The 118,155-nt window shown below is 39.7% G+C and overlaps 7 protein-coding genes and 2 non-coding genes across 13 annotated transcripts; 6 read left to right on the top strand and 3 right to left on the bottom strand.

Moving 5' to 3' along the window:
• The first annotated feature begins 266 nt into the window (after nt 1-266).
• LOC127450337 (zinc fingers and homeoboxes protein 1-like) lies at nt 267-10,117 on the top strand. Its single transcript, XM_051714385.1, has 2 exons — nt 267-1,028; nt 8,068-10,117. The coding sequence occupies exons 1-2, from the start codon at nt 675-677 to the stop codon at nt 9,931-9,933; spliced, it is 2,220 nt and encodes a 739-aa protein (XP_051570345.1). The 5' UTR covers nt 267-674; the 3' UTR covers nt 9,934-10,117.
• A 138-nt stretch (nt 10,118-10,255) lies between these two features.
• Nucleotides 10,256-14,197, bottom strand: LOC127450377 (cell death activator CIDE-B-like). The gene is made up of 5 exons (XM_051714466.1): nt 14,051-14,197; nt 13,469-13,583; nt 12,065-12,214; nt 11,495-11,691; nt 10,256-11,322 (listed from the first exon to the last, which is right to left on the bottom strand). The coding sequence occupies exons 1-5, from the start codon at nt 14,077-14,079 to the stop codon at nt 11,172-11,174; spliced, it is 642 nt and encodes a 213-aa protein (XP_051570426.1). The 5' UTR covers nt 14,080-14,197; the 3' UTR covers nt 10,256-11,171.
• A 115-nt stretch (nt 14,198-14,312) lies between these two features.
• On the top strand, nt 14,313-31,696 carry LOC127450328 (uncharacterized). 2 transcript variants are annotated; one of them, XM_051714343.1, is made up of 14 exons: nt 14,313-14,896; nt 15,905-16,107; nt 16,906-17,004; nt 17,188-17,283; nt 17,381-17,491; nt 26,723-26,843; nt 26,992-27,817; nt 27,937-27,995; nt 28,089-28,171; nt 28,911-29,022; nt 29,173-29,998; nt 30,118-30,176; nt 30,270-30,352; nt 31,162-31,696. In XM_051714343.1, exons 1-14 carry the CDS (start codon nt 14,866-14,868, stop codon nt 31,276-31,278), a joined length of 2,826 nt encoding a protein of 941 aa, XP_051570303.1. In that variant the 5' UTR covers nt 14,313-14,865; the 3' UTR covers nt 31,279-31,696. The 2 variants fall into 2 exon arrangements, with proteins under 2 accessions (XP_051570303.1, XP_051570314.1); XM_051714354.1 differs by having other exon boundaries at nt 17,200-17,283.
• Nucleotides 31,697-31,822: 126 nt separating this feature from the next.
• Nucleotides 31,823-38,328, bottom strand: LOC127450365 (dehydrogenase/reductase SDR family member 4-like). Its single transcript, XM_051714441.1, has 9 exons — nt 38,205-38,328; nt 37,708-37,823; nt 36,891-37,068; nt 35,267-35,368; nt 34,407-34,477; nt 34,263-34,314; nt 33,448-33,582; nt 32,800-32,855; nt 31,823-32,098 (listed from the first exon to the last, which is right to left on the bottom strand). The coding sequence occupies exons 2-9, from the start codon at nt 37,818-37,820 to the stop codon at nt 31,984-31,986; spliced, it is 822 nt and encodes a 273-aa protein (XP_051570401.1). The 5' UTR covers nt 37,821-37,823; nt 38,205-38,328; the 3' UTR covers nt 31,823-31,983.
• Nucleotides 38,329-43,481: 5,153 nt separating this feature from the next.
• LOC127450319 (embryonal Fyn-associated substrate-like) lies at nt 43,482-69,013 on the top strand. Of its 2 annotated transcripts, none has more exons than XM_051714322.1 (8): nt 43,482-43,625; nt 57,330-57,602; nt 58,833-60,233; nt 60,365-60,490; nt 63,000-63,929; nt 65,143-65,217; nt 65,340-65,597; nt 65,963-69,013. In XM_051714322.1, the coding sequence occupies exons 2-8, from the start codon at nt 57,591-57,593 to the stop codon at nt 66,143-66,145; spliced, it is 2,985 nt and encodes a 994-aa protein (XP_051570282.1). In that variant the 5' UTR covers nt 43,482-43,625; nt 57,330-57,590; the 3' UTR covers nt 66,146-69,013. The 2 variants fall into 2 exon arrangements, with proteins under 2 accessions (XP_051570282.1, XP_051570292.1); XM_051714332.1 differs by lacking the exon at nt 43,482-43,625 and adding an exon at nt 53,748-53,846.
• Nucleotides 69,014-69,659: 646 nt separating this feature from the next.
• On the top strand, nt 69,660-107,649 carry LOC127450309 (apoptotic chromatin condensation inducer in the nucleus-like). 2 transcript variants are annotated; one of them, XM_051714300.1, is made up of 17 exons: nt 69,660-69,838; nt 70,967-71,032; nt 71,368-71,479; nt 71,895-71,950; nt 75,373-76,932; nt 77,223-77,278; nt 82,053-82,188; nt 85,939-85,984; nt 86,109-86,239; nt 92,989-93,144; nt 98,809-98,971; nt 99,208-99,353; nt 105,934-106,041; nt 106,154-106,261; nt 106,394-106,757; nt 106,943-107,040; nt 107,128-107,649. In XM_051714300.1, exons 1-17 carry the CDS (start codon nt 69,701-69,703, stop codon nt 107,452-107,454), a joined length of 3,771 nt encoding a protein of 1,256 aa, XP_051570260.1. In that variant the 5' UTR covers nt 69,660-69,700; the 3' UTR covers nt 107,455-107,649. The 2 variants fall into 2 exon arrangements, with proteins under 2 accessions (XP_051570260.1, XP_051570269.1); XM_051714309.1 differs by having other exon boundaries at nt 71,898-71,950.
• Nucleotides 71,591-71,703, top strand: LOC127416823 (small nucleolar RNA U6-53/MBII-28). The gene has a single exon (XR_007893189.1). It is a non-coding gene; the product is annotated as a small nucleolar RNA U6-53/MBII-28 (small nucleolar RNA).
• LOC127416820 (small nucleolar RNA U6-53/MBII-28) lies at nt 76,985-77,095 on the top strand. Its single transcript, XR_007893188.1, has one exon. It is a non-coding gene; the product is annotated as a small nucleolar RNA U6-53/MBII-28 (small nucleolar RNA).
• Nucleotides 107,650-107,792: 143 nt separating the features above from the next.
• On the bottom strand, nt 107,793-116,692 carry LOC127450344 (LIM domain-containing protein ajuba-like). Of its 2 annotated transcripts, none has more exons than XM_051714398.1 (8): nt 113,957-116,692; nt 112,741-112,842; nt 111,518-111,585; nt 110,420-110,482; nt 110,199-110,329; nt 109,662-109,713; nt 109,488-109,556; nt 107,793-109,325 (listed from the first exon to the last, which is right to left on the bottom strand). In XM_051714398.1, exons 1-8 carry the CDS (start codon nt 115,452-115,454, stop codon nt 109,194-109,196), a joined length of 2,115 nt encoding a protein of 704 aa, XP_051570358.1. In that variant the 5' UTR covers nt 115,455-116,692; the 3' UTR covers nt 107,793-109,193. The 2 variants fall into 2 exon arrangements, with proteins under 2 accessions (XP_051570358.1, XP_051570366.1); XM_051714406.1 differs by having other exon boundaries at nt 109,178-109,325; nt 110,110-110,329.
• Nucleotides 116,693-118,155: the final 1,463 nt, after the last annotated feature.

Raw genomic sequence — 118,155 nt, forward strand, 5'->3', positions numbered from 1 at the left:
ATGTAGGCCTTTAGCTTTTTACCATGCCAAAAAAGCTTAAATTTTAATGTGAGAGAGATTTTCAAATTTTTCAAGAGCGCTAATACGCTGCCGCAAGGGAGCTTTTATTTTCGCGATGGGAGAAAGGTGCCTCAGGTTGTTCCTGTCAGGATACTAAGCCTTTCAGGCTCCACATTGTTAGGATTAGGGTGGGGGCGGGTTAGGGCACCTTTGTACAATAGGCTTTTATTTTGAAGCAACTCTAGCTTCACATTCCAAGGATGCGACAAACCAAACCTGTGTCAGCGTTCAACTGTGCGACCCAAAGGCGAATGCGTTTACTAGGGAAATGCGTTTTGAAGTGCCGTATTTCTCAAGTAACCACCTTTCTTGAGGAAAACTAAACCGGGTTGCTTCTGAGCTGGCTATTTGACTTTGTATCATTTGTGTGAAGTCTGTGTAACACCAAAAGCTCTTGTGTTAGCTCGCTTGCTAGTCAGCCTTTGTTCCATTTCCAGACCAGTGTGGCCATCATTTAAGATTCAGCCTTCAACTCCTGAATGCCAGCTCCGTATATAATTATTATCTCAAATGAAACTCATTAGATTTTTGGCGCCGCTGTACATGGACTTTGTTTTGGGGGAAATCTAGCTTGCGTATGAATTGCGTCTTGGCTCGGTCGTGCACAGGTTGCCATGGAGCAATGCGCGGCTCCGCAGCTCGAGGGCTCAAGCACACGGGCTTCACCTCCAGACCCAGTGACGTGTCCTGAGAGCCCAGTGAAAAACACTGGACAGGACGCCGGGGAGACTGCCAAGGATGCTTACGACTGTCGGATTTGTGGTTATAAAGCGCTAGGCGTTAAATGCCTCAGTCAACATCTGCACGCCGCTCATCCAGTGACCAACCTTTCTGACTTGAACTCGGCGAGGAGTGAGGAAGATGAAACACAAGAGGAGGAGTGTGAGAAAGGTGTGGATGATGGGGAGACACCTTGCTTAAATGGTGAAATAAACTCACCGCAGGAAAAGAGCTCTATCAAGGATAAAGTAAGTAAACTTTTGTGTGCATATCATTATTGTGTTTGTTCATGAGTGTGTGTTAGAAGCGTGAACCACTAGTTAATTCTGTTCAATTAATAAGGTTTTCCCTATAGATTTGTGTTGTACAACGACGTTTTAGTCCCACGTTAAAATAATAATAAAAATCGAATATTTCGAGAATAAAGCAGTGTTTTGAGAAAAATCTCACAAAAGGCTATTTACGAAAATAAACGAAGTTTTATGAATAAATTCGTTAGTTTGCGAGATTAACCAAAGTCTTTCTAGCAAGTCAGTCCACTGTCGGCCATCTTTGGAATGCTCTCGGGAGGCTATTTCCAGTCATGACAGTGCAGCTCCTATCTACTTGAATGGGAGAACACCGAAATCTCAAGAACTGCTTGGCGAGTTTACGTTTAAACGACATTTCAAATCAGCAGTAAAATCTGACATTACGCGTATCATAAATTTTGCTCCTTTACCTCATATTACGCGAAAAAACGCAATTTCCCGGCTTGTATAGCTAATGCACATGAGCGTTCTCGAGATGATTGACATGTGATGTCTGTATCTAAAAGGTGATTGGCTCTTTTAACTGTAAGGCGGGACTTCCTTTTTACATCCGTTGACCGTTGGGCGCTCAGAGCTTCTTGGTTGGGCGTTCCAATTTCACCCATTCATATTAATACAAGTGGCCCATCTCTGTTAAATATTTAACCCTTGTTGATTAACCCTTATGCAATGGGAATTATCCAAGCACTCTTACATATTCTGGTCTTTAGAGACCCGGCACCTATGTCTATCACAAATGGATCAACAAAATGCCCAGATAGTGTACATTTAAAAATATATATATTTGAGGCAATTAGAAAATATTAAAATAAAATATTTTTTGTTTTATTTTTCATATATCAAAGAGATGATGCAACAAATCTAGAGCAGGATTCTTTACTTTCACAATGAAATTTCATGAGACGCAACTGGCTGTCAAACACATACTGAGCAACACAACATATGATACACAAGTATTTTATCAGGCACGTATTGAGTCTAAATAGAGGCATAACTTTTATCATTTCAGTTGTACACCCAAATGACAATAGTTAAATCATACTGTGTATGTATTGTACTTGCTATAGTTTACTTCCATGTTGTTTCTTCATCAAATAGAAGTCAGAAATCAGAAACAACAGTGTCAACATGATAGTAAGTATAGTATGTGTACAAGCATATGGGATACTGATAATTCACAATTGTTGCACAGAAATTCAACAAGATATAGTAGTTGTTTGTATGAATATAGTACTAATCAATGTTGGGTAAATTACTTAATAGTAATCCACTACAAATTACTAATTATTTCCTCTAAAAATTTTAACAGATTACTTTACTAATTTCTTGATTGATAATCACATTTCTAATTACTTTTCAAGCTACATTCTAAAACACTTTTCTGCTTAACAAATTCAAAATTATGTATATATTTCTTTCTTGTTCATTGTTACACACATTTTTCCCTCACAATGATTAATTACATGTCCATAATTCATGTATTCTACATAAATAATATATTAGAAATAAGTATAACCCTATAATGAACATTAAAGTAATTAAACTGAAAGTCAGTAACTGTAATCTACTTACAAGAATTTAAAATGTAATGCATTACACTACTTTTTTGTATTAAAAGTAATTCAATTACAGTAACTAATTACTTTGTAAGTGGATAATACCCAACACTGGTACTAATTTTTTTAGTCTTGTTAATAAATAAATAATAATTAATCTTGTCATAAATAAATAGAAATCCTGTGATAGTAAACTTGTATAGATATGAAATAATCATAAAAATATTATATGGAAGTGTACAAAAAATACATTATTACATACCTAGGATGTCTAATGACCATATACACTTATATATATAAAATTATTATTATATTTATTTATTTTTTGTTACACTATTTATAAGAGAAAGGTTGAGAAATACTAAATAGTTTTTGAGAAAATAAAGTTGTTGCATTTTAAGAAAAATCTTATAATAGGGCCTGAACATTTAGAGAATTCGTAATATTGTGGGACTAAAAGAAGCATTATTTTGGAAATAAAGTCAAAATTATGAGAAAGTCATAGCATTTTGGGATTAAGGTTGTAATATTATGAAAATAAAAGGAAACCTGTTTGAAATTAGTTTTGCTATTCTGTTTGATGACTCTAGTTATGCAAATTACACTCTTCGCTTTTATGTATTTAACCAGAAATAGTCTGTTGAACTGTCTTGAAACTGTTGGAATTTTCCAAGCTGCTTAAAGTCACAGTTAACTTAGTGTATGTAAACTTCTGACCCAGTGGAATTGTGATATTGTAAATTAAAAGTGAAACAATCTGTCTGTAAACAATTGTTGGACAAATTACTTGTCATGCACAAAGTAGATGTCCTAAACGCAGTGGCGGATTTAGGCATGGGCGACATGGGCAGTTACCCAGGGTGGCATCTTGCGGGGGGGGGCTGCAGCATCTTGCGGTGGGGCGGCACGAGGCACCCACACAGACCAAGGTGTTTTTACCATGTAAAGCACCTTGAAAAGCTACTTTTAAAGGTGCTATATAAAATAAAGTTTATTATTATTATTATTATAGTCTTGTAAGCTAGTTTACATGGCTGGGCTCAACGCTAAGAATATTTTCAACTGGCCGAGTCAGGCCAGTGCTTCACTTCTTTACTTGCCCTGCTCACCGGCCCCAACAAAAAAATGATAAATAGCTGTTTTTACCATCATGGCTTTAAAAAAATGTCTGAAGCTAAATCTATTTTATATCTTGTATATTTCGTTTTTAAGACATATTATTCCCCCAAAATTGTATCATGTTTACAATTTGCAAGATATGATTTATGCCTTATGTAACCCCATATAAGCATTTTACAGTTATTCATTCATTAATTCATCACATTAACCTCAGCCATCTTGCCATTTACACATGCATTTTTATTCACATGATAATTTCTCATCTGATACCATTGTGAGAGAGATTCGGGCCAGTTGCTAAAACTGTCACTTGCCCGATCGTGCCAGTGCTGCATTTATAACGTTAGTGCAAGCAGACAAGTGTGTGAGCACAAAAATTACATGGAGTGGACAAAGTCTTCTGACCGAGAACTCAATGAGATGAGCGAGCGCGATTATATTTAGCTCGCAAAGAAGGGCAAGCGCATAATGTATTGGACGCGTGTGCGCACAAAAAAGTGCAGACACTGAGCACGTTCTCCTAGAACTGTCCTTGCTCTTTTCCGAGTGTTTTAGCAGAAGCAATTACTAATGTGTAGAACATAGCAGGGAAAAAAAACCCACTTCATGAATTTTGGAGTGAGATTGCACATCTCGCGCAACATTAAGTATCCCTGGACATTCCGTGTTCACAGTGCATGAAATTCCCAAATATTTTCATTTTAACATGTTGGTGAAAATAAGTAATCCACTCATAGGAACAAAAGAAGTCAATAGTTCCCTATCGATTCAGTTCACTGGACATTGCATTTGAACGCTATGGGGAAAATCCCTTTTCCACGACCTAGCTGAAGCCCTTGTATCATAACGCCAGTCTTGTGATTGGCAATGATGTTTGAGCTCCACCCTTTAGGCGCACATTTGCCCTATATAAACAGGTGCTCAAACATAATGTCTTTAGAATTTCTTCCTTTAAGACCGACATCGTCTCATCTTGACTACGACGGATCATCTCATCTTGATCAGCCCGCACTTTTTTGTCGTCAGACACCCTTCAGCAGACAGAATTCCCTGCAGACCCATCATGATGTACTTTGCCTGAGTCCAGCACCTGCAGCAAAGGTTCATCTGCCCCCTCTAGTGTTCTGTCGAAGAAGTCTCTCCACCTCGCCGCCGGATCGGGTTCTTCGCTCAGCGAGACATCTACCCGCTTCCCGCAGCATCCAGGCAGGAGTTGTATCCTTTCAATACATAAAATATAATTCCGTCCAAGTGACGTAAAACACACACAAAAGAGCCGCTTGTGTACGTGTCTTTTTAAAGATGTATCGCAAGTGTTCCTGTGAGTGACACATCACTCCGTCAGAACAACATGAGAGCTGCGTTCGCTGTCTGGGCCACACCCACAATGAAGCAGCTCTCATTGGGACAGACTGCCCTCACTGTGTGGACATGAGTTTCAAGATGCTCCGCTCTAGGATTGCCCTCATTCTGAGGGACAATTCCACCTCCCGTGCCCTCTCGACCACTTCCTCTGTGTTAAGTCTCGAGGGACCATACGAGGAAGCACGGCGGGGCCACAAGGTAGAGATGGAAGAACCTGAGGAGGATCTCGTACCAGCACAAGCCCCATGAGCCCCTTGATCTTCCCATGCAGCGTCTTTGCCAGTGCAATACACGTGACGACCTCCGGCCCTCTATGAATGAGCACAGTGTTGTTGTATTCGGTGGGTCTGATGATGATAATGATACCGTGTCCCTTGCAGCATCGGAGAATGGTACATGGAGGATGTTGCAGCCCTTCCCCCAGCGAGGGTGAGGAGCGCTCACTGTCCATTAATATGAGTTACTCCACGTCATTGTTCGGGCAGTCGAGAAGCTCAGCCTTGAGTGGTTGCCTCCTGTCGAGCTGGAAAATTCTCGTCTGATGCAAATAGTGCTGTCAGTCCCCAGCGGGAAGAATCCCCCTGGAAGTATAGCGTTTATAGGAATCTAGAGCTCCTACCTATGTTTCCTTCACCACTATTCTCACCATTAGTTTTTATTGCAACGCTTCCTTGCATTGCTTGAATAGCACACATAACTTGTTGCGGCTGCTCGATGTGCGCTGAAGGCTGAAAAAGCTCTTTCTTCCTCTCCAACCAAACTTGTCTGATAAGTGGCAGCTATCTGTGCCCATTATCCGCGCGTTTCGTGATCTTGTGGCTCGCTTCCGGGCATCTCAGAGAAAAATCAACCCACACTCCACACAAAATGCTCCGTCTTATAAACGGCAGCTCCCGTTACCGAGCATTTCTCAGTGTTTTAAAAAAATTGTAGTGTGCAGTTATAGATTCCGGTTTGCGACGCGGATGCCTTGCTTCAACAGCATTCTATCCTCCACGTTGCAGTGCAGGACATGCCCATTCTGTGCTCTAAGGTATTAAATATCCTTGTGAGAGACGCAATAGGGGTCTTTCCCCGCACGGTGCACAGAGAGAATGTCACAGCCGTTATTTTCTCATCAAAACGCAGAAAGATGGTGGCCTCCGGCCTATCTGCATAATGATCACATACAAACAATTCTCTCTCTTATGTTTGCATGCTCATAAACCATTCCTTAATGTACTTATTAACTTGTAATCACAATTAGTGTCAAATATAAAGCACCCACTATCCTGTTACGTGAATGCGTGACGGGCACTCACGGGCATGTCAGATTGGGTGCTAAAAATTATTGAATTATCTGTTTGACCCAATTTGCACGTAGACTGCCTCACTGCAACAGCGTTTTGTCCTCGATGGTTCTGTCATGGGACGTTCCAGTATTACGTGCAGAAATTCACAATCTCGCAAAAGATGCGATAGAGATTGTTCTGAGCTGCTACTCCCGCAAAGGGATTTACAGCTGCTACCATTTCTTTCTGAATATAGGTGGCGGGCTTCGGGAGATTTTAGATCTGAGACACTTGAACAGCGTGCTTGCAAAATGCCCATTCAAATGTTAACTCAGAAACAGATCTTATCGCACATCTGCCCACAGGACTGGTTTGCGTCAATAGATCTAAAGGACACATACTTTCATATCCGAACTGTACCGCATCACATGCTGTTCTTGAGATTCGCGTTCGAAGGGATAACACATCAATTCAAAGTCCTTCCCTTCGTGCTGTCTCTGGCCCCGCGTTCACGAAATGTATCAATGCGGCGCTCGCCCCTTTGAAGATGAATGGCGTGCGCATTCTGAATTACCTCTGATTGGCTGTTACTGGCCCGATCAGAGGCTCTGCTATGCGAGCACAGGGACTTGATACTTCACCATTTGAACAGCCTGGGTCTCAATGTCAACTGGGTGAACAGCACACTTTCTCCCAGCTAACAAATCTCCTTTTTTGGGGTTCACCTCGACTACATGAGCATGTGTGTGAACCTCATGAGCGAGCGCGTCTAGACCATTCACCAGGGTCTGTTTTGGTTCAAACTGGGGAAAGCATTTCCACTGAAGTCTTTTCAGAAAATGCTTGGTTTTATGGTGGCAGCATCTGCTGTCGTACCATTAGGTCTTTTACACATGAGAGTGCTGACTCAAACACAATGTACTGAGTCGTTGAGTGCATTACCGCAGAGACCTAGCGCATGTGGAGGCTCACGCTATTCTCCACGGCATCCACGCACAACTCAACTCATCCGCGCCCCACTGAGAGGGAGAACCACGTTATAGCGACCACAAGGAGGTTAACCCAACGTGACCCTACCAACCGGGCCATTTGGTTGCTTAGGAAGCCTGACTGGAGTCAACGTGTGCTCTCTTTAAAGACTGCACTGCTGTTGGCTCTGGCCTAGGTAAAACGGGTTGGTGATATACAGGTGTTGTCGGTTGACCGTTCATGTCTGGAATTCAGTCCGGGGCTTTCAAAAGCCACCATCATACCCAAAGAAGGCTATGTGCCTATGGTGCTTTCCACACAATTCAGAGCTTAGTGCACCTACAAGCTTTCTTTTCTCCACCGTCTAATTCGGATGAGGAGCAGTTAGCGCATTTATTATGCCCCGTGCAGGCATTGCAAACGTATGTGGAGCACACTCGCCAGTTTAGACAGTCAGATCAGCCCTTCGTTTGTTATGGAGGATGCACAAAATGCATGTCCGTCTCCAAACAAAGGCTTTTTCACTGGATCGTTGATGCGATCGCCTTCGCTTACTAAATCTTTGATCCTGGTTTTGAAAACATTACAAAGGGCTCAAAAGTTGACAGAATGAGTAAATGGGTGACTGAAAACCCATCCTTTGCTGATATTGTTCTATGATGATATTAATTATATATATTTTTTTTATCCCTTCAGCCAATAATCCAAGACGAATCCAAATCTACTTCACTTCAGAACCCTGAAGATTTAAATGAGACCTCATCCTCCATGGATGCCCAAGAACAGGATGAGACTATGGAAGTCTCACCTGCTCCCAAAACCACTGAGAGCTTTTCCCAAGTTTTACCTCAGGAGAAGTCTCCTTGCTCTTCAGTGTCTAAGCAGGCTTGCCAAAAGAGGCAAAAAGCTGCCGCCTCTGGCACATCAACCCACAACAAAACTAACCTGGTCTGTCTCCCATTGGTTTCAGATGGATTAAAACTTATTTGGGTGCGCTCTGAGCAGATCCATGAGCTGGATGCCGTGTCGGAACTTGTGGAAGCATTTAACGAATTCCCATACCCTACGCTGCAGGAGGCAAGCGCTCTAGCTCGAAGGTGTGCATTGCCGCCAGAGCAGGTTAAAGCATGGTTCATGATGCAACGGGTACGCTACGGAATCAGCTGGGGTGACGATGACATCCAGGAAACACGACGTAAGCTGTGGTGCATTCAGAAGAGAACGGTAGCGGAGGAATGTGACGAAGTAAACGATGAGGAGGATGAGCTGCAGGATTATTTAGAAAATGAGAGGAGTTTAGATGGACTGCTGCAGGCAAATAAACAGTCACCTGCTGCAGAGGCCCATATATATCAGAGAGATCACACGCGCAAATCCAGCCACACTGTTCCTCAGCACAGCACCAATGACCAACACCACTTTGATGTTAGTCAGTACAATAAAACTCCCCAGTCCAACAATGGTGTTCAGCAATTGCTCAGTTCTAATGTTGTGTACAATAACGGTGTTCAACTCTCATCCCAAGTTCCTCAAGTTATAACTCAGTTCCAGAGTGAAAGTAGAAACTTAACCCCTCATAATACTGGAGTCCAGCTCATTGATGCCTATGGACAATCACAGTACATGATTATTAATGACCAACACACCGCAACTTCATACCATTCAGGACCACCCCAACTCCCAGAGCTTTCAAATTCTTTACAAAGCCTTCCGGGTAAGAAATCTAAAGCTCAGCTGATGGCCTTGCGCCGCAGTTTTGTTCGGAAGTCATGGCCCACTGATGCCGAAGTTGAACGCCTTCAGAGAGTGACCGGACTGAATCGGCGTGAAATTCGGAAATGGTTTGCCGACAGCCGCTATCAGCTTCGCAGGAATGGCCGGGCTTGGATAGCCAAGCTTGCAAAGCGCAATCGGTCTTTGCAACAAACTCAACAGAACTCTCAGAGCGAGCAAGAGAATGATGTTCTACCTGAAAGCACTGAGGCGGGGTTTGAGGTTGATGTGGGTGAGGATGAAGAGGGAGCAGACAACCAATCAGTTGAGACCAGAGAAGTAGTAAGTGATGAAGGTGAGTTTGATGATAGCAATACTTCTATTCAACAAAACTCTGCAGACCGCTCCCCCTCTCCTTCTGCTCCTCCATCATTCACACATGGCCGGGTAGAATCCAGTGTGAGACTTCGTAAGAAGACAAGAGAACAGTTGGAAATTTTGAGACAAAGCTTCCTTCGCTGCCAGTGGCCAACGAGTAATGACTACATGATTCTCCAGCAGAAGACAGGCCTTACGCGGACAGAGATTATCCAGTGGTACGGAGACACCCGATACCATATCAAACACAATCAGATGCGCTGGATGACTTCACAGGAGAGACAACGCATCATAGAAGTCATAACCCAACAGCAGAAAAGGGGCGGGAAGTATTCACGGGCCAGAGTCTTAATGGAGGGCATGGGCTCTGGGTTGAGTTTGGGGAATCCTCCTTTAATGAATGGAGTTGGAGGGGGTGAAGCAGCAACATGGAATGACCTCTTTAGGGGAAGTACCCCAGTTCTACCCTAGGGTGAATTGACCTGAGAAGCAAAGTCCATTTGCGAACGCATTTGAAGCTGTGCAGATAGGTGGAAACTAAATTCCACATCACTGCCAAAGATGTTACACAAAAAGTTAAATTTTTTTTTTTTTCCCCTTCCTTAACCTGTCTGGATGTCTCCATCCCAAAATTAATGCTATGATCCAGGAGGGCCTTGTACTGTAGAAACTCTTTCACAACATTGTTATGCAATAAGAATCTCCAAACTTAAGTATCTTACTTGAATCAAAATATTTAGTATTAAAATATGTACCTTAAAGTAATCAAACAAAATTGTGTGCGGCAACGCACTGATTTACTGTAAAATGTATTTTATTTTGTAGCTTGTTTTATCAGAGTTATATTCATCGTGGTCCTCAGTGTGACTCAACAGAGTGAGTGCATGTGTGTTGCCATTTTAATGTTTAGGTTGCACTTCGAGCTTGGATATGTAGATGTTTGCTTTTACAAAGGTCAGTTGTTTGTAAGGTTATAAGCATAACTGCAATCTTTTAAATCCACAGTGCTCTACACAGCTTTGTTTCTAAAATAACTCTTTAATGGAAATCATGTTCTAACATAAAAATACTAATTTATGTGCTTGATTTTATTCCAGTCATAATACTCAATCTTTTTTTTTCTTTCTTTTTTTTTTTTTATTAAAATCGTGTAGTATCAAATAAGTTTATTAGTCTATGCATTGAGTGAGCTAAATAGAGAGACTGTCCTTTTTGTGCTAAAGCTTTTTGTACCAATTTGGTTTTACTTAATAAATTGATCTTAAAAAAATATTTATATGCAATTTAAAGTGTTTGTTCTATAACGTTTCACAATTATGAACATGTATTTATCTATTTACATTACCATACAGTAGTAAATAACATATGTAAACATATAGAATGCTAAAGGTGAAATTAACACTTAGTCAAATACACAGAATCAGTTTGTGGTAACTGTTGGAGTCCTGAACAAAACCCTTATAATTTACAGTAGTTATAATTGTAAGTGTATTGTCACTTAGGGCTTTCTTGAATGGCTACAGTTGTTTTAGAAATATAAGCATTTTCCTAGAGCAAATGGCAATTCGCCACAGACTAAGAGACTACAAATGGAACACCACAAGTATAAATCTGTCTTGGAAACATCCCAAAAGTCTCCGATCAACATCTCTCCCTCAGTTACAATCGATGTGATCTCAAATTCATGTCCTTTGAAATGACATCTCAGGTTATTTCAAGTATGCAGTGTGACTGATAGGTTTTCCATGCTGAGCTTCAAGAAAATCTGCCCCCTGGACAATACGACAAATCACATTAGCAGATGCAATCAACATGTGTCCAGCAGCTTGGAGGAGAGTGGACATGACCCTGAGGGCCTCCCTGAGAGAGTTGGGATAAGAAAAGAAAGCCAGGGTGTGAGTAAATAAAAATTGGTTACTTTGTACAAATAAATTGAATAATAAACCACTGTTTTATGTACTACAATGATGACAAATTAAGATACTTGAGTTTCCATTTGTAAGGCAGTACAACTTTTACTATGCCTGCTTACCTCAGGACTTTCTTGGGTCCGAGACATTGAAAATCAGCGCTGACAGAGTAGAGCCCTTGGAATGTGGCTTTCAAATTCAGTGAGCCGAATACATCTTTGGGGCTGTTCCGGTAAAGATCAAAAGTGACCTGAGCAATGTCTCTTCCTGTTCTTGGCTTGTGGTCACCTGGTTTATTATGACCACTCCTTTGATTTAACTAGGAGGGATAGAAGTGGTAAGTGAAAATATTTGGTACTGAACAATACCTAAATCTTTAAGGAAGTCACTAAACAAAATGTCATTTACACAAAATGATTTCACATGGTTTAAATACATAATATTGTGCAGTATATACAATCCAGATAAATAATATATGTGTATATAATGCTAAAGACTTTCATCGCAGCATGGGGAAAAAACACTAAGCAAAGCACACATTATACTTGATGTCAAATACATAAACAATAATGGTTGCTTCATGTTGTAATACTGGGGAAACTCCCATCATTCTGCTAATTAAGTCACTTAGATGAGAGGAGAAACAGCTTGAAATCACAAACAAATTCTGCCTGGTATAAATGCACACACACATGATGAGGTCTCCAGTTCTCTCCAGGTTTCAGCCCCATGAAAACCGTGTTGTCTAGCAGGGCCATTAGAAACTCATCTGAGTCTACCTCTGTCCCATCCTCCTCACACACCAAAGTCAGCACAGTAGATATCAAGAGAGCTTGGGCTGCCTGAAGTACAAACAACACCATGTCACAAGTTTATGCCAGAACATTTGCAGTTAGAAAACGTCGCAATGTTTATCATGAATAAATATCCATGTTTTGCACATGTCTGTGAAGTTTCTTATTAAGATGTCTAGTGCATTTTATTCTATCTCAACTGTACAGAAGCCATGTGAACTCCTTCAGGCAGGATTAAAGGGATGGTTCACCCAAAAATCAAAATGCTGAACACAAACAAAGATTGTTAGAAGAATATTTCAGTTCTGTAGGTCCTCACAATGCAAGTGAATGGGTTCCAAAATTTTTAAACTCCAGAAAGCACATTAAGGCATCATAAAAGTAATCCATATGACTCCAGTGGTTAATTTCATATCTTCAGAAGTGATATGATAGTTGTGGGTGAGAAACCTCAATATTTAAGTCCTTCTTTACTATAAATTCTCCACCCTGACCAGTAGGTGGTGATATGCATGAAGAATACAAATCACCAAAAACTAAAGGAGAAGAATGTGAAAGTGGAGATTTATAGTAAAAAAAAAAAGGACTTAAATATTTATCTCTTTTTCATATCACTTCTGAATACATTGGTTTAACAACTGGAGTCTTTTGGATTACTTTTATGCTGCCTTTGCGCTTCTGGAGCTTCAAAGTTTTGGTACCCATTCACTTGCATTGTGAGGACCAACAGGGCATATTAGTTTGTGTTCTGCAGAAGAAAGTCATACACATCTGGGATGGCATGAGGGTGAGTAAATGATGAGAGAATTTTCATTTTTGCGATAACTATCACTTTCACCAATGTATTTATTTCTGAAGGACAAGGATCATACATTCAAAGACAGTGATGAAAAGATATTGGACAAGTCAGCTAGATGGTTTGAGAGAGGAGTGAGAGAGGCCATATTAAGTGACACCTGCGACACTATTTGTCAGCTGCCTACAAAGCTATCCTTTCATCAGTACTGTGATCATGAGCACCAGAGCAGAGACTCCCAAAGAAATGTGTCATATGACGTAATGTTTTATGCTCTGCCTTTTAATAATTGATGAAGCTATTTGGTTGAGTAGCAAAACTGTCGTGGCTACAGAGATACTTCTGGATGAATAAAAATAAACTTTTCTAGACATTATACTATGGAATTTCATACGTTTTTTTTTTTTTTTCCCCTCTTGATTAATCCTAATGGATTAACCCCTCAAACCCTGTATACCAGCCTCCCAAAATTGGTTTAATTTTCCTGTTATCTTGAATTTTCTTGCCTTCTCTTTAAGCTCCTCTATTGTTCCTGCAGTGACTCCTTTTTTGACCTCTCTGTTCCAGGAGCACACTCTGAATGGACGTTGAGGGGGTGACCACACCCGCCAAGACACTGACCTGAGAAGAGTGGGAATGAGAGGGTGGCAAAATGTCAGTAACAGATAGGGAGAAAAAGTTAAGAAAAAGAGAAAAGAAAAAGACAAATGCTTGAAAAGATGGATGCTGTTGTTAGGAGTGAGTGTAGAAGATATACTTGATAATCAAATCAATGACTACTCTAAAAGTGGGGCACAGCACACGACAAAGAGCTGAAATTATCACACACTCTTATCTGAAGAGCTGTCGATGGAGTGCATTTCACAAGTGCATTGTGAAAGACTAACAGTTAAAGTCCATGTTTTAAGACTTGGGACAAACATTTAGAAAACCACTAAAACTAAATAATGAAATATCTCAAAGGAAAAAAATGTGTTTGTTTACCAACAACTTTAGTCAAATTGATATATTGAGCTGGTTCTTAGTCAAAGCAAACTTTATACAGATATTGTAAAATAAACAGTACTGAATGATTTCAGTAAACTTACTTTAACAAAGAGGATGTTGTTTCCATCATGGTATGCTATGTAATCTAGGTCTTCTGTCTCTGTTTCAGTTGTTTACAGTCCCTTCTGTATCAGAATGACTGTCTGGAGTAAACTGAATGGCAGCTGTTGTAGGATATTATTATCTAAAAATCTGGCCAGGTGGACTTTGACTTTGCTGGATGATATAGTCTTATAGTCTGTGTCATTGGGCAAGGTCTCCTCCATGATTGTACTTGTGTGTTTAGGGACGTTGGTACCACTGAATGGTGATTTGTTGGTGTATTGTGGAATGGTTCAAATACTTACAAGTTGAAGACTTTTATTTTGAAAGCCGCAACCACTTCATCAACTAAACACTGTAAAACTAGGAAAAGCATTAAAAACAAGCGTATAACTTTAAACCTCCATAATTAAAAAAATAAACAATATATTGAATATTGTCAAGACGCTTAATAGCACCCAAATAAAATAATCGGGTTTCTTCCAAACAAATGTGCACTTCCATTTTAAAAGCTCTCTTCTTTCCAAACCGGAAACAGTTTCTTCGTCACTTTGGCGCGAGAAGTGGATTTTGACCGCGATTTGTATTATTCCCATATTGATGGTTTATGTCAGTAGTTTGTAAAGAAATATAGGTCATAGCCAGACGACAGAAGAGTTTTGTCAACTAATACTTTACAATTGCGCTGTATCATATGAATGGTGTAGCTTGTGAGTTGTAAGGAGAATACTGATCAACTTTGACGGGCAGCAGTGGCGTTAAGTAACTGGTTTACAAAATACTTGAGCTGTTAGTTTTTAGGACGGACAGAACAATGAAAACACCGACCCACTCGAAGGATGGAGGTAGGTCCAATTGATATAGCTCGTAATACTAATAAAGCAATGATAAAGGGAGAGGTATTAGATGCTGCGATTTTTGGTTTTCGTGGTGCATTCGCTCACTTGCATATCTTGAACCCCTTATTATATTTCCAATGTGTCCACAACGCATAGCTCAAGTAATTCTACGTGTCAGAACTATGAATGTCTAAAACTAATCACATCTCAGTACATGTCAGTATATAACGTTTAGCTAATTTTTGTATAATTATTACATGCAGTTTTTTTTTATTTTTATTATCTCATATTAATTGGGATGTCACATTCAGCCTATTATTTGAATTCTTTTTTTTTTTTTTTAATTATTATTATTATTATAATAGAGCTGCCAAAACGCACGCACACATACATTAATGCATGCAATACATACCTTGGCCCTAACCATATTTGTTATGCTATTGAAATTCGTAAATCTTAAAAATAGGCTTATATATATATATATATATATAATGTTATTATTGTTGGCCATTATGAATCCAAGACATCTTGCAGTAAGAAAGGAGTTTCCTTTTTTGGACATGTTTTCCAGAACATTAAAGCATTATATTAAGTAAGTAGACTAAAGTTTAAAGGATTGTTCACACAAAAGTGAAAAATCTCAGTCTTAATCATCCAAACAAACCAGATGACTAAAATTAATTGAGCTTTCTTATAATTCATATGAGAATGCATTTGATTCTCCTCCTTGCATAGTGTGCTTATAAACAAGGGTCCGTATGTGTGAATGCATCTGGAAAATAGTGAAATTCTGGGTCATTTTGCATCCTGGAATCGAATTGAATTTTTCCAGGACAGATGGCCAAAAACCAGGGTGATTCTGGAAAATCCTGGACAGGTGGCAGCCCTAATGCATACATACATACATATGTACATGCATACAGTAACTGTGTAATATCAACTGAAGATTCCATATTCAGAATTTCATAAGGCCAGGACAGTTCTAATTGTGTGTGCGTGTGTTTTCCTCAACAGTAACACCTCTACCCCTGTCAGCTCTGCGGCTCTTAGCCCCACCCCTGCGCCTGGTGTGTGCCTCCATGTGGAAGGTGGTGCAACAGAGGGATGCAGTCCATTATGGGAAACTGGAGGAGATTATAACATCAATCTTTGAGACTGTACCTGGGTTGCTCAATTACAGACATCAGGCCAGGCTGAGAATGGGTCTACGGGCACTGGTAAGATTACTGAAAAGTCACTAGATAAAGTATTACTACTAAACATTGCTTTAAATATACATCAAAAACAAGAAGAAGAAAAAAAGAAAATTCTGTGATTCTCTAACCTTTGGACATTTAAAGCTCCACTTTTTCAGTCATGTGTGCATACACTGTATATTGTCGATTATTTAATGGATAGTTCTGTGTGAATCACTGTATTATTTTACTTTCAGCTGTTTAAGCTGAGTGTGTTTCGGTGAAGTAGCCTTTGGTCACGTTTTTAAAGCATAATTGTTTCTTTCTAAAATATTGTTTCTCAACCTTTTTGACTCCAATACAACATTAAAAAGACTAACAATTAATAAATCATTATTCATTTTGTTGACTGCAGAAAGTTTAAGAACTAGAAGTTCATCAATAAAAATGCTGGAATGAAACTTGCACATGACCTCTACGACGCAATGAAATAAACTGTCCAAGTGACTGCTGAGTGAGAAATATAATGTCATTTTATATGTCATAGGCCTACATCTTGATTTTTAGCATATTAATTAAGTTAGATAATTTTCAGATAACTTTCAAATAATTTTGTGAAGTATACTAAGGCTGCCTAGTGGGATTCGGCCCCTGATTGAAAATTACTGCTCTAAGATACAGTTGAACTGGGCTTTGCTCTGGTGTAGATGCTGTTTCTACAACATGTTTGTCAAACTATCCTCATATAAGCTGTTACAGTCAGAGAGCATGTAAACGTTTCAGTGGTCTGGCTTTAATAGTAAAGAAGTTTCTCTGCTTTTTCATCCTGCTATTTTGCAGATGATCTTGGAGGAGCTTCGTCAGTCAGATCCTCCTGACATTCAGCATGTCCTTCAGGAGCTGGGCAAGCTGCAAGCTTTCTCGGTTTACAATGGAAAGGTGAGGACAGCCTAAAGACTTTGTAGTCTCTTTCTGTTATTTCTTGTTTTTTCCTTGCTTGTTTGATTTTTCTGCCTCATCCAGCTTCTTTAGAGCTAAATTATTGGAGTTTTCTTGCATCTGAATTCACAATAGTTGCATGCATGCAGACACAGTAAGTGCTCTACCTCTTCTTATCCTCAGAAGAAGGATCAGAAGGTGGAGGAAGCTAAATGCAACTTTCACTCCCTCGTGCAATGTCTCCTAAAGAGACCAGCAACCAGAAAACAATTCTTCAAGGTAAAAAAAAAGCTGACTATCAACCTAAGTCTCTCTCACTGTCTCATACAGGCACACTTATGTGCACTGACATTGTTTTGACTCTGATTGACTTTAGGAGGATTTTCATGTTCAGTATGGAGGGCACTATGTGGCCAGTCTAGAGAAGCTACTTTGGGAGTTTCTAACCAGATTGGATCAGCTATTACCTGCTCCAGATCTTGCTCAGGTACAATTCATTTAGTTCAGAACAGTGCCCATATTTTCCATTTTAAGGATACTTCCCTGTCATGTATATACTTTTAGATATGTGTCATACCATGCTTTGGAGATGAGCCGACTCTTATTCTTTTTTTTAGTCTCTACCTACCAGCCCAGATTCTGAACCACTATTCACTAAACACTAGAGCTGTGCCAATCATATATTGATATATCGCAATATTTGTTCTCGTGGTATTGTATCGATACTTTAGGTCTTTGTATCTATATTTTTGTTGATCTGTTTGGGTATTCATATCATGTACAACATTCCAATAATGAAGAAACAGGTCGTCTAAATAAGTGCAAACCCTGAGACCGGTTTTTCACGGTGCAGTCAGAGCCTCTTCTATTGGCCATGAGAGAGATGGAAACTGAACCTGCTTATCCTGCAGATTCACTGTTTCTCTCACATAACCGTGTATGGCGCAGGACCCACCTTTGTGGTGGTAGCTCGTGAAAGGAACAGTGGCACGCTCCTTCCCTCCGTAGTGCTAGGGTCATCTCCTTGGACAAGAGTGAATAACCCTTGAGTCTCCCATACTAGGGTCACAGTTGTTTATATATTTTTATTTTGTTTAGTCTCTCTACTGTATTTGAGTTTTCCCATCTTCGTATACCATCACTATCTTCCTCTCTGTAAGGACCCTGAGTAGTCCTAGCATCCCTCTGCTACTCGAAAATACAACAAAAGAGGGCGACTTGTTTGCTGTGAGTTGCGACCCGTGTTGGTGGAGGAAGAGATCCTGGCTCCTGAGAAATGTGGTTTGCTGCGGCTTCCATTATTTCAACATTGTGCGTTGGCTTCTACTTCACCTAGACAGGAGATTGGAAAGGCCCGATCCAATCAATCGGCTGGTCAAGACTTACCCTGGAAATACTATGTGATAGATTAACATCAGCTATCTTTTCAGTATACCCAGAAGGCATTGGCTAAGGGTCAATCGAGTAGATGGATCATCTCTCATTCTTTGTGCTCAAGTATACTTCTGAACTTAAATCTCAAGGAGTGATGTATGTGAAAAGAATAACAATCAAAAGAGAAGATCGAATTATCAAAACTGGCATTTACATTATTACCTTCAATAAACCTCATCCTCCAGAAAGAATCACAAGTGGGTATATGAGTGTTCCAGTGGAGTTATTTAGACCAAACCCACTGAGAAAACTGTCAAAAGTATGGACATGATCAAACAGCTGTAAGAATAAGCATGTCTGCTGTAATTGTGGAGAGGAGGATCATGACAAAGAAAGCCACCAGAATGGCTACATCATTAAAGAGAAAGAAATCCAAAAAATAAGATGTACAAAGAAAATCAGCTATATTGAAGCATACAAATTGGTCTCTGTGGTTCCCTCTTTCATTGTAAATAAAACTTTCACCTCTGTGGTCAAAAAAACTTAGCATTCAGTGGATTGCCAGACAAATTTGACCTGGCTGCAAAAGGATAAACCACAAGCTCTCCATAACAGTAAAGGTATACCTCCTCCAAGATCAAAGAGTGCAGGAAATCAGAATGAAACTACATTAACCCATACCCAAACCAACCAGAACTTACAAAAAAAATAATAATAATAATTAACAAGAACTCTAAAAACAAACAAACAAAAAACAGAATGTTTACAATCAAAAATATCACAAGATGAGAATACAATGACGAAATCTATCAAAGATGTCGAAATGAAAAAGAGTGTCCATCACAGTAGGAGCCGCTCACCAAAAGGCATGTCGTGGGCTCAGAGCCAACTTCGCAGAATTGCAACGATTATCTGCAATTATCAATCCACTTGCCTTTTGTCTACAAGAGATGCAGTTGTCACCTGATACTACCCTTTCTTTTAAAAACGTTAAAATTTCTAATTATTTTGGTCCAAACAATAGATGTTCTTCTGGTGCAACAGCTATTTTAATTAGAAATTATGTGATCACAGATACATTACACTAAATAGCATTTTACAAGTAACAGCAGTACATCTAACCCTCCAGAGGACTATCACAGTATGCTTCATATACATTCCACCAGATATGACTATAAAGCATCAAGTTCTGGACAACCTTGTGGAGCAGCTTCCTTCACCCTTCATACTTATGGGGAATTTTAACAGCCACAGTACCTTGTGGGGTATTAATTAGTATAATACATTACTATTTTTTTTTTTTTTTTAATGTGCCAATTGAAACCATTTAAAGTCATTTTAACAATTAACCATGCAATTGTCAAATTAGTGAGGCCTACAAAATTTTAAAATAAAAGCATTTTCCTGAAAAGCCTATTCATCTGTTTAACATGAAAACAAAACACTAAGCTGAGGTACATAGTTCAAATCAACACTGAACCAATTACGATTATGATTTGTTCATTGTTTCTTAATAACTATTTGCCGGTTCTGACCAGTTTCCTTATCTCCGTGCACCACTCCCGAAATGAGGGTGCTCCAGCCTACTTCCATTCCCTTAAAATAGTCTGTCTGCTTGTCATAACATTGGTCAGAACCCAATTTTTTATGTGTTTTTCCCCTATTTTGATGACCTCCCCATCACCTAAAATACAGAGTCTGGGGCAAAACGAAACCCGAGTGCGCAACAAGTCACACACAAAACTCTGAACCTTCAACCAAAATTCTTGGATCTTAACACATTTTTTTTTTGTGTGTGTACAGAAAGTGCAAGTTCAAAAGTAAGTGCAATTAGTGTCGATTGGTTAAGTGCTCGTGGAACAGATGTGTTCAGCTGGTTCTTGAATGTTGAGATGGTATCAGCAGATCGTGTGGATGTTGTAAGCTCATTCCACCCAGTGGAACAGAGAAGGTGAAAGATTGTGAAATGGACTTTGAGCCTCTTTGTGGTGGGATCACCAGGTGCCGCTCATTCGTAGATCGCAGAGAGTGAGTTGGAGCATAGACCTGGAGAAGTGAATTGAAGTAAGAGGGTGTGGTTCCATTGGCTAACCTGAAGGCCAGAGTCAAAGCCTTTAATTTGATGTGGGCAGCTACAGGTAGCCAGTGAAGTAAAATCAAGAGTGGGGCAACGAGCACTTTTTGGCTGATTGAAGACCAGATGCGCTGCTGCATTCTGGACCATCTGCAGTGGCTTAATTATGTTAGCTGGGAGGCCAGCCAACAAAGCATTACGGTAGTCCAGTCTTGAAATGACCAGAGCTTGGACCAGGAGCTGTGCAGCATATTCAGACAGAAAAGGTCTGATTTTTCTGATATTGTAGAGCGCAAATCTGCAAGACTGGGCTGTTGATGAGATGTAGGCAGTAAAATTAAGTTTCCGAGCTGTTCTGGTAGGTGTTAGTGTAGTTGAACCAAGATGAATAAGTGAGGTTGTGGTCAACAGATGGGTTGGCTGGGATCACAAGGAGATCTGTTTTGGCAAGGTTGAGCTGAAGGTGGCATTTCTTCATCCAGGCTGAAATGTCAGAGAGGCAGGCAGAGATACGAGCCAAGACAGTAGGGTCATCAGGCTGGAAGGACAGGTAGAGCTGCGTGTCATCTGCGTAGCAGTGGTAGGAAGAGCCATGTGCCTCAGTGATCGGTCTAAGTGATTTTGTGTATATCGAGAAGAGGAGGGGTCCAAGCTCTGATCCTTGAGGAACACCAGTGGTCAGCTGGTGTGACTTGGACACCTCTCCAGGAGACCTTGAAAGATCTGCCAATGAGGTATGATTCAACCCATCTAAGTGCAGTTCCTCTAATGCCCAGGTCAGAGAGTGTGGACAGGATAATCTTGTGGTTCACTGAGCAGACAAGTCAAGGAGTATGAGGACGGATGATCTGGAGTGAGCTCTTGCCAGTCTCAGGGTTTCAGCTACTGACAAGTGGGCAGTCTCTGTTGAGTGTACTTCTTTGAAGCCAGACTGATGTCTGTCGAGTAGGTTGTTCTATGTGAGAAAAGCATACAGCTGGTTGAATTTGACCCTCTCAATAGTTTTAGGAGAGAGAATGGTCTGTAGTTGTCGACTACTGTTGGGTTATGTGTTGTTTTTTTTGAGCAGTGGGGTTACTCGAGCCTACTTTAATGTATTGGGAAAGTTTCCTGTTGTGAGAGATGTGTTGATAATGTGTGTGAGTGTGGGTAAGATTGATGGAGAGGCAGCTTGCATAAGATGTGAGGGGATAGGGTCAAGTGGACAGGTGGTAGGACGGTTAGAAAGAAGCCTCAGTTTCGGACATAGTGAGGAGGAGGAGAACAGAGAATGGGATGTTGGAGAAGAATGGCTGTGGGTGTTAGGTGTAGAGAACTGGCTGCTGATGCTCACTATTTTGTCAGTAAAAAAAGTCATCAGCAGTCAGAGAAGTAGTAGGATGTGGTGGAGGAGGATAGAGAAGAGATGAGAAAGTTGAAAATAGTTTACATGAATCTTAAGTGTTACTGATCTTATTCTGGTAATAATAAATTTTAGCACTAGAATGCTGGCGGAAAAAGAGGAGAGAAGAGATTGATACTTGCTCAGGTCCACAGGGTCATATGACTTGCGCCACTTTCTCTTCACTGTCCTCAGCTTGGTGTGGTGTTCATGAAGTGTCTCTGACAGCCAGGGGCTGGAGGGTGTGGCACGTGCTGGCCTGGAGGTAAGGGGCAGACACTATCAAGACAAAAAGTTAATGTTGAGAAAAAAGCATTTTATAGCTTCATTTAAATCAAGTGAAGATAAATGGTTAGTGGAGGGAAGGGATGCAGAGACTGGAAGAGAAGCAAATGGGTGAGAGAGAGAGAGAAGGTTGTGGTGGAAGGAGACCTTAGGTGGAGTGAGAGGTAAAGAAGAAAGGAGAGTGAGAGTGAGAGAAAACTGGATGAAGAAATGGTCAGATATATGTAGAGGGGATTAGTGATGATACAATTACATGTAAGGATGAGATCTAGCTGTTTCCCTGCTCTGTGAGTTGCAGGGGTGTCCAATCTTGTAAGGTCAAATGAGGTCTAAAGAGCTAGAAAGTCAGCTGCTTGAGGTTTGTCCAGGTGGATGTTAAAGTCCCCAAGGACCACCAGTGGAGTGCCATCCTCAGGGAATGAGGACAGCGATACATCTTGTTCTTTATTTAAGTTGCCTGTACTGAAGAGCTAGAAATTCAGGCACTGGAAGAAAGGAAAGATGTTAACATTTCATCCAATAATATGGAACCTTACAACCAACCTTTCACTATGGAAGAGCTATTGAGGGCCATAAGCAGACCACATGATACTGCAACTGGAACGGACAATATTTTTTTTTTTTTTTACATTTTAAACTCCATCTGGATATCAGGGAATGTTTCATATTCTTGGAAAGAAGCGGAAATTATTCCTATTCCAAAGGCAGGAAAGGATCATTATGAACCTTCCAACTACCGACCTATATCCCTGAAGATTTGTTTATGTAAAACCATGGAGAGAATGGTTAATAAACAAATCGTATGGATGTTAGTGTCTCAACATATTATAAGTAATGCTCAAGGTGGATTTAGAAAACGAAGAAGCACTATAGATCACCTCATCAGCCTTGAAAGTTATATACATTATGCTTTTATCAGAAAAGAACATGCTGTTGCTGTCTTCTTTGACTTGGAGAAAGCTTACGACACATCCTGGAAGTATGGTATTTTAAAGGATCAACATCGACTTTTAGAGGACATCTATCCATTTTTATTGCCAACTTTTTATCAAACAGACATTTTAAAGTCAGGGTAGATAATACCCTATTGGACTTGCACAGACAAGAGTTAGGAGTACCTCAAGGAAGCATCTTATCAGTGACCCTTTTAGTATCAAAATAAACAGTGTTGCAAAAGTCATCAGATCAAATATTCTTTGCAGTCTTTATGTTGATGACATTTGTATTTGCTACAGAGGCAAATTCATGAACAGTATTGAATGGTAAATCCAGCTGACAGTTAATAATGTTCAGGCCTGGTCTGTGTCCAACGGGTTTAAGTTCTCAAAGAGTAAAACAGTCTGTATGCATTTCTGCCAGTTACGCTCTCTCCATCAAAACCCAGAGCTGTCTATGGATAACGATCCTATCAAAGTTGTCAAGGAGACCAAATTCCTTGGAATAACCTTTGACAATAAATTGTCTTTTGTCCCTCACATAAAGATTTTAAAAGATAAATGTTTTAAATCCATTGATATTTTTAAAGTTTTAGCAAAGACTAAGTGGGGAGCAGAGAGCTCAGTTCTTCTAAACCTTTACAGAAAGCTGATCAGATCACACTTGGGCTGTGGAAGCATAGTGTATGACTCATCTCTAGAGAACAGATGTCTCAAATTAGCTCTGCAATACACAACAAATTTAAAGACCAACAAAGAAAATCCAGCATAACATGCAGTCTTCTCACCCCAATATTCAGATCTGTTTGAGAGAAAACCAAGGCATACACAACCTCCTGGCCTACTGATTAAATCTCATCTAGAAGACATAAAAGTTGACTTAAGCATGCTGGAACAGACATACTTCTGCAATATCCCTCCCTGGAATCTCAAAAAAACAAAAATAATCCTGGATTTAACAAGAAACAAAATATCTGAAACCCATCCGAATTAATACCTTCAACAACTCCTGGATATCAAAGAGATGTTTCCATCACACACACCTATATATACAGACGGATCAAAGTCTGGAGATCATGTGTCGACTGCATATGTGATCAGTCACCAAAAAAGCAGAATAAAGATCCCTAATCAGTAAAATTTTTACAGCAGAGTGGCAATGCTTTTATTCTAGCACTGGATCACATTAAGACCTCACAACAGAGACATTTCTTAATCATGCAGTCAAGCTCTTGCATCACTCAAAAATGACCACCCAGCCCTTGTAAAGATTTAAACCAAATTGTCAGCTCTGGAGGCACAGAAATGTAATTATTTTCTTTTGCTGGGTACCTGGCCATTGTGGAATCCAGAGTAAATGAACAAGCAGACTCGGCTGCTAAAGAAGCACATTCTACAGATCTTAAAAAATGCTCAATACCACCCTCAGATCTGAAACCTACCATAGTCTCTTACATTATCAACTAGAGATCGACTGATAGTGGATTTTGCCGATACCGATAACTAAGTTGGGCAGTACCTGCCGATAACCGATTAATCAACCAATAGTTTTTAAAATTGATACTGAAAAAAAAAATAAAAATAACAAAGTAAAATAGTGCTGAACTTTATTACAAAAATAAACAGTACTGACTGAACCATGAAAATGGTTTGTACTTTTTAAAATTAAATATATAAATATTTATATTAATTTTCGAATTTTAAAGTCAGCTGATTTTTAAATTTACTTTGTTTCCTTAGAGGGCAGAATAAATACATAAACAATACAGCACAGTTATATTATTGTATAGAACATTACTATCCTGGCTGTTTAAAAAAAAAAAAAAAAAGAGCATTTCATTTTCAACTAATGTGCATAAAATAAATAAATAAAAAGTTTTAGTCGGTCCATATTATCAAATGTTAAGTCAAACGTAAAATGGGGGGGACACTTCAATAGGCAGTTCACATTGTGTTTCACTTGCACTGCTGCCACAGTATACTACCCTGGACACAAGCTATAATAACAGTGAAATAGCACATTGTTTATTTTTATTAATTACAGTTGTATGTGGGGTAGCAGTATTCACAGATAGCAGTGGTATTCGGCTGAACTCTGTGGTGAAGTGGTTCAGACTATGACAGAACACAACAGACTGGAACCGAATGCGAGGATCTTGAGACACACATTTCCAAGTTGAACATCTTTCCTGACAAAGCATTTAAACAGCTCTTACTTAATCTGAGAAACGTTTATAAGAGAGCAAGACGCAACGGCCAAAGACCTCCACCAACCGTAAGGGGCTGTTCACACCGAACACTTTTGCAACCATCCATTTATTTTTCTATGTAAATGCGTATTAGACGAACGTCTTTGTTTCCCTTTGTTTTTGTTTATTCAGCGTCTCGTGCAGGAGCACTGTTTTTTTTATTTTTATTTTGTGTCTAATTAAAAAGAACTTTAAAAGCATATTGAGACACCTGCTTTCTGTTAAACTGTTGCGCTGTGTCTAGCCTTTTTTAGTGCAAGAATGTGATCGATCTAGAGTCATCGTATTACAGTGAGGTTAAAAAAACTGAATTGAAATCAGATGTGTTTCTGATTTGTTTATATGTTTCTCTCGGTTACATAAAGATATCAGTTTGCTTTCTCATGTCACTAGCTTTAAATATGCAACTTAGCTGGCTAACGAATGCATAAACGTGACCAGCTGGATATAAACTAATGCAAATAGATGGTAATAGATGGTAAAAATCTTGACATTTAAACATTTGGGTAGGACTTGCGTGTATTTTTGTTACATTGTTCTAACCGATTGAGGTTAGCTTTAATGTTAGCGTCCTCTCAGCCTTGTCTGCAAACATACTGTCTCTCTACTAATGCAGCATATAGTCAACAAATTAATTACTTTATAATGATATGACAACTTGTACTGTAGTGTACTATATACATACCTTTTCGTTGTTGATGTTTTAAATCCGCATCTAAAGTGTTCCGCTCCATGCAGAGTGTTGTCTTACGTGTCAAAACAAACACAACAAGGCATCAGTGAAGTGATAGTTTTTATTTCGGCTCTAAAGGCCGCTCTCATACTGTATAACAACAGCGGACCCTTCCCAACCATTCCAGCACCGGACGCAACAGGGGAAAACTATCGGTGTATATTTTTGCCAATAACAGAAATCTGTTACCGGTGCCGATTAATCGGCAAAACCGATATATCGGTCGACCTCTGTTTGTTACAGCTGTTGTTTGTCACAGGCGTGTGATCATTCCATTTCAATGTGACCAGAAGGGGGAAAATAAGCATATTAGCTTGAATGTAGTAAAATAAGCTTAAAATTCAACCCAGTTCAACCCCAACCATGTTGAATACTACTCGGAATCAAAGTGGCTCTTTTGGGAATGTTCAAGGTGCAGTGTGTAATTTTTCCGCCAGTAGCGGCACCAAACAGAATTTCACCAAACAGTCAAAATAAGGGTTTTTTTTTTTTTTTTTTTTCAAAAAAACCCATCTGCCACTGGTATACATACAGGGCTGCTCAAATGAACAGGTTGCAATCAAACTGGGTGCTGCAGAAATTACACCCTGAACTTTTTCTATTATACATATATTTCTGTTGTTGTGCAGTTCTACTTGATTTAATTTTGTTCATTGTTTGTTTTTTTTATTGTCCTGTCTGTGTCAGACTGTCTCATGGCTCAGTGCTGCCCCAGCTGTTCTGGATGAGTGTGCGCGCTCTGCCACTCAGCCCCAGCTCCTCAGAACTCTGCTGCAGCATGAGAAATGCCTCGGACACCTCGGATCAAGTATGTTTGGTAGTTGAAATAATCAAATAGTTGTATTAAGAATTAATTAAGGTATACTAACTTCTTTCTCCCTTTTTTGCCTCTTCCATCTGTATTGTCTTCAACTGTGTTCCCTTTCTTCCTCTGACTTTATTTCTCTATTCCTCAGCATCTCTTCTGTCCTCAACTGGTGACTCGATCCTATCCTCCCTTTCCCTCCCACTTTCTGGCAAAGTGCTTCATACCATCCAATCAGAATCCACTCCCACATCCAACAGAGTCATAAGTTCTGCCCTTTTAACACCCAGAGCTACTTGTAGAACAACACATGAAGCCCTGTCGCAGGTTGCACCTGTGATTGGGTCAATTTCCATTGAAGATCTCCAAAAAAACGTCCTAACCATGAAAGCTGCATCCAGAGAAGTCGAATCAGCTTCAGAGAGATCCAAAAATAACAGGACCAAACAAAGGTCATGTTCTGAAAAAGAGATTTTAGAGAAGGATCCAAAACAGGATTATTTTGTTGGGAATATGCTGGTCTCAGTCATCAGTCAATCATCAGAAAGTGAAAAAGAAGAGGAGAGGGACAACAAAGAAAATAGAAATGATAGAGAGAGTAGTAGTGAGGATGAAAACAGACTAGTTAGAAAGAACAGGAACAGAGAAAAAGAGCGATATGTTCAAAGAGACTATTCACCCAAGAGAAACACCCAAGGCATGGGCTCACAGGAACAGACAGATGTAAGTGCTCTTCACATTTCCTGTATGAAGCGACAACCAAGAGTTGTCATTCCCAGGTTGAACATCAGCAGTGTCAGTCTTCCTGTCCACCTCAATTACCTGACTGATAAGCAAGATGACACAAGATCTCTGCATCAGGCTAACATAAAAGACATATTCAGTGTGGGAATCAGTGACTCAGTGAAACGGAAGAGGAAATTCATTGATTTAACCCCAACACCTGATAAGCATATGGTGGACATAATCAATAAACAGTAAGAAAATTACCATACATTTTACTGTAGAATATTATGCAGTTTGAAAATGGCAATTCAAATACATTGGATTTCAAATTCAAGATCTTTATCATTCTTTATCATTCTTGCTCTCGAAGAACCTTGTCTGCCTCTCCCTGTATTCCCCGTGTTCTGCATCGCATAATGGCAACTCCAGGTAACAAAGAATGTGGTAATTATGGCTGTTATGTTTTTCGCCAATTGTCTAACTGTTCTTCAGACCACACTTCTGGTTTTACATTTATTTTAGAAACACCGTCTCCCGTAACTGATTCAACTGATGACATCATAGTCGACACTGAGGATGAGACACCAGATAAAGTGAGGAGGAAGGTTTGTATCTGAACCTATATGATTAAAACATCCAAATAAAAGTTATGGTGGTAGTCATCTTAATCCAATGGCGAGAATGGAGATCAAACAAAGGCATCAGTGAAGTGATAGTTTTTATTTCGCCTCTAGAGGCCGCTCTCATACTGTATAACGACAGCGGACCCTTCCCAGCCGCTTCGGCAACGGGGGAAAACTATCGGTGTGGATTTTTGCCAATAACCAGTAGTTCCAGAAATCTGTTACCGGTGCCAATTAATTGGCAAAACTGATATATCGGTCAACCTCTATTCGTTACAGCTGTTGTTTGTCACAGGCATGTGATCATTCCATTTCAATGTGAACAAAAGGGGGAAAATAAGTATATTAGATTGAAGGTAGAAAAATAAGCTTAAAATTCAACCCAGTCCGACCCCAACCCTGTTGAATACTACTCGGAATCAAAGTGGCTCTTTTGGGCATGTTAAAGGTGCAGTGTGTAATTTTTCCGCCAATAGCGGCACCAAACAGAATTACACCAAACATTCAAAATAAGTTTTTTATTTTTATTTTTTCAAAAAACCCATCTGCCACTGGTACACATACAGGTTGGGCTGCTCAAATGAACAGGTTGCAGTCATTTAATTGGGTGCTGCAGAAATTTCACCCTGAACTTTTTCTATTATAAATATATTTCTGTTGTGCAGTTCTACTTGATTTAATTTTGTTCATTGTGTGTGTTTTATTGTCCTGTCCGTGTCAGAATGTCTCATGGCTCAGTGCTGCCCCCGCTGTTCTGGATGAGTGTGCGCGCTCTGCCACTCAGCCCCAGCTCCTCAGAACTCTGCTGCAGCAAGAGAAATGCCTCGGATCAGGTATGTTTGGTAGTTGAAATAATCAAATAGTTGTATTAAGAATTAATTAAGGTATACTGACTTCTTTCTCTCTTTTTTGCCTCTTCCATCTGTATTGTCCTCAACTGTGTTCCCTTTCTTCCTCTGACTTTATTTCTCTGTATTTCTCAGCATCTCTTCTGTCCTCAACTGGTGACTCGATCCTATCCTCCCTTTCCCTCTCTCTTTCTGGCGAAGTGCTACATACCATCCAATCAGAATCCACTCCCACATCCAACAGAGTCATAAGTTCTTCCCTTTTAACACCCAGAGCTACTCGTAGAACAACACATGAAGCCCTGTCGCAGGTTGCACCTGTGATTGGGTCAATTTCCACTGAAGATCTCCAAAAAAACGTCCTAACCATGAAAGCTGCATCCAGAGAAGTCGAATCAGCTTCAGAGAGATCAAAAAATACCAGGACCAAACAAAGGTCATGTTCTGAAAAAGAGATTTTAGAGAAGGATCCAAAACAGGATTATTTTGTTGGGAATATGCTGGTCTCAGTCATCAGTCAATCATCAGAAAGTGGAAAAGAAGAGGAGAGGGACAACAAAAAAAATAGAAATGATAGAGAGAGTAGTAGTGAGGGTGAAAGCAGACTAGTTAGAAAGAACAGGAACAGAGAAAAAGAGCGATATGTTCAAAGAGAGTATTCACCCAAGAGAAACACCCAAGGCATGGGCTCACAGGAACAGACAGATGTAAGTGCTCTTCACATTTCCTGTATGAAGCGACAACCAAAAGTTGTAATTCCCAGGTTGAACATCAGCAGTGTCAGTCTTCCTGTCCACCTCAATTACCTGACTGATAAGCAAGATGACACAAGATCTCTGCATCAAGCTAACGTAAAAGACATATTCAGTGTGGGAACCAGTGACTCAGTGAAACGGAAGAGGAAATTCATTGATTTAACCCCAACACCTGAAAAGCATATGGTGGACATAATCAATAAACAGTAAGAAAATTACCATACATTTTACTGTAGAATATTATGCAGTTTGAAAATGGCAATTCAAATACATTGGATTTCAAATTCAAGATATTTATCATTCTTTATCATTCTTGCTCTCGAAGAACCTTGTCTGCCTCTCCCTGTATTCCCCGTGTTCTGCATCGCATAATGGCAACTCCAGGTAACAAAGAATGTGGTAATTATGGCTGTTATGTTTTTCACCAATTGTCTAACTGTTCTTCAGACCACACTTCTGGTTTTACATTTATTTTAGAAACACCATCTCCCATAATTGATTCAACTGATGACATCATAGTTGACTCTGAGGATGAGACAACAGATAAAGTGAGGAGAAAGGTTTGTATCTGAACCTATATAATTAAAACATCCAAATAAAGTTATGGTGGTAGTCATCTTAATCCAATGGCGAGAATGGAGATCAAACAAAGGCATCAGTGAAGTGATAGTTTTTATTTCGCATCTAGAGGCCGCTCTCATACTGTATAACGACAGCGAACCCTTCCCAGCCGCTCCAACTCAAAAGCCTATTTTGAGTTTTCTCAAGAGTGCTGTAGTTACAGCAATAACCTATGGCCATGTACACGTTGCAACAAAATACAGTTGTCACTCTTCTGAGGGCTTAATCCTGTTATGGATGCAGAATTTGGTTATTTACAGGAGCTATAACTGTGCCCTACAACCGAATGCACTCCCGAAAAACTCTTAAATGAATTTTTATTAAATCTGTTGTGGACTGCACATCTGAGATGTGTGTCTCTCTTCTCCAGAAGCAGTGCTAGCAAATCAGAGACTGAGGTATGTCTTGACTCATTCACAGATTTTGTTACAAATCTGTCTCTCTACCTTCGTTGCTCCAATCAGCCCTGCAGTCTAGGGGTAACCCATACATCCACAGAGATCAGCAGCTTGCCAAGCATAAACAAAACACTGTGCCATTGTTGGACAACAATATGTCTCGTCTAAAATATTTGAATAAAAAAATCCAAAAAACCCAACACCAAACAAGTTTATGTTACCACTTTATCAGTTTTCCCTGCTTTGCACTGCGTACGTGGCTTGGGTACATGCTGAAGTTTACTCTGTTAGAATAGCACAGTTCATCTCTCATTTTCATACTGTTCTGTGATTTTGTTTTCCTCTGTCAGGTTTTCACTCAGCACTATTGCAAAACAAAAAATGGCACTTACGTGCCCACTCTGCATGAGTACTGGAATTCTTTGCTTTATTGCCGAGATGTGGCGTCACCTGGAAACAGATGTTGATGGAGCTACATGGGAATTTCACTCTTGCTTATGACTTTGGGGCTACAGTTTTTGCTATTATAGATGATGTATGTAGTTTAATATTTTAATAGACTTTTGTAATGGAGGAAAATTTACAATTCTTTTAAAGAGTGTGCACATTTATAATCGTCACTTATTTTAAATGAACCTGTATCATGTAGAATGCTATATATGTTATTACATTTGAAAAAATTTTGTTTTCAGCTATATCTGTTTTGCCCTCTTTGAGGGAAATGAACAATTCTAAAAAAAATTTTGTGAAAAACCTGGAAGGCCTAGAAAAGTCATGGAAATTGGATAAAAATCTAATAAGTCACAAATATTTGTAGTGTAAATATATATATTTGTTTTCATATTTCTCCAGTAAGAAATGCATCGAGTGCAATCTGTATTGAATTATTTTTAAAAATTGATTAAATACATTAATCACGTGTGAATGAAAAGAAATTCATCGATCAAAAGGTGTGGGGGCCCTGCATTATGCAAGAAAATCCACTAAGACTAAATGAACATGTACAAAATGTGCAAAAATCATTTTATTACAAGCATTTTAAATTTGTGATGCATCTTCATACCAGATAAACTGTTACAAAATGTGTTAATCATATTAGAGGGAAATCATCTTATACGCAAGTGCACAATTCCTTTGTGTGAGGCCACCATACTGTGGCGCTTAGAATACATTTACAGTCTGCAGTTCCAGCCTCCGGTAATGGTGATGGTCTCTCCTGTGATATATGAGGCTTCGTCTGAACACAGGAATGCAATTACTCCACTAATATCCTCTGGTTGCCCAAGTCTTAAAAGATCAAGGCATAATATATAAGAATTGGGTTAACTATGCCACAAAGTAAGAGACTTGAAAACATAAGTGTATTATTTAATTAATTTTGTCTGAATATTCCGGGTTCAATACAAATTAAGCTCAATCCACAGCATTTGTGGCATAATGTTGATTACACTTGTCCCTCTAAAAAGCAAAAATCAGGGTTGTAGGTACTTACAATGTAAGTGAATGGGGCCAATTTTTGGAGGGTTTAAAAAGGCAGAAATGTGAAGCTTATTTTTATAACATCAATTCTTCTGTTAAAACCTATGTAGTATTTGAGCTGTAAAGTTGTTTAAATAGTAAGTTTTACAGTTGTTTTAGGGTTTGTTGACATTACATTGTTATGGCAGCAGAGTTGTAAAATTGGCTAAAACTTTACACAGAAAAGGTTAGTAAGCGATTTTCATATTAACGCGCATATTGTTCATTTTGTGGCTTTTGAAGCGGTGAGTATTTTAACGTTAACAAATTGGCCCCATTCACCATTGTAAGTGCATCACTGTAACCCAGATTTTTGCTTTTTTTTTTTTGCTTTTTTTTTTTTTTTTTTTTTTAAGTAGGGACAAGTCAAAATTATTTTTTATGGTAATCAACATAATGCCACAAATGCTATTGATTGAGCTTAACTTGTATTAACCCGGAATATTCCTTTAAAGAAAGTTAGGACAGACCTTTTAATGCTCGTCTGCTTCATGATGTCTTCCACCAAACTCTCGTTCACCCACAGCTACAGAAGAACAGTGTCAAGTAAAGCTCATTTTTCAAACATGCATAAATAGTTACACTGGTAAACACTTTAAATGCTTGATGTAATTGATGTATCTTAAAATGGCTCACACTAAATTGTTACTAGACAGGGATTAGTTTACCAAAGGCACTGTAGCATTGAAACTGCTAATAAGAGCAGACAGATGTTTTTTAAACAGATTATGAAAACATCTTTAATGGTCATGGTGATTAGGTGTTGATGAATAGCGAAGCATGTATTTTCTGTACCCCTATTGACAGAAAAATAATCTGCATAAATGTCTCTAGCCCATTCAGGCCGTTCAAACAGATTGCAATTCTGTTTGGTGCTATAGTGGCATAGATATTACACACTTCACTTTTAAATGATAAATATTTTAGTCAAAGTACATTAAAGGCACAGAATACATGGAGATTACATACCTAGAATAAGGGTTAACATTTAAGGGTTACATACTAGTGCTAAGAACAAGGAGAAATGCCTTGGTACCATGATATTACAGCACATAATATACTGTAGTTTGGGGTTTAGGAAAGGCTGAAAATGGAGGGGGAGTGTAAGAAATCCTTACAGCAGAGCTGAAACGGGTTTTGATGATGCCTGGGGCAACACAGTTGACCCGGATGTTACTCTGGCCAAGATCAGGAGCAAGCGCTCTGGTTAAACCAAGCAGAGCGGTCTTACTCACACTGTAGGGGCCTAGATTCTAAGAGACAAAAGGATGACATCATGATGAACTCTCAAACATAGCTAAACGAATGACAGCAGATTAAAGTTTACAAACCCACTTGACTGTTGGTGGTTTTGGATTTAGCATGACCAATGTCTATTGTATACTTAAACTTTACATACATTAAAGCAGGGGTTTTCAAAGGTTTTAAATGTTCAACAGATCCAATCCATTTTCAATGGAAATTATTAATTGTTAGATCAATAAAATAGCTTTTGTCCCTCTTTGTACATTTTAAAAGCATAATTCCTGAGCTAAAGTGAGTAGGTGGCAAAATATCAGTATCGGCCTACAGTTTTAGTAAAAAAAAAAATATATATATATATATATATATATATATATATACACACACACAAATATCGGTATCGGCCAAAAATGTTCATATCAACCCTCATTATCTGGAAAATATTTAGCCTACTTTGAAGTACGTTGATGGTGTATCTTTTTTCTTCCCAATAACTGAGTAAATGTTAAATGTATTAAACATTTAGATTAAACTGAAATGGCAAATTCAGAAAATTTAGTTTTTAACTTTACATTTATTAACTTTTTTACATTTCTCTGAAATTTTCCACGGACCCTCTAGGACCCCCTGGACAACAGTTCGAAAACCCCTGGATTAAAGGAAGTAAACTGTAGTTTAAGGATCTTCATACTTGAAAAGGCTGGTACCCTGCTACTGAAGACACAAACACAACTGACCCACCCCTGCAAACAAAAGGGTCCTATGTTAGCTTCCGATTAAATGTAATCTTGAAACAATTTTAGTTTCTTTTTTCTCTCATGTGCTTGTCTCTCACCCTCTTTTCACCATGTGAGGTGTGACTAATTTGGTCAGAAGGAATGCAGCTTTCACATTCACTCCAAGTATCTGAGGAAAAGAGCAAATTATATTATGATCTGCATATTGAAGTTAGGAAAATAATATCTGCTGTAGCACTTATCCTTATTTGCAATGAAAAAGTAATCAGCACACAGGTACTTATGACTGTTCTTTAAAGGGTCATGAAACACAACAAGCTTTCTGAGATCTTGCATGTACATGTTGCACATGAGGGAAGACAATATTGGCATCGTTATTTTAAGGGATTTTTAGGGCTATTTCCATCTACTGGATGTGAAATCAACATGGAGTCTCATAATATTCATGACACTATACGTGACCTTTTCCTATGTCGGGCGCTTGGAACAAGTTGATATCATTCTGAAACATGCGCATGCTCACTTGCATCTGTACGGTGTTGCATGGCTTTCCCTGCAGTACTGACAGGCTTTTAATGACTGACACCTTTTGAAATGTTTTATGCAATAAGCATTTTTCAGCAGAGTTTCTAGATTTATGAAGAGGTGTACTGGGGCTTGATGGAAAAAAGACATGGTCCAAGTCTGACACTGGTAAACTTGTCATTACAAACACCATCCATTATTACCGCAAGTGTATTAACAGATCAGACCACTCATATTTGGTGCATCAACAGTCTCAAAAGATATAAAAAAAAAAAATTAAAAAAAAAACCCTCACTGACATATATAATTAATGCAAAGCACAAGCATTTTCTACGTAGTGAAAACTGACCTGTGCTGAAATGGGTTTCATGACGCTTTAAAATCTTGGCATAGAACAAACGTTTGTTTATCAAGGCTAAGAACATTGTCATACTTTGTCCCAGACTTCCTCTGTGGAGTCTAAAATGTTTCCAATAAATGGGTTCACTGCTGCGTTAGACACCAGTATGTCCACACCACCAAACTGCTCTACTGTCTGCAATTAAAATGACATACATTGAATAAACAACAGCATTTAGAGACATTACATACTGTATATCAATCATTAGTTAGCAAAATATCTTGGGTTATACATTTGCAATGATTCATAAACTTAAAAGAATAGTTCACCCAAAAATGTTCTTTAAATATAAAGTTCTCCCATTATTTACTCACCCTAAAGGCCCAGATATACTTCACACGAAATCAAAGAACAAACGGATACGACGTCATTTAGAACAAAATCTGGCCAAAAAGGTGTTTTTACGTTCGTTTCGGTGGTTCGTAACAGCTCACCCAGACAAATTTTTAAGAAAACATGCTGCCATTGGTCCATGTCATCCATAGGTGTGACCTACTACTTTGTTTACCTTTTTCAGTCAGTATTCAACATGAACACAACTGCGTGCAAGACCATGTCGTTTGTTTTTTTTTATTAGTCTACAAAAGGAATCAAATCTACTCAAATACTCTCAAATGCCCATTCACTAATGTGCAATCTGCAGTGAAAGCCAGCACACATCTGCCCACAGTACTACTGCCTATATATTACTTTAAATCATCGAATGGTTAAAACAGCTCCTTTTACAGATCTAGTGTGAATTCTACTCATAGAATGAGGCATAAAGTCATTGACAACACATTTTTAAGGTTTTACATGTAGTGTCCACATATTTAAATGCTCTTCTAAACGCCTCCCACAGCGGTGTGGCGGGTGTCTGAATGTTCGAGAACAGTATACAGTTGCTTGACCGTTTGGAACTTCTTTTTACACCTGAACGAAGAACGCAGAATAACTTCTCCAGATGTATATATATAGCAGGGCCTTAATGCCATCCCAGATGTGTATGATTATTTTCTTCTGCTGAACACAAACTTTGCAGAACCATACAATGCAAGTGAATGGGTACAAAAATGTCGAAGCTCCAAAATGCACAAAGGCAGCATAGAAGTAATTCATATGACTCCAGTGGTTAAATCCATAATTTCAGAAGTGATACAAGTGTGGGTGAGAAACAGATCAATATATAAATCTTTTTTTTACCACCAAACTCCACTTTCACATTCTTCATTTGTTTTTGGCGGTTCCCATTCTTTGTGCATGTTACCACCTACTGGGCAGGAAGGAGAATTCATGGTAAAAACAGACTTTAATATTGATCTGTTTCTCACACACACCTATCGTTTCACTTCTGAAGATATGGATTTAACCACTTGAGTCTGTTATGTGCATTTTGGAACTTTAAAGTTTTGGTCACCATTCACTTGCATTGTATGGACCTACAGAGCTGAGATATTCTTCTAAAGATCTTTGTGTTCTGCAGAAGAAAGAAAGTCAAACACATCTGGGATGGCATGAGGGTAAGTATATGATAAATGAATTTCCATTTTTGGGTGAACTACACCTAAAAGTTCATCATAACGTTGCACATTTTCCCCCTCTGTTTCCTTGCAAACTCTTCCCTACATGTTTCTCAAATTCATTTCATGCAAAACAAAGAACAACAAATAAATCTCACCATGGTAATGAGCTTCTCTCTATCCTCTGCATTTCCCACATTGCAAGTGGTCCCGATTACTTGTATATTTTTGCTGCGCAAAAGTGCGAGAGCCTTGTCAACATTGGTTTGCCGTCGACTGCTTACAACAACATGCGCTCCCCTCTGGCCCAACGCCTCAGCAGCTGCGAGTCCAATCCTGAAAAGATCAGTGTACAGGGGTTGGTCTGTATGGTACACCACTATTTAGAATCCATTTTAACATTAATTTACATTATGTTTCCATTTGTGTTTGTGGCAGGGCAGAGGGTGGGGCCGGGTCGTGATTCCGCACACCCGGCCCCTATTAGCCCGAGAGGGATAAGGGCCGACTGGAGAGAGAGAGTTACGGACAGCTGTCTGACACCTGTGTGTGTTCATCTTTTGGTTTTAGTTCATTATTAAAATATTATTTATATTGTTAAGCCGGTTCTCGCCTCCTCCTTTCCATTGATGTGTTACACTGGTGCCGAAACCAGGGAGGGAGGAGGGATGCCCGTTGTAGAGTCCTCGACACTGCTGTCTCCAGTTGGCCCTTATCCCTCTCAGGCTAATCAGCCCAATTAGGGCCCGGGTGTGCGGAATCACGACCCTGCCACAGTGTTGTAATGGCTTTATTAAGAGAGTCAATAGGCCTCATTCATGCAACACAAGCAGAACGAATTTCTGTGCAAAACTGGTGCACAAATTTGTTTCTTTTATTTCATTTGTGTGTATTGTGTTGTGACAGCTGCCCACTCTTTATTTAATGGATCTGCAGCAGAACAGTGGGCTAATAAGGGAAAATCAGGTCTTATACCCTTCTGTGGATGCAGTTACTATAGCAACTTTTCCTGTTAGACTCTGATGGGACATCATTCTTCTGCTAGCAAGAGGATTTGACCACAGGCACCTGGTTACAGCCTTTAACATTGCCTTGAGACAGACAGACAAATTAAAGGAATATCCATTTTCCTCATTCTATCTTTTACCTCACAATACAATATGTGATTGAGTCTGCAAAACAGTGGGTCAAAGGTCATCTAGGGTAAAAGTTATAAGAACTGTTCATAGGTCAGTTTTCCATTTAGCGTTATTAATTACATTCTATTCCCCGAGAAAATATGTTTTAAAAAGTATTTCAGTAACAAGCTATCGTGCTTAATGCGAGCGTTACGTTACATAGAGATTTCAGAACAAAACGCACACTACGACCAAAGTTTAAATCAAATATAGATGTTTACCATTAAATCTTAATAAAAATAGCGATGATTAAAAACGATAATATATGACTCATAACAAGAGAAATGGCCTTACCTATGAGGTGCGAAGGTCTGCTGTTCTGAACACACTTTTTGTCAAGTAATGATCAACGCCTCTTTTCTTCTTCTTTGGGTTAAATGGCGAGTTGGTGTGCCATCTACTGTACATTATGCACCCATCATGGTGAGGCTCTATCACATGTTGTGTGTTATGTAGTGTATGCTTTTCTTGAGATGTGTGATCTGAGCTGCTGCGTGTTCAGCTCCCATATACCGACCACCTCACCCGAGGTGTTTATCAGTTCTGTATGTGTGCAATTAATTGTTATGTATCCTCCACTATTTAATATATATTTCACATTATTATATCCTTCGATCAAGTCCAGTTTTTTTTCCAGAAATTCCATAACTACCCTACAATATCCTCTATTTTCTAGTCCTTTTCCCTACAACCACCATAACGAATCCATAACTCCCTTCTTTCCGTTTAAACTTTTTCACATTATTTTCCTTTCTACCTAATACTGTTCACATTTTTAACATGGGTAGTTCCACAGTTGCCTGTATAATGTTTTTCTATTATTGTATGTCTTGGTAATATCACCTCCTCTCTTTTATTCTGTCCTATATTATATTTATTTTTCCATACTGTTGGCTGAATATTATATTAATGTCTTCCTAATATACCACCATCCCATTCCCTCTGCCACTCATTTAATACTGCATTTGTAATGATTGATTTCATTTCCCCTCCACCTAATGCCACCTCTATATCTATTATATTACTCCTTAGTGCCTTTTTTGCATATCCGCAACCTCGTTTCCCTCTATTCCATTATGTGCTGGTACCCAACAGAATCTTATATCAATTCTCATATTATCTAGTGACTGTGATGCCATATAAATATCCAATAATATGTCCTCTTTACCTGATTGTTGTGACTGCACAGACTAATGAGAGCTGATAGAGAATCTGAGCATATGAAAACCCTATCTGGTTTAACCTGTTCCACCTATTGGAGACTTACAAGTAACCAACTCAGCTGCATATACTGATAGATTATTTGACAATCTTTTGTTGACATGGATTTTAAATTGTGGGATGTATATTCCAATTCCAGTTACTGCAGTGTCTGGTGCTTTAGATCCATCTGTATATAAACGCCTCTCTCAAAATCATTATTTCTCTATAAATAGAATTAAGCGAGTGGAATGGACATACAGCATTTGTTTGGAATTAAAAAAGTGGGTTGGGATAAGTGGCCCGGAAGTTGTTTTTTATTGGTCGGGTAAGCTGGGTCACATATGAAAAAAATAATCTTTACTGTTTATTTTTCATTCAATTTCTCCATGCCATTATTCAGGTGTAAATTATTGCACAGATCCCGTGATAAAGTATTACATCGTCTGCGTTGTGTGGTAGCTTATATGTTTCGATTTTGATGACTGGATAGTGATTGTAAAGAGACTGATGGGGTGGATTTCCATTTGTATATCAAGGGCCAATACTTGGAAATAATACATTTAAATGTCTTCAATAACAACAACAACAACAAATGTTCTGAGATTTGAATGCGGATCTTTGAAGGATTCGGGTCTCTGAGCCCCTTGCGCCCCCTGAAGAAAACACTTTTTTTTGTTTTTGTTTTTTTGTCTCAAGAAAATGTTAATAATCTAACAACATTTGCTGCCCAATGCCTGTCTAAAATGGTCGCCTGTGCAATACTCTAATTATCCCGAAGTGTTGAAATCCATGTGATATATGAGTAAAATGTTATATGTCCATTTATTCGGTTTGTGTAATGTTTGACATTGTTCACAAATCAAAATAAAACCTCTAGCTCCATTTAGGCTAAATCACACATTATAGCCTACAGTCAAGACCATTATAATTACTGTACTTGTAACTTTACTGCACTGTTACTGTAGCCCAGGGGTGTAGATTCCAGGGGGGATGGGGGGGATAATCAAATAATCAAATAATCAAATAATCAAATAATCCAATAATCAAAATAATCCAATAATCAAAACACCCCCCCACCTCCCACCCCCAATGTTCAAGCCAAATCTAAGCCCTTGCTGTAGCCCAATATACAGGGTTGGGCGGGTTACTTTTGAAATGTATTCCACTACAGATTACAGAATACATGCTGTAAAATGTAATTTGTAACATATTCTGTTAGATTACTCAAGGTCAGTAACGTAATCTAAATACTTTGGATTACTTCTTCAGCACTGGTGATTTTTTTCACTTGTTTTGACTATAAAAACTCTGCCAGTACATTTAGACAAAATACACGTTAAAAATACATTCTCTGAAAAACCTAAATATCTTATGCAGTGTTGTTTCTAAAACAAGATCAATCAAACTGATCTTGTTTTAAGGATTTTTAGATATTTTTACAGGAAAACAATACAAAAATTATTATCAAGAATATGATTTTTGCCCTAATATCAAATGTCTTACTAGAAAAAAAGAAATTGTGATCCAACGTGAATTTTATTGATAAACAAATATGATCGTGCCTGGTAACGTGCATGTAAAATGGCTAGAAATAGCATTTTAGCTTAGCGTAAAGCTGATAATTTACACAAGGTTTATTTCTATTTCTTCTGCTCCAAACTTACTTCAAACTTACTTCTCTGTCTGCTCGTATGAATGTAACGCATCATAAGAAAGTGTTTCACCGCTGTTCAAATGCACTTTGGATCGCATCATTTATATGTATAAATGTTTTCCATCTGAAAGGACTAAATATTAAATGAACAAATGACAATAAAATGCAAAGTAATCTCTTCAGTAATCAAAATACTTTTTGAATGTAACTGTATTCTAAATACCAATGATTTAAATTGTAACTGTAGTGGAATACAGTTACTTATATTTTGTATTTTAAATAAGTAATCCCGTCACATGTATTCCGTTACTCCCCAACCCTGCCAATATAGTGGTAGTGCACTGGCACCTTTCCTGTAGGCAAAGCGGGAAAAACTTGTGTGATTTCAATTTTTAAAAAATTATATACATACAGAAGAAGGTTTTTAATATAAATTAGGCATGTTTGATGCTTTGTGATGATAAAGAGGCAGTTAGATATACAAATCAGGGACTAAAAGCTAAATGTTTTACATTTCGGTTCGTTCTGAGCAGAAACGTTCTTTTTTTCCGTTCCAGTTCCGACATTCCACAGCCTCCTTTCCAATTGGTAACCGGTTAAAACTAAATTAAAGAATGGTTAATAATGTTCTTTTTACAATAACAGTACTGTGTGCTAAATGGTGGGTGATATACCAGTTGTATCAGTGTTGCCAAATCTTATAAGAGAAACAAACAATCTGGTCTGGAAAAACACTTAAAATAAGGGACTTACCCCACCCAAAATGAGCAAAAATATAAGCAATTACTTATTTTTCCCATGTGGTGGAATTATTTAATTATTTTACTTTAATTGTTTTAATTACAGATCTGCTTCTTAGTCAAATCCCAGCAGCATCAAATCTGTATTAATACCTAACAATAATTCATTGAAGACTTGGAAGCAACTGAGACATGTACTTTTTACCTCGATATTTTTCCTTTCATCTGGATTAATCATGCATGTGTATATGTAGTAATTATATATAGTTGTCAAAAAGGTCTTCAGAAGGTCAGGGAAGACTGCATTCACAACGTGCTATTAGGCAAAGAAACGTATGATGCAGCGATTTCCTTCAGGATCAAAGCACATGCACATCATGTTCAACCAAAATTAGTGAAGCCCCATTTTTTTGTGCAACTGGTGTAATCCCTAAAATTTACTGTGATAAATCTTTTGGTCTTTGGTTTTATGAAAAAAATTTTTTTTACTAAATTAATCAACTTTAACGGTAACGTTTTCACTTCTGAACATTTGAAAGGGACCTTGTTCCCATTTCCGGTTACATTCTGAATTCATTTGTTTCCTTGAACCATTTTAAGTCCCTGATACAAATCACAGCATTTTCTCTATTTTTCTCTCTAGAAATTAGACCAACAAGAATCAAGATGATAATACTTACAGCTCAAACTTAATGACTCCATTCACTCTTCCTCTTGAAAGTGAAGGTTTGAAGTTGAACAAAAAGCACAATCCTGACTAGTCGCATCTTGGCTTACATGGTGTAAAGACAACAAATAAACAACACTATCAAATACCTTGCAGTTTACCTGTCCATTTGTTCTATAACAAAGCTTTGTGTTTGTTTAACATACAAATGTCTGGTGATGAGGTAGTAGAGTGCTATTATAGAAAATGTAAAATCTGAACTCACTTTTTAGTATTGTGGTAGTGAAAATAATAATAATGCATGTACCAGCAAATCTAATGTCAGAATTAAATATCAGTGTAATCCTCCATATTGAGTTTGTTAATTAATAACTAAAAAAATAAATAAATAAAAAAAATAGATCAAAACAAGACATACTTGTAGACTGATTGTTGTATGGTTGCAAAAATGGTTCCGGAATTTCCCGAATACAATTATGCACTACCTAAAATAAAAATAATAATTCCTATTTCCTTAAAAAAAGAACTTTCCTGGCTAACCAAAAATACTCTAACTTTAAGCTCTGTTCTGGGATCCAAAAACTAGCATTCCTGGAATGCTCTGGGAACCAAAAATTGTAAGTTGAGCAATTCTTGTTAATTCTTGCTGTTCAAGGAATGTTGCATTTGTTTACATTACCATCAGAAGCTGACTTCTATAAAAAGGTTATGTTTATAAAAGTATATTTTTTCTTATTTTATTTTTATTTAATTTATTAAGTTCAAGTGTATTTGTATGTTGTGTTCACAGTAAATATTGTTACAAAGAAGCTTTACTGAGAATATGGCCTTACAACCCCCAGTGAGCAAGCTAAAGGTTCAAGAAATCTTTCATTACAAACCTATATGCAGATTTTTTAAATAATTATTATTTCTTTCGGTTAAAATCTATGGCTGTTAATAGAATAAAATAACCATGATTTATCTAGTGATTTCCAACCAGTGTTTAGAAAGCAGAATGAAACCATAATAATGCCCTTTTTTTTTTTTTTTTTTTTTTTATTTACACAATTTTATTTTTTAGTGGACCCACCAGTACCCCCTTGCGGACCCCTTGAGAACCCCTGCACTAGTTTACAAAAGGTCATTCTCAATCCCAGCACAGCTCTCCTTGCCATCAAATATTAGATACGTGAGCTTCTATGAATCAATCTATCTTTGAGTGTTCCACTAGAGGGCGTGCTGTACCATTAAGAGTCGTGCGGTGTCGGGCACAATGAGGGGGGAGCAACCAACCATATGCGCTCAACTGTAATTCAAAACCAAGAAGGCCAGGGTAGGGCGAAGCTAGACGTTTATCCCAAAAGAAAGAAAGAAAAATAACAGCCGTGCTTTGCGGTCTTTTGAGGAAATATGATTTGTGAGGTTTGACTACTTCTGTATTTCAAGATGATTTTTCAGACATGTGAACGGTAAGACGTGCATTGCTTATTTAGTTCACATTTTTACTGGGTTATCGCCGTTTGTTTGCGTGTTTGTGCTGAAAATAAAATGCATTTTATAATGTGAAAGAGTGTTGTATGTATGTAATACCTCTGCCACTGGAATCGGAGCTTCTTATTTGTCCGGTCTTTATCTCATTGGGCTTCCAGTGCATTAATGGAAACATTGAGGTTTCTTGGATGGAAAACGAAACGTGGCTTTAACTGTTATGTGATATGTTTGATATATTTTTCACGAAATGGCTTAAAATAGACTGTTTTAGCAGGATCATACATTGTCTTTGTATTAAAAATGTATTTGTCCTGTTGTAAAAGGCCAGTGTCCTAGTCTTTTGTAGGCAGCTGTAGTGTTCAAATGTGAAATTATTTTACAAATTAATTTCATGCATTTAAACGGTAAAATAAAATTATGATAGTAATCATAATACATTAAAAACCTTAAATAATAATAATAAATAGAATGAATACAGAACGATATCTCGTCCTCTAAGAACCCATATTTATTGAGTAATGATATTATATATGGTCCGCAAAGTCAAAATACGTAATTAAAGTTGAACTTAAAAAGTTAAGAACAACGTCAAATTCCCATGAAATGATGTCTATTTTGTCTGAACACCACTGCTGGAGTCCCATGGCTGGTCTGACTAGTTTAACCACTACAGCTCACTGTCTTGTTGGGTTTCAACAAAGTGTGGAAGTGAAATACTAAGTACTTGAATGTTGTTTTGCTTGCAATATTGTCATCAACACACACACACACACACTAAAGAAAATTGACAGAAAATAATAGATTAAAAAAAAAAGTGTAGAGATAGACCGATATATTGGTTTAATCTGTGCCTATAGTTGCTTTTTGGAACTTTAGGTTATCTGCAAATTTCTATGCCGATATTGTGCTGATAGTTGTTTTTCTTTATTCCTCTGTGTTCCTCTGAGGCTGGCATTGGAATATTCTACAGTAAGAACGACTTGGTTCTGCAGTATAACAGCAGCCTCTTGATGTAAAATAAAAACAATCTTGTGGGGATTTGCTGTATTTAAATCTGTCATTATTGTCAATATTCATCCATATTTTCATCCTCACTTTAATGCAAATTTTGTTATTTTGATTAGATAAATCAAGTGTTCTAAAGTGAAGTGAGGACATGCAAAGAAAAATGTGACCATATGGAAACGTGCCACCTCAGCACATACATCGTGTCTCCAACTTCATATTCTGTGAATAATAATAAACTTTATAAACCTTTAAACCTCATCTAATGAATAAATATATATATATATATATATATATATATATATATATATACACACACTGATTGGCCACAACTTTAAAACCACTGAGAGGTGAAGTGAATAACATTTATTATCTCGCTACGGTGGCACCTGTCATTGGGTTGGATATATTAGGCAGCAAATGAAAAGTCAGTTCTTGAATTTCATGTGTTGGAAGCAGGAAAAATGGGCAAGTGTAAGGATCTGAGTGACTTTGACAAGGGCCAAATTGTGATGGCTATACGGCTGGGTCAGAGCATCTCCAAAACGGCAGGTCTTGTGGGGTGTTCCTGGTATGCAATGGTTAGTACCTACCAATAGTGGTCCAAGGAAGGACAACCGGTGACCAGCTAGCCCATCTTGTCCGATACCACAGAAGAGCTACTGTAGCAAAAATACCTGAAAAATGTAATGCTGGCCATGATAGAAAGGTGTCAGAACACACAGTGCATCGCAGGTTGCTGCTTATGGGGCTGTGTAGCCGCAGACCGGTCAGATTGCCCATGCTGACCCCTGTCCGCCGCCGAAAGCGCCTACAATGGGCAAGTGAGCGTCAGAATGGCGCCGAGTATGGCTGCAGCGTTGCGAGCTCCGACACAATATGGCAGTGTTTTGTTTGTTTTGTTCACAATTCTTATGTTTTTTGTCTTGGATGTTGTCTGCCTTATTGTCTATGACAGACAAACACTTTTGGACATTGGTTCAGCAATTTCACACCGTAAACCGGACTTCAAATTCCTCAATGCCAACCTGCTGTTTACAAACATGCAAGCGGAGCCCTTTGTCTAGGCAGTCCGGACGCGGAAAGGCAGGAGGAAAAGGGGAAACAGAGCCGCCGTTCTCATCAGAGTAAGACGCCGCGCAAATCGACCCCCGCTACCCAGTATTCTACTGGCAAATGTTCAGTCTCTGGATAACAAGCTCTGCGAGCTGAAAGCGCGGATCTCTTTCCAACGAGAGACGAGGGACTGCTGCATTATATGCCTAACAGAAACTTGGATTTCTGCGGAGATTTCAGACTCAGCCATTGAACCCGTGGGGTTCTCCGTGCACCGAGCGGACAGAGCGAAAGACCTCTCAGGTAAAAGCAGAGGTGGTGGTGTATGTTTTATGATCAACAAATCCTGGTGTGATCAGAGGAACGTACATTCTATCAAGTCTTTCTGCTCTTCTGATCTGGAATTTCTCATGCTTCTGTGTCGACCATTCTGGCTACCGAGGGAATTCACAGCGGTCATTATCACTGCTGTGTACATTCCCCCACAAGCCGACACAGACCGGGCAATCAAGGAACTGTACGGGATTATAAGTGAGCAGGAAACCGCGCACCCTGAGGCCGTGTTCATTGTGACCGGGGACTTTAATAAAGCCAGTTTCAAATCATTCGCACCAAAATACCACCAGCACATTAGTTTCAACACACGAGGGGACCGGGTTTTGGACCATTGCTACTCTCCCTTCCGGGATGGCTACGAATCCCTCCCCCGCCCACCATTTGGCAAATCGGACCCCTCTTCCATTCTGCTTCTGCCCGCTTACAGGCAGAAACTGAAACAGGAAGCACCCACCCAGAACGATCCAGTGCTGGTCGGACCAATCAGACTCTACGCTACAGGACTGTTTTGATCACACGGACTGGGAGATGTTCCGGTCCGCCTCTGACGACATCAAGCTTTACGCTGATAGCGTAATGTGTTTCATCAAAAAGTGCGTGGAGGACGTAGTTCCGACCAGAACAATATGGATCTACCCGAACCAGAAGCCATGGATAAATAGCGATGTTCGCTCGGCACTTAATGTGTGGCACTCTGCTTTCAATTCCGGGAACGCGGAGGAGCATAAACAAGCCAGTTATGCCAGAACAGCAAAACAAGTGAACAGCCAGTACAGGAACAAGATTGAAGGACAGTTTAACACCACCAACTCTAGAAGCATGTGGCAGGGAATTAACATCATCACGGACTTTAAAGGGAATAAAAACTCCGCCATGAACACCGCTGCCTCTCTCCCGGATGAGCTAAATACTTTTTATGCTCGTTTTGAGGGAAATAACACCGCCCTCGCGGAGAGAGCTCTCGCGGCCGAAGCTACAGAGGTTAGTTCACACTCCGTCTCTGTAGCGGATGTAACCCGATCCTTCCGACGGGTGAATATCCGCAAAGCCGCGGCCCTGACGGCATTCCGGGCCGTGTCATCAGAGCGTGCGTGAACCAGCTGGCTGGTGTTTTTACAGACATTTTCAACCTTTCCCTCTCTTTGTCTGTAGTCCCCACATGCTTTAAAACATCCACCATTGTACCTGTTCCAAAGCAATCCAAAATCACTTGCTTAAATGACTGGCGTCCTGTTGCTCTGACCCACATCATCAGCAAATGCTTTGAGAGACTAATCAGAGATTACATCTGCTCTGTGCTGCCTCTCTCTCTTGACCCATTGCAGTTTGCTTACCGCAACAACCGCTCCACTGATGATGCCATTGCATCTACACTACACACTGCTCTCTCCCACCTGGAAAAAAAGAACACTTATGTGAGAATGCTGTTTGTAGACTACAGCTCAGCATTCAACACCATAGTGCCCTCCAAGCTAGATGAGAAAATCCGGCCTCTGGGCTTAAACAGCTCGCTGTGCAGCTGGATCCTGGACTTCCTGTCAAGCAGACGCCAGGTGGTTAGAATAGGCAGCAACATCTCCTCATCACTGACCCTCAACACTGGAGCCCCACAGGGCTGTGTTCTCAGCCCACTCTTGTATTCCTTATACACACATGACTGTGTGGCAACACATAGCTCCAATGCCATCAAGTTTGCTGACGACACGACGGTGGTAGGTCTGATCAGCGACAATGATGAAACAGCCTAAAGAGAGGAGGTGCACACTCTGACACACTGGTGTCAGGAGCACAACCTCTCCCTCAGTGTCAGTAAGACAAAGGAGCTTGTGGTGGACTTCAGAAGAAAAGACAGAGAACACAGTCCCATCACCATCAATGGAGCACCAGTGGAGAGAGTCAGCAGCTTCAAGTTCCTGGGTGTCCACATCACTGAGGAACTCACATGGTCCATCCACACTGAAGTCGTTGTGAAGAAGGCTCATCAGCGCTTCTTCTTCCTGAGATGGCTGAGGAAGTTTGGAATGAACCGCCACATCCTCACACGGTTCTACACCTGCACTGTAGAGAGCATCCTGACTGGCTGCACCTCCGCCTGGTATGGCAATAGCACAGCCCACAACCGCAAAGCACTGCAGAGGGTGGTGCGAACTGCCAGACACATCATCGGTGGTGAGCTTCCCTACCTCCAGGAAATATATACAAGGCGGTGTGTGAAAAAAGCTCGGAGGATCATCAGAGACTCCAGCCACCTAAGCCATGGGCTGCTCTCACTACTACCATCAGGCAGGCAGTATCGCAGCATCAGGTCCCGCATCAGCTGACTCCATGATAGCTTCTTCCCCCAAGCAATCAGACTTTTGAACTCTTGATCTCCCACGATCAAAATACATCAGCACTGCACTTTATACTCTTACTCTTATATCTCACACCAGACTGTCATAAATTATATTATTATTATATATATTCTCTCTTAACAACTTACTATCAACCGACTGCCTGAATGTCAATACAGTACAATACAACCTACTGTACATTCTATATATACTATTATATATTCTTTTTTTTTCTTTTTTTATTGAATAATGTGTATCTATATTGTGCGTATTGTATACTTTACAGTGTATGTTATTATTTGTATAGTGTGTTGTGTGTAATTATGTGTATATTAGACTTTAAATTGTGTTGTGTTAATTTGATGTTATTGTAAATTGGTATATGTCTCATCACTGTCACGACTGCTATGTTGATCGGAACTGCACCCAAAAATTTCACACACCATTGCACTTGTGTATATGGCTGTTTGACAATAAATGTGATTTGATTTTGATTTGATTTGATTTGAGAACTGGACCATGGAGCAATGGAAGAATGTTGCCTGTTCTGATGAATCACGTTTTCTTTTAGATCATGTGGACAGACGAGTGCATGTGCATTGTTTACTGGGGGAAGAGATGGCAGCAGGATGCACTATGGGAAGAAGGCAGGCTGGCAGAGGCAGTGTGTTGCTCTGGGCAATGTTGGGAAACCTTGGGTCCTGGCATTCATGTGGATGTTACTTTGACACATACCACCTACCTAAAGATTGTTGCAGACCGCGTACACCCCTTCATGGCAACGGTATTCCCTGATGGCAGTGGCCCCTTTAAGCAGGATAATGCACCCTGCCACACTGCATAAATTGTTCAGGAATGGTTTGAGGAACATGACAAAGAGTTCAAGGTGTTGACTTGGCCTCCAAATTCCCCAGATCTCAATCCGATTGAGCATCTGTGGGATGTGCTGGACCAACAAGTCCGATCCACGGAGGCTACACCTTGCAATTTACAGGACTTAAAGAGCACCTAATATGTTTTCTCAAATATTACCTTTCATGTAGTGTGTTATATAGCTGTTTGTGAATGTAAAAAAGTCTGCAAAGTTTCAAAAATCAAAGTTCACGACAAATGGAGTTATTGACTCCCAAAAGGAAGAACCGATTCTGAACACCTGAATCGAGTCGTTAGTAATTCCAGACTTACTTCCTGTACTAATCTATGTAATTTGGTAACAAAAAACTTGCCTCTGGTCTGCTCGCGAGCAGCTTTGACCCGCCCTCAAACACTACACTAAGCGGTAGACCAATCACAACAGACTGGGACATCTGACCAATCAGAGCAGAGTAGGCTCTCTGAAAGGAGGAGTTTAGAATGAATCCTTTAGAACGGATCATTGAACGAGTCGTTTTTGACACTGGGAAAAAAAAGGTAATGCTGCAATTTAAATTATGAGCAAATTAAAGTGTTTTTTGACCTTGGTTGCATGTAAATCTATTGTATGAGACCTTTAAAACAAAATTAGGCACGTTTAAAAACCATAATAGGTGCTCTTTAAAGGATCTGCTGCTAACGTCTTGGTGCCAGATACCACAGGACACCTTCAGTGGTCATGTGGAGTCCATGCCTCGACGGGTCAGAGCTGTTTTGGCGGCACAATGGGGACCTACACGATATTAGGCAGGTGGTTTTAATGTTGTGGCTGATCGGTATGTATACATATATATATATATATATATATGTATATCGGTATTACACCAATATATATATATATATATATATATATATATATTTTTACATCGATCAGCCACAACATTAAAACCACCTGCCTAATATTGTGAAGGTCCCTCTCGTGCCGCCAAAACAGCACCAACCCGCATCTCAGAATAGCATTCTGAGATGCTATTCTTCTCACCACAATTGTACAGAGCGGTTATCTGCGTTATGCTAGATGGGCTGGTTTGAGTATTTCTGTAACTGCTGATCTCCTGGGATTTTCACACACAACAGTCTCTAGAATTTACTCCGAATGGTGCCAAAAACAAAAAAACATCCAGTGAGCGGCAGTTCCGTGGACGGAAACACCATGTTGATGATAGAGGTCAATAGAGAATTGCCAGACTGGTTCGAAATTACAAAGTCAGAATCAGAATCAGCTTTATTGCCAGGTATGCATATACATACAAGGAATTTGTCTTGGTGACAGGAGCTTCCAGTGCACAACAACACAAAACAGCAACAAGACATAGACAATAATAAAAAATATTTAAAAATTTAATAGAAAATAAAGTATATATAGAATACACAATAAGACAGTATATATACATATATATACAGTGCATCCAGAAAGTATTCACAGCGCTTCACTTTTTCCACATTTTGTTATGTTACAGCCTTATTCCAAAATGGATTAAATTCATAATTTCCCTCAAAATTCTACAAACAATACCCCATAATGACAATGTGAAAGAAGTTTGATTGAAATCTTTGCAAATTTATTAAAAATAAAAAACGGAAAAAAAAACGAAAAAAAAAAATCACATGTACATAAGTATTCACAACCTTTGCTCAATACTTTGTTGAAGCACCTTTGGCACCAATTGCAGCCTCAAGTCTTTTTGAGTATGATGCTACAAGCTTGGCACACCTATTTTTGGGCAGTTTCTCCCATTCTTCTTTGCAGGACCTCTCAAGCTCCATCAGGTTGGATGAGGAGCATCGGTGCACAGCCATTTTCAGATCTCTCCAGAGATGTTCAGTCGGGTTCAAGTCTGGGCTCTGGCTGGGCCACTCAAGGACATTCAAAGAGTTGTCCCGCAGCCACTCCTTTGTTATCTTGGCTGTGTACTTAGGGTCGTTGTCCTGTTGGAAGATGAACCTTCGCCCCAGTCTGTGGTCCAGAGCGCTCTAGAGCAGGTTTTCATCAAGGATGTCTCTGTACGTTGCTGTATTCATCTTTCCCTCAATCCTGACTAGTCTCCCAGTTCCTGCCGCTGAAAAACATCCCCACAACATGATGCTGCCACCACCATGCTTCACTGTAGGGATGGTATTGGCCAGGTGATGAGTTGTGCCTGGTTTCCTCCAGACATGATGCTTGCCATTCAGGCCAAAGAGTTCAATCTTTGTTTCTCATGGTCTGAGAGTCCTTCAGGTGCCTTTTGGCAAACTCCAGGTGGGCTGAGGTGTGCCTTTTACTGAGGAGTGGCTTCCGTCTGGCCATACAGGCCTGATTGGTGGAGTGCTGCAGAGATGGTTGTTCTTCTGGAAGGTTCTCCTCTCTCCACAGAGAAATGCTGGAGCTCTGTCAGAGTGACCATGGGGTTCTTGGTCACCTCCCTGACTAAGGCCCTTCTCCCCTGATCGCTCAGTTTGACCAGGCGGCCAGCTCTAGGAAGAGTCCTGGTGGTTCCAAACTTCTTCCATTTACAGATGATGGAGGCCACTGTGCTCATTGGGACCTTCAATGCTGCAGAAATGTTTCTGTACCCTTGCCCAGATCTGTGCCGCTATACAATCCTGTCTCGGAGGTCTACAGACAATTCCTTGGACTTCATGGCTTGGTTTGTGCTCTGACATGCACTGTTAACTGTGGGACCTTATATAGACAGGTGTGTGCCTTTCCAAATCATGTCTGATCACATTTACCACAGGTGGACTCCAATCAAGTTGTAGAAACATCTCAAGGATGATCAGTGGAAACAGGATGCACCTGAGCTCAATTTTGAGTGTCATGGCAAAGGCTGTGAATACTTATGTACATGTGATTTTTTTCATTTTTTATTTTTAATACATTTGCAAAGATTTCAAACAAACTTCTTTCATGTTGTCATTATGGGGTATTGTTTGTAGAATTTTGAGGAAAATAATGAATTTAATCCATTTTGGAATAAGGCTGTAACATAAAATGTGGAAAAAGTGAAGCGCTGTGAATACTTTCCGGATGCACTGTGTGTGTGTGTGTGTGTGTGTGTGTGTGTATATATATATATATATATATATATATATATATATATATATAACATACATACAAACATACATTCATTAACATACACAAACATACATACATACATACATACACATACATATATACACATATACAGACACAAACATACATACATTCACACATACACAAATGTAGTGCAAAAACTAAATACAAATCTGTTATATACAGTGCAAGGGAATGTATATAACAGATTTGTATTTAGTTTTTGCACTACGTTTGTGTTTGTGTGAATGTATGTATGTTTGTCTACGGTAACTCAGATAACCACTCTGTACAATTGTGGTGAGAAGAATAGCATCTCTTCTTTTGGCGGCATGAAGGGGACCTACACAATATTAGGCAGGTGGTTTTAATGTTGTGGCTGATCGGTGTGTATATATAATATATATACACAGTTGTGCTCAAAAGTTTGCATACCCTGGCAGAAATTGTTACATTTTGGCATTGATTTTGAAAATATGACTGATCATGCAAAAAAACTTTTATTTGAGGAAAGTGATCATATGAAGCCATTTATTATCACATAGCTGTTTGGCTCCTTTTTAAATCATAATGGTAACAGAAATCACCCAAATGGCCCTGATCAAAAGTTTACATACCCTTGAATGTTTGGCCTTGTTGCAAACAAAGTGAAACACACACGTTTAAATGGCAATTAAAGGTTAATTTCCCACACCTGTGGCTTTTTAAATTGCAATTAGTGTCATTACATAAATACACATACATATATATATATACACACATATACATACACACATATATATACATAAATATACACATACACATACCCATATAATAAACATACAACTCGAAACTATATTCCTCTCTCCACAGACCTACTCCGAGAGCCCCCCCAAAAACATCAAATATTTATCCCATTTCCCATTAAAAGAATCCCACATCCCCAGCCTCCTACATATTACCTCCTTGAGGGCTGCCACCCTTCTCATCTCCTCGCACCACTCCCGAATTGATGGTGCTCCCACCGACTTCCAACCCCTTAAAACAATCTGCCTGTCTATCATCACATTGGTGAGGACCCAATCTTTTATGTATTTATTGTCTACGTTGATGACCGCCCCATCACCCAAGACACAGAGTCTGGGGCAAAACGAAATCTGAAAGCCCAACACGTCACATACAAAACTCTGTACCTTCAACCAAAATTCCTGAATCTCAGCGCACCACCAAAAAACATGGGCCATGTCTCCATCCTCCGATTGGCAACGCCAGCAGGTGGGTGTGTCTTTAAGACCAAAAGGGGCTGTCTCAGGTCGATGAGACCAATGAGGCAAATGCCTTAGACCGAACGCATAATAATAAAACAAAATCTTGGGTAGGCCTAGCCCACCTTTGTCAATCGGCCTATGCAACTTACTGAAATGTAACCTGGGACACTTTCCATTCCAAATGAAGGACTTCGCTATGCTATCAAATTGCTTGAAATAAGAGAGGGGTACATCTACAGGGAGAGACTGTAGCAGGTAGTTGAATTTTGGAATACAGTTCATTTTAATGACATTAACCTTCCCAATCATCGATAAATGTAATGAAGCCCACCTGTCCACATCGCTCAAAAATCTTTTTATTATAGGGTCAAAATTAACTCACTAAATCAGACAAATTTGTTGGGAATAAAATACCCAAATATTTGATGCCCTGTTTGGGCCACTGGAAGGCGCCCGGCTCGAAAGCCATTACTGGGCAGTACGCTGTCAGAGCCAAAGCTTCGGATTTAGACCAGTTGACTTTGTATCCTGAGAATTTGGAAAAGGAATTAATAATCCTGTGGAGGCAAGGCATAGATCTAGTAGGGTCAGAGACAAATAATAAAATATCATCTGCTTAAAGCAGAAGCTTATGCACCATACCTCCCGCAATCACCCCTGGAAAGTCATCCTCCTTTCTTATCGCGGCTGCTAATGGTTCCGGGGCAAGACAGAACAATAATGGGGAAAGAGGACAACCCTGCCGAGTGCCCCTGTTCAGAGTGAAATAATCTGAAATTAATCCATTTGTTTGTACCGCTGCTACAGGGTGTCTATAAAGTAACGTAATCCAGTCAATAAATGTTCTCCCGAACCCATATATGTCCAAAATCTTAAAAAGATAATCCCATTCAGAAATTGGTACTTTAATTCAAGTGACATTCAACTGATCACAAATATAGTCAGGACATTACTGATGTAAAAAACTGCACCATCACTATTTGAAGAAAGTCATTTTTGATCAAACCTAGACAGGCCCCATTTCCAGCAGCCATCACTCCAACACTTTATCCTTGAGTAATCATGCTAAATTGCTAATTTGGTACTAGAAAATCACTTGCCATTATATCAAACACAGTTGAAAGCTATTTGGTTCATTAAATGAAGCTTAACATTGTTTTTGAGTTGCCACAGTATGCAATAGACTAGCATGTCTTAAGGTCAATATTAAGCCAAAAATGGCAAAAAAAAGAAACAGCTTTCTCTAGAAACTCGTCAGTCAATCATTGTTTTGAGGAATAAAGGCTATACAATGCTTGAAATTTCAAAAAACAAAACAAAAACAAAAAACAGAAGATTTCATACGAAAGGTGTATACTACAGTCTTCAAAGACAAAGAACAACTGGCTCTAACAAGGACAGAAAGAGATGTGGAAGGCCAGATGTACAACTAAACAAGAAGATAGGTACATTAGAGTCTCTAGTTTGAGAAACAGATGCCTCACATGTCCTCAGCTGACAGCTACATTGAATTCTACCCGCTCAACACCAGTTTCATGTACAACAGTAAAGAGAAGACTCAGGGGTGCAGGCCTTATGGGAAGAATTGCAAAGAAAAAGCCACTTTTGAAACAGAAAAACATAAAGAAAAGGTTAGAGTGGGCAAAGAAACACAGACATTGGACAACAGATAATTGGAAAAGAGTGTTATGGATCTTAACCCCATTGAGCTTTTGTGGGATCAGCTAGACTGTAAGATGCGTGAGAAGTGCCCGACAAGACAGCCACATCTATGGCAAGTGCTACAGAAAGCGTGGAGTGAAATGTCACCTGAGTATCTGGACAAACTGACAGCTAGAACGCCAAGGATCTGCAAAGCTGTCATTGCTGCACGTGGAGGATTTGTGATGAGAACTCTTTGAAGTAGTTTAATTTTTTTTCAATTGTATTAGTAATTTTTCATGCTATTAATGTCCTGACTATACATTGTGATCAGTTGAATGCCACTTTGGTAAATAAAAGTACTAATTTCTTTCCATAAGAGCAAAATTGGCTGGCAATATATATATATATATTAGTGCCGTCAGTCGATTAAATTTTTTATCGTGATTAATCGCATAATTTTTCGTCGTTTATCGCGATTAATTGCCATTTTTGAAAGTGCTGAAATTTGACTGTATATATACTTCTTTCCTGTCAAAATGCATATATTTCCTGGGAAAGAAAACAAAACAAAATGTAATAATATAATACTTTATTAACATTAATGTTACCATGGAAACGCCGATTACGCTCACCGACTCCACCTGTGAAACATGAGGGAGAGAGAAAAACAAACAACAGAATGAACCGGCAAACGCCAGAGCCATGACACTGTGGCTATCCACTTTGCTACAGCAATCGGGAAATTGTGACAGGGCGTCAGCATCAAGCGGTGCTTTGAACTCCAAATGTTAAGCACTTGCAGACAAAAACTTCTCATTCTGCGTTTTTGTGATAGTTAAGACTTGACATGCTTCTGTGGTAATTAAATTGCGCCTTACATATGCTGAAAAATACTTGCTTTCTATCACAAGTCCCATCTGGGCTTGTTTTGTACAACAAATAGCATTAAGAGCTCCTTTCTCCATAATTTTATAACTGACACTGAAGTGGTGTTGTGTGTGTGTTTTTGTGTTTGTGGTGTGTCCGTCAGTGTAATGTCTCGGGGCGGACACATCACAAAGGTTACGCCCTTTCAACCAGTGCTAATATATATATATATATATATATATATATATATATATATATATATATATATATACATACACAGTACTGTGCAAAAGTTTAAGGCACTTAAGATGTTTCAAAAAACCATTTGTCTTAAGATGGATATTTATGTCTTCAGCATTAGTGTGTCAATAAGAAAAATAAATTTTAGACTCCCAAACCATGCTTTTGCAACAAGAGATGGCATTGCCCCCACAGAGCCCCCCACTAAACATCGAGTCAGTCTGGGATTACATGAAGAGACAGAAGCAATTGAGACAGCCTAAATAGATAGAAAATCCTATCTGCCAACAACCAGGAAAAACTGTCCAGGTGTACCTATGAGAATTGGGGCTGTTTTAAAGGCAAAGGTGGCCACACCAAATGTTAATTTAGCTTTTTTTTTATGTTTACTGGACTTTGTATGATGTTAATTGATAAATGAAAACTATTTATGGCATTATTTTTGCATATTTATGCAACATTTTTCACAAGTGCCTAAAACTTTTGCACAGTACTGTGTGTGTGTATATATATATATATATATATATAAACCCTTCATCTGGTGTATATATAGGCTATAAAAAAGCTTAATTTGGTAAATAATAAATAAATATATAGATAGCATTGTTACAGAGGCAAGTCTTTATCATTTCAAAATAAGAGCCCCTTGTGTGTTTTGAGCTTTTTTACAGTTAAACATCCCACATTATGCACCAAATCTTTTGTCAAAAAATTTTGGTTAAACAATAAACTGCATCAGGGATTTTATTCATTTTGGACACTTGTAGCCTCTCTGTGCCTGTCATAGTAAGGAAAGATGAAGAAAATTTAAACAACTATCAAAACTATCGGCCAATTAATTGGTTATTGGCACTGGCAAAATCCACCAGCCTACCTCTAGTAGGGTGCCACTACCATGACTAGCACAAGGATGGAAACACTGCCATCGCCATAACACAAGTCTCAAGTTTTGAGATTTATCAGTCTTTTTTTTTTTTCATCCACTAGGTTCAAAATGAGTGATAACTTTCAGATGTGATGAAAGTCACAGACTGCAAAGGAGGCTGATCATGCGTTTGTGAACTTAATCCTTCTGGATACAAAGGCCATCATATTTACCACCACTGCACAGTTCAGGTTAATGGAAAACCAGATCTGTAAAACATGCAGTTGAGTCACACGTGAGTCTGCATGTGAACTGGATAGAGGTTCTGTGGAGAGCCCATGTGGAATTAACAAACCCCAATCTGTGGAGAGCCAGTTGCAATCATGTCCCTTTCGGTGAGTGTGTGTGTTTACATGAACTTAACTGTGACAGTTTTACATTTAAGGTTTGGTATTTACGTCACCACTCTAAAACCCTTTGCTGTCCAATCCAATAATATTCAGACTCACTCCTAGTGTGGAGGAGGGGGAACTGGGGCTCAGCTTGCTGCACAGCACTAAGTCCCCTGGGGGAATGAGAGAATGAGAGGGATATTTAGAGGTAAAAAGGATGACAAAAGGACCTAAAAAAAGGGGGACAGATGTTGAACCCCTCCCCCACTTTTTTCTCATTATCATCTACTCACAGGTCTTTCTCTTAATCACTATTTCTCTCTCTCGCTCTCCCTTAATCACAGACCTCTCCCCTTACTTAATTATTATGCATTCTCTCTATCAATATTGATTTAGCCATGAAGGCAGAAGTGTAGGGGTACATCAGTAACTTCACTCTTAACTGTATTGCTTGTATGCACTGGCCTTTTTGGAGACAATTAAGAGAGTAATTCTCTACTAGACTTTATATATGCCAAGAAAATAGGTCCGTGATTAAATTGCTTTCTGCTGATCATCTTTTTCAGCCAATTATCTTTTGTTTCTTAGCCTTAGCTATATTCATCTATAAGTGTCCTTTTTGAATCTTTGAGTCTTCAGCTATGATACTCTTTTTTACATACTCATTACATTTCACCCATGGTCTTCTTCACTCTGATTTTGTCATGATCGTCTGTTAGTTCAGTTTGTTAAACAAACAGAAAAACTAACAATTGATGTGTTGATGTGCCTTTTTAAAATTCCTATTCTGACTTCCCGTGCTAAAACTCTGCTGAGGCAGCTGAAAGCTCAAATAAATAGATTTTAACTGAGTATATTAAATTTAAACAACAATTTGATTATGTTGTTGCTTTAATGAAATCTAGCATTTCTAGTACACTGGGAGTACACTATTGCCATCCCTCCCCATTCCCTTCAGGAGACTCTGCTAGAGCCTTTCTTTTTCTCCTGCTTTCTAATCTGTCTCTTTTTCATGAAATATTTATGTATTTGAGTATGTTCATGTTCTCTCGCTGTGGTTTTATCTATGTCTTTACAAGTTTTATTTAAAGCCTTCTCTTTGGTTCCTCCACCTCCCACCCTCATTCTCAATCTTTCTCCACCCTTCCCATAAAAATTTAGCATTTTCTCTATAAATTAATCCATGTGCATATCTTGCAAGTCTTAAATGTCATCTCTTTTACTGTCTTTTAGACTGTGCTTGCGAAGGCACTTTTTGACAATGCCGCTGAAAGCCCGGAGGAGTTGGCATTCCGTAAAGGGGATATCCTGATGGTTCTTGACCAGGAGCAGGAAGGTGGACCTGGATGGTGGCTTTGCTCCCTCCATGGCCGGCAAGGCATTGCCCCTGCCAACCGACTACGCCTCCTTCAAACCACTCAGACTCCCACTTCAAGCACATGTACAGAAACCCGACAAGCTCCTAGTGTGGATTCGGTCCATGCATCCCCTAGCCAGCTGAGCCACGTAAATGGACTGAGCACTGAAGATTCAGATGGGGTGTATCTCTGCCCACCCAGCTTGGCAGATGGGGTGTACCAGAGCCCTGGGGTCGCTCCTGCCCCTGTCAGGTCTGGGGAGCTATGCCACTCTGATGAAGGGAGGCCACGATCACACTCTAGTTCTGGAACCAGGCCTCATACGGACTGGGGGGATATGAGTGTGTCAGGGCGACCTCGCTCACCCTCTCTTAGAGGACGAGGTGGCGAGTCAGGGGCACTCTACCAGACACCCACCTCACCTGCACCACTGGCGGCACAACACAGATCACAGGATGCACTGGCATCAGATTCGATGTATCTGACTCCAAGTGCCGTTCCCAGGTCTGCAGCAGAAACAGCAGGGGAAGCAAGGTACTTGACTCCGAGAGATGCAGGGGCAGGGCATTCTGATGGATGCTACTTGGTGCCTAGGCCAGCTGTAACTGTGTTGACCAATGAGAATTTATATCAGACTCCTATGAGTGGTGCCCCAGTAGCAGGACAGTGTGTACCAGGAATGACTTCAAGACTTACAGATGGGATTACACCCAAAAGCAGCCCATCTTCTCAATGTAAGACTGGCCAGGACACCCCAGGGATGTACCAAACCCCTACTCCACCTGGGGGGGCCATATCAAGGACTCCTCAGGCTGAGCGAAAACACCCCTCTGGAACTGTAGGAGTCTCCACTGTCTTAACACCAGGACAGAACCTTAAGCAAATACCTCCCTCTGCCAGAGGATCTCCAAAGCCGCAGGGTACACATTTAACTCCTGTTGGTGGAGGAAAACTGCCCCAGGCTGGCATGAGAGAATCCCCTCTACTCACAAGAACAGGGAAGTCTGGAGTACCAGGGTCTCCAAACTTTGGTCGCAAACCCCCTGCCCCAGCACCACCAGTTAGAAGTGTAACCAGGAAGGATTTAATTAATTCTAGCCCAATTCCAGCCACCAAACCTGGTCACCATGCAAACCTTGCACCCCCACAGACAAGCATGCTGGAAGTGGAGAGACAAGGATGTAAAAATGGACAAGCACAAATGGGCGAGATGAAAAATAACACAGTGACCAAGAAGGAGTGTGCAAATTCTCATGATGAGAAACTCAGTGATGAGGTAAGAAAACTTTGATGGGAAAGAGGAAGGATAATATTCTATATGTTGTTAGTTCTCTGGAATGTGGATGAAGTTATAGTTCTGCAGAAATAGTAGAGATGATTGCTGATGCTTGTCCTTGTGTTCTTCAGGTATATGATACGCCTACCACCAAAAGTTGGCAACATCCAGTTCCTACAGTGCCTTCTGAGGAGGATGATGATGGGATCTATAACACCCCTCGTACTGTACCCCAACACACCGACCAGGCCTCTGAGGTAAGAACATATCATAAATGTCCAGGGCCGGTTCTAGATATTAAAGCCCAAAGTATACTTCAGCTGTCCACATTGCTGGTCGCTTCGCACACAGTATGCCTGATGCAAATTTTGTCATCAGCACAGTATGCATGAACTGTCCGTGTGCTGCCCATGCGCCAGGCGTCGACTGTACTAAAAGAGTATCACAAAGCAATCGAAGTGCACATGCGTCGAATGCGTTCGCATTCGCTTGCGGTCAAAAGGGTATACTTTAAAAGGCAACATGGTCTGATCTGGAAAGCAGAAAAACGGAGTATACCTGGGCCTTAAGAAGAAAAAAGTATTTTCTTATTTCCTGCTTTGTAATAAACACTAATATAATATAGAAATATAATATAATACATATTTTTTATTAAGATTTATTGTACTGGTTTTAGAATAGACCACTGAAAAGCCCTTATCTGTCGACCACTAATATGAATAGCCTATTAGAGGAATGCATTGCATGGTGTTTCTCTATACATGCTGGATTCAGTGTTTCTGAGTGAAAAGCTATAAGTCAAGCATCTAGATACTCCCAGACTTGCATCTGATACTCACAGAAATCACGTTTTATTTGATTCCCTCTCATTTTCTACTTCTCTTGTTTTTGCGTGCAGCGCATAAAGTTGTGGTCCATGATGCATGGGAATGCGAAAGGTCCGTTTGGAAGGCATGTACCACAGAGGGAAGAGGCAGTTCAGTTTCAAAACAAGCAGCAATCCAGTGGCAATCACAGATAGAGATAAAATATATATTTTCGAAAATGTACTAGTAAACATTGTAAGACTTCCCCAGGCTCTCTCTACAATTACTATCTTTGTAGCATGGTAGACAAAAATAATAAAGGACAGGAAATGAACACATCACATATATGAGTTTTTCCGGCATGTTTTTTATTAGATTTCACAGCACAGCTAGTCCTGCCTTTCAGGAATTCTTATTGGTCAACACATGCCTATGTCAGATTGCATTACAGCAAAAGTTTAAACGCTCTCAACTTTTGGTCACATGATAGTGCGTTACTATTGCAACCCCTTACGTTTTTCCTCTCCTTCCTTCCAACGCACTATCCCCATTGAAATCAATGCATTCACCGCGTTCTCTGATGCAGCGTGAACTGTAATGTGTAAGCGCCCTTCCGTGACCCTGAAAACAGCTCCTACTCTTGCTGTTTTTTTGTCTCGCTGTTGTGTTTTTCTTACTTTCTCTTTCTTGCTCTCTTGCCCTTTGTTTGTAAACCACACCTTTTCTTCTGTCATGAGCTAATCCCAGCTAGCACTTTTCTTCTGTTCACACAGGTCACACCCGCCTGTCAGGTTGAGCAGATGGCAAGCAGTTTGGCTCTCCATAGCCCTCCATCCACACTCTTTCTCTCCCCTTTTTGCAGTTCTATACCTATTAATTAGGAATGCCCATAATACCAATTTTCAAAATCGACTAGTCGATCGGTTGTTTGAACGACTAGTTAATTAGTTGGTTTTAAGGATAATAATTTATAATAGATGCTCTGTTATGTTCACATGACCGGTCAGACGCATTTCAGAGGGATATACGGATGCTAAGTGCAGCACTTCAACATGGTGACTAACGGATATTTAACAAATAAATAGGCTAAATAATTAGAATATCATATTGCACAAAACTATCAAAATAAGAAATAAGAAAGCTCCAATACAGAACAGCACAAAACCGGTTATGCACATCCTGAATGTAGCTGGAGTGCTTCAGGGTGATCCTCGCTGCACATTCAAAAGCCCAGAACTGCAAGAGAATATTGCGGGTACCTAAAGCATTAAAGAGTCTAAACTTCTTGCAGAGGGTTTTACAGTTATTCACTCTTAAGCAGAGCAAGCTACCATCATACAAAAATGCTCTCTAAGAAGTTGTGTTTCCCATTAAAACCACCACCACTTATAACATTAATGTTAGTTGTTGACCCCACTTATCATTTAGTCAGTTGTTAGACATCTAGTCGATTAGTCGACCACTTTGGCAAATCCCTACTGTTAATCCCCACTGAATCCTCAGCGGTGGATTTTTGCATTTACACAGAAAACTCTTCTGTAAATAAATGTAACAGCCATATAATTATTGGTTACTATATCACAAGGGATTTTCACTCATGATTCATAGATATTGTACTGTTTCACCAGTCAATGTCAACAGTGTAACCTGTTATTTATTCAGTTGCTGCTATTTAGTCTTACTGCTGCTCTAGTTACATATTGATGATGACCACACACAAGAGACCTTCATCTAAGGCCATCTAAACTTTGCACCATTTGAGAACACACACTAAGTTGAACAAGGCCCAGGCTTTCCCACAGAGTGGTTAAAGAAACAGAGGATTTATGCTGTTAGATTTGTGCCAACTTCTGCACTTATACAATGACTTTTACAATTACACAATTGTGGAACTGAATGGAGTCTAGATTCACAGTTGTAAACAGTGAGTAACACTGTCCTTCTCTCTCATAACGTTCAGATATATGATGTTCCCACTCTGGCCCTAAATTCCTCTTCAGACCATCAGCAACAAACATACAGTATTCCAGGATCACCTGCTGTGGGTGAAGATGCAGAGGAGGAGGATGTATACAGTGTTCCCAGTCTCCCTGGCTTACCCTTGGAGGCAAGCGAGATGCCGGAATTAACTGCAGAAACTGCTGTAAACGGACGGGCCTATTCCATTTCCAGCCCCAGAAAGCAAGACTCAACCTCTGAAGGTGTATCAGAACCAGACAGAGGCATCTACGACATGCCTGCCCTCACTCTGGAAATCCCAACATGCCGTTTGTCTGTATCAAGCACCAGCTCTGCAGACATCCAGTGGAAAGCCTCTCTTTTTGCTCTTGTTCAGTCTGCACTGGCCTCCGCCTCTCTCTCTACCACCCCTTCCAGAGACCTGGCTGCTGCATTAGCTGAGATCCTTTCTGTCTGGAAGGCCGGCCATGTCGGTGATGTTTCTCCAGTTCTCCAGCAGGCCTGGTCCCGTCTATCAGACCTACTTCCTGCCCTCTCAGTGTGCGGCACTGCCTCTCCAGCCGACGGTCTACTCACGATGGTGCGCTGTGCTCTTGAAGACTCCACCTCACTTTTACAGAGTCAGACACGGCCCCGCCTGCCTTCCCAGGAGTCTCTGTCCCGGAGACCTCTGCCTGCTTTACCAGTGGCAGAGGTCAAACCGATTGCAGGGGACATGGGCTCACGGAAGGGCAGCTGGATCCAGGAACGACCACTTCCGCCTCCTCCACCAGCAGCCTTCCCACTGCACCCAACACCAGTCTGTTTAGCCCCTACCATGGGAAGGGTGGAGGATGAGGAACAAGGGAACGAGTATGCAGGAATCGGCCTAACTCCTACACCACCGCCTTCATATCCTGTAGGTGACAGTGTGGGCTACGTCAAACTGCAGGTTAGACACCTGTTTTATGGAGAAATTATTGAAAATTGGGCACACAATGCAGCAGTGCAGCAAATCTTGAAAAAAAAAGAAGAGTAAATGTCTGCACACTGATGTTATTGCTACAAATTTTGGTAACACTTTACTTAAAAGTTGTATTTGTTAAAATTAGTATTAAGTATCAGAAACTAACAATATATTTGTACAGCATTTTTTATTCTTGGTTAATGTGAATTTATGACAGAACAATTCATTGTTAGTTCATGTTCATAATGCATTAACTAATGTCAAAAAAATTTGTTTTATATATATATATGTGTGTGTGTGTATATATATATATATATATATATATATATATATATATATATATATATGTTAGGATATGTTGAAATTGACATTAACCAAGATTAATAAATGCTGTAAAAGTATTGTTCATTTTAACTAATAAAGGAATACCACCTTAAAGGAATATTCCATGTTCAATACAAGTGAAGCTCAATCAACAGCATTTGTGGCATAATGGTGATTACCACAAAAATTAATTTCCACTCATCCCTCCTTTTCTTTAAAAAAAGAAAGAATCAAGGTTACAGTGAGGCACTTACAATGGAAATGAATGGGGCCAATTTTTGGAGGGTTTAAAGGCAGAAATGTGAAGCTTATAATTTTATAAAAGCACTTAGATTAATTCTTCTGTTAAAACGTATTATTTGAGCTGTAAAGTTGTTTATATCGTCATTTTTACAGTTGTGGTAGGGTTTGTTGACATGACATCGTCATGGCAATGCTGTTGTAAAATTGGCTATAACTTTACACAGAAAAGCTTAGTAAGCGATTTTATCACACTAAAATCATGTTAAAACACATATTGTTTACGTATCGTGGCTATAATTTTATAACAGTGAGTATTTTAGCACTTATGGATTGGCCCCATTCACTTCCATTGTAAGTGCCTAACTGGAAATCCAGATTTTTGCTTTTTTTTTTTTTTAAGATTTTTATTTTTGTGGTAATCAATATTATGCCACATATGCTGTCGATTGACCTTAACTTGTAATGAACCCAGAATATTCCTTTAAATTAACCATTTTCTTGTTTACTCTATCAGCCACCATATTATGGTGTCAGCATTAGCATATGTTGTATAATTTCTGTTGCATGCAGTTTCCTTTTTTCTTCTTTTTCTTCTTTTTTTTTCTTTACATTTTTTGTTGTTCTGAACTAGGGAAAGCCTGAGCCTCCACCAGATACCCAAACAGAGCACAGTTCTTCACCGCTTATCACCACAACTGATAATAAAGTAAGTCTTTAAATATCATTCCCCCAAAATCGACATACACTTAGAGTTTGTACTATATACTGCATGTTTAAGTGTATTATTGTGTGTATATATAACCAATCTCTTTCTCTGTGTCTCTCCAGTTAAGTCCCCCTGCCCCTGTCCCGGTCTCTCTGACTCTGGAGGATTCAGAGCTTCTCTCGTTTTACTCATCCCAAAGTCTCTCTCATCTTTCTTGCCTGGCTGATGCCATCGACTCCCTGTTCACAAGCGTCCAAGGAAACCAGCCACCTCGAGTCTTTGTTTCCAGAGGGAAGAGTCTCATTGTAACTGCACACAAACTTGTCTTCATTGGGGATACACTTGGACGCCTTCTCAGCTCTTCAGACCTCAGGGCAAAGGTTAGGTCATAAATACTCTTGTCAAGAGTTTTTGTCCTTGTATTACATTGCTAATTCATGATTCCAACAAGTAGAAAAGTGTGATGTGGGTGTGACTTATTAAATGTAATTTATGATTCATGCTGCAACAGATCTAATTAGATGCACCTAATATTTGCAGTCCATGAATCTTCTGTTTTGCTCAAGTAGCATGCACATATGTGAGTGAGTCAAGGTTTCAGTATTGTGACTGTTGGTTTCCGAAAGGCAAAGTCAACATGATCAGCCAGGGAAGTGAACCAGCTATTGTTGACTGGTCAGTCTTCAGCAATGCAGTTGTAAACAGGTGACTTTATTTAAACACAGACCACTGTTTGTCTCCTCAGGTCACCACTTCAAGCGGACGCCTCTGTCAAGCTCTAAAGGCTGTTGTTGTGGCAACCAAGGGAGCAGCCCAGAATTATCCTTCAGTTCCTGCTACTCAAGAAATGGTGGACAGAGTAGCTGATCTATCGCAGCATGCTGCTGGATTCTCTGGGCTTTTGCAGCGATTAGCTGAGATTTCTTGATGCCATTTGTGTTTTTTTATAACCTTTGTTTATCACAGTGAAATGCTCAGTTATTTTTATTTTATATATATTTCTTTACTGATTATGTTTGAGAATGTATCATATGTGTGTCACTGCTTGTATCGGTTCAGCAGTGATAAAATGCTAATTCATTGTTCAAAACAGCTTTTGGGTATGTGTTGGAGTGTATCTGCTTGTTGGTGTGGGTTTTGACACTAGATTTTTTTTCCCTTTTTTCATATTTTTTGTGGTGCTAAGCACACTTAAAATATTTTAATAACTTATTTGTGGATGTTTGGTTTGAAGATGTTTGTAACCTCAGGCACATTTTCTAAAAGCTTTATTTTGTCCCCATATCCTGTGAACTCATCATAGTTTTATTTAAAGGTAAAAGTGATCCTTGGAAGAGAAAGTCTCCACTCGAAACTGAAAATTCTCCCATCATTTACTCATCCTCATGCCATCCAATGTGTACACAAATGAAGATTTTTAAAATAATATCTCAGCTCTGTTGGTCCTCACAATGCAAGTGAATGGTGACCAACATTTTGAAGCTCCAAAAAGCACATAAAGGGAGCATAAAAGTAATAATTGTCTTCTGAAGCGATCTAGTTGGTTTTGGGTGAGAACAGACCAAAATATAACTTTTTCACTTTTCATCTTGACATCAGCGGTCTCCTTGGCGATCATGATTTCATGCTCGATTACACTTCCTAGCCCAATCTAGCGCTCTGCGAAAGTGTAAAGCACCAGGAAGTGTAAACCAGCTTGAAATAATGATTGTTCCTAGAGACTGCAGTGGCAAGATGTAATTCTGTTGTAAGTGGCAATTCTGTTCTCACCCTAAACCAACAGGATCGCTTCAGAAGACATTGATTAAAAACGGCATGAAGGTGAGTAAATGATGAGAGAATTTTCATTTTTGGGTGAACTATTCCTTTTAGTTGGTTTTAAACCAAGATAAAGAGTGTGTGTGCCCTCTTGTAAACTGATTACCTGATTATTCTATTTGTTTGTAAATGTGAAATGGCCTTGGTGATATAGAGATTGATGAAGCAACTGATTGGACAGCCCTGGAGATTGACGTTCTGCTACAAATGTAACCGAAACCACAGGGCCATTTGGTCAAATAAGGCTATACCACATATAGTGCAGTTACAGAAGAAGGAATGCTTGATTATGTAAACAAACGTGAAAAAACAGGACTTCTTGAATGAGAGATTTAATAATTTATTGAAAATTTTGGAGAGAGAAATTGGATCGAGTTCTTTCCCACGATGCTGATTCAGAGATAAACCTGTCTGTCAGGTCCATTCCTATTTTCACTCACAGTTTTTCTTCTCGTAATTCTCACACTCCCACCATCAGATTCTGCCAAGTTTCTGAAAATGTTTGAGTAACATGTTTTGCACAATAATTACTACACAGGGTTTTCATTTTTATGTAGGCTATGCAGCATTCCTGAAACAGCAATATATATCTTCTTGCTTCCATGGTGGCATTCGAAATGCTGGTGCATGCAAAAATACAATAGTTTGAATGTGTGGACAGGGCTGCAAACTGCTTAGTTCTAACCAATGTGGGCTTTGTGTATCTTCATTGTACAGTGCATACACAGGTTGAAACATGCACCTGATTCCCTCCTGTCTTGAACAATTAAGTCAGTGTCATAAACACCCTCTCATGATTACATGTCACCCTAATAGTCCGGAGATCAAAGACTATTCCGCCATTTGCTCAATTTGTGTTCCTTTCCTGGTCTCCATCTGGTTAAATCCACATCTCTTATTTTTATATTCAGGGTTTACATGTCAGCTGCCAGGGATAATACTTTCAGTATTGTTCTTGCTGTTCGACTTAGGCTATATTAGTTAATAGGTTTTATTAGTTAAATATTAGATGTGTTCATTTGTAAAAGGCAAAAAATAAAATAAAAAATGTGTCGAAAGAAACCACACAAGTGAGAAACAAATAGCTGTCTACCAAGGAACATTTTCACCCTTTTCATAATCTGGGTAATTATGTCTGTCTTTACAGTGATTGTTATCCAGAAAAATATCTTGCAAGTTAACAGGTCAGTCTTTCTTTTATTAGGTATGTACTGTTTATTTTAAAAATACTTCTTGTCTACTCCACCTTGTAGCCTTTTAAGTTTCTATGTATTTTGTCAGTCCAATGGCGTTTGAAAGAGGTGGAATGTTTAATTGAATGCCTCAAGTTCTGATGTTGGTTTATTCTAGTGCTAGTGTGTGTGAGTTGCCTCAAAGTGCCATCTGGTGGGCTTTATCAGTATTACTACATAACCTACTTGGATAAAATTAAAACTAGAACTCAGATCGCCTCAACAGGTACTTCAGAGTATACTTTCAAACATTTTCTGGTGGTTAGACCAAACCGCACAATGTTTGAAGCAGCTCTCTTGTCATTCTGTACAAAAACAAATATTTATGTATGTATAATCATTGCAATTATGCAATAGTCCTTTCCTTAGCATCCTTTTCTATTTCAAGGTTCACCTACCTTGATATATTTAGTTCTTAAATTAAGTGCTTACAGTAATGCTTAGATTTCATGGCCCTATATAGTTATATTTATTTGATTTTGTTAATCAAACGTCTGCATGGCTTTAAGTTGCTTTTTAAAAGATATATAAGCACATATAACCAGGGATGTTTTCATGCAATTTTGCATTAATAATTCAAAGTTTGCTTTAAGAATTGCTATCAGAATGTACTTTTGACATACATTTTTGTGCTTCTTGTTTATTTCGACATTTTGTTTGTTAGGCGTGCTCCACAGGTAATTTGCCTATGGGAAGTCTTTGAAACTTGTCTTCAAAATTTCTTCAAATACATTTTTGTTACAGAACACAGACAATAGTTGTGTTTATTTCAAGTGTCCTCCTGTTTTCCTTGTTTAAATGTTTTTAATACTAAACACAAAATATGTACACCTTGTTTCTATGTGAAAGCTAAAGTATGTACATTTTTCAGCGTTAAAAGACTTTCTCCTATCCCAGCTTAATAAGCAGAGACAACTATAAGTAAGCCATTCATAGGTTAATTTTCTTGAAAACGGTAAACACTGTGTCTCTGTGGCCCTATAAAAATTCCTGTGTTTGTTTTAGAACCGTTTAGACCCACCCCAACAACATTACTCAACCAATGGCGTTGTTTGGGGGCGTGGCTATTTGTGCGTTCGCTCAAGAGCAGAAAGCTGCTTTGAAAACATTGTTTATTTTCGCAGTTCAATTCGATGCTAAATTGTTGCAGAAAATGCATACTTCAGCTTTAAGAATGTATCAAAACTGATCTGTGCGTCACTGTATTCATGACGCATGTAAAACATTTTTATAAACATACAGTACAATGCATTCTGAATGCCCCTTTTAAGAAGAGTTACTGAATGTCTGGCTAAAGTCAGTTATTTCTGAATAGAGGGCAACTTCTTTGTAGCTTTATGCGTGTCTCGCTCTCTCTTCCGGAGATTTAAGAGCGGTGACGCGCGGCGCGCTCGTGCACAGCCACAGAAGTTCGAGCGCTCGAGCGAAGCAAAATGGCGGAACTCGAGGATGTTACGTTAGACGGTAAACCGCTTCATTCGCTTCGTGTGGCGGATTTAAAAACAGCATTGGAGCAAAGAGGCCTCGCCAAAAGTGGACAGAAAAATGCACTTATTAAACGGCTGAAAGGGGTGAGTTTGGTCGAGGGGCGGGGTGTGAAAATCGTGCGCTGTCTGTCAAGTTGAGCTGGAGACGAGCAGGCCAAGTGTCTGTGCCTCGCTAGCGGGAATGTTTGTCGAATGCATGTGGACTGTTCAGCTCGCTAACTGCATATCCACGCCGCGCAGCAGTTGTTTTCCATCATTTGGGAAGTTATAACATGTTGTTGAAATGATAGAATAATGCCGTTGTTTTCTAAACGGTCTGTGGGTCATGACAAGCCCGAGCTCTCAGAGTTGACATCGTGCCCGCGCGTTGTATGTTTGTATTGGGGGGGCGAGCGGTGCAGGGGGCGCGCTTGTCAGTCTCATGTGATGGATGCCCTTTTGACAGTTGTACCGAGTAAACATTGAGAAACAGAAAGCCATCTGTTTCGAGTTATTTTTTTCTCTGGGGATACAAACACCCCCTTAATCCAGTCAGAACGTTTCCTTTACTATTTAAATAGCTCACAAATTGCTCGTTTGGTTTTAAATTGCACGTATTTGGGAGTGGAATTCTTTCACACTTTTTTCTCACTTTTTCAGAATCGCATTCACATGATAAGTGTTTTCTTGCATTGCCTATTTTCCATCGATACTTTGCATAACGACCGGTAAACTACCTGATTAACAAAAGCATCTCCCAAGTATGTGTTCACCTAATGAATAATATGAAAAGGCCAGAGCCACTCCCACCTCTATTATAAACACTTAATTTGGTCTCCCCAACCTTGTCAGTTGCATTGCTTTGTTGTATGAAGTCGGTCATGTTTTGCTGGTCTGGTAAGTGAGGAACATGTTGAAGCTTAGCTCATTTTCTTTATATGCCACTGTCTATAATAGGTATTGTTTTCTCAACCAATATGCTGGATCAGATTTAAGCAGCTGGATAGAGTGCTTGAAATAAAAACAGATTATTTGTTTATTGTTAATCTAGCACAATCTGATATGTGTTCAGCTCAACTCCTTAGGGAAAAGTCTGTAAATACATTAGCTTTTCCAAAAAGTTGATTAATTGAATTGATTAATTTAATAGACTTTTGCTTATGACATTTAAGCAAGAGTGTGAGAAGAAAGCTTGTTTATTTTAAATGTGCATCTTTTGCTGTGTTTGTGAAGGCTCTAATGTTGGAGAATCTCCAGCGATCCTCCACCCATCACATTGGTCTTCAGCCCAACTCTCAGGTAAGAGGAATTTTCACTCCTTCTTTTGGACATTAAAGTCACTATCAAAAATCACTATCAAACCATTATGCATCTGTTCGGAGGAAATGTGCAGTGCCTGAATATTTTCTGGAAAAAATGCGTGTATTATGTTATTTAATCAATGAGACTGTCATCAAAACTAATGAAGTGTCCGGTAAATAAACAAATCTGTTTACGGCTCTTAGCCCATGGTTATATAGCATGTGTGGTGTTTTGAGCGTTTATTAAGATGCTTACTGTAAGTTTGTCCTGCTTGGTGAGAACAGATCTGGGAGATGACCTTGGCTGAAGTGTGTTCTCTTTCTGTGTATCAGATAGGAGAGGAGATGAGTCAGAACAGCTTTATTCAACAGTACCTGGCTAAACAGCAGGAGCTCCTTCGACAGAGACTGGAGAGAGAGGCCCGGGAAGCCACAGAGGCAGATGGTAAGCAGACCCACGTGTACACATAGGTTGTAACACTGACTTGACTATACAATCTGTGTTACCATATACATGATACATAATGTTCATAGTCTCATAATGCTAATTTAGTGTTTCCAATGATGAGACTGCCATGCTAATACTGATGCACCAGAGTTTGACTTTGTCTCTCTGGGTGCAAGTGAGTTATTCTTAACTTCTCACACTTGCTGTGTGCTCTGACGAAATACTAAGTAGCTTTCAGTCACTGACCAACAGTCATGCTCTCTGGTTGCATATTAGATTTGTTTTCATTACTATTGCTGTGCATAAAAGCTTTCCTACAGACTTTAAATTTTTCCTGAGCTTTTGCTAGCATTGAAGTTTCTAAATGAAACCACTGACCTTTGCCATATGTTGCTCTCTTCTGCTGGACCAGAAGAGGAGGATGACCACTCTCCGACTAAAGGCAGCACTTCCTATTTGCCAGACAAGGTACACACACACACACACTCTTTATCTTGGTTTAAAACCAACTTAGAGGGATAGTTCACCCAAAAATGAATGAATTCTCTGATAATTTACTCACCCTCATGCCATCTGAGATGTGTATGACTTTCTTCTGCAAAACACTTTTGAAGATGTGTAGAAAAAGATCCAGACTCAACAGGTCCTTAGAATGGGAGTGGATGGTGATTAGATATTTGTTGCAGGGATGGGCATTTTGGTCTTTTAGGAACTGCTGCTCCGCTGAAGCAAAACTTATATGTCGAGCATCTTTAAAGGAAACACCCTGGCGTTACATCTTTAATGCAGTTATATTTAATGCGTTATAGTTTTATTAAAGTTAGAATAATAAGGAAGCAAATGTAGTCATGTAAATAACTACAAACTCCGAAACTGGCATTTCTCTCTGCGGTCAGCGCTTCTATGAGTTGCGTGAAGTGTCTCGATTTAAGGGGGAGAGATTGAAACTGCATCCGGCTGAGGCACACTCTGTTGGGGGATGCTCGTCCCCCTCACGCACGCTTGCTTCAGCTAGATTATAACGTGATGGCTCGCGACTTATTGAATCATAAAACAGTATATGTGTCACTGAGCATTTCTTATCGTGAAGATCTTCGCCCCATTATACACTGCAACAAAATACGTTTTTGATTTTGTTTTGGCTTGGTTTACAATAAAAATATCTAAAACTCCTGTAAAACAATGTACTTTAGTATCTATACTGCAGAAGAAAAATTGTTATCTGAGAATGATGAATATAATATTAAAAATACAAATATTTTAAAATATCTAAACATCCTTTAAAAAAAGATGCATTCACCTGAGAAGCAGCATATAAGATATTTAAACTTGCTTTTAGAGAATAGATCTTGAATATAAGTATATTTTGTCTTTACTGCACTAGCAGATAAAAAATACTTATATACAAAATACACCTATATTTAAGATACATTCTCCTAAAGCAAGTCTAAATATCGTATATGTTGCTTCTAAAGTAAATGTATCTTGTCAAGTATTTTTAGACCATTTTAAATGGAAAACAAGACAAAAACACTTGATAATAATAGGATTTTTTGCAGTGTTTTTTTACTGAAATAAACTTAATAGAAATTATTTTTTTCCTTTTAATTAAGTGAACGTCGTTTAAAGGTATTTGTAAAGGATGATTTTGTCCTCTTTATTGTTAGCAAGCACATTTATTACAACCTTTTAAGTCGGGGCACAAGCTGAATAGTCAGTTAAGAGCTAATGATTAATCGTTGTAATAATCGCCCAAATAGTCGAATAATCATTCTAATAATCGTTAGATTAGTCTATCAAAATAATTGTTAGTTGCAGCCCTAGTCTTGTTGTTCCAAGGTCTATTCATTAACATAGGCTGTTATAATGTAGTCTGTTACAATAAGTACAAAAGAGAGCATAATCAAAATATAATGTATAATATTTTGTCATTATGTGAAGATTCGCTGGTTAATTCAATGAAACAATGCTCAGAATGTGCTTCTCTGTTCTTCCTTCAGGTTACCGTAATAAGCTTAGTAAGTGTGCACCACTGTTTCTGAACCGTGTTTCTGCAAACCGTGGTTTCCGTGATGCCATAATCATCACGTTTTTAAAACGCAATGTTGAGTTAAAAATAGTTTTAAAGATCCTGCGTACCGTTACATTCAGCTCTGCTTCAATTAGATGTTCGAAATAAAGATTTTGCCGTGTGTGTGTGCTTCTCCAGAGTGTAGAGTGCCATCTCTGCCCTGGACAGAAAGTCATGCTGCGCATTGTTGGAGTTTTAAACTTCATACTGGGAAAACTGCAATGGAAGGCCACTTTATGTTGGACTTACAACTTGTGCTGAAATATTAATTTCTGATTTCTCTGCGATTCAGTTGTCACGCAAACATGTCGGCACAGAGGGAGATTTACAGTCAATGAATAACCTTCACTTTAATTAAATAATATACATTAATGAAGTTTCTACATTATATGACAATAAAACCTGTTTAGCAAACGTGTGCAGAGACAGATGTTCAAAACACGGTGGATTCAACTTTCTTTTGTCCTAAACCTGTAGAACAAACATTAGCATTGCAGCATCGTTTATCAGTTGGGTTGCAATGAGACGTCTCTGTTGACAATCAAGGTACCACTGAAAATGACAACGTAATCAATCTCAAAATAAAAAATAAGGCCCCTCTTTGATACATAATGTATAGTTGCCAGGTAGTTGTCACTGAATTTCAAATTCAGTGAAAAGTCACCAAGCATTTTCATTTTTGATCGTTTTCGATCACTGCTGTCACTTCTGGGTACTCGTGCCCATCCCTGATTTGTAGGTGCAAAAAGCACAGATAGTCAGCATAAAAGTAGTCCATTCCGTCTCCAGCAGTGACATTAATGTCTTCTAAAGCGAATCTATCACTTTTTGTGTGAAAATAACGATATCTAAGCACATTTTAACTATAAAAGATCGCTTCAGGCATTAACGAATGGCCGAATACCCGAGTGCTCCCATGGCGTAAGCACGATGGCACATGAACTGACACGTGACAGACGCATAACCAATGAGTCAAAGGAACATGCCAACGCACTTGCGTCACAGGAGCACTTGGGTAAATTCGGCCATTCGTCAATGCCTGACTGGAAGCAATCTTCCTTTTATAGTTAAAAAGTGCTTAAATATTGTTCTTTTTCGCACACAAAGTGATCAATTCGTTTTAGAAGACAATGTCACTGCTGGAGATAGGATGGATTACTTGTATGCTGACTATCTGTGCTTTTTGGACCTATAAATATCTAATCATCATCCACTCCCATTCTAAGGACCTGCTGAGCCTGGATCGTTTTCTACAAATCTTCAAAAGTGTCTTGCAGAAGAAATCTCAGATTCTTAAACGTGTGAGGATGTGTATTTATCAACCTGCTACATGTCTGACATAGTCAAACAGGCCTATTGACTCTAACTAAAACTAGTTTTTTGATAATTCAGAGAGAACCTACATAATTTCTTCAGTGTAAACAATATACCCTGTAAAGTATATCCCTTTATAATAACTTAATTACCATCAACAAGCATTATTACATTATATAATAAATAAAAGCCAATTTAAACTGCAGCACTGCCCATATCCACCATTGAAATTTGCTGCTTGAAAGAACCTGAAAGCACGGTTGCCTGCGGTGTGACGTCAGAGTAATTTAATCTATAGTCTACACAGTTATTATCAGGCCCAGAAAAATTGGTAAAATTGGTTAAACACAGCTTAGAGCACTACATTATTAGTAGTAGCTGAAAGCATCAAATTAGCCAAAATATTTAAAAAGGAAAAAGTACACACAAGGAGCAGTGAATGTGTAGAATGTGTTAAAGTGGTTAATACTTTTGTTTTCTCAGTGTTTTGGATTTTATTTTCCAGCATCATGGCATACTCTCTCATCTATCTCTAACCCAAGTGGAGGGAGGTGGTGTGGATCGTGGAGGAGGGCTGCCACAGGACCCAGGTTTAACGGGATCACACAGACTGGATATGGGCCCTGCACCCATGTCTCAAGAGTCAACTGACTCTAAAGCTGGGAGGACCAGGCATCCTTTTCTCCCTAGCCATGAGGAGGTTGCCACACCCTCTCCTCCACGTGCAGTTGCCTCCTTGTCTGTTCGAGTGGTTGGACAACCTGAGTGTCAAGGCCTGCCACTCATGATGCCCCGTACCTTAGAGAGAGAAGGAACAGCCCCAGTTGAAGCAGGTCCTGCCCATTCAGTGTTACACCTCAGCCGTTCTGCGAGGGCCTCAGCTTGTGTTCAAGTTGATAGTGATGAAGAGGATGAAGATGACAGTGAAGACGATGATGAGTGGGGTCCTTCCTCTCATGGGAAAAAGAATGTCCGGGCTCCTCCTGTACACACTCCACCTGCCACAGCCCCTCAGCGATCCCGTCGAAAGCTTCAGTCCCCACAGCACATCCCTCCCCAGCCTCAACCAATCCACCAGCCTCCTCTGCAGCTCCGCCAACCCACTCCTCCCCCATCACCACCTCCAGAGCTCTCCTTCCCCCTACCGGACACTCCTAAACAGAGCCCCCATGACCAAGATGAACCAGCAGGCCTAGAAGAAGGTGCTGCTCCAGGGGCAGGACCTATGCCCTCTCCTCCGTCCCTTAAGAGACAGGAGTCCAGCTCTAGTTCTAGATCCAGCAGCCCAGAACCCCGGTCCACACGCAGACCTGGTCCTCTCAGTCTGCTGGTACGTAAAATGGAGTCTGAGGGCGTGTTTGATGGTGGACCTAAGGTAGGGATGCAGGGAGAAGGAGAGATGGAAGTTGAAGAGCAGGAAGATGGCGAGGCAGCAGAAGGGCCTGGAGTGATTGCTCGCACCGAACAGCAGCCTCTCAAGCCACAGGAGTCTGTGTCAGTGCCTGCTCAGCATGATGATGCTCAAGACTCTGAGTTGGAGAAAGAGAAAGGACCTCAGAGAAAGAGAGATGAGCAGAAAGAAAATAAGAAAGTGGGTAACACGTCTGCACCATTCCATACTACTTTACCCACTTTCCAACTTAAGAGACCACGAATTTTCTCTGAAGTCCCCCCACCTGAGTCACTTAGGTCACCCTCAAAACCTGAGCAGGTGCCAGTCCTCAACACAAAGCCTAAGAGCTCTGAAGATGTTTCTCTGGAGACAGAGCCCTCTACTGCAATGCCTGAATCAAAATACAATGAGGGTGACACAGAAGTTAAGTTTCTGGAGAAACAGGCACCTTTACAGTCAGCTAGAGTGACTAAAGAGAGTGAAAAGGCCCCATCTTCACCCCCTTTATCTGAAGAAGGGGAAACTGAAAAAACAAGAGACCATAAACGGAAAGGAAAACCAAATGAACGACGCCCATCAAATCAGTCGTCATCTCCTGATTCAGAATCATCATCCTCTCGTTCCTTAAGCTCTCCTTCACGAGATAAATCCAGCCCACTCAGCCGAAAAAAGGTGTGTTATTAGCTTGTCCACATGTCCATCATTTAGTCTTTCCTTTTATGTGTTCTGATGATGAGCCTGCCATGCTAATACTGATGCACCAGTTTGACTGTGTCTCTCTGGGTGTAAATGAGTTCAGCACAACTTCTCACACTTGCAGTGTGATCTGAGGAAAAACACAAAGGAGATTTATTGTTCTAAGAAACAATGTAGAATGTTTTTAAAGTTTCTCGTTCTGAGTTCACTGTAACTGTGATTCTTGAGAGTTGAATTTTTATTTTATTTTTTTACCCTAAAACTAGGACGAGAAGTACGAGAACAGAAGAGCAGATGTTAAAGAAAAGACCCAATCTTCCAGGTCAGCATAATTTTTTTATACACATAATTTCATTGCAGTAGAAACCCAAAACATAGTTAACAAAATAAAACGGAGAACATGCAATCTCATCATAATATATAATATACTGTCATGCATAAAACATAACCATGTGTGTTTCTTTTTATTTTGTGCTGTTTGTACCCTTTAATATATTTTTACTTGTTTTTCGACATGAAAATAGCCATGGAAGCTGGCATGGCGTTAAATCACTAACAAACAACAACAACATTTTGTTTGTGTCATCAAGGGTAACAATAATAATGTAATGTCTTTCTGTTCCTACCTCAGTAATTTGATTTATAATAATACAATTTATAAATCTTTTACATACATTGCTGATTGCCATTTATACCTCATTGGTTTTCCTAACCATTTGTAGTGTTGCCCCATTGCCCTCTCTGGAAACTGGTGTTTAAATGCAGTTTTCTTTTGGACTACCCAGCATGTGTGAGCAACAAATGTATGAGCTCAAACTCAGCCGTCTGTTGTCATGCATAGTTTAGTGAGATTGCCCATTTGCCCTCATTCACAGCTTCTCACCAGGACATGCAGCAGATGGAAATCCGAAACTGACCGGTTTGTGCCAGTGTAAAAATCAAGCAGGACCTCAAATTCTGCCATGGCAACTTCATGTTTGTCTTATCAAAATGGTGCAATATGTAAAACGGTATTAATAATTATTCAGATGTGTTACACACTGAGTTGACATTTAGAATATAATTTTTTTTATATAATTGATATTTTTGATGCACCACGAGACTCAAAATTATTGTTGTGCACGGGAAGAGTAATGTGATACTGAATAGCGATAATTCTTTATTCTGATAAATAATCAGTAATGAAACAATTTATAGAACTTCTTATTTCCTGGTTACTTACCAAGGACGGTCTTGTAGATAAAAGAAAGGAACTAATGAAAAAAATATACATATACTTGTTCCTTTATGGACGGTCACGCTTTCAAGTGGCAGTTGGATTGACTGCTCAGAGAAATGTGAGGATTGTTGTATTTTTAATCAGGCGTTCTGTATGCTAGCCCCAACCGGCGTGGCCTTGGAGGAGGGGTCCTGCCTTCTCTGCTCACACTTCCTCCGAGCGCTGCTCAATATGGCTGCTCAGTGAGCGCGGCCGTGTCTGTACCGACGCATTGCACAAGAGAGAGAGAGAAAAAACAAACAGCCTCTCTGCGCGCCCACTTCTCAGATTTCTTCCTACGCATCCGTGACCGGCAGAACGGGTATAGAATCGGCAGTTGCGGTCCCAGTTTAAGCTTAACATTATGCTGTCGGACGGCAACAAAAACGGGTAAGGGTTGAGTGAGAGCGAGAGAGAGGGGTTTTCTAGAAATACCCTCCGGCGTTGGGTTGGCACATCGTTGATTTGATGGACATTTATCTCACAATCTTAATCGATTGGGCGGTTGTATGTATTGTCTGTGTATTGTCTTTAGTTTGTGGGATATTAAAGATCGTTTCTCCCAAGTACTGTGTCACGCATTTTAGGCATCATAATGTTCTGAGCGTTCGAATTCCTTTCGAACGCTTCAAAAATTTTGTTTTGGTAGGTAGATCACTATGTTTTGAAACCGCCTTTGTTGCTTTTTCGGCACGGATATACAGAACATGCTGTTGGGGGAAGGGGAGCTTGCTCAGGCATTTACATTTATTAAAGGATGCGGTAATTCACTGTCATTTTTAATCATGAGAGGCGCGTGTAGCGATTAATTAGTGATAGAGATACTCATGTTCATCATGGCTTGTATTAAAATGCTGTGCAGCATCAATCTTATGACTAAAACAATTACAACTTTGCTTGTATTATGCCCTATTACATTTACAAATAAATAAATAACAGTTGATGCCCAAATCATGGAGTAACTCCGATGGCCTATGTCTAAAGTTAAATTGTGATGATCCTAAAATTTAATGGTGCGTTAGTGTATAAGTGGATTCGAACTATTTTTAGGAAAATCAGCTCCATAACACCTTAAAGGAATAGTTCACCCAAAAAATTAATTTCTCATTTACACCCTTATGCTGTCTCAAATTCGAATGACTTTTTCTTCTGCTGAACACAATTTGTTTTTGATAGAAATATGATATATCCATACAAGTCGATGGGGTCCAACACTTCCAAGCTCCAAAAAACACACAAAGGTAATCCATACGACTCAAGTTGTTTAATCAATGTCTTCTGAAGCGTTATGATAGTTTTTGGGTTTGAACAGACCAAAATTTTATTTGTTTTACTATAAATCTTGCCATCTGCATTCTCCTAGGCACAAGGAAGAGTAATTGAGCTTTGAATCATGATCGTGCCTAGGTGACTTCAGATGGCAAGACTGATTCATCTGTTCTCACCTAAAACCAATCGTATCGCTTCAGAGGACATGGATTAAACCACTTAAATCGTATGGATTACCTTCATGCTGCCTTGTGTTTTTTGGTCCTCATTGGCTTGCATTGTTTGGATATATTTGTTTCTATTTCACAAAAGAAAGTCATTGAGTTTGATAAGACATGAGGGTGAGTAAATGATGAGAGAATTATTGTTGGGTGAACTGTCTTTTAAAGAAGGTGTTTTTATTCTTGTCTCTGAGGCTTTCACAGTCCTCAAGGAAAAGGAGATATGCACACTAGTGCATAGTGACATCAGTGATAGAAAATCATAGAAATGTGGTGTTTTAAAACGCATCTAAAGCTTTGCCTACTGCCTAAGATAAACGCTTTAGAAATGGCAGTGTATATAAGCTTGTTTTTGAGTATGGTTACCTCATTGCTTATTGTTTATAAGTGTCTGTATTAACATACTGAAAATGAACACTGAGGCCACTGTAGTTCCGTTTCAGGCTGTCTTGCAAGTTTTTTCACTTGGTGGTTGCTAACTTTGCATTCATGTGTAAATGTTAAGCTTTCTAAGCGCCTAGCTTTTTTGTCCAGAAAGGATCTGCCCCCCCCCCCCCCCCCCCAGCATGTGTTGTCTACGCACTTGATCTCCCCTACTCAGGGCAGTCATCATCAGGGCTGTTGTGTCTCTGGAGACTCTATACCCCTGACAGCAGTTCATTTGCCATGGTCTTAATTTGTTACATGCAATGAAGACAATTTAGAGCACTTATTTATTTGGTTGTGTCAATACAATCAAATATCGGTATATTGCAATACTTTTTCTTACAATACTGTATCGATACTACTTAGATCCATGTATTGTGATTATATATTGATATTTTCAGTGCAGTCAGAGGCATGAAAGAAACAAACTGATCCTGCAGGATTCACAGTTTCTCTCACAGACATGCTGGACCTATCTCATGTGTTTGGATCAAGGGCTGTGCAAAAATACAGATTTTCTACTTGATCTTCATTTGTATGAACACAATGTCGATTCTTAAACTGCCAAGATTGGTCTTTCTATCCACAGGTCTTAAAGAGACTACCATTTGTACTACACTTGTACTACACTTGTACTACATATCTAAGTAAATGTTAATAGTACAAATTAGGCATGTAAACAACAAACATGTAACAAAATACTGTATGCATGCAATATAATATATGCAATTTCAGTACACCATATGTATTGATGTAATACATGGACTACATTTTTGCATTTATTTTTTATTTTTTTTCACCCAATTTGGAATGCCCAATTCCCAGTGCGCTTTTAAGTCCTTGTGGTCGCGTAGTGATTCGCCTCAATCTGGGTGGCGGAGGATGAATCCCAGTTGCCTCCGCATCTGAGACCATCAAATCGTGCATCTTATCACGTGGCTTGTTGAGCGCTGCCACGGAGACATAGCCTATGTGGAGGCTTCACGCCATCCACCGCGGCATCCGCGTTCAACTCACCACGCGCCCCACCAAGAATGAACCACATTATAGCGACCACGAGGAGGTTACCCCATGTGACTCTACCCTCCCTAGCAACCGGGCCAATTTGGTTGCTTAGGAGACCTGGCTGGAGTCACTCAGCATGAACTAGCGAACTCCAGGAGTGGTAGCCAGCGTCTTTTACCACTGTGCTACCCAGGCCCCCACATGGACTACATTTAAAAAAAATAGCTAATGTCACCAATGATGAAAAACGGATAAAATTTGTAAAATTGATATGTACTTAATTGAACACATTAGAAGGTCCCCTGTATAATGAATAACATCATTAGCTGAAAGAAAATTTCTTTCATACTGTATGCAAGCAAAATGGACATTATAAATGTACTATACCCAGATTAATTGAAATAAAAGCAAAATTGAACCATGATATCGTGATGTATCGTGATATATCGAATCGTGACGTGTATCACAATACGTATCGTATGGTGGCTGGCGATACACAGCCCTACTGATTTATATGTTTATGAAATATTGAGACATAACACGTTTAGTATTGATGGTAATTAATGAGTTATTGTCAAAGAACTGATGATTGATCATGAAGGTCGTCGGCTATAATAGGACAGTAATGCTTTTCACAGGGAAAGGATACAAAGAGTTTTGTTTGCTATCCCTCTATTTGTAATCTGTTACGTACAACATGGAAGTGTTTGTTCCCTCCTTCAACGATTGCAAGTGGTGCTGTACCTGGCATTGGATGTTGTGTGTGTGTGTGTGTGCGTGTGTGATCCTTACAGTGTCATTTTGTTGCAGTTATTAATAGGTAGAGTGGCCCAGATCACTAGCCTCAGCCAACTTACCCCTCAGTCTCTTTCTGTCTCTCTCTCTCTCTCTTTTGTTCTCTGACTCTTTCTCTCTAGGGAGGTGAAGCACGAAACTCTCTCTGAGGCTGCAGGCCAAGTTTCCATGGAGCTGGAGAGCCACTCCTACTCAGAGAGTGCGAAGCAACAGTCTGGCCACCAGGGGTCAGTTGCCAGTGAGATTCACCAAGAGGAGGTAAGAAGGCCCAAAGCAAGCAAATCAGTGGACATAGAAACCCTGAATTGGCATGACTGCAGCTTTTGAGAATGGTCTAGATCAGGGGTTTTCAAAATCAAAGACAGTGGGCCTCCCTTGTGAGAACGTATATGATGGTGCCCCCCAAACACCCACACAAGCACGTCTGAACAGGTTGTCACACAATTGTTTGACATTATTTAATAATTTGTATCATTTGTTTAACAAGAAAAGTGTAGAAGTTATTAGCTGAATTATGACATTGAATATACAACTTAATATTTGATTTTTTTTAATATATCATTTTTACAATAGTGGAGAAAAAAAAATAATTTGAAATTCCAATAATGGTCCATCTCAGTCAAACCAGTCAGAAGATCTGTAACAGAGAGGAGCAGCATGTGGGGGGGGGGCGGCAAAAGACTACTGAATAGAAACTCTTCTTAAATGTCCATGTTTTTCACGTACCTCATATGTTAACAGCTGGCCACATCAGTGGATTCGTCGATCTGGAGTGCAAAAAATGGGCTGTGTCTAATGCTGTCTAACACTTGCTCCTTCACATCCTGTGCCATGTCAGAGATGCACCGACCCACTGTGTTGTCAGAGAGTGGAATAGAATCAAGCTTAGAAGCCGCTGCCTCTCCTACATCAAGGAACACATATCTATGGCTGCCGGCAGAATCAATGTCTCTGCAATGTTATCTGCTTTGTCCGCCTTGGCAATACGCAGCACAACGTGATATGGAGCTTCAGTGGCCTTTACATTTAATTTGACAAATTCTCCAACTTTTTCTGACCTTGAAAGGCTTGAAGTTTTCCCACTACCTCATCATGCTTGGTGTCAAGGTGTCTGTGGAGTTTAGCAGGTCGCATGCTGTCATTAGCTAAAATCTCCTGACAAACGACACAAAGGTTGTGGTGCATCAACTGATCCTGTCTATGTAAATCCTAAACTTAAATACTGCTCATCGTATCATCATCTTTTGGGTTTGACCCCTGAAACTGAAGGATTCGAATTTGCCGGTCTCAGAAACCGCTCCACTGTAATTACATATTTATACGTCTGCTTTATTGGTGGGCTTGACAAATATCAGAGAATCTTCACAAAGATTCATGAAAAAAAAAATGCCTATTATTTTCAGAACTGCTTAAATATATATTTTTTTAATCTAGTGTAATAGTGTAATATTTAACAAAAACATTTACCACTCTCCGTGCCTCCCCTGACATGCTCTAGTGCCCCCTTGGGGAGGTGTGCCCCACACTTTGAAAACCCCTGGTCTAGTTGAATGTCTGGGGGATCTAAGTGTTCTCAGGCCCTCTCCCTTTAGAATCAGCACAGGGTTAGTTATTAAGAATATCGCTCTCGCTCTCTATGCTTCTGTTACTTTTGATCCCCCTTAACTCGGTAGCAGCAGTTGTAACAGTGTCAAGGGAATGTGGATGGCTAATAACGCATTAGACACTTTTTGAGGTTAATATGTGTGAGAGTGAATGAATCAGTGCTTATTTAATGTGTGCAGCTTAAAATAGATAATTTAATTAATTTAATTTTCCCAACAAATAGGCCTGTACAGAGCTGATGTCTGAGTTGATGTCTAACGTGAATCCTCACAAAACCTCCAAAAAATAAAATTTTGACCTCTTAGAATCGTATTCTAACAGCGCTAAAAGCTCTGTTTGAGCTCTGCATAACCTGTTAGAGACCAGAGTATGTGATTTGTAATGAGAATGAAAAGTAGGCTCTAGACAGTCTTTTCTCCTACTTCCCCCTTAATCCTGCTATTTCTTTCTCTCTCTCTTACCCACTATCAAACTATGTCTCTCGCTTTTGTTGTTTCTCTCTCTTTATCTCTGGATCTGGTAGTATGACTGTTTTGTGGTTTAAAATCCCATTGATTGCTTTGTTGTGAAGGTGCCCTCCCCTCTTCCATTGCTCATACTGGTATCTGCATACTGCCACCACCTCTTCCACCTCCATCACCTGCCCCGCTATGCCCAAGCGTCTCGGCTGTACCTGAGCTAGGCCCCCAGAGTCACCACTGCACACTTAGCCTGATGGAACCTGACGGATCATTGGCCACTGCCTCTCGTCATAGAAACTGATGTGGCCTCCTGATTGGACTGCTCGAGAGAAGGCAAAAGACCTAGTGAGAAGTGGGAGGCATCAGTCATATTGTGCAAAGAAAGAACACTGCACACCTCCTGCAATGGCTCATCTACAAAGACATTTTCAAAGTGTTTATGCCATACACAAGCACAAGATGGACTACTGACAACATGGTGGACACACATGCCTCCTGCCATTTTTTTTTTTTTTTTTCCTAATGGACTTGAATGAACTGATATCTAAACAGACTCATTACACAGCTATCTGCAGTTTCTCACATGCCTGTGGACTGATCTTATACCTCTCTCAGAGAATCAATCACTCTGAGCTGGCAAATACGGCTTATGGACTAACCACTGGATGTACTACTTGTCATTTTTCCTTTACATTTTTGGGGCTCACCTGTTGTCCAATCCAGTTTTGTCAACAGCCACCAATAGCATGCAGTGTCTGTGTTTTTGAAGGGATTGTGTCCTCGAAATCCAAACAGACTTTCTGGAAGTTTTAAGCTTCATTTTATACAAAAGTGAACTTTTCGTTGACTGCTGCTGCTATCATCCCAAACCTCCTAATGAGCATGTGGACAATACCTGTACGTTCCAGTATGAGACCCTTTGTAAAAATCTAAGTAAGACTGTCTTTACCAACATAATGACCTACTAATGTCACAAGTGTTTTTATGGCTCACAGTTGGCAAGTTCAGTTCATGCACGCAGTAAAACTGTGATTATTACCAGGATTTTGGCTTGTCAAATGAAACAGGATTTATTCTTGGTGTGGGCAGTCATGCCATCAAGGACACACAAGTTAATGTCAAGTTTACATGGGCTGCAGAGATATTTCTGTGTAATATAAATGCCTGTTATCCATCTTTTGCCAAGACACTTCTCATTAAACACCCAACAAAACCTTCAAAGACTTTTTCAAAGACCATTTGAATCATAACTCCCAAACACTACAAGTGCAAAATAACAGCCACTGAAACAAAGTGCACTGCAAAAAGAGCAGTTCCTGTCAGCCGGCCAATCAGCACACTCAATTGTGATCGTATTCCTCACTCCTCAGCCTCCTCTGATTGGACCTTTGTTGCCTAGATACAGTGCACACTGCTGTACGATTGGGCCATAGCCGAGCCAGAGAGGGATCAGGTGTCAATGGTACCAGGAAAACCCTTTTTCCCAAGATGTATTTGTTTTTAAATAACTTAAGGTGGAAAGAAGGCATTTTTGCTTTGTTAAAATTGGTTTCAGGAGTTTTAGTGATTTGTTTTATTTTTGTTAATCCTTAGTGTAAAATAATAGTGATTTAACCTTGGGTGGAAAGGTTTATTTGAATTTTAAAGTGCATATGGTAAATTAGGGGAAATGGACAATAATGTTAAAAACTATATTAAAAACTAAAGCAATAGCAGTGCAAGGGGCAGTATATTATAAGGGTGGGACTCGCAGAGCCATTGTCTGTCAAAGCAATCTGTACATTATTGGTTTAACTGATAGCTGTGCATCTGTTCTTCCCCACTCCTTTTTCTCATTCCCCTCCTTTTCCCAATCTCTCTCTTTTGTCTTTTGTCTGTCTCTGTCTCTCCCTCCACAAATCCATTGGGATCTTGTTTCTCCTCCTCTTGTATTTCATTTCAGAATTCCACTGCAAAATCGTTTGCTGCCCGCAAGATCTCATTGAGCAGTAAGTGTTTCTTTGAATTCTTTCTCTGAGTGTCAATGGCGAACCGTGTGGTAAGCTATATTCAGCTATAATTTGCGCTAGTGTGCGTCTGTTTCTGTGTACAAATGTGTTGGTTTTTCTGCAGCAGGTAAAGCAGAAAATGCTTCATCTGAGTCGGAGTCTCTGGGTGGAGCCAGCAGGAAGAGAAGGTGGGGTTCTAGTACAGCAGTCACTGCCAAGAAACCATCAATCAGCATCACCACTGAATCGCTGAAGGTGATTTTTTTTTGATTTTTTTTTTAATTTTATTTTTTTTATTTATTTTTTCTTCAGTGAATCATTACATTTTTTGACATTTTGACTCAATCCCTGAACAGATTTGAAGTCAGTGCAAAGTTGCAGTATGCAAGTTTAATTAAATTACTTTTAAATAATGTTTAGAAAGGGAACTGGGTGTGGGGAACTGGGTGTTCTACTCCTGGTGACCCATCTTCCTGTAGAGTTTAATTCCAACCCTGCTCCAATACACCTGTTTTATTTTTTTTTATTTTTTTATTATTTGTAATTAACAGTTTTTATTGATTCATATATACACAGCAAAGAAAAACCCAACACATATACAACGAATCAACATTTCACATTCAACCACCACTACTATCCCCCCTCATTCACCAACCCCTAACAAACACCCCTTTAGTCACACACAATAAAAAAAAAAGAAAAAAAGAAAACATAATAAACATACATAATTAAACTATATAATAAACATACATAAACTACACTCTCCACATCCCCTCCCCGAGAGTGCCCCAAAAACGCTAAATAATTGCCCCATTTCTTAACAAATAAGTCCCAAAACCCCAGCCTTCTACTTGCCACCTCCTCGAAAGCTGCCACCCTCCCCATCTCTGCACACCTCTCCGAAAATGAGGGCGCTATGTCTGACTTCCAGCCCCTTAAAATAATTTGCCTGCCAATCATGAGACTGGTCAGAACCCAATTTTTTATGTGATTATCCCCCACATTTATGACCAACCCATCACCCAAAATACAGAGTCTGGGACAAAGTAAAATCTGAGTGCCCAAAAAGTCACAACTCTGAACCTTCAAATAAAATTATTGGATCTTAATACACCCCCAAAAAACATGGATTGTGACTCCATCTTCTGATTGGCATCGCCAGCAGGTTGGTGTGTTAAGACCACCCTATACACTCTAGAGGGGGTCCAATAGAATCTATGTAATATCTTGAATTGCATAAGGCGCACCCTTGCATCTCTAGATGCAGACTTGATGTTTTTTAGAATCCTAGCACACTCTCCCTCCTCCAACACCAAGTTTAAATCTTTCTCCCATAATCTCTTGATAGAAGTTAAAGCTCCGTCCCCCAGACTCTGAATTAACAGGGAGTAATACACTGCTGCCTCATGCCCTTTTCCAAAAGCAGTAATCACATTGAACAGCACTGCCATTCTCATTCATGCACTGGTTACGTCACGTATTGATTACTGCAATGCTCTCCTCTCTGGTCTTTCAAACTTCTTCATAAACTTCAGCTGGTCCAGAACTCAGTTCTAGAACCCCCTCTATTGAACACATTTCACCTGTTCTTCAACATTTGCATTGGCTTCCGGTTAAGTACTGAATTGATTTTAAAATCTTGCTTCCCTACAAGGCCTTAAATAATCGCTTTTTCAAATCTATACACCTACTTGTACCCTCAGATCTTCCTCGTCAGCTCTTCTTGTTATACCACGTATTCGTCTGAACACTATGGTGTCTAGAGCCTTTAGTTTTACTGCCCCTCACTTATGGAATTCCCTTCCTCTGGATATTTGTAACAGTGATAGGCTTCATACTTTTAAATCTCATCTTAAAACTCACCTATTTAAACTCCTTTTTATGACTGTGCATGCATTGAGTCTTATTGTATATCATAGTATTATTTGCTTAATGTTGTTATTGTTGATGCTTTCAAGGATGACCTTTTTTTGTTCTGTTTGTAAGGTGACCTTGAGTGTCGTGAAAGGCACCTATAAATAAAATGTAGTATTATTATTATTATTATTATTATTATTATTATTATTATTAATCACCTCTCTGAGTATCTGCCACTTTAGGGGGTGTGTGCTACTCCCAAAAATAGTACAGAGCACGTGGCGCAGCTGTAAATGCCTATAGAACTGAGATCTGGGAATCTCAAAGTGTTGAACCAAATTTTCTAAAGATCTCAACACTCCACTCTCATATAGGTCACCAAATGTAGTAACACCTCTCACAATCCACTCTGACCAGTAGAAAGTGGACCTTTCAATATATAATTTAGGGTTCAGCCATGCTCGAGGCAACATTTAAATAAATGTCTGAATTAAACACTCGACACTTGTCCATACCACATGCAAATGCAAGATAACGGGGTGTGACTTAAAGAGCACCTATTATGGTTTGTCAAATATTACCTTTCATGTAGTGTGTTATATAGCAGTTTGTGAATGTAAAAAAGTCTGCAAAGTTTCAAAAATCAAAGTGCACGACAAATGGAGTTATTGACTCCCAAAGGAAAGAACCGATTCTGAACATCTGAAACGAGTCGTTAGTAATTCCAGACTTCCTGTACTAACCTATGTAATTTGGTAACAAAAAACCTGCCTCTGGTCTTCATTGGCTGCTCACGAACTGCTTTGACCCACCTTCAAACACTACACTAAGCGGTAGACCAATCACAACAGACTGGGATATCTGAACAATCAGAGCAGAGTAGGCTCTCTGAAAGGAGGAGTTTAGAATGAATCCTTTAGAACGGATCATTGAACGAGTCATTTTTGACACTGGGGAAAAAAGGTAATGCTGCAATTTAAATTAAGCAAATTAAAGTGTTTTTTGACCTTGGATGCATGTAAATATATTGTATGATACATTTAAAACAAAATTAGGCCCATTTTAAAAACCATAATAGGTGCTCTTAAACCTCTCTTGTTAGTTTAATAGAAAGGCTTTGTAATGGCAAAATAGAGGCAAGAACTTCCTGTTCAACACAAAACCAGGGAGGGGCTCTCTCATGTGGGAGCGACCAGTGAGCCAAATATCTGAGACCGAATGCAGAATAATAAAACAAAATCTTGTGTAGGCCTAGCCCACCTTTGTCAATCGGCCTATGTAACTTGTTGAAATGTAATCTGGGACGTTTACCATTCCAAATGAAGGACTTCGCTCTACTATCAAATCTCTTGAAATAAGAGACGGGGACATCTACAGGGAGAGATCGTTGTTAAATTTTGGAATACAATTCATTTTAATAACATTAACCTTCCCAACCATAGATAAATGTAATGTAGCCCACCTGCCCACATCGCTCGAAAACTTGTTTATTAAGGGGTCAAAATTAACTTAACTAAATCAGAAAAATATGCTGGGAATAAAATGCCCAAATACTTAATGCCCTGTTTGAGCCACTGGAAGGTGCCGTCTGGAAAGCTGTTACTGGGCAGTACGCTGTCAGAGCCAAAGTTTTGGATTTAGACCAACTTACTCTGTATCCTGAGAATTTAGAAAAGGAATTAATAATTCTGTGGAGGCAAGGCATAGATCTAGTGGGGTCGGAGACGAATAATAAAATATCATCAGCGTAAAGCAAAATCTTATGCGCCATACCTCCTGCCACCACCCCTGGAAAATCATCCACCTATCTTATTGCGGCAGCTAATGGTTCTAGGGCAAGACAGAACAATAATGGAGAAAGAGGGCAACCCTGCCGGGTGCCCTTATCCAGAGTAAAATAATCTGAAATTAATCCATTCGTTGTACCGCCCCTACCAGGTGTCTATAAAGTAACTTAATCCATCCAATAAGAGTTTTCCTGAACCCGTATATTTCCAAAATCTTAAAAAGATAATCCCATTCTACCATATCAAATGCATTTTTGGCATCAAGTAAGATGGCAGCGACCGGAGTCTGATCATTCGCCACTGACCACATGATATTGATGAAACGCCTGATGTTATCAGAAGAGCTGCTGCCCCAAATAAACACTAGCTGATCTATATGTATAAGAGATGTCATAAATTAACTTAATCGGTTAGCCAGAATTTTTGACATTTTTACATCTAGCTGGATCAGGGAAATTAGATGGTAACTCTTGCACTCACTTGGATCTTTGTCCTTTTTAAGATCGGACTGATCCGGGCTTGAGTCATGGTTGGCGGAAGCTTTCCATTCTTTAATGATTCTGTGTAAACTTGTAACAAGTGGAGCCAGTTCTGTAGAATAAGATCTAAAAAAATTCAGCAGCAAAGCAATCTGGGCCCAGAGCCTTGCCTGTAGTCAAGGCCTTAATTACCTTGCCAAGCTCCTCCAAGGTTATCACAGAATCAATCATTTTTTTGCTCAATCGTCAGTTTAGGGAGTTCTAATGGTTCCACAAAGTTTCTAATATCTTCATCAGTAGATGAAGATGTGAAACTATGAAGATCAAGATAATTAATTTTCAAGTAAAGCCTAAAGAGGCAGTCAGACTAGTCTTTGTGTTCCATTCTCTTCCATTTAAATGCATGTGAAAGCCAGAGAGCTGGTATGCAAACATGACAAATCATTTGTATCTTTTGCTGCATATAAAAGTTCAAGTTTGATGAAGGATGATCTGCAAATTCACATTAAGACTCTTGACCAGTATAAACAGTAAACATTACTTTTTAGACTTTTTGGCTTCACATCAAAAGTTCAAAAATAATTTGTACTGTCAGTTGGTTAAAATATTTAATCGCGATTAATTGCATGATTTTTCGTAGTTAATCGCAATTAATTAAAAGTCCTGAAATGTTACTAGATTTAGTTCCTGTTAAAATGCATTTAGTTCCTTAAACAATATTTAACAAAAGTGTTTTATTAATATTTTCCAAACATTGCATTCTGCAGTATAAAGATAGAAATGTACTAAAATCGCCCCAATTCAAGTAACATTAAACATTTCCCAAAGTCTAAGTGGGAGGTTAACTAATTGAAATATCTAGTCCCCGTAGTTTGCATTTTCATTGCAATAGGCATTAAATCTTAAACCCTCATCCTACACAATATTAATAGTGGATATCCACTTTGCTACAGCAATTGTGAACCTGCATTTTTATGATTTGCTGCTTTGAACTCTACATAAAAATTGCTTGGTTTTGCTTTTAGCACTGGCACTGTCCAAGTAATGATACTTAATCTGAATTGTCTAGAACGTGACGCCAGGAAAACGCTGATGCTTTACTCCAGCGGGTCAGGTGAATGCGGCTTATCACAAGTCTCATCTGAGTTTTTGTTAAAAAAAAATTTGAGGTTAGGAGGTTCTTTCTCCATCACTTGTTCATTGACATGGAATTTGTTGAGTGTGTGTATGTCAGTGTAATGAAGCCGGACACACCGCAAAGGTTCTGCCCTTTTCCATACAGTGTTTACAACTCATACAGAACTGAATAAAATGTCAGAATCTAATGAAAAAATTGGTAAATGCTTTAATTGCTATTGAGAATAGTTAACACCATAATGTTTTAAATTAATCACGAGTTAACCCAATAAAATGCAAAAAATAAACTTAAATTGAAAAAGTATCTTATATGCTTTGAAACTGGAGTTGATGGAACATTCTAACATTCTAAAATTATGTAATTATTTTTGTATTATTATTTAAAACGGAAGCCTTAAGCCCCGTTCACACCGCCAGCGACATTGTCCCTGGATGTTGCTAATCTCTGTACTCTGTGCGCTAGTGGCCGTTCCTACTGCTGTCGCTTTTACGTTATTGGTGGACTGCACAACTGGCCATAGCTTTAGAAAATCTGATCACATATTAAATGTGCTGGTAAAACTAAGGCCATATCCACACTAATACGTTTTTGTTTGAACTAAGTTTTTGACATATCTAAGCTCTCCCAAGTGCATAAATTTGAAAATGCCGTCTTCGCGTTGTAGTGTGGACGGAGAAAATGGAAATATCTGAAAATGGTGTATTGGTTGTCATGTGATGCAGTCATGTGATCCATTCAACCCAAAAAAAATCTAGAAGGTGGCCAATGTTGTAGTCCCATTGTTGTGCCTGCTATACACTTTGAAAGCACTGTTAAAGATAAATGTTACTTTGTGCAAACAACTGCGTTTCAGACCATACATGGAACAGCAATTTTTTGAATGCACAGTAATGGGATTTAACGGTTTACATCTTGGTGTGGATGAGCAACTTTTGGAAAACAATTGAAAACGGCAGTGTAGACGGAGATCTTTTCAAAAACGCAGTTTTCAAATGTATCTGGATTAACATAGACATAGCCTAAGAAATCATTCTAATTTGACAAGGAATTAGTTGTCTTGCCTCTAAAAATTTACATTCTGCAGGGAGTGTTTTAAAATAACTGTAGCAGTGCTTATTGCATCATATTATTAACAATATGAATGATCTGTCAATATATAAATCAAATTAACTAAATTACAACAGTTTCTGATGCTGTTTTCCACACATCGTTTTATCATATACATTCATGTGATTAGACATATTATACTGAACAGTGATATCTCTCACAACATTATAACTTCTTGCCTGTACTCAACACCAGTTTGTCAAATGAGACGGATGATGTGAGCTCCACTGCCTTCTCTCCCATTAGTAGTTGCTTCTGAATGTCGCTCTCATTTGCATAAAGAAACTTTTCTCAACTCTGTGTCACTTGCCACACCCACATCTCATAACCAATGGTTTCTGTTGCTCGTGTTGTATGAAGTCGCTCGGCTCTCATTGAAAATGAATGACATCCTGTCGCTTTAGGGCGTGACATCAATATCCTATTGCAGCTAATCATTGCAGTGTCTGAAATAATTTCACATGCTTAAATACCCTGCCTTAATACCCTTTAAAGATCTTGATTAGCGGATTCAGGTGTGTTAGAGTTGTCGGAACTTAACTTTGCAGGAAAGTGGATTTCCAAGGGTTGTGTTGAGTTGCACTGATGTAGATGTTTGGAAGTAATAACTAAGAAGTTCCTCTTCCTCCCCTCCAGACACTAATTCCAGACATCAAGCCCCTCCAAGAGGCAGTGGTCGAACTGCACCCAGATGAGGGGCGTATGTCTGTGGATGAGGATTCAGCAGGGCCTCATGACCAAGAGGAACCAGAGGAGGACCAGGGCCTCAAGATCAGACGCACAGTAACGCAGGTCAACACACCAAAAGTTCATGTTTTACTGGCCACGAGGTTCTTGCTTCAGTTCTTGCTAATTTTAATACAAAAATGTGTTTAAAAGTGTTAAACGCATATATGACCAGAACAAGCAAATGACAAAATTAAAGTTTGGCCCTTACATGCCAAGAACACCAATACAGAAGATACAAAAATAATACAGCAGTGGCTCTCACAATGAAATATTTGCATTAAATGGCTTAAGCCTGGTCACACCACACATCCGAATGTGGGAGATCGGAAACGCAAGCTCATGCGAAGGAATATTGCATTCTGCAGCGGACAAAAGTTTAAGTTTGTTGAACTCTGACCTGTGATTCAGTGACCTTGTTTACACCTGGTATTAATATGTCTTGGGTGATCCGATCACATGTGGTAAGATGAGAAGCATCATTGTTTACACCTGTTTGCTTAAATGCGTCTCCTATGACCACTTGTGTTCTGATTTCGAGGGGTGGGTCTCTGATTTAATGACTACATAATCAGTCAGTGTGTTAATTCATGAAAATAAACAACGAAAAAGTTAAAGACAAAGAAAGTGCAAACAAAACCGGGCCACTATTTCACCCAGATGCAGCTGAAATTTAATCTAAGCACACACGCTACATTTAGAGGAAAACTATCCGTCATTTTAGTGGAGTACCAGTACTTCCCTTAGCTTTAGACGTGTGCGCTTCTCATCTGTGTCCCTGCATGTTGAAATCAGACACAATGACGAAGATCCGTGATCATGATTGTGTATGTTTCCGCTTTTTCAAATTATTGGATGTTTTTTATTTTTAGAGCCGCTCATAACCGGCAAAGTTTAAACTCTTGTTTAGCACAGCGGTTGATTGACAGGTGAGGACTTGTGTTTTACTGCTGTCCGGGACGCATTCAGGACGAATAATCATTTACACCTGCAATGTGGTCACATGCACAGGGCTCCAGACTGTGACAAAAATAAATGATTGCAACAATAATTTTAAATCTAGGCAACAGTGGGGATACGCTTTCATATGCGGTTTCGTCAGATATCATCTTGTGAGTTATTGAATACGTCTTTAGAGTGCCATTTGTGTCTTGTGCTGCTTTTCACCCTTTCTGTTGATGATATGAGCTCGCTGGCTGTATGCAACAACAAACACAACATGAGCCATGATGTCCGATTCGTGAACAAATGACTCCTTTTGAACCAGTTCTTTGATAATGACTCACCTGACGAGCTTGTTTCAACTCAGGAGCTTAGGTTAGCAGTTTAAATTCAAGTTACTTTCTCAGCGAATCATCCGTCAGTGAGTTCACATCTGGGAGTGCAGACATTTATATCTAAATTGTAGTCCCATGTGTATTTCGGGCTTGTTTATAATTAGAAGTCCTGTGTTATGTACCAAATATATTTTTTCCCTGGTTATTATTGATTTGGATTGGAGTAGCACAAACTGCACCTGAGATTTGCACTCGTGTACTCTGTGTCTGGACCATCTAGTCACAGTAAAGAAAGACTAAGATTTTTTACAATCTTATGTGTATATCTGACTAACACCCCTGGAGTCACGAGTTCAAATCCAGAGTGTGCTGAGTGACTCCAGCCAGGTCTCCTAATCAACCAAATTGGCCCGGTTGCTAGGGAGGGTAGAGTCACATGGGGTAACCTCCCTGTGGTCACGATTAGTGGTTCTCACTCTCAGTTGGGCACATGGTAAGTTGTGCGTGGATCGCGGAGAGTAGCATGAGCCTCCATGTGGAGTCTCCACGGTGTCATGCACAACGAGCCACGTGAAAAGATGCGTGGATTGACTGTCTCAGAAGCAGAGGCAAATGAGACTTGTCCTCCACCACCTGGATTGAGGTGAGTAACTGCGCCCCCACGAGGACCTACTAAGTAGTGGATTTGGGCACTCCAAATTGGGAGAAAAAAATGTGTGTGTGTGTTTTATATATATAATATATATATATATATATATATATATATATATATATATATATATATATATATATATAATATACGCACACACACATACATACAGTACTGTGCAAAAGTTTTAGACACTTGTGAAAAATGTTGCATAGTGAGGATGTCTTCAAAAATAATGAAATAAATAGTTTTCATTTATCACTTAATGTCATACAAAGTCCAGTAAACATAAAAAAGCTAAATCAATATTCAGTGTGACCACCTTTGCCTTTAAAACAGCACCAATTCTCCTAGGTACACCTGGACAGTATTTCTTGGTTGTTGGCAGATAGGATGATCCAAGCTTCTCTGAGAATTTGTGTATCAGTTCTTCTATCTGTTTATGCGGTCTCAACTGCTTCTGTCTCTATATGTAATCTCAGACAGACACAATGTTCAGTGGGGGGCTTTGTGGGGGCCATGACATCTGTTGCAGGGCTCCCTGTTCTTCTATTCTAATTTTTTTCTATTTGCAAAAGTAATGTTTATGAGTCTTAACATTTATATTTCCTATTGACACACTAAAGCTGAAGATATAAACCATCTTAAGACAAATGCTTTTGTGAAACATCTTTTGCACAGTTGTGTGTGTGTGTGTGTGTGTGTGTGTAATCAAAAGCAGCTTTATTTCAAACACGACATAACAAAACAACTTGTTTAATACGAAATGTTGCACAAACTAGGCAGTTCAGATAACTTGTTAAAGTGCAATGAAATACCTTTAATATCAGCAGACAATGGATAGAGAAAATATTTTGTTTTAGGCCTACTGTAGGTCTACAGAATAAATGTCCTTTGAAATGGACAGGCTGTGATGCCAGGTCGACGGTAGCCAAAAAAATAATAATAAACAAAAAGCAAAAATGAAAGAACTAATAACTAAAATGAAAGAACCAAAAGAATTATACAATCTCAGTTTAAATGGCAGCCTTTAATCCTACACAAGCAATTATCAATTGTCCTCGAATAGGTAGATAATACTTGTATTATAAAAATACATTTTTCTTTATCACCATCTCCATCTTTGCTCGCAAAATGATGGACAATGATTCTCATTTTCTGCACGTCAATTCCTGTGGTAAATAATAATGAGTAGATAAATGAGCAAATAAGTAAACTATTGCCCCTCCCCCCGTGCGATAATATCGTGTATTGGCGATCTCACAGGCTGATGATAGGACAATCTGACTATGGAGAAGATTGCACAACACTACTGAGATTATATATATATATATACACACTATATTGCCAAAAGTATTCGCTCATCTGCCTTTAGACGCATATGAACTTAAGTGACATCCCATTCTTAATCCATAGGGTTTAATATGACGTCGGCCCACCCTTTGCAGCTGTAACAGCTTCAACTCTTCTGGGAAGGCTTTCCACAAGGTTTAGGAGTGTGTTTATGGGAATTTTTGACCATTCTTCCAGAAGCGCATTTGTGAGGTCAGACACTGATGTTGGACGAGAAGGCCTTGCTCGCAGTCTTTGCTCTAATTCTTCCCAAAGGTGCTCTATCGGGTTGAGGTCAGGACTCTGTGCAGGCCAGTCAAGTTCTTCCGCACCAAACTCGCTCATCCATGTCTTTATGGACCTTGCTTTGTGCACTGGTGTGCAGTCATGTTGGAACAGGAAGGGGCAATCCCCAAACTGTTCCCACAAAGTTGGGAGCATGGAATTGTCCAAAATCTCTTGGTATGCTGAAGCATTCAGAGTTCCTTTCACTGGAACTAAGGGGCCAAGCCCAGCTCCTGAAAAACAACCCCACACCATAATCCCCCCTCCACCAAACTTCACAGTTGGCACAATGCAGTCAGACAAGTACCGTTCTCCTGGCAACCGCCAAACCCAGACTCGTCCATCAGATTGCCAGATGGAGAAGCGTGATTCTCACTCCAGAGAACGCGTCTCCACTGCTCTAGAGTCCAGTGGCGGCGTGCTTTACACCACTGCATCCGACGCTTTGCATTGCACTTGGTGATGTATGGCTTGGATGCAGCTGCTCGGCCATGGAAACCCATTCCATGAAGCTCTCTACGCACTGTTCTTGAGCTAATCTGAAGGCCACATGAACTTTGGAGGTCTGTAGCAATTGACTCTGCAGAAAGTTGGCGACCTCTGCGCACTATGCGCCTCAGCATCCGCTGACCCCGCTCTGTCATTTTACGTGGCCTACCACTTCGTGGCTGAGTTGCTGTCATTCCCAATCGATTCCACTTTGTTATAATACCACTGACAGTTGACTGTGGAATATTTAGTAGCGAGGAAATTTCATGACTGGACTTGTTGCACAGGTGGCATCCTATCACAGTACCATGCTGGAATTCACTGAGCTCCTGAGAGCAGCCCATTCTTTCACAAATGTTTGTAGAAGCAGTCTGCATGCCTAGGTGCTTCATTTTATACACCTGTGGCCATGGAAGTGATTGGAACACCTGAATTCAATTATTTGGATGGGTGAGCGAATACTTTTGGCAATATAGTGTATATATATATATATATAATATGCAGATTATTCACCGATTTTGCACTGATATGACTATGCAAAGGTACTCAGAAGGCTGCTTTCTTAAATATTTTTATCAAAGAATATTTGACATTTATTATTATACATTGTCAACAAATTCTAGAAATGAACACTGAGAAAATGAATGAATACAAATACAATAAATAGCTTAAACATCAGTACTGTTTAGTATAAGTCAAATGTTGACCATTTAAATAAAGAAGAATCAAATAAAATAAAAATCAGTACTGTATGTTTAGTATCAGTCAAATGCTGACCATTTAAATAAATGAATAAATAAAAACACAATAAATAGCTAAATAAACATCAGTACTGTTTAGTATCAGTCAAATGCTGACCATTTCAATAAAGAATAAATAAAAGAAGACACCGCTTAACTCCGCACCGCTTAACTCCACCTTGTTTGCAGAGCCACCATCAGTTCAGAGTCAGCTCTGTAAATAGTGGAGTCGGAGTGCGCTCTGCTGGACAAGCTATATTATGACACTAATTGTAAAGCATTGTTTTCTGCATTATATGTTCATAACCTTCAAATGAAAAAAAGTTTTCATATCTGCGCATATCGGCCGATACTGATATATCGGTGAAAGGCAAATATCGGCCGATAATATCAGCCAACCAATATATCAGTCAGGCACTAATATATATATTCTGGAAGGGGTGTCAAAACTGAGACAAAAGGAAAATGCAAATTTGTGCACTTAACTATACAGTATATATTAAACACCCGATTAATGAACTATCAGCTGTCTTTGGCTTTCTGTCTTGTTTTTGAACAACAATCTAAATCGAACAATTCTGTGATGTGGCAACTAAAACAGCCATTTGCCTCCTAAATGTTTCAGTTTAGCAACCAGTGGTTCCAGTGATTTTATTTTTTAGTCTGGAGCCCTGATGTGTTTTTGACTACCGCCTTATGTGGTTTTTGTAATCTGATCACAAAACAGTTTAGACCTGTATTTATTACTGACCAGTTTTGATCATATCACCTGAAACACATCTTAATACCAGGTGTAAACAGGACCAGTATGACGTATTATTGATTCAAAAGGATTTTGTTTTTTTGTTTTTGTCTTGAATTAACTTTGTTCCCAAAAGCTTTTCAGAATTTTGTCATCAACACTTTAATGAGGTTCAGGATTTTCATTTTAATTATATTAATTTCGCAACTGGTTCAGGTTGTTTCATTTGATGGAAATGAGAATGGACAAAAAGAGGTGGGTGATGAAGATGAGGACGAGGATGAGCAAAAATGGACAACAGGAGAGAAGGAAAAATGTGGTAGGAAACTGGAGAGCTCTTCGGATGCCATGAAAACACAGGAGACCGATGTTAAGACAGGTGACCATCCTTGAAACAATATTGGCATTCAGACTGATTGACATGAAGTTTGTTCATTGATAAAGTTCAGATTTTCTTTTTTTTTTTAACCTCTCTTTCTGTTGTTTTTGAAGTCTTGGTGTGCTTGCCGTAACATGCATCAACCTTTATGCCATCAATTACACAACAGATAAAATCCCTTGTTTTTTTTTCTAGCAAGAATATAGCTAATATATTTCTCTCTTTCTCTCTCCCAGTCACTCCCAACGATTCATTGGTGCGGCGCTCCATCAGTCAGCAGAAATCAGGTGTGTCCATAACTATAGATGACCCTATTCGAACAGGTCGCCAGCTGTCTCCTCCCCGTGGAAAAACCTCTAGCATCATACACATCTGCAACCTGGTGAGGGAACACTCTGCTCATGTCACTGCTTATTCTTGTAATGTAATTTAGGGATGCACAACTACATTTATGTGTACCAATGTTGTCTATTTGCATGAACGTGAATTTGGCAATGTCAGCATAGACATTGTGTTGCGCTCAAATTCTTTGCTAATTGCTAAACTTAGTATTTTTGAGGGTTAGGGTTAGTATTTTTGAAAAAAGTTTAAAATGACTCCTGTTTAAAATACACATGAGATGAAGACACTAAGTCAGGGGTGTCCAAACCTTTTCTACTGGGGACCAGATGCCAAAAGAAATAAGGTGTTGCGGGCCACATCGCTGTAATAATAATAATAATAATTTTTAAAAAGAGCCACGTTTGCAACTAGTGTGTCATCTTTATATTGTATGCTAAAATTTATGACAATTTTTAATCACACTGTGTTAATAAAGGATATTTCTATCACCAAGTATGCTTGTAATAGAACAGTGATGCAGGGTCAGAAATTAAGGGGGGCTCAAGGTAAAAATGCCCCCAAAATTGACAAAAATGCCCTAAAGTTCAAGATGTGCTGGCAAAGAAATGCATTGCTTTCTGTTTTTAAAAAAAAAAAAAAATTTTTATTATATCAGATATAAACTCAGCAAAACAGAAATGTCCCTTTTTCAGGACACTGTATTTTAAAGATAATTTTAAAAAATCCAAATAACTTAACAGATCTTTATTGTAAAGGGTTTAAACCATGTTTTCCATGCTTGTTCAATGAGCCATAATTAATGAACATGCACCTGTGGAACAGTCATTAAGACACTAACAGGTAGGCAATTAAGGTCACAGTTATAAAATCTTAGGACACTACAGAGACCTTTCTACTGACTCTGGGAAAAACCGCAAAAGAAAGATGCCCAGGGTTCCTGCTCATCTGCGTGAACGTGCCTTAGGCATGCTGCATGGAGGCATGAGGACTGCAGATGTGGCCAGGGCAATAAATTGCAATGTCCGTACTGTGAGATGCCTAAGACAGTGATACAGGGAGACAGGAAGGACAGCTGATCGTCCTCGTAGTGGCAGACCATGTGTAACAATACCTGCACAAGATCGGTACATCCGAATATCACACCTGTGGGACAGGTACAGGATGGCAACAACAACTGCCCGAGTTACACCAGGAGTGCACAATCCCTCCATCAGTGCTCAGACTGTCCGCAATAGGCTGAGAGAGGCTGGACTGAGGCTTGTAGGCCTGTTGTAAGGCAGGTCCTTACCAGACATCACCAGCAACAACATCGCCTATGGGCACAAACCCACCTTCACTGGACCAGACAGGACTGGCAAAAAGTGCTCTTCTCTGACGAGTCGTGGTCTTGTCTCACCAGGGGTGATGGTCAGACTTGCGTTTATCTTCGAAGGAATGAGCGTTACACCGAGGCCTGTACTCTGGAGCTGGATCGATTTTGGAGGTGGAGGGTCCGTCATGGTCTGGGGCGGTGTGTCACAGCATCATCGGACTGAGCTTGTTGTCATTGTAGGCAATCTCAATGCTGTGCGTTACAGGGAAGACATCCTCCTCCCTCAAGTGGTACCTTTCCTGCAGGCTCATCCTGACATGACCCTCCAGCATGACAATGCCACCAGCCATACTGCTCGTTCTGTGCGTGATTTCCTGCAAGACAGGAATGTTAGTGTTCTGCCATGGCCAGTGAAGAGCCCAGATCTCAATCCCATTGAGCACATCTGGGACCTGTTGGATTAGAGGGTGAGGGCTAGGGCCATTCCCCCCAGAAATGTCCGGGAACTTGCAGGTGTCTTGGTGGATGAGTGGGGTAACATCTCAGAGCAAGAACTGTCAAATCTGGTGCAGTCCTTGAGGAGGAGATGCACTGCAGTCCTTGAGGAGGAGATGCACTGCAGTCCTTAATGCAGCTGGTGGCCACACCAGATACTGACTGTTACTTTTGATTTTGACCCCCCACTTTGTTCAGGGACATTCCATTTCTGTTAGTCACATGTCTGTGAAACTTGTTCAGTTTATGTCTTAGTTGTTGAATCTTTATGTTCATACAGATATTTACACGTTAAGGTTGCTGAAAATAAAAGCAGTTGAAAGTGAGAGGACGTTTCTTTTTTTGCTGAGTTTAGTTATTGAAATTTTACTTTAAGAGTAGCATAACACATGATCACATGTTTATCACATAAAATTGCTCTCATAAACATAAATGCCACTTAAAATTAAATCCCATGTGAAATGATGCCCGTTTATGGAAAAGTAAACTTCTGACACTGCAGTAATGTAACATTTTTGTATGAAATATTATACTGGGTTAGAGCTTGTTACTTTCATTGCCCTGGGATTTTGTGTTTATATTTTTTACGTCAATTCAGTGTCACAACAAAGCAAATGGAGCTGCTACTGAGCAGTATTGTGTGTGATGCATCTCAATAATCATAACAAGATTACATTTTCCTGCTATCTATGATATAATTCAAGGAATTTCTCTATTTTTTTAATAACCCCACCATATGTTCTGTTGTTACTTGAGTTACAAAAAAGTTTTTAATTTGATAAAAATAATTGCGCTCCCTTTAATTTGGTTATGTGCAAGAGCGCGTACAGGCCAGGGTTTCCGTTAGCCAGTTTTTGACTGTTAAAATATCCTAATGTCAGACAAATTCAAACATTGTCAGACACAATGTCTGGTGATAATATTAGCACGATGCATCAGCAACCCATTTTATTGATGCCAAAAGTGTACAGTGTGACGCCATGCATTGATAACATCGCTTTGCTGCCACGCAACTGTCCCGCACACTTGCATAAGCAGCCAGTGTTATTCCCATCTTGTGTGCCCACAGTGAAGCTTCTCACTTCAGAATCGCATTAAAACCTTACGTTGCTGTCTTCTGAAGAGAAGGACACCGGAGTTGTAGAGAAACACTGGAAACAGTTGACCACTTTGGCAGCAAAGCGCTTTTGTGTGGTAAAATAGTCATGAAAATAAAGAGCCATGGTAATTAGCCAAGAGAAATTTTGACAACCAAACGATTTATTTTTATATTTAGATACGAAAAGATATATGGCAAATTGCTGTTAAGTTTTTCCCCATTGTTTAAATTCCATGACGGCTGTTTTTTTTATTTTATTTTTTTTTATGAAAAAGCAGTTATAATGAACAAATGTTTATCATTTAGTTGACTTGAATGTGTCATAAATTAGCCTGTATCACATTATGCATAGTCCATCGCATTTACATTGCAAAAAAAAAACACCGAAATGAGATGACCGGATTTTTTCCAATTTGTCCGCCAAACCTTTTTATTCCCGGACACGTTGGCCAGCACCAAAATATCTTGGCGGAAATTCTGGTACAGGCAGAGATGCGCGAGTGTTTTAAGTGCTCTCTCTTATGTACTTTCTCTCAAATGGTGTGGGGAAGTCTGTGAGTCATTATTTTTAATGTTTCAATAAAACATTAGAAGGACCCAATTCACTTCAATGAATTAAACTTCTCAGCGCAGCAGTGGACATTTAGAAGAGTGTGCTTGGCTCACGCGTCTCTGTGCACACTCAAACTCGGTTTGGCGCTTGGACAATGGCAGCTCTACTCAGTTGTATGATACGTGGAAGCGGGACATTTTAACTAGAACGAGTACATGAGCAAAGTATTTAACCTGATACCATTACTATAACAAATGCATCATTCTTTTTGCGTGGCGCTTTCTCCGATTGAAATCTGAAGTTTGTCCAAACCAGTGTTGAACTCTGCCAGTGGATGAAGCTGGTGGTGACTGTGAAGAGAACCCACCAGTGGAGACACTGCGCTCGCTGTAAATGTGGCTGTACGTGATGGCGACACCCAGTGTTCAGTATATGAATTTCATATCATTTCTCTATCAGGACAAATTCTGTTCTATTTCTAAACATTTTCATGGCCCGCATCAGAGCAGTCGGCTGGCAACAGATGGCGTGCGTGCCATAGATTGGACACCCCTGCTCTAAGTCATTAGTTGTGTTGAGATCAAATTACCAGCCGAATATCACTCACTTTCTCAGTAATCCCTTGTAATTGGACACTTTCACTTGTGGAATAAATAAATCATGTCTGAATGCGAATAGTGCATTTCTACAATGACATCGGTATCGCGTCATCTACACCGTTAAGTGTCAGCACAACATTTACACAGTTTACTGAAGGCACCTTTTAATGTGTAAATACAAAACCTAAAACACTGACATTTTGTGTTCTACTGCAGTCGACCTTGCCTAGTAAAATGTCCTGCCTAATAGCTATCGCAGACCTGCCAACCTGTACACATTTTGCGTAGAAGGTACGCATTTTGACATCAAAAGTACGCTGGTACGATTTGTCACTCTAAACTATGCAAAAAGCTGGTGATGCCTTTGTGTTCAATTGTGCACATGCAGTACTCAGGTTTAACAGCAAGAGGCAGCAGCATCTAGCCTGCCAAAAAGCAAAAGAAGAATTCAACCAATCATATCGCTGGGTTCATTCCCCCAAATATCAAGCGGGGATGATTGACAAATACGTAATGTCAATCATTTCAAAAGGCTGCAAATCAACAGCAACACAAAATAGGTTTTATCCCTCTTGTTCCCCCTCATCACGCCATCTGGCTGGTTCCTCGTGAGTGATAGTTTTAACTCGTTTGCAAAGGTAAACGGGCTGGGGTGGATGTGGAAAGTTGAAACTGTGAATTGAGTTAACGCAGACCTGCCAACCTTGGAAAAATATTTAATGTTAATAACATAAGCCTAACATTACGTAATTTGCAAGCTAGCTTGCTTGTTTACCAGGCATTTAAGTTGGCAAAGTAAAGTTATATGGTTCGGGTGTCACGGATTGTTAAATGTGACTTTTCATAGTACCGTATTCATTATTATTGCAGCCAAACCTGTCACCGTAATGAGAGGAGCAGATCATGGCAGGATAAAAAAAAGCGAGTACACGTGCCGCATAAATAACGTTACCTAGAAAGTTACAGAGAGGTGTGTGTGTGCCTTGCAGTTAAAATAAACATGACGTCAGATGAGGAGGACACTAACAGGGAGAGAGCAGCAAACCTAAAAAGCGAATCCATGCCCCCCAGAAGTTCCTCACAATGTATCAGGAGCAATGGCCATGCCTCTGCCCCTCAAAACTGCCAAATCATGCATTTTGCACATTGTGCAATTACGATTTTGATGTTAGTCACCAAGGAGCTTCAGGTAATAATGTAGCTAAACCTCTAGTTACAAAGGCCTACATTCCTAGATAAAGAAAAAGAAAAAACAACTTTTGGGTTTTCTTTTTCTTTATCTGGGAATGTAGGCCTTTGTAACTAGAACTTTAAGTGGAAAAACCAGCTTAAGCTGGTAGCTGTGTTTTGGAACATGGTAGCTGGTCGAAGCTGGTCATTAGCTGGTCGACCAGCTACCATCTTCCAAAAACCAGCTTGTGCTGGAATGACCAGCTCATGACCAGCTTAAACCAGCAACCATGTTCCAAAACACAGCTACCAGATTAAGCTGTTTTTTTCCACCAGGGAAGAGAAAAAGGATCTGACAAAACCTGAGAAGATACTTCAGTTCCTCACCAACCCAGTGACACCAACAATGTCAAAGGTGTATTCACTCTTTCTGAAGAGAGCCATATATATTTTTGACTTCAGCAACCAAATACTTCAAAAAGAGGAGCCATGCATACATATCCTGCTTCCAACTTTGGAGCTGCAACTGCAAAAGATATTGCTTTCATTCTGTTAGCCTGAGCATGTGATCACTATGATTAATGAAATTGGTTGAGGTAAGCCAACCAGCACATGAGAATATCAGCTACCTGATGAGGAACTCTCAATTGGCCATGACACCCAAACCTTTATCCAAAGCCAGGGTAAACTAGAGCTATGTTAACCTAGACGTTTATGTTAAAACATAGTCAAAGTTCCAAAACTTGAGGTGAGTGTATGTAAATATGCTCCCTGTATGTCAAAAACCAGGGGTTCAGCCTCCTGAACTGAAATTATTCACACATGCACACAAACGGCTGTCTCTTCCTAAATGTAAATTATATTATATATTTACTAAGTATGTCTTTCATTAAAGGAGTTCTTAAGAATATATGATTGTATTGTTTTCTTCATAGCTGATTTATATGTTGAATAACTTGACATGGCGGTGAGTGGGGAAATGACCGTGTGCAAAGCGAAAACTAAGCATTACACTATTGTGGTACTCAAAATATTGAGGTTGGCAGGTCTGCTATCAGATGTTGGTATCAGAATTTAAGTATGAAAACCAGTAAATGAGCACAGGAGTGGACTTGTACAGTATATTGGTATCCGTGCATCCCTACTTTAAAGTCTGCTGTGAAATTATATTTTATATAATTTTTGTAGTAGCAATTGAAGCTTGAATGTTCAATAAGAAGACTAATTTTTCTGAAAATGCCAGAAGTTTATTTGCAGCCTGAAGTTTCTTTGTTTTTGTTTTTTTTCCCTTAGCAACATAATGCGTGAGGGTCAGATTTGTTTTGCTTTTTGGTGGTGTCCGAGATCTTGCTGGTCTTATGAACCATGACCCTTGAACTTCTTTTGTTTTAGGTGCGACCTTTTACCTTAGGTCAGCTAAAGGAGTTGTTAAATCGGACAGGTACATTAGTGGAGGAGGGTTTCTGGATCGACAAGATCAAATCGCACTGCTATGTCACGGTAAGTTTCCTTTTTTCAGTTCTGTTTTTATTACTCAGTTCTCCTAACATACAACCTCAAACCAGTCTTACCTCTCTTAATTCCATCTTGTCTCTTTCATTTTCTCTCTCAGTACTCAAGTAAAGAAAATGCAATTGCCACTCGAGAAGCACTGCATGGTGTAAAATGGCCTGCCAGTAATCCTAAAGTACTTCGTGTGGACTTCTGTGAGCAAGATGAGGTCTGAACAGTGTTTCTATCTAAACTCATCTAAAATCTCAATTGCTTGCTTTCCTGTCAACATTTTCTTGTCCATTTAATCATTCTTTTTCATCTTGCAAGCTTCTCTTTTTGGTGTATTTTGTCCTTTTAGTTGGACTTCCATAAAGGTGTTGTGTCCAGTAACCGTGCAGGTGAAGGTCATGACCTTCAAGCCTCAGGAACTCTGGGCTGTCCCACTGCCCCTCCTCCACTTATGCCCACCCACCGCGAAAAGGAGAAGGAACGAGAAAGAAACAGAGATGGAGGACCTTCAGCTGTGAGAGACCAGTGGGCAGAGAGAGAAAGAGCAATGGAGAGGAGAGAGAGGACTCGTTCTGAGCGAGAATGGGATCGGGATAAAGTGAAAGATTTTGGAAGAGAGGACAGAGACGGAACCAGAAAGTCGCAGTCACGGGACCGGGACAGAAGACGCAGAGAGAGAGGAAGGAGTAAAGAGAAGAGAACAGAAAAGAAAGGTGAGGAAAATTCATCTTCACAAGTTCAAGTTTGTCACTCACACTTGCAAGCCCCTAGAGATATTTACAATTTGTATGGCTTGAAAAATCGTTGCAATATGCATCACTGATGACATTGTATCTCACTGTTTCCTCCTTTTTGACTTGCTTTGCAGTTTAATTTTTGCAACCCCTTCTCTTCCCAGATAAACCAGAAGAGCCTCCTGCAAAACTTCTTGATGATCTGTTCCGCAAAACTGAAGCAGCTCCCTGTATATACTGGTTACCCCTCACAGAGGAACAGGTCAGTATAACACACACAGAGACCGAATTAAACGCTCTCACACCTCCTCAGACAGTCTAGTTTTAAGTCTTTGCTGTTTCTTTCAAGGCCACACAGAGAGCTCTGGAGCGTACTGAACGAATAAAGGAGCGAGAGAAGAGGAGGAAGGAACTTCAGGAGGAGGAGGACAAAAAACGAGAGGAACAGCGGGAGAGAGCAAAAGTCCGCGACAGAGAGGGGGGAAATGCAGGGGGTGTGGTTGGACGTTCTGCTGAGGGAGATAGAGACAGGGAGAGAGAAAGAGAGAGACAAAGGGGTAGGGAGGAAGAAAGGAGGAGAGACAGTCACAGAGGGCGAGGTAGTGACTCCAAAACTGCAGGAGGCAGCAGAAGCTCACGGAGCTGTAGCAACATCTCCAGAGACAGACGTCACTGAGTGTAATGTGTATGAGCGAGTGGGAGGGAAATGTAAGATCAGATTCGTCAGCATGGTGACGGCTCAAAGATTAAATTTCAGTCCTTTTGACACTTTAACATTTCATTTTTTAGCACATATTTCAGTCACACATAAATCATATAATCTCTCTAATTAGAGGGTTGTTTTTTTTTTTTGTTGTTTTTTTTCACAAAACATCTCAAATGAAACTCCATAGGACTTAACAAAGGGACTGGTGAATGTTTGGTTCATTTTCTAAATTAATTAGGATGTGTTAAGTGAGTGTTTCATTGTTAGGCTTACAAACACCAAAGCCAAGGAAGACCATATGAATCATAATTTGTTCTTCTTGACATCCCAGAGTCTTCACTTTCTTTTTTATTTTTAGTTTAATTAGTGCCACTTTAGCCTTGTGGGTAGATAATGCAGTGTATAATTATTGGACTTTAAGTTCTTTGGCGTGTTTCGTTTTGTCAAGTTAGTCCAAATTTAATATATTTCCGTTTGAATGGAAAAAAGTCCCCACCCAAATGTTTTGGCCACTATTCTGAGCCAGTCCTGTTGTTGACACTGATCTCACTGGGGTTTTTTTTTTCCTCTCTTTTCTTCCAAATGTATTAAAACGACTACTGATGTCCAGTAATTAAGCCGCACTGTAGAGGAATCATTAGAGATTTCTTAATGCATCTCACCTCCTTGTCCTGGTCTTATGAAGTTGTTTACTGTTCATCAATGTGAATCATATAAGGCATAAATCTAACCTTTATAGAGAAAATAGCAAGAGGCCTTTTAATATTAATTTAAATTTTAATGTTTTAGTTTTGAAGATAAATTGCAAAAGATTCTCTTTTTGGATTATTTTCTTTATGACTGTGCAGAATGTACAAAGAATCATTAAAAACTAAAGGAAATTTTGCTTCTGTGTTTTAATGAAAGCAAGCAGTTATCGCTGTCAGAATTGACAGTGAATAGAGTGTGGAGACCTTTTGGGGTCTTAAAATAATTTGATATTTATCCCCATTCCCATGTGAATATCAAAGTCAATCTTAGATAAATCTGTTTTTTGTCAGTTTCCGTAAATACTAGACATTTAAATTATAGCCATGATTAGTATTTGAGTTGTCCTAGTATAGTATTTGAAATGGGATTTGTTGGCATTATTATAAAGATGTTTAAACCTCATAAATAAAATGCAAGCATACAGCGAGAACAATTTATTAAAACAGATACAGGAATGCTTTTTAATCTTTTGCAATCTCTTAATAGGTAAACATGTTTAAGTGCAAAATCTTTGCTAGTGATATTAAATAAAAATGTTAAGCAAAAAAAATCCCTTGTTTTTATCCCTACAGCAAACAGTAGATATGGGAGTAAAACAGTATTCTGATATATTAACTCCCCTAATAGTGTAGTAAGCAGACAACAATAATCTTTAAGCTCAGAGAAATTTTATAGAGAAATTTTGTTCAGCAGGATTCAGTTGGAGCATTTCCCAACCACTAGGGGGAGACATTGCCTTCTCTAGTGCTGTGGTTTGCATTTGAAATGTACTCTTGACCTCAAGTCTCAAAAATCAGTAAGACAAAACAAATCAATTTTTTTTCCCTCCCTCTCACTGTCTTCAAACATGGAGTTGGAATAGAAGAGAGAGAGACATTAGACAACATTTTACAGTGATTGCTAGTGTGCTTATGACAGTACAAAGCCGTTTGTTTTGATCAGGCACATTAGTTCTCATTTCAGTGTGTATCATGAGGGGGAATGTTATGTGTGGTGCACACCCTGCTCATGTGACAAGAGTGGCAGAGGAGGTGGGAGTCCAGAGGGAAGCACTGAGATCCAGGCTCATCTGAGAGTTGCTTCCCACACTCCTAAAGAAAGAGAGGAAGGGAGGATTACAAGCCTCTGTGATAACATTCTTTTTTCCAAACAGACCATGTAGATATCGTCTTATCTAAAATAAAACAAAATGGACTCCAAGTACCCAACATCATGACAATCAGCTTATCCAAACCACTTGCCATCATACGTACCTCACAGTGATAACACTCAAAGTGATAGTCTTTGTTCATAGACACCACCCTGAGGATATCCTCACTGCCCTGAAACAGACACACCAAACAACACAATCAAGATCCCTCTGGAATGTCCTCTAAAATTCACTAAAGCATCCACTGAAAGCTAACAAAAATTAGGGAATTATTTACCTCAGCAGGTAAGATGGGTTGTAAACAGGCAGCGCATTTGGGAGCAAATGTCCTGAGGATCAGAAAGAAAAAGTTTTAATCCACATGAAGAGTTCATACATGCACAAGCAGACATCCTAGTTTTTACATCTTTGGTGTCTTAGACCTAAAACACATAGATTTCTACATGTAGCCTGTGTATAGTACATAAAGTGTTGGGGGACATGTTTTCAAATTTAACAGTAACTCAGTACAGTATTCTTAGTTGGAAGACTCCCTCTTCTAGGATGGTAGCACTTTGTTTGGCCTCGTTTTTTTAAAATTTGAAGTGATTATTTTATTTTTTGCTGTGGACAAGTGTTTGACCCCAGCATAGTTAGCATACAATGACATGTCCATTGTCATTTCATGAAAGGACATGTTTTCAATTTATCAGTAAATAAATAAATAGGAAAATAATGTGCATTACTTGTAAAATGTTTTTGAAACACTTTTGGCAATGTCCTCACATCTAGTTCATGATACAATCTCACTGTAGCCTTGTTCAACCTAACAGACCTATTGTAGTCAGAGACGCAGTAGACATTGTTGAGGTAGTCCACTGTGAATGGTACTCCATCCAAAGCCTTTGAGCAGACAGTGCAGCGGAAACATCCTGGGTGATACGAGTTCCCCAGAGCCTGCAGAATCTAAATTACATGTATAAACAAAGAGGTGTGAGCACCCTAAACTACACAGTATTCCAACATCGTAAATGGGCTCACACATGGACTACATACCTGCTCCAAGATTAGGTGACCACAAACACTGCACTTCTCAGCTGCCTCCTGGAATCCTGAGAACTGAAATGGTAACAAGGAAACAATACCAAAATGCTTACAATGATGTAACTATTATATTTTAAAATAATACATAAAATACATATATTAAAAATGCCTACAGATGGTTTGGCTTTTACAGGAACTGTAATAAATTCAGAGGAACAGGGCATATCTATAATTATGCAATTTTACTTCATCACCACAAGGAACTTTAAAGGGATAGTTCACCCAAAAATGTGCTCGTCATTTACTCGCCCCTCATGCCATCCCAGATGTGTATGACTTTCTTCTGTTGAACACAAACGAAGATTATAAGAAGAATATTTCAGCTCTGTAGGTCCATACAATGCAAGTAAATGGTGGCCAAAATGTTGAAGCTCCAAAAAGCATAAAAAGGCAGCAGGGGCGCATTAACGCATGGGCTTATATGGGCTGAAGCCCAGGGGCCTACAACTCCCATGGGGCCCAGCGGGAGGAGCATACTTAAACGCTTTCAGCGGGAGATGCGGTTGTTGACATGGTGACAGTGCGCAAACGTTAAAGGCGCATTCTCAACTTGAAGGGGGCGAAATTGAAACTGGAGATTTATAGTAAAATAAGGACTTAAATATTGATCTGTTCCTCATCCACACTTATCATATTGTTTCTGAAGATATAGATTTAACCACTGGAGTGATTTTTGGAGCTTCAAAGGTCTGGTCACCATTCACTGGCATTGTATGAACCTACAGAGCTGAGATATTCTTCTAAAAATTGTGTTCAGCAGAAGAAAGAAAGTATAACACATATGGGATATCATGAGGTTAAGTAAATGAGACAATTTACATTTTTGGGTGAACTATCCCTTTAAGGTAGATATACAAATATGTTTGCATCAGCTTCTGTTCACTGGGTCTGAAACAGCCCTCACATCAAAACAATCAGCAGCATTATTGCGTGTGACTCAGTTCCACTAAATAACTACAACACTAGCTAAGGCAAATACTGCACTAGAAATGCAAATAACAAATAAATCTAATTCAAAATTAAGTATTATTTACCAGAGGTCTTTCTTACCATATAGTCCTCCTTACAGAACACGGAGCCATTAACATTGTAAAAGTCCTTGTTTCTGAGAGTTCGCCCTAAAAACAGAAAGAGAGAGATGTGTTCAGACCAAGATGGTTACATTTCCCCCTAAATTATTTATTTATATTTTTAAGTCTAATAGTTGTAATTAATCCCCCAAAATTCTCATTAACAAAACATGTCAGGGTGTTTTGAGACTTGTTTTGAGCTTTTTTGTAATTCCCATTATTGCAATTCTCCTTACTGTAAAGCAGTGTTTTTTATTTAAATAAGCATAAATTAAAGGCAGTACCACAAATAATACCATGATATATAAATACTTTACAATTTAAATACCCTATATATATTTTTTACATTACAATACTGACCCAGATGAGTTCTTGACTGATTTTGTGAGATTCCCCCAGATACTGACACAAATGAAGAGAGCATGTACTCAGAGATATATTGGCCTTGGTTACATGAGTGATTTTTTTTAAACCTGTCAAGAAAATGTCCTGGTTCTGTGTTACTCCAAAATCAAAAGAAACAAAAACGAAATTATGGTTTGCTTATAGAAAATGAAGCCTATTTTCAGGGCCATTAAGAGTTTTTACATATACATTTACATATTATTTTCATGATAGTGGCAGGCTCATTTCTCATATCAATGTGTGTTAACATGATTTTAGTGTGATAAAACTGCTTGCTAATTTTTTCTGTGTAATTTTACAACTTCGTTGCCATGACGATTGTCAACAAACCCTAAAATGACTGTAAAAATGACAACTTTACAGCTCAAATAATACATGTTTAACAGAAAAATTAATGTAAGTACTTTTATAAAATTATACGCTTCTCAATACTGCCTTTAAACCCTCCAAAAATTGGCCCCATTCATTGTAAGTGCCTCACTGTAACCTCGATTTGTGCTTTTTATTTAAATAAAAGGACGGACAAATTGAAATTATTTTTGTGGAAATCAACATTGTGCACAAATGTTGTCGATTGAGCTTAACTTGTATTGAACCCAGAATATTCATATAAATGTCCAGAAAATAATGTCATAAGGCAGAAATCCTTAATAGGCTTCATTTTCTCTATGCAAAATATAACCTTTTCTTTGTATAGATTTGGGGTTAAATACGACCAGGACATTTTCTTGATAGGTTTCGTGAGAATCACCCACATGATGTGTGTTGTTCATAGATTACTGGTGTCTAATAACTTACCACAAGAAACACATGTGAAGCAGCCAGTGTGATAGAGGCTGTCCAAAGCCTGGCAGGCATTATCTGCGCCATATACACCTTTACCGCACTTCACACATGTACCTGAAAGCAAATATACAACCACAAACAGTTTGAGTACACTTTAAACAAAAGCATCAAAGACAAAATGCTATTACACCCTTTAAAGGCATTTCTCCCATACACACGCACACCTCAGACGGGTATCTAGGACACCATGGTCATTATCCAATCATACCAATTACACAAAATACAGCAGCAGCTCTGTCTGGACTCAAGTACATGTCTGTGCAGCATCGTACAATCTGTCCTGAGAATAACAGCCAGTTGGTTTGTTTCTTGTAGTAACACCACACACACACACACACACACACACACACTAATAAATCTGAACTGAGCTTGGCTACCCCTTCATTACATGAAAAAGGCTAACAGGATGCTAGATACAGGAATTAGATGTAGTAATGTGTCAGAATGAGGTAATGTCTTTAGACTTTACACAGGTGCTTTTCAGATAACAGGGAGGTTTCCTAGTCGCACTGCACACACAGAAGGCACAAACACATGCCCAACCCTCTCAATTCAGTGTGCGAGAGAGCCTTCCCTCAGGACTCAAATACCTGAACTAAACAAGCACACGCCAGCACACGCTAACACACATGAACACACCCTCGCTCAACCTGTGGCTGGCCATGAGCTAAGAACACTCGCGCGCACACACACACACACACACACTGAACCCTCCTCTTAACCAAGCCTCTGTCCTACTATATTACTCACCGCTCTTTGGTATGACCACTGTAACGCAGAGCCTGTAATTTAGGGTCGTGCATAATCACTACGCTTGCTCTAGGCAGATATTTTTGCCTGTGCAGTCTGTTCCGAACTCTCTTTAGTCTTGGGTGGAGGGGTTATATATTTGCTCAGTGACATGCAAGTTAGTTATTATGGTTAGTAAGAGAAATGGGCTGAAAAGAAAGCCTAGTGTGTATTTTTGCACAAGTCTTTGAACTCATCATCTGACTGAATGTGTCTTGGTAATGGCAGGATCGCTCAACTGCTTTTTGTCTCAGAGAGGAAGCCTATACAAGTTTTAGCAGGTCTGAAGCAGTCCTTGTCTCACCACATCATAGCTAATGCCAGAAATACATCATCAGTCATAACCAGACTAGAAATAGTGAGGAGTTAGTGATCTCACCAAAGTACTCCTGTCTGTCCATCGATGTTGATGACTCCCTCCCAGCTGTCTGTTCCTCCAGGGATTTTCCTGCTGGAGTAGGTGCAGAGTTGGCCAGGTTGGTGGTGGTGGTGGATATGGGCTGTTCTTTTAGAGTCAGACCTCCAAGTAGCGCTTCTCCCTCCAGGACAGCATCTCTCAAAAGCAGGCGGGTGAGCTCTTGCTGGTAGCGGGTTCCCGGCAAGTCAGAGTGCCGTCCCGTCTCACCCACCCCATCTCCTCTTGATCCTCGCTGGTCAATGCCCCCCCATTCCGAATCGGCTCGGTGGTAGGTCGCAGTATGTACGCTCAACGCAGGTGGATATGAGTGACGACTGTCATGCACGCCGCCCCCAACCCCTGACATCCCTTCAAGATAGTCCCTCCACACCTCCATTGGGGGCACTCCTGTTTTCCCAGATGCTAATCCGGGGTAAACCTGACCTGAGGTGGTGCCACCAAGTTGGGTAAAGGAGAGCTGCAGCTGCTGGGCAGGCCCAGGTGTATGGCGGGTGTCGTAGCCCAAGCTGATGCCGCTTGTTCGGTTACTGCTGCACCGACTTCCCATGGGGCTTCCACCACCTCCACTAGCAGTACTGCTAGCAAAACTTGAGCGAGGGCTTGCTAATACAGATTCCTGCAAACTGAAAGAGGAGCAAGGGCTTAATGCTGGCGCAGGGGGGAAGAAAAACCCCCCTACTCCACTGTCATGGGTTCTCTGTGGGGGGTGAGAGAGGGAAGCAGGTCGGCCAGTGTCCCAGGGTTCACCACCAGAGCTCAGACGCTTGTAAAACAGAGCTTCCTGCAGGGACAAGCGCTTATGACGCTCCAGCTCATGAAGAAAGCTGGGCTCCGTGGCAGCTGAACGTGCTGCTGAGTTGTGCGTTGGGTACGGTGGTGGTACAGATGACAGCGGAGGAGGCTGAGCAAGAAGCTGCTGACGGCGAACGAGCTGCTGGAGTTCCAGCGAGTAACGCCGCTGGTTCAAGGCTAAACGAGAATTGGGGCTGTACAGCCCCTGTGGGTCACCTTCGCCTCTGGGTGACTCGCCTCGCCTCAACTGGTCGCAGGTACCACGTCCCTCCACAGTTTCAGGCAGGTAGCATGATGCTCGCTGCTGGGGCGACCGGCGCCGCAGAGGGGCAAGAGTAGAAGGGTGATGTTCGATTCCAGGCCCACACTCCCCAGGTACTGTGGCCGAGGTGGTATTTGAGGGCGTGATTCGCTGAGATGCGCCCACCTTGCCAGATCTTCCACCTGACTGACCACAAACCTCTCCAGAGGGGGAGCAGGTGAGTGGGAACAAAGTGGTGCTCACGGGTGGATTGGTTACTATTTGTGTCACAGTTCCAGTACTGGCATTGTTGCTATTACTGTTGTTATTCACATTCGCCAGCTCGTTTTTCTTTTTGCTGAATTTGACACTTCCAGAGTCAGACAGTTTTAGCTTTTGCTTCAGTTTGCTGCCGAGTCGATCCATTGTTTTTAATACAAGCTTAACTTCAATTTAAAACACAAACAGAATTTCTGATAAATGCCACCTGAAAATGACAACAGTTTAAATAGTGTACGCCATAAATACAGTGAATTACAGTGTGAACACAAACATCATTCAAGTGTTTTAACAGCAGATGATATAACAGACAAAAAGATAAGGACTATGTAACTCTTACATCCAAACAAGGCATAAGAAAATAAAAATAAAAAGCAGACTGTTAAAAGGGAATGCTTTGTGCTGCGCTACAAAAATAAATATTGAACTTTGAGGATAAATAAAAACACTATGACATTTTCTGCAGGCTACATATCGCTCTAGTCAGACTTGAAAAGAAGCAGTTTGTCTCCAAACTGTTTGCATGTGAAGAATTTGCTGGACATGCGTGTGAACAGGAGCATGTTCATCCATTTGTTTGCGATCCCTTTCGCAGCTACTTGTGGCCTTGTCTTTTGGCAGTAAACAAATGAACGTGTGGAAAAACACAGTTTACAGTCAGGTTTCAAAGAGTCTTTAATTCTCGTCCAGGAAAACTTCAAACGCACACACAGTCCTGTAGAATTGATGCATTCAAACAATAAATCAACCCGTCACATCGGTAACACTGATCCGCTGCAACTGATTCTCGATCCAAGTCTTCTAATTACCTTTTGGTTCTTTGTTTCAGTGGATTTATCGAAACGCAGCTGTTGATTGTTTAAAGAGAAGAACTGAATTTAAATACTGAATAAAGTAAAGCGTGGTCCTCGTTTCCTTTGAATCAGTGGAGTTAAACACATATGCTATGTGGATCCTCCGGCCCCTTTCTGCCGCAATTAGCGGCTTTCAAAACAGGCAAGTTGAAAACGCTTTTCTGTGCAGATAATCGCTTTTGAGTCGTATCTGTGAACCCAAAACCGTTTATTGCTCCTTGTTTCGCCCGAAGAGTACACGGCAGATCAAAGTCTACCGATATCCCGCAGGATTTCCACTTTGCCCGGTCCGGTTTGTAATAAAATAACCATTATTCCCCAAAAATCGTGGAAGTCTCCAAAAGCGCGTAACCATAAAAAAACAACAACAACTTCAAAGAGTCAACGGAAGTTCGCATATCGCTCAAGCATATTCACAATGAGGAACACGCACTGCGCACTCTACGCCGGAAAAGTGCACTAAAATGTTCAACGTACAGTTTCTTTCTTTCCAACAATTTTTTTCTACCTCCCCCTTTCTTCTTCCTCTGTGGCTTCCCCCCCCCGACCGGAACACCTTTCCCCCGGGCACCGCGCATGAATAGCATCCCACTATTTCGTCACACAGCCCAACTTCTTCAAAAGACTCTGCCCCATTGGTTTAGCCTAGTGTTAGGAGCAGACTTGTGCAAACAACCTGAACACGAGAGCAAAATGTTTCTCCATTGTCTTAAATAAATACGACGAAAACTTTAAGTGATTCTAATGGGGCAGAAAACGAGTGGTTTACTAAATGCATAGGCCTATTTAGTAGCCTATATGAGACATCAGGGTTCAAAAATTGTGAAAATTAGTTTCAGCTGCCGAATGCAAAATTTTTCAAACGGTTCCTCTTTTGCTTTTTATATAATGCCACCGATAATCATGTAAATATCGTTAAAAAACTTTTAAATAAACAACAGAACCACTGAAATGGAACTAGTTCCAGGGTCTTACATATTTTCTGTGCCATTTTTCCAACCCTAAGGCCTAATTGGTCGTGCCTTTCGTCTGTGGAATGTGCGGAAGAATATCTAAGTTCCCTGGGACAGCGTGAGTCGGACGCATGTGTGCTTTTCGCGAGCGCAACAATGTGCCTGTTTTTTTCTTCTTCCCTATCGGAAAATGCCTCTCACTGCTCCATAGTTACCGAGTGGCATAAATTCCGATGACAACTGACCTGCTGTCGTATGGTTACTGTATTCAACCCCACCGAGACCCTCAAAAGACTTAGCGTTGTTCTTTTGTGTAAAACCTCGTTTTTTCCCTACCCTGGAGCTCCCTCCTCCCTTTCTAGTCTTGTTTGCAGCTTCTCCTGCGGTTAGTGGGAGCGCGCACGTCCGCGCGCTATGTGACGAGTGGAGACTTGTCTGGAAGCGCACGCGGGAATGTTTCGGCGCTTACTCAGCACTGCTCGCACTGATACACAGGAGGAATGAAGGGGATTGGTGGTGGTGAAAGGCAATTTACCGTTTAAGCGGAAGGTGTGAATGCGGCTCTACAGAGGCGCCGTCGTGTCGTGTTTTTACAAGATATTTTACATCTTGAGACATAAAAAGATTAGCATATCCCGCGCTTGTGTTTGGCAAGACAATAGTAAATAAATAAACAATTCTATTCTAAAGGCCATTAACAATTCTAACGACTAAGAAAATATCCGTAGGCTGTACATAACAAAAAGAGAATGTAACCTAAAGGCATTCCCGACAGTACACATAAATATATCAGTGGTTTATCTTTGATTGGTCTGTGATTAGAAAGGATCAAATAAACCGTTTGGAGTTTATTTAACACGTGAATCAGCCGGCAAACCTGTGGTGCTTGAATTTAAAGTGATCACAGCATCATCTACTGGTACTGAAGCACCCTATTGACCGGTTTCATGTGACGTCACTGTCTGTCAGCGCCGCAATGTTGGTGACTAAACTTCCATTTACAGTCATTGTGCTGTGAGGCAAAAGTCGGCGAAAGTTTTG

Source organism: Myxocyprinus asiaticus, chromosome 2, assembly GCF_019703515.2.
Source record: "Myxocyprinus asiaticus isolate MX2 ecotype Aquarium Trade chromosome 2, UBuf_Myxa_2, whole genome shotgun sequence".
Taxonomy (NCBI): Eukaryota; Metazoa; Chordata; class Actinopteri; order Cypriniformes; family Catostomidae; genus Myxocyprinus; species Myxocyprinus asiaticus.

Bases quoted from the DNA above. Each gene is read 5' to 3' on its own strand.
- LOC127450337 (XM_051714385.1), top strand. From the start codon at position 675: ATGGAGCAATGCGCGGCTCCGCAGCTCGAGGGCTCAAGCACACGGGCT. The intron at 1,029-8,067 runs GTAAGTAAACTT...TTATCCCTTCAG, and splicing joins AGAGCTCTATCAAGGATAAA to CCAATAATCCAAGACGAATC.
- LOC127450377 (XM_051714466.1), bottom strand. From the start codon at position 14,079: ATGATGGAAACAACATCCTCTTTGTTAAA. The intron at 11,692-12,064 runs GTGTGTGTGCAT...TATCCCTCCTAG, and splicing joins AGAACTGGAGACCTCATCAT to TTAAATCAAAGGAGTGGTCA. The intron at 11,323-11,494 runs GTAAGCAGGCAT...CAACTCTCTCAG, and splicing joins GGACCCAAGAAAGTCCTGAG to GGAGGCCCTCAGGGTCATGT.
- LOC127450328 (XM_051714343.1), top strand. From the start codon at position 14,866: ATGAAAACACCGACCCACTCGAAGGATGGAG. The intron at 26,844-26,991 runs GTATGTTTGGTA...TCTATTCCTCAG, and splicing joins CCTCGGACACCTCGGATCAA to CATCTCTTCTGTCCTCAACT. The intron at 27,996-28,088 runs GTAACAAAGAAT...CATTTATTTTAG, and splicing joins TCGCATAATGGCAACTCCAG to AAACACCGTCTCCCGTAACT.
- LOC127450365 (XM_051714441.1), bottom strand. From the start codon at position 37,820: ATGTTAAAGGCTGTAACCAGGTGCCTGTGGTCAAATCCTCTTGCTAGC. The intron at 34,478-35,266 runs GTATGACAATGT...TCTTTTCCTCAG, and splicing joins CAGAGGAAGTCTGGGACAAA to ATACTTGGAGTGAATGTGAA. The intron at 33,583-34,262 runs GTATGAAGATCC...TTTGTCTCTTAG, and splicing joins CAGGGTACCAGCCTTTTCAA to AATCTAGGCCCCTACAGTGT.
- LOC127450319 (XM_051714322.1), top strand. The intron at 63,930-65,142 runs GTTAGACACCTG...GTTCTGAACTAG, and splicing joins TGGGCTACGTCAAACTGCAG to GGAAAGCCTGAGCCTCCACC. The intron at 65,598-65,962 runs GTTAGGTCATAA...TTGTCTCCTCAG, and splicing joins CTTCAGACCTCAGGGCAAAG to GTCACCACTTCAAGCGGACG.
- LOC127450309 (XM_051714300.1), top strand. From the start codon at position 69,701: ATGGCGGAACTCGAGGATGTTACGTTAGACGGTAAACCGCTTCATTCG. The intron at 71,480-71,894 runs GTAAGCAGACCC...CTGCTGGACCAG, and splicing joins GGAAGCCACAGAGGCAGATG to AAGAGGAGGATGACCACTCT. The intron at 98,972-99,207 runs GTGACCATCCTT...TCTCTCTCCCAG, and splicing joins GGAGACCGATGTTAAGACAG to TCACTCCCAACGATTCATTG.
- LOC127450344 (XM_051714398.1), bottom strand. From the start codon at position 115,454: ATGGATCGACTCGGCAGCAAACTGAAGCAAAAGCTAAAACTGTCTGAC. The intron at 112,843-113,956 runs GTGAGATCACTA...ATTTGCTTTCAG, and splicing joins GGACAGACAGGAGTACTTTG to GTACATGTGTGAAGTGCGGT. The intron at 110,330-110,419 runs GTATGTAGTCCA...CATGTAATTTAG, and splicing joins GTCACCTAATCTTGGAGCAG to ATTCTGCAGGCTCTGGGGAA.